This window comes from Taudactylus pleione, unplaced genomic scaffold (genome assembly GCF_031769625.1).
Source record: "Taudactylus pleione unplaced genomic scaffold, aTauple2 ptg000619l, whole genome shotgun sequence".
NCBI lineage: Eukaryota > Metazoa > Chordata > Amphibia > Anura > Myobatrachidae > Taudactylus > Taudactylus pleione.
In genome coordinates, this window is record NW_028285021.1 from 3920363 (window position 1) to 4030986 (window position 110624).

Consider the following 110624-nt stretch of genomic DNA (forward strand, 5'->3'; position numbering starts at 1 on the left):
TCAACTGTGTACAAGCTTCTGTAACCGGCTCCAAGCCGCACCATCGGCTCTCAAAGCTGCAACGATTATTACTCGCTTGTGCAACCGGCTCCAAGCCGCACCATCGGCTCTCAAGGCCTCATCAATTATATACTATCTTCTGCTACCGGCTCCAAGCCGCACCATTAGCTTCAAAGCCACACCATTGGTTCACTAAGTCATATCATGAACTCCCGAGTGTACCTGAACCTGTTTCTGTTCCTGTCGATTGTCTCACCACTGAATCTCATTGTACCTTTGTGTGATACTCTACTACCCCGAGTGATAAGTCCAGTCGGCCGCCTAAGTACCGGTGACCATCACCTACTTCTTAGGGAACAACGGGCGGTTGTTATTGGCGGAAGACCTCGCTAGCTTGGGTTCAAGGGGGGTTCACACGAAGCAGGCTTTGGGTATCATAACAAGTACATATCACATAGATTGTCAATAGAGACATAATTTAGATTGCACAAAGATAATTCACCCATATACAGGGACACAGTGATGCCTGGAACACATATCTCCTGATATTGTAGTGTGCTACTAACGCAGAAATCACAGACACACCCCCCGACAGACGATTGGCTGGCCTGCAGGATTTTAACTATCATGCAGAAACACACACCCACTCTTGAAGAAGCCCCTGATTGGCCAAAACGCGTCGACACATGACCATTCCAGACACAGAGCACAAGACTTGCAGGGAGACCAGTGCACGGTCTCACGCTGCCGCAGTGCTTTCTCCCGCACAGGACTTTTCTGATACGCTGACAGCCACGGTGTTCTGACATCTCGCAAAAGGGAGGGCTTCACCCACTCCTACTGCTAGACATCGGGGATGACTCACAAACTCTCGACTTGAGAATCACTTCCACCTCTCCCCCCCTCCCCTTTGGGCAACTCAGGGGCACAGGAGGCACACAGTACATTGGAGACATCTACCGGTAAGCCCACATGCGGGACGCTGCGGCTGCACACTGTTATCAGACCATGATTAAAGACAACAGTGGGGGATACGTATGACATCTCTCACATACGGAAAGGGACCCTGTAATCACAAGGTTTCCTTACTACCCAATCACACACAGCAGCACAGGGTGACGTAATTATCTACGGAGAGTAACCCCCTTAAAGGGCACACTCACCACCCAGACATTACTTTTATTACCATACCTGCAGAAGTGACTCCACAGAGTCAAGTTTCCACACCATAGGTGCCTAGAGGAAGACGTAGTGCGTAGATAGCACTACAGATAGAGGCACCCTGAAGGAGCCGGCTAACATACCAGGCAACCATTCCCACTCCTTGGGATTTTACACAGTGGTGTTGTCCACACTGGAGCATTGTGTCTGCCAGAGAAATAAACAACACCATTCCTCATATCTATTACGTCATTCATTTATTATTGATGGTCACAGATACTATTTTATACAATATCTACCTGTCAACATACTATAGGTGAGCGCTTAGTACATATTCTCTGCATATAGCTTCTACCCGTAGGGTATCGGATTTAGGGGTGCTTTCATGTCGCTCCCCATTTTTCATATTTCATCAGGACAGGGTTTTTCTTCGTACACACCCAGCCTTCCTTCCCAAGGTGGTTTCTCGCTTCCACCTGAATGAGGAAATTGGGGTTCCAGCATTTAATTCACCAGACCTCTCGGCAGGTGAGGCCTCGTTGGATGTGGTCCGTGCTCTGAAGATCTACGTGGACCGCACTACTTCCATCAGGAAATCGAACTCTTTCTGTGTTCTATATGGATTCCACAAGAATGGATGGCCAGCTAACAAACAGATGGATTTGCATGACTATCTCACAGGCTTACACGCAGACTGGCCTTCCTGTGCCGGCTACAGTATCTGCTCATTCCACTCGCTCTGTGGGTCCCTCATGGGCAGACCAGCATGGCGCCTCAGCTGAACAGCTATGCAAGGCGGCCACCTGGTCTTCTGTCTATAACTTTCTTAGGTTTTATGCCTTTGATACATTTGCCTCGCAGGATGCTTCCTTTGGGTGTAGGGTTCTCCTATCAACTCAGGAGCATTCCCACCCTTGAACAACTGCTTTGGGACATCCCCAATGTCTCCCTGTAGAGCCCTATGGACCCTGAAGAAAAGGAGAGTTATAGTAAATTACCTTGGTTAACTCTCTTTCTTTGAAGTCCATAGGGTCCACAGGGCACCCGCCCTGACGCTCCTAGCTTCTATGGGTTTCTTCTCCTTGTCACTTGTTTCCTTCTCTGTGTGAGAGTGTGATTCCTCAGTGTACCAGTCTTCCTTCTCTCCTATCCTGCTCCTGCCTTGGGCCTAACAAAACTGAAGTGCCCTCAGGCTGTGGGCGGGGTATAGGGGAAAAGACCGAAGCATCCTGGGATTAAAAAGCTTTGCTGTTGGTGTCCGGTCCTCCAGGTCCCACCTAAACCCCACTGTCTCCCTGTGGACCCTATGGACTTCGAAGAAAGAGAGTTAACCAAGGTAAGTTTTACCATAACTCTCCTTTTATATGTCTCACTGCTCTTGTATATGAGGGAATATTCTCTGGTAATCAGTCGGCTCCCTTGACTGATACTGAGCGCCAGTCACAGCACACTTTGATTGCTAACAAATAAACAAGATGAACCACTGGTCAATGTTGGTCCTTTCTAGTTAAGCAGATGGGCTGGATGCGGCACACTCCAACAGCTGTATATATATAGTGTGAAACAGGTAAAAGCACAGAGAAGAAAGATCTGTCTGTATTTGCAGAAGCTGATGTGCAGTACTACTTTATTCTAATGCAAATATCCGTAGGGCTAAAGCGAGAATTTGTACGACTTTAACCGGTAAGTCGCCCGCCCACTGTTTTTCCATCCATGACTGCAGCCCTCATTAGTATCGGCACTTGCACCTGCCCTATGGTGGGAGCAAGAGATCCATCAGAAACAGGTTTCCCTTCTCTGTATGCTCGCCTCATAATAGCACAGAAGTATAGTTACACGCCTCTGACACTCCCCCGAGACGGATCTCTTGTGTTGCGACTGCAGCGTCGCCCAGAAATGCCCACTTCATGCAGAGAGAGATCCAGTCAACATCCGCCTGACGAGAATCAGCTGGAGAGACGCAATAATGTGTAAATTTGTTTTTGCGCAGTTTCCTAAAACATGGTATTTGCAGACCAGCGTCTGACTCAGAATGAGGCCCAATATAGCTATGTAATGGCGGCAGCTTCCTAAATGCGTTTCTTAGCATACAGCCGGCTGCAGTTTCATCACTAGCAAAGTTTGCTGCTGCTGATTAGCACCTGTTATGCCTAGGAGGGCCGCTCTTTAGTAATTAACATCTGTATCAAGTCAGGCTTTCTATGGAACGTAAAATTAATAGAACATTTGGGGGCAGTTGCGGGGAGTGGCGGCAAAAACACAATGGTGTCGTGGACGTTTTTGGGGAGTGTCTCAGCATACTACTACGATCACATACACAGAAAACCTGGTGTCAGTGTCTCAGTACACGTGGCCATAGGGTTACTCAGATGGTCGATTATCGAAGGATCTGTGACCACCGCTGTGTGTCTGTACGCACTTGTTTGGATCTGCGAAGCTGCCGATGGGCGTCTCAATACATTTCCAGGCGGCTGCATGCATTAGCATATTTTCGCACAGTAGCTGTGTACAGGATCACAGCTGTGATTGCAGTAACATACATTCTCAGGTATCTGGCAGCTGTGTACAGGATCACAGCTGTGATTGCAGTAACATACATACTCAGGTATCTGGCAGCTGTGTACAGGATCACAGCTGTGATTGCAGTAACATACATACTCAGGTATCTGGCAGCTGTGTACAGGATCACAGCTGTGATTGCAGTAACTTACATACTCAGGTATCTGGCAGCTGTATACAGGATCACAGCTGTGATTGCAGTAACATACATACTCAGGTATCTGGCAGCTGTGTACAGGATCACAGCTGTGATTGCAGTAACATACATACTCAGGTATCTGGCAGCTGTGTACAGGATCACAGCTGTGATTGCAGTAACATACATACTCAGGTATCTGGCAGCTGTGTACAGGATCACAGCTGTGATTGCAGTAACATACATACTCAGGTATCTGGCAGCTGTGTACAGGATCACAGCTGTGATTGCAGTAACATACATACTCAGGTATCTGGCAGCTGTGTACAGGATCACAGCTGTGATTGCAGTAACATACATACTCAGGTATCTGGCAGCTGTGTACAGGCTCACAGCTGTGATTGCAGTAACATACATACTCAGGTATCTGGCAGCTGTGTGGAAGGCTGACTAATGCGTTTCCTTACCCACAGGTAATTGTGTCATGGTTGGGTACTATATCCTGGTGGTGATTATCCCAACTATCACAGTACCGGCAGCGGAATCCCGATGATCAAAATCCAGACAGATTTTGGTTAGTATTTTAACCCTAAAACTCCCTCTCTCAGCCTAACCCTAACCGTCCCCTACTGCAGCCTAACCCTAATTCTCCCTCCCTCAGCCTAACCCTAACCGCCCCCTACCACAGCCTAACCCTAATCCTCCCTCAGCCTAACCCTAACCGTCCCCTACCGCAGCCTAACCCTAACCGTCCCCTACCGCAGCCTAACCCTCCCTCACCGCAGCTTAACCCTAACCGTCCCTCAGCCTAACCCTAACCGTCCCCTACCACAGCCTAACCCTAACCATCCCCTACCGCAGCCTAACCCTCCCTCACCGCAGCTTAACCCTAACCGTCCCTTACCACAGCCTAACCCTAACCGTCCCCTACCACAGCCTAACCCTAACCATCCCCTACCGCAGCCTAACCCTAACCCTCCCTCACCGCAGCTTAACCCTAACCGTCCCTCAGCCTAACCCTAACCGTCCCCTACCACAGCCTAACCCTAACCGTCCCCTACCGCAGCCTAACCTTAAACCTAATACTCACCGTCGGGATTAATCAGTATTTTGAAGCGTACATTTCTGAATCAGGCCCCGAATCTCTATCACAGACAATCTTAGCGTAGTAAAGAGATTATTAATCTGTCATTCTGAGTTTAGGAATGTATCTTCATAGTGCAACCAGGCAAGATAAAAGCTCTTGTAACAATCCAGTAAATATCTGTCTACCATTGAATTATTTTTGTCTGATACCTGAATGACATTAAGGCAGTGTATGCAATAACATGGCAAACTTTATTATAGGAATACAGCAGTTAAAATAAGTCCTTTGTATAATGAACCTCTTTGTAATAAACTGGCAATGTATCTAAGTAAATCAGTAACTGGTTATGCGCAAACCGCTGTACAAAATTCACACGTACCTCCATCTGTCACAGGCAGTCTTGTGAAATCAGTTTATTAGTTTTTGCAATGAGATCAAACAATGGATCGATTCCCTTATACAATCAAAACCGTTAAATTAGTCTATCGGCAAGAATGAAACGTACAGCAAAAGGCTTTGTTGGTATAAAACTACAAAATGGTCCCATCATCAAAGGGACCTCAAAAATATTGGCAGCATTATCTTCTAAACATCAAAGTCAATAGGTCTGAGCGTAGTATCAGGACTGGAAGCCGCACAATGTCCCATGTTTATTGTTACGGAGGACCCTGGTTACTTGCCCTGCTTCTCGGCGTAGTTTATTGTTACGGAGGACCCTGGTTACTTGCCCTGCTTCTCGGCGTAGTTTATTGTTACGGAGGACCCTGGTTACTTGCCCTGCTTCTCGGCGTAGCACTGCGCAGAGCACAGAGATAACAAGGGCTGATTTAGTGTCAGCAGGTGCATCGCAACATGTAAGATAGCAATAACGTGGTCAGTTCTATAGCAGTGCAGGTAGTGTCTGCAGACGGAGTGTGACCATATCAGAATGCTAATAATTAAGCCCCACTTCATGTTAATTATGTGTTGTTTAATGAGATGAAAGGTGCTTTAGCTGGCAGTGCAAATACACAAACAGCAAAGTATTATTCATCTAGAATATGTCAAGGTGCAACATAAAACATCAGCCAGGTGTCTATATTATCCCCTACTATTGGTAAACTGATGACTCCTCCACGCCTGCAAACACTCATTTTAAATAGAGAATTAAACCAAAACTAATAAATAAAAGTAAATTGTACTGTATTAAGAGTCTCGTAATGTTAGCAGGGCAATCATAAATATGGCAGCTTGCAGTGAGCAATTTCTAGATTTCTCTTGCCTCTCTTTAAAATTCCATAAAATGTTTATATGATCATAATTATTGTCATACTTAGGATGTAAGATGTACACAACGTTAGAGAAATTTATTTTGGTAGCTCCCAGGCACCAAAGGCTGATATTGTAGCAATGATGTACATTGGTCTGTAATATGCATTCATAACTTATAGGGGGAGATTTAAAGTAGGAGTTTTGTTCCACTTTAATAATCACATGGCACTGTAATACACATTGCTATATGATTGCTCTGTATAGCCACCAGGGACTAAATACAAAGATTTAGAGGTCTGGAACTTTTTTTCTGGGGTTCAATGCCTTCATTTGTCATAGATTTGATGAACTACAGCTCTGCAGGTTTAATATGTTCCCACCAGTCACAATGTGCTGAAAATACAGCCTCCTGGCAACAGCAGGAGCCACCGTCCTATTGGGCTCCACAGACTTCATGAGCAAATCCTGTAGCCTTGCACAGAGGGAGTCCTTGTTACTTGTGCAGGTATGCATCTAGCCACAGCTCGCCAGACTCTCTAAGGGAGCTACGAGAAATAAAGGAGGAATTAGAAAACATTGGGCACATTTTACATATTCAATATAAGGGGTGCCTAACCCTCCCTTCCCCTAGCCTAACCCTAACCTCCAGGGGGGGGGGTGCTTAACCCTAAGACCCCCCGGGAGCCCTAAACCTAACCCTCCCCCCCCCCATGGCTGTCCGCAGCGGCGCCCGGCTTCCCTTCGATCGAGATGCCGGTCGCCTGGCGGCTGCAAAGTGACAGGCGTCTAAATTTAGACGCCTGTCATTTAACCCTCACCGGGATAAACCAGTCGGGAAGCCGGCAGTAGGGATTACGTCCGCCGGCTTCATGACTGCATACCCAATACACCCCTCAGTGCTCCGCTGGTTGGGGGAATGGGCTCTTCTGCAAATACTGAAATTGTGACACTTCCCAAACAGGGATTCAAGTACATCTCATCATTCCTGAGATATCCCAATATTAGCATTACATGGAGAGAGTAGATGTAAAAACCAGTGACAGAGGTGGGGCTGCAGCGCAGTCCAAACTTCAGATAGGGGAGCCACACCAACTGCCACCCCAAACGCTGCCAAATTCTGGGGTGAGACAGCGCAAGGCGCCACTGGCCTGGTTTATGGCACTTACTGAACTATATCGGCAAAGGCAGTAAACAGAGGTTTGGACTGGTACTCAACGCTGTACTTCTTGCAGAGTGATCGGACAAGAGGAGCGGCCTTCCAGTAATTGTGCCGTGGCATCGTGGGGAATAAGCTGTAGGTAGAAAGTGGCAATGGTGAAATAACAAGACTGAGGGCCCCATTTATCATGAACTATTTGCGGCATAAGAGATAAGCTGATGATGGAGCCCAGCCTCAATTACTTACTGATGTTCAATCTGGAAATTGAGGTGTCCACTGAACCAATCGTTAAACGGAGACTGGTCCACGTTACAAGTGGCTTGTAGCTGTGGGCGATAAAGGCAGACACGTGTAAGACGGAGGACGCCAGGGACATATAAAGTGCTCAGGAACTACACATTACTTCATTACACATAAACAATCTGATCTATAAATCTTGATCTATAAATGGATCCTGAACAGATCGAAAATAGAAACAGCACTGTGCCCATGTACATGCGTGTAACTTCAGGTGCGTAAGGCCAAACAGTCACAAAATCCTGGAAGAAACGTCTACACCCAACATAATGGAAACAAAGACCCTGGGGCCCATAAATAGTGCACTGTTTGATGGCCTGGTTTCACAGTGATGCGTCTATGGTAAAGATTCTCAAACTCGGTCCTCAGGACCCCAAACAGTGCATGTTTTCCATGTCTACACACTGAATAAAGTGAAATAATTAGCTCCACATGTGGACCTTTTAAAATGTGTCAGTGAGTAATGAATACAACTGTGCACCTGCTGGGTGACCTGCAAAACATGAACTGTGTGGGGGTCCTGAGGACCGAGTTTGAGAACCACTGGTCTATGTCAGCAAAGTGCAGAGTAGCCTGCACACCAAGGGCCTTAACCGAGTCAGGCGGATCTCTGTGAGCAGATGCAAGCGGCAGGTTTTTGCATACAGCGCTTGCGCAAGTGTGAATTTACACATATTTGCATATCTCTGCCTTATTCTGAGTCGGTCGGAAGGTGGTCAATGTCTTTCTTTGACACTGGTCATTTCAGGGCAGCAACAATGCGAGCGCACGGAACCGTGCTGTCTTGTGGGAGTGACACGGGAGTGTACCTAAATCTCCGTGCGATTCTGAGTTATGTACGGGGAAGGGAAGCCTGTGTCTGACAGATCTCTGGCACCTAGCATGGGGCTGGTGCACGTGCAGATACTAATGATGGCGGTTACGGCGGCTGGTGTAACATCAGTCTAAGGAGCTGCCTCCATAAACTAGAAGTGCTCCTAGGTGTGTAGAGAGGTGTACGCGCTGTTTAAAAGGTTTCGCCTAATTCATGCCTTACATTAATGATCAGAGGTGGAATCAAGATTATATTTTATTCCAAGTACAATTTAGTGTTTGAGGCTTTTTACTGCAGTGTGCGCTTCTCCCATCAAAAGGCAACATGGCACCCAATAAAATCATAGGATGAGCCCGCCAGCTCTCTACTATAAACGGCAATCTGCCTCTGCACAGGAAAACATCCCTATAGTCTGGGCTTCTTTAATCATCTTGTATGTAAATACGACTAACAACAAGAGAGGAGCAGAAGAGAAGGATCACCTGTGTAACAAGCCATTCTTTGTTCTGGTCATAGTCTATGTTCATTGGAATGTGATTCATCTGTGTCACCCACACAAACCAGTTACTCTCCAGGAACCTAATGTACGATGAAATAACATGTAGAATGACATTAGCTGTGCTTTTCTTGATCAGCTGTTCTTATACATACAGATGTGTCCTCAAACACTGTAACTTCAGTTGCGCCAAACAGCCCCTCTGGGCAAGCCATGGCCCTGTCGATTCGGCCGTGGCCAGCGTCTATTCACTTAAAATGTGCGTTTTATTCGCAAAAATAAAACATCTGGGAGCGACATAACTACATTGCAAGCTTGCACTGATCAATTTGATGTGTGACATTTGTAAATCTGTATGTGAATGAGGGCCTGATTCAGAGCCGGACGCTCTGACAGAGCGCTCGCTCTGAATCAGGAGCGGCCTTCTGGTTTTTTCGAACGGCCTCCTGGCCACTCGCATAGCTGTGGGTGACCACCCACAGCTATAGCGAGCGGCCACGATGATGGTCAAGACCATCGGGCTTGTGACGAGACCCTTGTGGTAGGGTCTCATTGCCGCAAGCCCCAGAGAGCTTACGGCTCTAACAGAGCCGCAAGCTCTCCCACTGACATCACTTGTGATGTCAATGGGGCCGGCCCCGGACGGTAGGCGTTCCCATGGGAACACCTCCGTCTGGGCAGCCACGCCCCCGGCACGCCCACCAAAGGGGGCGTGCTGTTACTCAACATCAACGCCCCCTTTGGTACAAGACCCGGAGCGAGGGATTGCCCGCCGCTATCCGGGTCTCGCGCATGCGCACGACGGAGCCGGCTCTGTGGTGCACATGCGCACTGGCCTACCATCGACCCGGTTGCGAGCGCACAGCGCTTGCGACCATGTCAGAATAAGGCCCTGAGTCTGAATCGGTTTATGAAATTCTATGATGCAGCGGCCGCAGCTTTTTCTCACTGTCTGAGGGTCCACCCCCTCCTCTAGAGATCAGGTTCCAGACTGCGCACTTGAATAACACATTGCTACCCTATGGGGCATATTCAAGGCTGCATACGGGCCATCTCCTCTCGCCTGATTTACTGTATATTATAGTATATGGGCGTATAGACACTAAGGAGTATATTTACAAAAGGTCGATGTCTGGTCGATTTTGATTTTCAGGGTCTAAATCATACATTTGCTAACATATGTGATTTAGGGGTATATCTACTGAAAGTCGATTTTTGGTCGATTTTGCGGTCTGACCCGGGATTTAGAACACGTTTCCAACCCGGATCAGACCCAGGACAGACTCCCTTTTACACTGCGGCGCTGACCCGCACTGTTCACACCGGAGCCGGGTCAGCAGTGACCCGGCTCTCCGGCGCAGGTGAGCAGCGCTTCTTACCCTCCCTCCCCCTCCATGACACCCTTTCCTTACTCTGCAGCTTACCGGAGGCAGGGAGGGCGGGTGCTCCGTTCTGGCCGGCCCGGCAGTGGATGCTTGGAGATTATGTCATTTCCAAGCGCCACTGAAGCCGGCCAATCGGCTTCATCGTGACCTGGGTCACGCCGTTTACACTGCAGGGTGACACGGGAAAGACCCGTGCTCAACCCTGCAAGCCAGCCGGGATGGATCCCCGGGTCACTGGACCCGGGTTGATCCGTTTACACCGACAAATAGTCCGGGTCGATGCGCGTTCACATGCATCAACCCAGGATTTTTAAGTCTGTCTAAAAGCAGTATTAGTAAATGTGTGATTTAGACCTTGAAACAAAAAATCTACCAGACATCGCCCAAAATCGACTTAGTAAATATGGGTCTGGTTCCGACCCGGTTGCAAGCACTGAGCGCTCGCAACCGGGTCGATGGTGGCCCAGAGCGCATGCGGCACTCCGTCGCTCCTGGTCTCGCAACAAAGGGGGCGAGCTGTCGATGTTGAGTGACAGCTCGCCTCCTTTGGTGGGCGGGCCGGGGGGGTGGCTGCCCAAATGGAGGCGTTCACATGTGAACGCCTGCCATTTAGGGGCGGCCCCACTGACATCACGAGTGATGTCAGTGGAGAGATTCCGGCTCTGTTAGAGCCGAAATCTCTCTGGGGCTTGCGGCGACGAGACCCTACCACAAGGGTCTCGTCGCAAGCCCGATGGCCGCGATGGTCTTGACCATCGCGACCATCTACCTGGCCGCTCGCTATAGCCAGTGCCAGATTAAGGCCCACATGGGCCTGGAGCTGAAATTTATAAAGGGCCTATTGTGTGCACCGCACGTGGTGTGTCCAGTGCTTGGGGGGTTGACTAGTGATGTGGGGGTGTTGTCTGCACGGAATTGGATTGAAATGCCAGCGGCATCAGCCCAACGGAGGAGATCCCAACATCGCCAGGTAAGTAAACCCTCCCCCCCCCTAAACCTCCCTTAGGGGTGCCTAACCTCCCCCCGTTAGTGCCTAAAGCTAACCCCCCGCCCCCTAATCCTTACCCACCCGGAGGGGTGCCTAACCCTAACCCCCCCTAAAGGTGCCTAACCCTAACCCCCTTCCCCTACCCTAACCCTCCCGGGGAGGTGCCTAACATTAAGTCCCCCCGGGAGCCCTAAACCTAACCCTCCCCCCACCCACGTCTATCCGCTGCTGACGCCCGGCTTACCTACTATCGGTAAGCCGGGTGTTGGGATTCTGTAGTGGGGCTAAAGATAGGCTAAAGATATCTTTAGTCCCATTTCGGGATGTCGGTGTCGGGATATTGGCGAGCGGGATAGCGCCAGCAGGTATCCTGACTACATCCCGTCTGCACAGCAGTTGTGGCCTGTGTTGTGTGATGTGACTAGTCCCTACCTTTAAAAGCCTAAGGGGTCTATTTACTAAGCAGTGTTATGAGACAGAGTGAAAAGTGATAAGTATGTGGTAAGGTGCCAGCCAATCAGCTCCCAACTGTCATTTTTCAAACACAGCCTGTGAGATGACAGCTGGGAGCTGATTGGCTGGCACCTTATCACTTTTCACTCTGTCTCCTATCACTGCTTAGTGAATAGACCCCAGAATCTCTCTTCCCTTTTTGCTTATATCAGTAGTGTAATGCTTGAGTCTACAAAGAAGAACACTCCTTGTTAAAATGGCACATAGTGATGACATACTGTAAATCTGAAAATGTCTCTATTAAAGAGCACACGGGTCACTTAGTGATGTAATGAATGTGACATCTTTCTCTATAAAGATACCTTATCCTATTAATAGTTATACTGAGAAGTTGTTAGATCTAGACACCATAGTGAGATCCAAAACAAAGTCACATAGGGTCTGATACCGCATGGAGTTGGCCAATGTTTTTAATTCTGTGCATGAGTCCCAGTGGCACAGTGCATGTGTTCCCATTGTTAGCGCTTAGAGATGCAGAACAGTATCGGATGCATCCATTGGTGCACAGATGGTCTAAAGACGCACAGAGATCGCACTGCAACGCCGCAAGACGCTGCAAGTGGGCATCTCACTATTAATAAAATTGGCCGCAGCATTAGCATAAGGATGCAGCTGATCAAAAGACTCTAAAATACACAGATATATATCAAAACCAACACGATGCGCCCCAATGGTGTAGTATTTTCTGATTCCACTTCTGTGTACTCAAACTTAATAATATGATGTACAATAAGGCGTCATACCAGAGATAAAATAAATGGGCTTATGCCTTACATCATATTATTAATTTTGAGCAAACAGGTGGAATCAGAAAATACTGCACCATTGGGGTGCGTCTTGTTGGTTTTTTTAACACTCTGGACAAGTAGAGCCTCAGTCCTGTGCAACGCTATCTTTGAATTTTGAGTTATTTATTTCACTGGTATTGTTATTTTTAAGTGCCTGCGCCTTCGTTCTTTGGAGCTCATTCAGAACCGATCGATAAGCTGCGCTCATTCTTGCCGATAATCGCACATATGCGCATGCGTATGGTTTGCAATGCGCGTGTGCAAGCCAGTCTTAGCGATCGGGAAACGAGCGCTCATTCTACACAGCCTGGCCGCTACTTTGAGTGACAGATTGCGCCGTTTGTGGGTGGTAACAGGGGAAGGCGCTTGTGAACGGGGGTGTGGATGTGCGAACGCAGGCGTGTCTGGGTGCCAAAACGGAGTTTAATGGGTGTGCATCAGTGGCGTAAGTTCATCCCAGATGCCCGGAGGCAAGTTATAATTTGGTGCCCCCTGTCACAGCCGCTGACACTGTAATGTAGCATTTTGCATGCCTATACAGCCGCCAGGGAGGAGTGAGACAGGGAGTGGTGGGTGAGGAGGGTACCGGATGTGTCGCACTGATAAAAGGAACTGATGAGGAGTGGCGACACTAATGAGTGGGCACAGGTTATAGACAGATGGAGGTGGCAGCTGATGGTCTGACATGGAGCTCTCCACTAGTGTATGGTGGCTTCTCAGGTGCTGGGAAGAGGTGCCATGTATTGGGCAGCCATGATGGTACACTCCGGGTACATAGCTACAGCCCTAAGTGGGGTGAATATGTTGTGGACAATGAAGGAGATGCCCCTTCAGTGCTGGAGCCCGGCGGCAGGCGCCTCCATTGTCTCCCATAGTTCTGCCCCTGGTGTGCATAATTAGCAAAGTAGCGTAATTGAACACGTCACTTGGTTGTTTGTATCCTGAACTGCTCGCAGTGCTTACGGGATGGTATGGTCTACCTCAAGCGCTGCGAGCAGCTCCGATGGCCCTCGATGTTCCCAATTAAACACACACTTCCTGGAGATGACGTGTGCAGCGAGTGACAGGTGGGAGGTTTTATAGTCCTGCGTACGCTCACTCCCGTCACTCACTAAGATACAGAGGCATCCTTACACCGCAAAGAGCGATCACTTGATTTGCATACCCGGCCCCTTTTGCGAGCGTCCGCAGCTGTGATCGGGTCTGAATCAGGGTCCTTTGTTTGATATATATATATAAAATGAAAATCTTGTCAGTGCCTGCATACCAGTGCAGTGATCATTATTAGCAGAAGCCAGGCAGCCAGCAAGGGAGTATCAGTCACCCAGCCGGGCCACCTTCACAGATCAGTGGCTGTGCTCACTGGTCGGCCACAGCTGCTTCAGAGAGTGGTGGTACCTACAGTATGTGACGTCACATACAGAGGCCTATCAACAGTTAATGGTGCACAAGGCAAAGAAAAATTATGGTGCACCTCCAATTAGGAACAATATTCTATTATCTTTAATATCTAAAATCAGTGAAATAAAATACATATTGGTGCACAAACAAAATAAAATCAGAATAAAAAATATTTTTACTTTCCTGCACTATACATAATTGTGATGGAAAAGCTTGTGTGTTTGGGGTTACCTGTCTCAATGATTTAAATGTTTTTTTTTTTTTTTTTTTTTGGCATTGCAGGTTTTATTTCTCACAGGACTCTTTGCAGGACATTCTACTGTATGGGGGAGTGTAAGGAGGGAGCTGTCAGCAGGGGTCATACTTGTGTTGTGGCAACACTCACACACACATATATACAGATGCCAGCATTACACCCACCTCTGGTTAGTGCCCGGCTGCAGTACTGATGGAGGGGTGAGTGGGTGGAACTTTAGAAGACCCGGGTGCTCAGTTTCAGTCATCCCAGAAATAGCGCTTTGGGGGCGGAGCCTAGCGCGAATTAGGGGCGGGGCTTAGCGCTAATCAGGACGGTCCGAAGGCAGAGTCTTGGACAGTCTGGGGGAGGAGTTTTGAGCAGAGTTGACTCAGTAGGCGCGGCTTCGGGCGGCAGGAGGGTATAATGAACAATGATAGATAGGAAGGACAGGGCTTCGGAATGTTGGGGTGGTGACAGGAAATTTTTTTTCCTGTCACCACTACCTGCACTGCAGTTGGTCCCGTGGGCCTATTTTCATGGGGTGGCCTGGAGCTGTAGCTCCACCCGCCCCATTGTTAATCCGGCCCTGGCTATAGCTGTGGGTGGTCACTCACAGCTATGCGAGCGGCCAGGAGGCCGCACAAAAAACCAAAAAACGCCCTGATTCAGAGCGTCCGGCTGAATCAGGGCCTATATCCCTTGAGGAGCTAATTATCATGCAGCAATTTAGTAACCCTGCTTCAATACAAGTGAATGAATAAAACAGAACACAATATAACAAGTTACTAATCTGGAACATGTCTTACTGCGGGATGTAGTCAGGAATGTTCTGTAACCTGACAGTACATCTCACAAACTAGTAACTGCTTTTGCGGTATTTACCAGTAATACAGTAAATGTTGTCATGATAAGTGTTTCTTAATCTGGGTACACACTGGAGCGATGTGTCCCTGGAAGAAATGGCGGCCGACAGGCTGACATATCGTATTCGCAGTACACATCAGACCGATGTAATGCAGGAGGGAACGGAGCTGTGGTTCCTGTACCAGTACATGAACCACAGCTCAGCTTTCAGGGAACAGACTAAACAAAATCACAGCAGTTACACAAATGCATTTGCCGACCCATAATGCAGAATGTTAGAATACTGCCCACCTCAGTAATGACAGTTATTGCCTTGGTTGGAGCCTGAGAGAACAGACATTACATTGTTTCTCTGCTAATGATTTCCATATTTGTTTGAAATACAGCACTCACCTGACTAACATGAACATGCTAATGGTACCACCGATCCCAATGAGAGGGAAGTAACACAGGGAAAATCTCACGTAGAATGTAATCATCCAGGCCAGGTCCTGTGGAGAGGGGAGAAACAGCCGATCTGAAATGGTTTCATAATAAGACTATGAGGGGAGATGTATCAAAGCTTGGTGAGGGATAAAGTACCAACCAATCAGCTTCTAACTGTCGTGTTACAATCTGTGCTTGAAAAATAACAATTAGGAGCTGATTAGTTGGTACTTTATATCTCTCCACTTTATATCTCTGTAAGGATTGTTACATCTCCCCCTAATTTACACCCTTGAAACCCTGAGAAACAAGCAGACTGGTATTCCAAGGCTAGGCACAGACTGGCTTTCCAAGGCTAGGATTGCATAGTATGTACGCTCTATATGGTTTGTTCTGGGAAGGGAAATGGGAATGACCATCGCGTCATTTACACGTTGTTCTGATGTGTACCCAGCCTTACTCGCCTAGTACTGTACACATGCACCCGTTTTACACACAAAGTAGCAATTAGACATTATTAATATTGAAATTCTATAGTTGCAGGCTTACATTTAGCTGCTGAAAAACACACGAGGTCTCTCTGCCTCTCCACGTAATAAAGAATAATTGCTTTTATATAGCTGGCTGTTAGCACCACACAATCACCGATTTGTTTCTTTTATAACAGGTAGACCTATGGATTTGCAGTCCAAGATGGTCGCATCTGCGGCCATACAAATATTGACCCTGTCCAATGAATGAAGTTGGGCACACAGGTAATTGCTATTCCTTTTTCTCCTACATGCTTTGCAGGAATATATTATTTAAAAGAGATATAGGGGTAGTTTTACTAAAGTTTCTAAAAATGAAAAATGGAGGTGCTGTGATAGCAACCAATCAGATTCTGTCTATCATTTCTCTATTGCAGTGTAGAAAGTGATAGACCAAATCTCATTGCTTGCTATGGGCAACGCCACCACTGTTTTAGAAGCTTTAGCTATATCATCACGGCTCTGCCACCTGCTCAAAATGCCAGGCATCATGTCATCACTCCCCGATCCATTTCATTCAGGAAGTGGATGGGATCTGGGAGGTTGGTCTAATCTCCTGGAAGTCCCCTCCAAAATTTGTGAGTCTCACAGATATTCTGGGAGAGTAGGCAGATACGATTTAAAGACATATTTCCAAGGCGAGGCACAGACTGGTTTTCCAAGGCTAGGTGCAGACTGGCTTTCCAAGGCTAAGTGCAGACTGGTTTTCCAAGGCTAGGCGCAGACTGGCTTTCCAAGGCTAAGTGCAGACTGGCTTTCCAAGGCTAGCGCAGACTGGCTTTCCAAGGCTAGGCACAGACTGGCTTTCCAAGGCTGGCACAGACTGGTTTTCCAAGGCTAGACGCAGACTGGCTTTCCAAGTCTAGACGCAGACTGGTTTTCCAAGGCTAGACGCAGACTGGTTTTCCAAGGCTAGACTCAGACTGGTTTTCCAAGGCTAGACACAGACTGGTTTTCCAAGGCTAGGCTGGTTTTCCAAGGCAAGGCACAGACTGGCTTTCCAAGGCTAGGCACAGACTGGCTTTCCAAGGTGAGGCACAGACTGGCTTTCCAAGGCGAGGCACAGACTGGCTTTCAAAGGCTAGATGCAGACTGGCTTTCCAAGGCTAGGCGCAGACTGGTTTTCCAAGGCTAGGCGCAGACTGGTTTTCCAAGGCTAGGCGCAGACTGGTTTTCCAAAGCTAGGCGCAGACTGGTTTTCCAATGCTAGGCGCAGACTGGTTTTCCAAAGCTAGGCACAGACTGGTTTTCCAAGGCTAGACGCAGACTGGTTTTCCAAGGTTAGGCTGGTTTTCCAAGGCGAGGCACAGACTGGTTTTTGAAGGCGAGGCACAGACTGGCTTTCGAAGGCTAAGCACAGACTGGCTTTCCAAGGCAAGGCACAGACTGGTTTTCCAAGGCTAAGCGCAGACTGGTTTTCCAAGGCTAGGTACAGATTTAATTCCAGAGATCATTTCAAGGACCAGAAAGTGGGCGCGCACCTTTAAATGTGGTAGGCGGAAAAGAAGGCGTTCCTTACACAAATGAAGGATCATTTGTTCGGTTTGTGAAATGATCCTCGGAGCGATTTAAACAAATGAGAGCCATCTTACTTGCCATAATGGGGCTGATTCTGAGTCGCATGGAGCTCTGTTCACGGACGCAAACAGCGATTTTGTGCATTCAGCGTATGCGCAGATGCAAATTTCTACATTTTTGGGAATGTCCGTCCTATTCTGAGTCGGACACAACCTGGCCGCATCTATCTTTCTGTGATATAGGGAATTTATCATGTGCAGATACTAATGATGACTGTTACGGCAGATGGCGTAAAATCAATGCGCAAGGACCCCCGCATTAGTTGATTAGAGGCTCGCATTAGCATAAGGTAGTAAAACAGGCTACCGTGGCTGCCGGCGACTACATCCACTTTGCATGCAACTCAGAATCAGCCCCAATGTCTAAACCAACGATTATAATGTACTTACCACCCACTGCTTGCGCTGTACTGCAAAGTAGAATATGTACCACTGAAAATAGAGAGGGAGCAGTGCTGGAGGACCAACTATGGAGAGAATAGAGTATAATATTATCACACAACTAATTACATCTTCCCACTCCCACCTGCAAGATTTTGCCTGTGCTGCTCCCTACCTCTGGAATTCTCTCCCTCTCCCTATCAGACTCTCCACCTGTCTACTAAACTTCAAAAGGGCACTAAAAACTCACTTTTTCATCAAAGCCTTCCATCTCTCATCCTAATCCACTGCTCCTTCCTCACTGTCTACCCCATCTGTGTCACCCCTGACTGTCTGCTCCTCCCCTTGAGACTTTACGCTCTCACAAGCAGGGCCCTTTTCCCTCATGTGCTTCTTCTTTCCCTTACTTACACTATCTTATACTCCCTACAATGGCACCTAACACTTGTTTGCTGTCACCCTGCTGCTTATTTCAGTGTTTCGATCATGGATACAGCAATGTTTATAACCATGAACTTGTCATGGTTTGTTTTGTACTTTAAGTCACTGTTTTCTTGTTATGCTCATTTGTAAGGCGCTGTTGAACCCTTGTGCTGCCATTTTTAATAAAGGAAAATTATAATACAATACTGTAAAGGTGTGACCAATGTTCTCTACGTATCTTAGTCTACAGGGACATATACTCACTCAGAAAGAAGTACTTGTGCTGGTGATTATAAGGCATATATTTCTTTTTCTTAATCCCGAGCTGTAGAAGAATGACAGACAGAAGAAAGAAAATCTTAGATAATATCTCGCAATCCCTATCCTATATATGTTTGAACCATGGGTGCAGGGTGCGCAATTCGAACAGCAACATGATGTTTGGGCCTGTAGATATTATGGGAATATCAGGGCCTATTGAAAGTTATGTTCTTTTGAGGTTCTGTTATAATTCTGCCCACAAAGATAAATAGGAGTTTTAATCCCACTCAGAAACCCATAGGGGGGTGGGGTGGGGTTTGTGAGGTTTAATGAGTATGTACATCAATGATGGTATCCTGTGAGCAGGGAAAGCAATTACCTGGACAGGAGATAGGTAAATAAAAGCCCTTTCATTCATGTCTGCAAATAGATGACTTGGAGCTGGTTAGATTGTACATGAAAGCCATCTATGGGCACCAACAACAGCAGGGGTATGCAAATAGCAGTCTGTCCAAAAGGTGTGCTTGAACTTCAAGCAGGAACAAAGACCAAAATCATATGTTATCTGTCTTGACGTAAAATTGATATTTCTACAATAGCTGGGAGCTTCAAAAATCATAGGAGAATATCTGAAGTTTGTGTGCTGGTTAGGTGTGATTTGGGGGCACCTTTGACGTTTGGTTTGGAAGAAATTAGGTATCTTACCACGCACCATTTTATACCTTAATAATAGGAGATTAATGTGAACATACCATATTTAATGTGGCTACTACACAGAGGAAATTATGTACAGTTATCTGTACTTTGGTTGAAAGTTATGTGGACTATCTTAGGCCATGGGTTATTACCCGGCCAGCGAAGCATCAGGGACTGGGTCATGACATCACTATGGGGGGTGGAAAAGTTGATAAAAGGTATGGGAGCATTTTGCTCTGTGTCAGACTTTGGATGATCAATTTCTAAGTTTAAGCCTGGACCTGATTTCCTGCCGTTTCCTCCAGGCCCAGAATAAGCCGAGTGTAATTCTGTGTAAGTTTTTCCTTTTTATTTTGAAATGGCAAAGCAAGTTTGTCTATGTATTCTGTAAACTTTTTTATTTATATCATTTTTTTAACTAAGAATTGTACTCTTCTACTGTATGTAAATAAAGTTTTCCTTTATTAGTCTATTTTCATGCATGCTTGAGAACCCAGTCTTTGAAAAAGCTACTAGATCGCTATGGTAAAGCTATAACTATTATTTATTAATAGAAGCAGGGGGAGATCAACTGAGTGTTATATGGTGACCTCTTTTATTTCCACGGGTGGTAACAAGCAAGAGAGGTGTATGGTATAACGCGCAGAGTGCTAGAATATTAATTGTGAGTATTATATTAGGATCTGCCCTCGCTTCATCAAGACTTGGGGATCTGCTCAATTGTAGTCCTGATGCTAGTGTAGTGCCAGTCACGGTGATATGGTTATTGGTTCTGACCTAGTCCGAGTCAAACAGGGATATCTATAGGGGTCTCTTACAGGGCCCCATGCAGTTACACACTCAGACTAGCATGAATAATACTGATAACATCAGGAAAGTTCTCTCCCTATGTTCCAGATGTCTAAAGGTTGCTTTAAGATTGTGGCTTTGCAGGACTCAAAACAGTCTCTGCATTTGGGTATTTTTGTAAGCCAGAGGGCCTAATACAGAGGTGAACGCAGTCCGGGTCGCTCCTGCATCTTCGGTAGTAGCGGATCTGAGAAATTATGCAAATGCCGCAGAAGCCGTCTTTCGTAAAAAGACGCTCACTGCCAGCTTCTCAGATCCACGGCCAGCTTCTCAGATCCGCTGCCTGCGCGCGAAGATACAGCATTAGGGAAACATCGGCAACATTGTGGAGAACATCGGACATCTGTGCAACCCAAAGGATGCTCAGAATGTCCAACACAACTAAGCTGCCAAGGCCAGTGAATATGCATACGAGGACGCAGACGCTGGCTTCGACATGCACCTAAATGGAGGCGACACGCTTCCGTTATTAGAAACGCGCCCCGTTACCACACTGAAAATGCAGAACCATCGCAGAACATCGGCTTCGGTCCAGAAAAAGAAATTGTTAATTTTGTGACTGAATCGGGATGCGTCCACGTGATTCAGGCCCAGACTCACAAGTTTTTCATTTCACAACTGGCAATAATGAATTAATCCACCCAACAGCTTGCCATTGGAGACAACACGCTGCGGATTGATAATACATCTAGGGCAAAATTGAATAGGGAGAGAGTTAAGAAAATTTTTTAAAAACTTTTTAAACTCGGTCAATGTAGCAGAGTTTGAGAACATGCAAACTCGCATGTTTTCAGACTCAAAAACCTCTCACAATTTAAACTCTCATCCAGATGTTTCCCATTTTGAAGATAAAATGCGACCAATATAATAATGTCAGTTTACTGTTAAAGGTGCCCATACATGGTGCAATATAGCAGCCGATCTGATGGATTGGTACAATATCGCTGCTATATCGTACCGTTTGTGGGCATGATATCGGACAGAGGGCCTAATTCAGACCCGCTCGCGAGGAAGCTCCGTCGTGCGCATGCGCGAGACCCGCATAGCAACAGCCAGGCTGTCGCTCCGAGTCTCGCACCAAAGAGGGCATGCTGTCGATGGTGACTGACAGCACGCCCCCTTTGGTGGGCGTGCCGGGGGCGTGGCTGCCAGACGGAGGCGTTCCCATGGGAACGCCTAGCGTCTGGGTCCGGCCCCACTGACATCACTAGTGATGTCAGTGGGAGTGATTTTGGCTCTGATAGAGCCAAAATCACTCCAGGGCTTGCTGCAGACGAGACCCTACCGCAGGGTCTCGTCGCAAGCCCGATGGTCGTGATGGTCTTGACCATCGCGACCATCATCATGGACGCTCGCTATAGCTGTGGGTGGTGACCCACAGCTATTCGAGCGTCCATGAGGGCGCTCCAAAATGAGGTAGGAGGACCCTGATTCAGAGCGAGCGCTCTGGTCAGAGCGTCCGGCTCTGAATCAGGCCCACAGCACGCTCCCGTGGGGTTGTACATCGCACCTCCAGATCTTACTGCATGTTCACTTGATCTGGGGATGCGATATATGATCCCATGCAGCGCTATGCGGGTGAGGGATCCCGGCATATCAGGCGGTCGGGCAGCGGATCGCTCCGTGTGTGGGGACCGTTGGATTGGCCGTTGCAGCGTAAGGTGCCTATCGCACCATGTATGGGCACCTTAACTCTCACATTTACTAAACTCACACCCTATTACATTTGTCTCTTACTGTAAGTCAGTAACACCAGGGCCGAAACTAGGATTTTTGTCACCCGGGGCAAGACAGTAATTTGGCGCCCCCCCCCTGGTAATTTCCCCATAGTAATGCCCCCTGCAGCAGTGCACCTATAGTAATTCCCCCCGAGGTAATGCCCCTGTAGTTGTGCCCATATAGTAATGTCCCTGACATAGTGCCCATATGGTAATGCCCCTGTAGTAGTGCCCATATACAGTAGCAATGCCCCTGTAGTGGTTCCCATATAGTAATGCCCCCATTGTAATGTCCCTGTAGTGGTGCCCATATAGTAATGCTCCTGTAGTAGTCCCCCCATAGTAAAGCCCCTGTAGTAATGCCTCTGTAGTAGTGCCCCCATAGCAAAGCCCCTGTAGTAGTGCCCATATAGTAATACCCCTGAAGTAGTGCCCGTATAGTAATGCCCCTGTACTAGTGCCCCCATAGTAAAGCCCCTGTAGTAGTGCCCATATGGTAATGCCCCTGCAGTAGTGCCCATATTGTAATGTCCCCAAAGTAATACTCCTGTAGTAGTGCCCATATGGTAATGCCCCCATAGTAATGTACCTATAGTAGTGCCCATATAGTAATGCCCCTGTAGTAATGCCCTGTAGTAGTGCCCATATGGTACTGCCCCCATAGCAATGCCCCTGTAGTAGTGCCTATATGGTAATGCCCCCTTAGTGCCACTTAAACAAATAAAAAAAAAAAAACATATTTACCTTAAACCCTGCTCCTACGTCCGCCGCCGTCCGTTCCGCCCAGCTGCTCCTCTAAACTATGGGAGAGACGTCACGACGTCTCTCCCATAGTGCCCGTGGGGAGAGCCGGAAGCTGGAGTTCAGGGGAGAACTCCAGCCTCCGGCTACCGCGGCGCTGCTGGGAAGGAGCCGGGCGCCCGCTGGTAATAAAATCTCAGCGGGCGTCTGGCTTGGAGCTCCCCTGCAGCGCCAGGCTGGAGGAGACTGGCGCACATGGTGCACGTGCACCTCCAGCCCCCCTCCCCCCCTAGTTACAGCCCTGGTGACAGGAACGAGTGATGGACTGTCACAGTAATAAGTCAGTGACAGGAACGAGTGATGGACTGTCACAGTAATAAGTCAGTGACAGGAACGAGTGATGGACTGTCACAGTAATAAGTCAGTGACAGAAACGAGTGATGGACTGTCACAGTAATAAGTCAGTGACAGGAACGAGTGATGGACTGTCACAGTAATAAGTCAGTGACAGGAACAAGTGATGGACTGTCACAGTAATAAGTCAGTGACAGGAACGAGTGATGGACTGTCACAGTAATAAGTCAGTGACAGGAACGAGTGATGGACTGTCACAGCAATAAGTCAGTGACAGGAACGAGTGATGGACTGTCACAGTAATAAGTCAGTGACAGGAACGAGTGATGGACTGTCACAGTAATAAGTCAGTGACAGGAACGAGTGATGGACTGTCACAGTAATAAGTCAATGACAGGAACGAGTGATGGACTGTCACAATAATAAGTCAGTGACAGGAACAAGTGATGGACTGTCACAGTAATAAGTCAGTATACTGGAACCACTCATGTTCTGTAATTTCACTCTTCTCTATAGCTTAGTACAATGATCCATTTTTCAGTTTTAGTTCCACTGTAAGTAACACACAACCTTAATATTGCCACTCACCTCCACAGATAGCTTCTTGCCCAGCGCAAAGAAGAGCGGGTGCATGTTAATGTCTGGGTCTTTCCGGAAGCAGTTGGGTTTGGCATGATGCTGGAAGTGCAAGTGGTTCCACCAGCTGGCGGGAGCACCCTGGGTTTCAAAAGAGGAAAGTGGGGTAAAAGGAAATAACAAAAGCAATTACAGACAGTTGGCAAATTGTGAGCATAGGAAAGGGTACCTCTACAGAGTACTGCAGAAGCAGCACAGGCAGTGATCCTCACAGGAGAAATATACAGAGAAACTCATTACCTCAAGGAAGAATATATCTATAGTGATTCATAGTGATCCCCGCAGAGAGAGATACAGATAGTGACCTTGCCGAAAGATATACAGAGATAGTGACCCTCACAGGGAGATATGCAGAGATAGTGACCCTCACAGGGAGATATACAGAGATAGTGACCCTCACAAGGAGATATACTGAGATAGTGACCCTCACAGGGAGATATACAGGGATAGTGACCCTCACAGGGAGATATACAGAGATAGTGACCCTCACAGGGAGATATACTGAGATAGCGACCCTCACAGGGAGATATACTGAGATAGCGACCCTCACAGGGAGATATACAGAGATAGTGACCCTCACAGTGAGATATACAGAGATAGTGACCCTCACAGGGAGATATACAGAGATAGTGACCCTCACAGGGACATATACAGAGATAGTGATCCTCACAGGGAGATATACTGAGATAGTGACCCTCACAGAGAGAGATACAGATAGTGACCTTGCCGAAAGATATACAGAGATGGTGACCCTCACAGGGACATATACAGAGATAGTGACCCTCACAGGGACATGTACAGAGATAGTGACCCTCACAGGGAGATATACAGAGATAGTGACCCTCACAGGGAGATATACAGAGATAGTGACCCTCACAGGGACATATACAGAGATAGTGACCCTCACAGGGACATGTACAGAGATAATGAACCTAACTGGGAGATATACAGAGATAGTGACCCTCACAGGGAGATATACAGAGATACCGACCCTCACAGGGACATATACAGAGGTAGTGACCCTCACAGGGAGATATAATGAGATAGTGACCCTCACAGGGAGATATACAGAGATAGTGACCCTCACAGGGAGATATACAGAGATAGTGACCCTCACAGGGAGATATAATGAGATAGTGACCCTCACAGGGAGATATACAGAGATAGTGACCCTCACAGGGAGATATACAAAGATAGTAACCCTCACAGGGAGATATAATGAGATAGTGACCCTCACAGGGAGATATACAGAGATAGCGACCCTCACAGGGAGATATACAGAGATAGCGACCCTCACAGGGACATATACAGAGATAGCGACCCTCACAGGGAGATATACAGAGATAGCGACCCTCACAGGGAGATATACAGAGATAGTGACCCTCACAGGGAGATATACAGAGATAGTGACCCTCACAGGGAGATATACAGAGATAGTGACCCTCACAGGGAGATATGCTGAGATAGTGACCCTCACAGGCAGATATACTGAGATAGTGACCCTCACAGGGAGATATGCTGAGATAGTGACCCTCACAGGCAGATATACTGAGATAGTAACCCTCACAGGGAGATATACTGAGATAGTAACCCTCATGGGGAGATATATTGAGATACTGACCCTCACGGGGAGATATACTGAGATACTGACCCTCACAGGGAGATATACTGAGATACTCACCCTCATGGGGAGATATATTGAGATACTGACCCTCACGGGGAGATATAATGAAAGTGACCCTCACAGGGAGATATACTGTTACTGACCCTCAAAGGGAGATATACAGAGATAGTGACCCCTAGAGGAAGATGTACAGGGATAGTGACCATAACAGGGTGATATACAGAGACAGTGGTCCTCACAGAAAGATATTTGGTAAAATGTACAAGATACTGTAAAAGAAAAAGGTACTACCAGCCTATAAGAAGTGTCACCAACAAGGGTACAAAGCTACAAGATGAATGTATTTATAAAGTCTATGGTTTCCAAGATGATGTCTTATATCTGTAATATTTGACAGTAAGGGATGAATTATTCCATTTAATATACTAGTTTTCCTAATGAACACTGAAGTGATGACATCAGAGATCACCATTTATACAGTTATTACTCAGGAGTTTATCCATACTGTATATCAGTATCACTTCTTATTACACAGATATAGTGAGTCTCAGAGGATGATATCAGGATGTAGTGACCCTCACCAAACTATAGTGATAGTTATCACTGCAATAATGTAGTTTACAACAGATGTTTCCTTTGAACAATATATTGTCTCTTACCTTCAGCTGTCCGATCACAAATTTATGCAGCAGATGATTCCATTTAGATTTACTGTAAACTGATAAGTGGCCAAAGTCGTGTTGCAGCCACCCGGCCTGCGCCTGAGACAGATAAGAACATAGTAAGGCAGCTGGAAAGGCCGAAAATACCATCACAACCTAAGCCCTCGATAAATAATATAGTGTTACCGGGCCTGACACAGGGGTGTATCGGTCGCAGCGGATCTGAGAAGATATGCAAATGCAGCAGGAGCCGTCTAGTTGAGCGATTATCGGTGATCTGCGCATGTGTCGCACTGCGCCTGCATCAAATTCCATTACCGTTGCCGCTCACAGTGAGGATTTATTTGCAAAGTGATTGACAGGCAGGGGCTGTTTGTGGGTGGCAACAGGGGTGTGTGGCGACTCAAGCTCAGGCGTGACGCAACAGTTTTCGAGGTGTGTCTCAGCCTGCGACTGCGATTCTGTACGCAGTAAAAATGGCTGTGCCATCTCAGTTCTGCCGACCATTCCGATTAACCATAGTGTTACTCAGAACTCTGATAATCGACTAATCTGCAATCCATGCTGCGTCTTTGTACGCAGTTGTTTGGATTTGTGAAGCTGTCCCATCAGCGTCTCAATACAAATCCCGGCGTCTGCGACATTTTCATATTTTCACACAGCCACTATGTACAAATTTTCAGCGGCAGCAGCAATAGCCTCCATCTCTGAATAAGGCCCTGAGTGCTAAAAACAAGAGGCTGCCTATAGGACCTCGCCTGCAGGCGTTTCTATAAGCAGTATGCACAAATCTCTGGCTTATTTCTATTTCTTCCAGTTAAACTCATATGACAAGCCCATGTAAAATGCTGAACATTTCTCCCCAGGATGATAGATGAATATTGAATATACATAGCTATATATAGTCTATGTTTCTGCTTATAAATTCCATCTCTGGCTGCTCTCTGGTTTGGCCTGAATATATAAGAGGAGAACACATACAGATAATATTCACTGAATGGAGTATACAGTATGTAAGCCTGTGAGTTGCAGGCAGTCGGCGATGTAGCCCATAGATTTAAAGCAGCAGTCATTTAAAAGGCAAAAATAGGGGCTGTGGTTTGGCGGCTGCGAGGACAAGAACGTGGTGCAGTGGAGCTTCTGCACCCATGACGTTTTTTTTGTTCTACCCGGGACTCCCTCCTGCTTCAAACGGTCCCCTGAGGTGTGTGGTGACCTCCTGCTGCCCGGTGACTTCGCAGGTGGCTTCTTAGGTTGTTACTACCACAACCCGGGTGTGAGGCCTACACTGCAGGAGGAGCTGCAGCCTCTATTTTTTTTTTTTTTTGCTATGTCTATCTGAAGGTCTATTTTTTATGTGCCAACACATCATCTTTAACACATAATGAGGAAGAATAAGAAGTCCGCCGCTGAGGAAGTCCTGTCCTCCCGCTCAAATTCCCTCCAGGTCTGACGTGCGCCAGTTTATTAAGCCATCTGGTCCCTCAGGACTCCTGCTCCTTGCCATCACCTGCTCCTGACCTTTCTACTCACTTTGACCCTCCTGCTAATTCTCCTAAGTGTGCCCGAGCTTCTGATGAAGGGGATCTTTCTCAAGTGCTTCACATCGTACGTTCTATGCCTACTCACCAGGACTTTGATTCTCTGGAGCATAGACTTAGTGACACCATATGCTCGGAACTGGCAGACATCAAATCAGACATCTCACATCTCAGTGAGAGGGTGGCACAAGGTGGAGACTTCCGGGATGTGTCTATGGAAGCGTATAATGGCTTTTGGGAGGTGGTTGCTTGTCAGGGCGTCAATGCTAACTTCCATGTCCCAGCGGTTAGACGATCTGGATAATAGAGGCAGACGTAATAACCTCTGGATCCTAGGTGTCTCGGAAGATATTTCCACTAACAGCCTAGTCGACTATCTTACCAGAATCTTCAATGAACTCCTGGATAAGGATCCTGATTCCTCCATCCTCTTTGACAGAGCTCACCGGTCACTCAAACCCCGTACTGCAGCGGCTGAACACCCAAGAGACATTATATGCTGCCTTCATTACTACACACAGAAGGTGGAGATTATGTGCAAGGTCCGTAATCAGGACTCGATTTACGGGCAGAAAATTCAGATTTTCCTAGATCTATCGTGGGCTACATAGTTCAACACCGCAGGGCTCTCAGACCCCTCACAGCAGAGCTACGCAACCTCAACCTGCGCTACCGTTGGGGCTTCCTGTTAAGCCTTCAGGTGACTCATCGGGCCAAGCAGTTGATCCTGAATACCTGCATTTTGCTCCGCATTGGGACTTCCACCCCATCAGCTTCCTAACTGGCGAGATTTGATTTCCAGTCCTATTCCCTCCTCCTGATGGCCAAGTTACCTGAACTTCCTGTGGATTACCTCTTTCTTCCCTACACTTCTAGTTGCTGGAATGACCCTGACTTCCACTCATAGGTTTTTCCTTTTTCAACGCTATTTTATTTGCCGGGACTCTCAAAAGGAATGGCTCATCGCCCTTTCCCTGACTGGGTGATGCTCCTTAACCCCAATAGTTCAAGGACTGTTTGTTTGGACTTGTGTTTACTGGGGGTTTCATGAGTATGCCTCATTCTGTGCCTTATTTTTATAATTATGTCTGATTTATATTCTGCCAGCCTTCCCATTAGGGCCCTATTTTTCTATGTATGCATATGTGTTTCATTATTTTTCATATCATTGTGATGTTCTCTGTTTTATTTGTTGGAACACTTTGTCTTACAGTAGTGAAGGTCGGGCTCTCCTAGTTAAGTGCACTCTCCATGGGCAGGTTTATACTTTCGTGAGTCTCTTTGTGCCCAATAGCAACCAACCCTCTTTTATTAATACGGTGCTAGATCGTATAGATGCTTTGAAATGAGGGATCCTGGTGGTAGGCAGTGATTTAAACTGGGCCCTTCAGCCATCTGCTGATACGTCCTCTTCCTCCCATTGTCGTGTGGCTTCCCAGTATCGTATTGTTCGACGTGCGCTACATGAGCAACAGCTGGTCGATGCTTGGCGTCTCTAGCACCCCAGAGATCGAGCCTATACATTTTTCTAATTCTTCCCATAATTCCTATACTAGATTGGAATATTTTTTTTTGCCCTACCGATTTCTGCACCTCTTATGTTGCACCTCCATTGAACTAATGACATGATCAGACCACGTCCCAATAACCCTCACACTTCCCCCAGGCCTTGCACTTGACGGTTGAATGAGAGCAATCTATCGGACGCCGATAGCAAATCCCAGCTTGATCAAACTTTAACGGATTACTCTGATTTAAATTTAGATAAGATCACTGGCCCAGTGTCTTCCTACAAAAAAAAAAAAAAATCACTTTTGAAAGATTTACATATAGCAGCCAAAGCTGTTATCCCAGTGCATTAGAATCTACCTCTCTCCCCACTATAACTAAATGGTTCACTAGACTGGAGTTCTACATGCCTATGGACGGAATCGGTATGACATACTGCCGGACCTAAGCCCGGAGGATGAAATACCGATGCCGGAAGTCCGGCAGATGAAGATCCTGACGGCGCCTAGTAAGTATCCTAACGTTCCCTTCTCCACCCCTAACCTTTCCCTCCCCCCCAAGTCCCTATCCCTAACCTCCCTCCAGGGGTGGCTAAACCTAACCCCCTCCCATGACACCTAAACCTAACCCCCCCCCCCCTCCCGCACAAGGCTAACAGGTCCCGACGCCCGGCTTACCTACGTTCGGAATGCCGGGCGTCCGGATTTCGGCATGGGGCTGATGATAGGCTTCGGTATTTAGACGCCTATCATTAGTCCCATGCCGGATTTCACAGTCGGCATTTCGACCGCCGGCTTCCTGACTACATACCCAATGGACGATCTCATGTGTCCGGCGCTGCTAAATTTAATGAGTTTAAACAAAAGCCAAGGGGTTCAGATTGTGCTAAAGAGTCTCCCTCCTATCTAAATATGTTCAGGATGGATGCAAAGCTATTTCTTGGTTCTCTAATTTGCTTGAGTTTTTCCTCGGGTGGCACCCCCCTTTCCCTTCCAAATCCCCATTTCTCTTTTCTGTTCTTTTTATCACTAATTGTTCAGAGAAGTTGATGTCCATGGTATGATATATTTTGTTCTTTTGGATATTTTTAATCTATTTTTGCATAGTTTACTGTTATTGCAAAAACATTTTGTACTATGACGGTACTTCATACCCTGTGTTAACAATTTTGGTGATCTTAATACAAGTTTTAATTGCAAAAAACAAAAAAAAAGGCAAAAACAGGGTGCTTTTGTTTTTTAGCGCTCGCAAGCGGGTCGATGTTGGCCTAGTGCGCATGCGCACGACGGAGGCGGCTCCGTCGTGCGCATGCGCGAGACCCGAATAACGACGGCCAAGCCGTCGTTATGGGTCTCGCACCAAAGGAGGCATGCTGTCGATGGTGATTGACAGCACGCCGCCTTTGGTGGGCGTGCCGCGGGCGTGGCTGCCCAGACGGAGACGTTCCCATGGGAACGCATACCGTCTGGGGCCGGCCCCACTGACATCACTAGTGATGTCAAAAGCACTCCAGGGCTTGCGGAAGACAAAAGCACTCCAGGGCTTGCGGAAGACGAGACCCTACCACAAGGGTCTCGTCGCAAGCCCGATGGTCGCGATGGTCTTGACCATCGCGACCATCATTTTGGCCGCTCGCTATAGCTGTGGGTGGTCACCTACAGCAATGCGAGCGGCCAGGAGGCCGCTTTTAAATTGAGAGGGACGGCCCTGATTCAGAGCGAGAAGTCTGTCAGAGCGTCCGGCTCTGAATCAGGGCCACAATCAACTACTTTACTGATGATTTTTAGTGTGTGTTCTTCAGCTTCTGTTGGCCTGAGATGTCCTTACCCTCATTATGTGAGCACAGGCTATTTCAGGGGAGGAGTGTGATAAGCAATGATCTATCTACCCATCTGATTGTAGGCCGGATTCAAAGATGCACGCAGATCATGCGCGACTGACATTTCTCACGGATTCGCAAGTGTGAAAATATCTAAACGTCAGCATGAGCATTCCTCTTGTTCTTCCCTGCGACGGACTGAGAAAATTCTGCAACGCCCACTTAGCATATGCAATGCTCAACTGCGCTGGTGGGTCCGATCACTCCACCATCGACGCATCCCTTGTAACTTTCTCAAAGTATGGCCACTGTGGCTGCAGTGCTGCAAAAGATAATGCAGCCACGTGCCAAAACACTCCCATAACACCCGCATAACATGCCCATGATACTCGCATAACCCGCCCATGACACTCCCATAACCCGCCCACGACACTCGCATAACCCGCCCATGACACCCGCATAACACTCCCATGACACGCCCATGACACCGCATAACACGCCCGTGACACTCCCATAACCCGCACGTGACATTCCCATAACCGACACTCCCATAACACGCCCATGACGCTCGCATAACCCACCCTAGGACACTCCCATAACCCACCCATGACACTCCCATAACCCGCCCATGACACTCCCATAACACGCCCATGACACCCGCATAACACGCCCATGACACTCACATAACCCGCTCATGACACTCCCATAACCCGCCCATGACACTCCCATAACACTCGCATAACACGCCCATGACACCCGCATAACACGCCCATGACACTCGCATAACACGCCCATGACACTCCCATAACACGCCCATGACACCCGCATAACACGCCCATGACACTCCCATAACCCGCTCATGACACTCCCATAACATGCCCATAACACTCCCATAACACGCCCATGACACTCGCATAACACGCCCATGACACTCCCATAACACGCCCATGACACCCGCATAACACGCCCATGACACTCGCATAACCCGCTCATGACACTCCCATAACCCGCCCATGACACTCGCATAACACGCCCATGACACTCCCATAACACACCCATGACACGCCCATGACACTCCCATAACATGCCCATGACACGCCCATTATACTTCCATAACATGCCCATGACACTCCCATAACACGCCCATGACACCCGCATAACACGCCCATGACACTCCCATAACCCGCTCACGACACTCCCATAACACACCCATAACACGCCTATGACACTCGCATAACACGCCCATGACACTCCCATAACCCGCCCATGACACCCGCATAACACGCCCATGACACTCGCATAACACGCCCATGACACTCCCATGACACCCACATAACACGCCCATGACACTCCCATAACACGCCCATAGCACTCCCATAACACGCCCATGACACTCCCATAACACGCCCATGACACTCGCATAATACGCCCATGACACTACCATAACACGCCCATGACACTCGCATAATACGCCCATGACACTACCATAACACGCCCATGACACTCGCATAACACGCCCATGACACTCCCATAACACGCTCATGACACTCCCATAACCCGCCCATGACACTTCAATGACAAGCCCATGACCCTTCCATAACATGTCCATGAACCTTCCATAACATGCCCATGACCCTCCCATAACACACCCATGACACTCGCATAACATGCCCATGACACTCGCATACCAAGCCCATGCCACCTCCTCTTTTTGCGATTAATTAAGGTCACCTCCCAGTCTCCACCCTGAAACACCCATGGATCGCATATGCCATCAGAAGTCATAGCGATGTCTTATGCAAATGCATTTGCCATCACACGCATTGGTTGGTGTGTGTGCACTAAGAGTTTTCTATACTTTTCGTGCAGGTGCAGTAGCAAATAATCGCTCAAGTGCGCAAACATCGGTAACATGCACCTCTGAATCATGCCCTGGGTGAGAGCAGGACTTCTCCTGTCCACACGTGATGTAACGAGGGGAATAATAGTGGGTGAGAAGTCAAAGACTGAGAACCGGATAAAGGAAGAGTCCTGCGCCTGCTATCACCAGGTAACAGAAGGTGTAGCCGAGGAGGGAGTCTCTCCAGTATGCCATAATGTCACAAGCTTACTTGTCAGGGGGTCACGTGTGTCCAAAGTGACAGTTAAATTGAAATTGACGGAATGAAAATGTGAGATATTTGCAGAAAGCATCAAACAGACACAAGAAAACAAACTGAATGCAGATCTAAGCACCTGATTCCACGTCACCTACCTGAACAGTGCCAAGAAGTAATGCGGTGATCAGGAATGGTATAAGAGAAGGCCCAAAGTAATACAGGTTGGCCCAGGCCAGTACATCCAGCAGCAGGATGTGCAGCAGAACTCCAAAGAAGAACAATTTGTTGGGGTTGAGGAGACCCAGCTGCTCCACAGTGGAGCGCAGTGCACGGAAATCCTCCACCATTGCAGCCTGAGAGAGAAAGGAAAAGCATCAGCAATCCCACAGTACAAACAGGTTACAGAGAAGGACGCGTTATTCCAGGGTGGAGTCCTTACATTCTTGCTGGGTTCAAAGCAGGGCTCTCCAGGTGCCAGCTCTCCAATCAATAGGCATTTCATATGCTTGCGCACCAGCTCCTTATCAATGTGGAATGCGGTGAACGGGTCCTAGATAGATACAAATTGTTAAATGGTGTACAAACCCCAATCTAACCTAATTCACACACAGAAAGCACTTGTCCATCTGAAGTGAATCACATTGTTACCCTACTGCACGTTTGAAGGGGATGTAGTGATGATCTCAATGCCGACAGCGGAATCCCGGCAAGGGATGTAACATAGGCGACGAAATACTGACGCCTATGTTAATCCGGACGCCAGAACACGAGGTCGCCAGCCTGGACGAAGGTAAGCATTAGGGAGTCTAGCGGGATTAGTATTAGGTTTGGGGGCGAGATTAGGGATAGGCACCCCTAGGAGGTAGGGTTAGGCACCACCAGGGGGAGGTTAGGTTTAGGCACCCCCCTGGGAGGGTTAGGTTTAGGGTGCGGGGAGGGGGTGTTAGGTTTAGGCACCCCTGAGGGGGAGGTTAGGGTTAGGCACTAAGGGGGGTGGTTAGGGTTAGGCACCACTAAGGGAGGGTTAGTGTTAGGGGGGGGGACAGAGGAGGGTTAGTATACTTACTTGCCCCAGTCGGGATCTCCTCATGTCGGGCATCCACTGTCGCAGCAGCGTAAATTCATCCCAAACGCCCGGAGGCAAGTTATAATTTGGTGCCCCCCGTCACAGCCACTGACACTGTAATGTAGTAATTTGCATGCAGACAGGCTATAGATAGACGAAGGCAGCAGCTGATGGTCTGACATGGAGCTCTCCACTAGTGTATGGTGGCTTCTCAGGTGCCGGGAAGGGGTGCCATGTATTGGGCGGCCGTGACGGTACACTCCGGGTACATACTTACAGACCTAAATGGGGTGAATACAGTATGTTGCTGGACAATGGAGGAGGTGCCCCTTCAGAGCTGGAGCCCGGTGGCAGCAGCCTCATTGTCTCCCATAGTTCTGCCCCAGCGTGGTCGAGATTTGAACCGGCGGCTAAACAGCATTTCAATCCCATTCCGTTTGAATACAACATGAATAAAGCTGTCAGTACCAACAGAAGTGCAGTACATATTGGTAGCTGCTCAATCACTTTAGTAATATCACTCAGGTGCTTGTAAGGGAGGGATTATTCTATACAAGAAACCGAGATCTCTGAATTATCTACCACTAGATTTTCAAGTCTTATTGCTGATATCATACTGAGTGCTGGGGGATACGCTCTGCTGGTTCTTGTATAGAATAATCCCTCCCTTTCAAGCACCTGAGTGATATTACTAAAGTGATCGCGCTACTAATATGTACGGCTGTTCTGAGAGGCATAGATGGGACCAGTGTTTGGAGGGCATGCTGGTTTCTGTAGTGGCATTGAGGACCTAGGGGTGACTCCAAGGTGTGCTGGCTCTCATTTCAGATATACTTGTGTATGTGGCCTTATATTGGGCAATTATATGACCCAGATTGGATTTTATTAGTTTTAGGGATGAGTTTGCGGCGCGGTGCCCTCTGGTTGATGTGGCTGGAATGCTTTGGGGTGGCACACTATAACACTTTATTTAGCACTTTCTTAACACTTTAAAATAATTTTTCTACTAATACCACTTTATTTAGCATTTTAATTACACCTTTAACTTGTGTATCCCCTTTCTAACATATAGCCTTTCATTTATTATTACTAACACTTAGAGGGGTATTCAATATGGGAGCGAAAAGTCCGTGCTGGACTTTGCGCTCCACATCGGAGCTTTTCCTGGGATAAAGTATCGGGCGCGCGCCAGCTTTATCCCCGTATTCAATTAAAAAGCTATGAAAACGGGAGCCGGCGAAATAGGATCGGTAAAAAAAATAAGGATTTACCTGGAATAACTGATAGGACCCCCCTAAAGATGTCAAAACATGGGGAATCACTATGGGTATCCCCGTTTTAGCTTGCAAATGAAAGTCGGGGTTTTAAATAGCCGCGGCAGGTGTTTTTTTTCCGACATTGAAGAAGTGATGCAGAAGAGCACTTAGGTTATTTTTTTTCCGTTTTTTGAAGTGGTCCCATCAAATTTGGGGTACATGAAAATGGGTACTAGCATATTTTTAAGTCCCTAAAGTGTTTTTTTTTAATTCTGCAAAAATGCACCTGCCGCTAATAATCTGTTCTAGAAAACACCTGCCGCATACTTGCAGAATAGCCCTGAAACTATTGCCCTATTTTTAAACACTTTTTTTCCTTTTCACCCCAAATTTTTCATTCAATTTTTTGGGGTGTCCCTATTTTTTTTTTCAACTTTTTTTGACACAGTTAATTTTTAAATGTCATTCCCAGGGGTGCAGGCTATTTTTTTTAAGCCTGCACCCCTAAACCCCAATTCTGCACTTTTTTTTCGCCACCTATTCAGTGGTGAAAAGTTATCCCCGTTTTTTTCCAAAAACTTTTCGAACCTGCAAAAAGTCTTTGAAATTTAATACGGGATAATTGAAATTGGCGAAAAATTACGTCATCGGCAATAATTTATCGACGATTACCAAATTTTCGCTCCAAATTGAATACCCCTGTTAGCCTCACACAGGTGTGCTTCCCTGGGGTGGCTGGCCTTTGCCGGCTTTTTGGGGTTCCACGCCCCAGACTTTGACTAAGTATTAGGGACCTTCAGTAATCAGAGAAGCCGTGACGTGGCCTGGAGGCTTAGCCATATTTTTGCAAATATATGCAACTGAGATCTCTGAATTAACTACCACCATGTAGTTTTTCAAATCTTATTGCTGATATCATTCAGAGTGCTGGGGCATACCCTTTGCTGTTTCTAGTACCAACAGATGTACCTACAACTACCCTCCCAATTTAAAGTAAATTTTTAATTATTAATATTTAAAAACCTGTATCATGAGTCTTGAAAATAAATAGAAAACATGTTTTTATTCTCCTCCTTTTGCTTTAATCACAAACAGAACATCTTCCCCTATAACCTATGGCTCTGGGAAGACCCCCTACTCTGGAAGGCAAGAGGTTAATCTGTGCCGGATGCTGTGTACTTAATCACAATACAGTGGACCGCCTCGGGGTGAGTGGAGAGGAGGAGATGCCTGTGGTGGGGGAGTGGGCTGAGCCATGGTGGAACCACAAGGCTGCACCAATCCTGTGAATGGATATGTACAGCCAGTGCAGTGCGAGCAGCTAACACCTGACACAGTGCAGAATATCAAGCTCAGTCTGTACAGATTATACACGCAGTGGGTCAGAATGAAACACACCATATGGTTTATGTTGATGCAAATAGTAACCGTATTATGTTAGACTATGCTTCCAACTGTATGTGCAGTCCATTATTCTTTATGTAACTGCATACAATCTACCAATGATCCAATATATATATATATATATATATATATATATATATATATATATATACACATGCAAGGGGACCCCAAAGTAACAAATGATTTATTCCATATACGGAATGAATCATTTGTTACTTTTTGAAGTCCGCTGAGTGCCGCCTGATCCCTGGGGTACATGGGTCCCCTTGCATATATCTACTACAGATGGATGGCACCCCGGTATATGATTTTCTATTGCGAGTGTGATAACACTATATCAAAAGAAGTATATTTGCATATATAATAATATACAATGATATATAGTTTAAACTACAACTGGTGTGGATTGTCAATAGTATTATCTTGTCTCTTGCTTCACATCAGTAGACTGCTTAGCATCAAAGATTCCTAAAGGTCTACAAAACCTAACCTATAAAGTGAAGTTTAAAATGCAGATTTTTACATTTACAAACTTAGATATGAAAGAACATGTATTTCAACATTTGGGACTTTTCACATTGAATTTATAATCGCTAGGCATAATATTGTCCACTGTAATCAACTATTACTGGCTAAAAGATTTAAATAGATTTAGTGTCAGGAAGTCTGGTCTGCATAACAAAAATTCCCCCATCCCCCATATATTTTCACAGCTCCTGAAATGTACACATGTATATACAGCCATGGCCAAAAGTTTTGAGAATTATACAATATTAGTTTTCACAAAGCTTGCTGCTTCCCAGTAAAGCATCCTGTGACCATTTATGTGTGGGGTTGCTTCTCAGCCAAAGGAGTGATCTCACTCACAATTTTGCCTAAGAACACAGCCATGAATAAAGAATGTTAACAAAACATCCTCCAAGAGCAACTTCTCTTAACCATCCAAGAACAGTTTGGTGATGAACAATGCCTTTTCCAGCATGATGGAGCAACTTGCCATAAGGCAAAAGTGATAACTAAGTAGCTCGGGGAACGAAACATCAAAATTTTGGGTCCATGGCTGGGAAACTCCCCAGACCTTAATCCCATTGAGAACTTGTGGCCAATCCTCAAGAGGCGGGTGGACAAACAAACACCCACAAATCCTGACAAACTCCAAGCATTGATTAGGCAAGAATGGGCGGCCATCAGTCAGTATGTGGCCCAGAAGTTGACTGACAGCATGCCAGGGCGATTTGCAGAGGTCTTGAAAAAGAAGGGCCAACACTGCAAATATTGACTCTTTGCATAAACTTAATGTAATTGTCAATAAAAGCCTTTGACACTTATTAAATGCTTGTAATTTTACTTCAGTATCCCATAGTAACATCTGACACAAAGGTCTAAAAACACTGAACCAGAAAACTTTGTGAAAACCAATACTTGTGTCATTCTCAAAACTTTTGGCCATGGCTGTATACCTAATTAATACTAATAGCTCTTTTAAATAAGGCAATTTGCATTTCGCCTAGTTGGTCTTTTATCATCTTCAATCACGAAACCCTGATAAAGTGTGGGAATATGCTTCAGGAGAACCAATGGTATACTTGCATGCCATTTTCCAAAATATGTTTTATAAATAGCAATATATTAAAATGTGATCCAATGTCTTTATTAGTTTGAAGTACATATTAGTGTTATTACAGTGCATGACAGCAGTGTCATGGGAAATCTCACTATGGCTGGGATTGGCAGCTGCTTGCCTACTATTGCAGTTCTCCAGAACTTTATTACGCTGCGTATTCGAATATTTAAACTAGGGATGTGCAGGCTCGGTTCTACTCGGTTCCGTTCGGTTCTTTTTACCGGATCTTATTGGGTTTCAGCTGTCACGAGTTTTGGATAGCCAATAAGATTCGGTAAAAAGAACCGAACGGAACCGAGTAGAACCGAGCCTGCACATCCCTAATTTAAACCAAGCCTCCTTGCTCCTTTATAATGTACATTAATTGCTAGACCTGAGGCTGTCACACTGATCATAAGTGTATTCTATGCTCTACTAATAGGCACATGAATAGGAGCCCAAGTCATTCATCAGGTGACCCGATCCTTGGTTCTTTTGCACTATGCAGAGCCAGCCTAGCCAAATTAGTGACCTAGGCAAGATTTTTGGTGGTGCCCCCCCCCTGGGATCCTGAAAAGGGATGTGGCCTTACAGAAGGGGTGTGGTATCCCTGTGCTGGGGCCCCTTCCCCCATTGTGCAGTGCTCCAATCACCCCTCTACCAGCACAGATCACAGCACCCATCATCCCTCTCCCAGCACAGGTCACAGCACCCCTCTCCCAGCACAGATCACAGCACCCATCACCCCTCTCCCAGCACACCTCTCCTAGCACAGCACCCTTACCCCTCTCCCAGCACAGATCACAGCACCCCCTCTCCCAGCACACTGTCAGCACTCCTCAGCTGACCCAGCAACCCTATACCAGCACAGCACAACCCCTCACCCAACACCCCGACCCTCACCCAGCCCCTCTCTCCCAGCACAGCAGAGATCACAGCACCCTTCACCCCTCTCCCAGCACAGCACCCATCACCCAGCAACCCGGCCCTCGCCCAGCACACCAATCCCCTCTCACAGCTCAGCAGGATGGTACGCCTCACCAGAAACAACACCCCTGTCCCAGCACAGCATGCCCCCCTCACCCAGCACCCTGGTCCTCACCCAGCACAGCAGAGATCACAGCACCCTTCACCCCTCTCCCAGCACAGCACCCGTCACCCAGCAACCTGGCCTTCGTCCAGCACAGCAACCCCCTCAACCCAGCTCAGCACAATGCTACCCCTCACCTGAAACAGCACCCCTGTCCCAGCATAGCACGCCCCCCTCACCCAGCATCCCCCAGCCCTCACCCAGCACAGCACCCCTCTCTCCCAGCACAGCATGGTGTCAGTATCCACCCTCACCCAGCACCCTTATCCCAGCAGAGCACCCTTCTCCTAGCAGTGAGCACCACAGCATCCCAGCCCTCTCCGTTACAGACTTACTTTACTTGAGCGCAGCCAGCAGAACCGCCCAACTCAAGGTACAGCAAGCCATGGGCAGCGGACCCGATTTTTCCGGCTAAGGCTGGCAGGCCGCATCCCGATACATGCCACCCCAGAGCCGACCTGGTGCTTTCCACTAGCACTCGTCCAGGTGCCCTGCCCCGCCCCCGCAAACCACCACTGGCTGTTCCACTGCTGCCCGCTGTTTGCTGCTGACGAGCCGGATCTGAGCTTTCAGCTGAGCTTCGATTGTGGACGCTGTACACAGCAGTAGTAGCAGCTGTCAGAGTCTCTGCAAAGGCAGCAGCAGGTGCCCTGGCTGTGCCTGCCCCAAACCTCCGCCGGCCCTAGGCGGGCTTGGATGCCCATAGGCATTTGCTTAGTTTGCCTTTGCCTAGGGCCGGCTCTGGGACTATGGTATTGCCCGTATGTCCTAGCCATACTAGACAACTCCTCCATGAAATAGCAGTAATCTCCCTAACCCCCTGAAGGGTCTAGCAATCTCCCTGATTGCACCTTACCCCCATTATGTAGCTGTTATATACTTGGTGGGGGGAGGGAATCAGAGATATATAAGGCACAATGTTCCCTATGGCTATCTACATTTACATATATAATGACTCTTGGCCATGTATATGGAACCCCAACATGTAGATCATACTCGTTTACATTTGGATGTAAGGCAATTTTATGACACACCTCTCAGATGTAGCAGTACATGTTCACTGTACTGCTGCGCTCATAGGTGTTCCTTTCACAATCTCCCTGAAATGCTTTTTCAAAAGTAGGCAAGTATGGTCCTATGTGAAGTGATGGGTGTGACCCAACTCACCGTGGCATCTTGGCCTGCATAGTGGCTGATGACGCGTGGTCCCCCAGGGTGTTTCCAGCAGAATCTTGTGATGTCATACACCTTGCGGTGAATGACCAGCCATCGCTCCTCGCGTGTGCATCGCTTCTGGACCTCCTCCCATGTGTAGTAAGCAAGCTCTCCTCCAGATCCCATTGCTATATCTATGTATCCCTTAGCTGCAAATGTGCTTTACACTGTGACTGTCTGCACAAAACACTGGCAATACCACCTACAGGTTCTCCTTACCCTGCCCATATAGTACATAATCTATGTGCAGCATACCATTCCTTGTATATGCTATGTACTGTATACACTGCTCATAGACCTGCACCAGTAACCTATAGCACATCAGATGTACAGCGCTGACATGCCCAATCTTTTGCCCCTACCAGCCCCTTTATCCCCAACATACCATGCCCACTATCCTGCTGAGTGCACACTTCCCTGTCACTCTATAGGCATCCCCTGAAACCTCCCTATAGACGCAGTGGTATATATGTGCTGGCTGCAGTCTTTGCAAGAGGAGCTTCGCTCTCCCCGACCGGCAGCAGCGCTCTGAAGCTTCAGCACCTGATGCTCTTGGACGGCGGCTGCATGACACGCCCCTCGCTGTCATCCCTCCTCTGTGATTCGCCACCGCTTTGGCCAATCAAGCATCTGGTGTTCTTAGCACCCGCCTGCTGCCACTGATTGGCGATCTCATAATGACGTCAGAACTCATGAATAGGCCGTTATATTCCTCAGAGAAGAGAGAAGCCGCTCATGCCGCCATAAAAAAAGCCCGTTATCAAATCTGTATTGGGAAGCTTTATTTACATAAACTATGCCGACAATTCATTCATTCATCCGAAATGTCCGGAAGGTGGCAGTGTAACAGGCAATCATGAAAAACCTGTATGTAATTAATGATATCACTTGCTCCAGGTTCAGGAATGCCGAGTGAATGTAATGGTGCTTAAGTCCCACAGCACAATACAGTTACAATACAGGGGCCCATTTATCAAAGTGTGTTTGAGGTATAATCCCGTTTTCGGGGGTTTACCTTAAATATTAGGTATCCCCCTGATGTATTAAGGAAGGGATACCTATGATCCCTCCATTACCGCTGGCAGCTCCATCTCCCATAGGTTCTATTGGGTATGCGATGCTACCAGATTTACCAATATCCGGAATGCGATGCATTCCAAATATTGGCCCCTGCAGCTGAAGCTGGTGTTAGCCGCTGTAGCCTATGGGCTGCCACCACATAATTAGCCGGCGAAGGGATCCGCCGGAACCCTCTCCGGCTATGGCAACTGATCGTGCAGTCTGGCCGGCAGCTCTCCGGAGACATCGCAGAGACGGGCTACTTTCGGAGCTCATGTCCCGGATGATACATCCGGCCGGTGTGATCGCATTTTGCAATGCGATCATGGGCGTTACTGGCATGCCCTGATCGCATTGCAAAAGCGATCATTGATAAATGGGGCCTTAGTAACTTAACTCAATTAGAGTGTTGTCCCAAAGCAAATAGATATTTGTTTTTATGGGTCTTTTTACAGGGGAAGGGTTTATTCTAGCATTTGCTTATGCTCACATTCTAGGCACAACCCTGCATCCTCGCCCACCTCCCCTGACAGAGGCTACCCTCTTCCCCTTCCTGCTTTCTACCCTGAGTACAGCAAGAGGCAGCGGTAGCCCCCATCAGTTTAGAAGTGGGGCGCTGTGCTGTGATTTCAAAGGCCAACGCCACACTCCTAGCACAGTAGTAAGATGGAGGAGCAGTAGCTAAGAGCCTCACAAATTAAAAGTTGCTTCTCCATTTTTAAACCCTTGTAGCCTACGCAATTGCCTAGTGGTAGTGCAGGCCCTGTGTATGGGTTCAGTATCCCGACACATGGGACCCTGCTGACACTTAGAATACCGGCGCTGGAATCCAAATACTTGTCAGAATCCCAGTGCCGGTATCCCAACCGCCGGCATCCCAAAGGTAAATATCTGGGTTTGGGGGAGGGTTAGGGTTAGACACTAGGGGGGAGGTTAGGTTTAGGCACCGGGGAGGGTTAGGACCGACCGACAGGTATCGGTATCCTAACCCTGGCCATACCCATCCACGTTGTATATAAGCATCTGCATACTGACAATGAGCAGCAAACATCATATTGCAAATTAAGTCTGTTTTGTAAAGCCTTTGTATCCATGTACTATAAAATATAAAAATATGAATGAAAAAAGATACACACTGTTGAATAGATCCTAGTAGCATAACTATTAATGGTCAAATGAAAATCATATACCTCATACAGTATATTATTGTACCTATTCCTCTTGTATTTAACCAGAGAACAAAGCTAATGATTATTTGATAGACTAAGAGGGGTATTCAATATGAAACGTTAACTTCACTGCCGAAGTTAACGTTTCATATCGGTGTTTTTACCTGCGTTAAAGTATCGGGCGCGCTCCTGCTTATCCCCGTATTCAATATAAAATTAACGAAAACGGGAAACTCCGAAGTTGGATTTGCGTAAATTTACAAATTCTTCCTTAAAAAAATTGTAAGACCCCCCTAAAGTTGTAAAAACATGGGGGAACACTATGGGTACCCCCGTTTTAGCCTTTAAATGAAAGTCGGGGATTTAAATAGCCGCAGCAGGTGTTTTTTTCCCGACATTGAAGAAGTGATGCAGAAGAGCACTTAGGTTATTTTTTTGCGTTTTTTTAAGTGGTCCCATCAAATTTGGAGTACATGAAAATGGGTACTAGCATATTTTGATGTCCCTAAAGTCTGTTTTTAAAAATTCTGCATTTGTGCAACTGCCGCTATAATTCTATTCTAGAAAACACCTGCCGCATACTTGCAGAATAGCCCTGAACCTATTTCCCTATTGTTAAACAATTTTTTCCCATTTTTTTTTACCCCAATTTTTAAATGAATTTTTTGGGGTGTCCCTATTTTTATTTTTTTATTTTTTTTGACACAGTTCTTTTTTAAATGTCATTCCCAGGGGTGCAGGCTATTTTTTTTAAGCCTGCACCCCTAAACCCCAATTCTGCACTTTTTTTCGACACCTATTCAATGGTGAAAAGTTATCCCCGTTTTTTATCAAAGACTTTTCAAAACTGCGATAAGTCTTTGAAATTGAATACGGTGTAAAAGTAAAACCTGCGATAATGACGTCATACCTCCGATATTAATGCAAAAACGATGTTTTCGCTCCCATATTGAATACCCCTGTTAATATATTAACCCCTTTTACCATAGTACAGTTATACTGTTAACATTGGGAATATTGTGTGTTATGTAGATTTACAACACCTCATTAGCCTACCCTGCATGTTCTTCTTAGTAATACTAATCTGATTGGATCCTGTAAAAGCTGTGGGTATTATACTGTATATACAGGGACCTGGTCTGTAATTATTTCTAGATTAATTTCAGTCATTTACATTACTTATTCAATGAAATTGAATGGTAAGCATCCCTTGTCTGCATGCATGCATGCATGATCCTTAACTGTTGTACAAACAAAGTTGACATGTTATCTGCTGTCAGTAGGTATATAGTGATAGTAAAGACCAGATAATACCCTCTATCTAATCTAAAGCACTGTTCTATTTGCTGTTCATATATCAGCCTGTTTGTCTGATGAACTCTGAATTCCTGTTTGATAAGCATTGGGGCTGATACATACAGTATGAGTGGATCAGGTGAGTATTGCCCTCATCAGCCCATGTGAACAGACAGGTTGCAGAAAAACAAGCTTATCTCAGTGTAGCAAAACAGACCCCAGGTTCATCAACCACACATAACCTGTAGGCAATGACTTCTGCTCTAAAGCCGGGCACATACTGTACAATATTTTGTTCGTACAGCTGACAAATGATATATCGTTCAGTGCATCTGCAGGTGTGTATACCCTTATATGTCATTTACAGACATATTGCGTCGGCCGTTCAGCACGCCAGATGCCGATATATCTTGCATATATATTGTTACATCTGCCAGTGTGTACGGGTGACATGCTGAACAACCCATATGCTGGCCAAACAAAGACATCACTATCGGTTCCTGTGGCCAGGCATGTCAGGCGGTGGATTGGTAAGTGTGTATACACAATTCATTTGCAACCCGTTGCCAGCAAATATACTGTATGTCCCGGACACAGAAGAGTGTTGTGCGATGACGGCCTCTGAGAGCAAAGGACACATATTATGTAATAGTAAAAAATAAAAAGTTTGTTTTGTTGAATATACCTAGTATTGGAAGTATGTCTAGATTAAAGACCACCAGTATGGATGCCCAGTTACAAGACAGCAGGGGCAAACGCAGGATTTTAACTGGCGGGGTCTCTCTCTCTCTCTCTTTATATATATATATATATATATATATATAATATATATATATAGTTAGGTTGGGTTAGGCTGCCGGAGGGAGGTTCGAGTTAGGCTGCTGGGGAGAGGATAGGGTTAGGCTGCGGGGGAGAGGATAGGGTTAGGCTGCAGGGAGAGGTTAGGTTGTGGGGAGAGGTTAGGGTTAGGCTGCGGGGGAGAGGATAGGGTTAGGTTGTGGGGAGAGGTTAGGGTTAGGCTGCGGGGGAGAGGATAGGGTTAGGCTGCGGGGAGAGGATAGGGTTAGGCTGTGGGGAGAGGTTAGGGTTAGGCTGCGGGGGAGATGATAGGGTTAGGCTGCGGGGAGAGGATAGGGTTAGGCTGCGGGGAGAGGTTAGGGTTAGGCTGCGGGGGAGATGATAGGGTTAGGCTGCAGGGAGAGGACAGGGTTAGGCAGCGGGGGGAGGTTAGGGTTAGGCTGCGGGCGAGAGGATAGGGTTCGGCTGCAGAAGGAGGTTAGGTTGTGGGGGGAGGTTAGGGTTAGGCTGCGGGGGAAAGGATAGGGTTAGGCTGCGGGGGAGAGGATAGTGTTAGGCTGCGGGGGAGAGCATAGGGTTAGGCTGCGGGGGATGTTAGGGTTAAGCTGCAGGGGGATGTTAGTGTAATGGTGCATACATAAGGTCAGATAAAAAGGACGATATAAACGATATCGTTCGTATCGTCCTTTTTTTAGCCCCCTCCAACGACCATCGATGCGCTGGCACGGATGGTTGATATTGATATCAACCATCGCCTGTGCATGCAGGCCAACCTGGTCGATATCGACCAGGTTAGCCTGTTTACTATAAGGACCTGCGACCGTTGATCGCGGGTCGTTAAGTCGTTTGGGGGTTGGTGCATGTTGCTGGTTGCTCGATATCGAACATGCAGGATGATCAGGCAATGATATCTGATTGTTGTCTGATCGTCCCGTGTGTACGGGTCATTAGGCTGCTGGGGGAGGTTAGGGTTAGGCTGCGGGGGGGGTTAGGGGTTAGGTTGTGGGGTCGGTTAGGGTTATGCTGCGAGGGGAGGTTATGGTTAGGTACTAGAGGAAAGAGTAGGGATTATGGTTTGGAATAGGGCAGAAATACTCACTGGAACGCCGGATGATAATAGCTCTGACCCGGAACTCACAATCACATGATCCCCAGGGACCTTAAGTTGCGCTTGACTCGCTGCAGCCATCGGAAGCAGGTAAGTCACCTCTGGGTTACTGAAGACGATATATCTACATTCTATCATGTTAGACGTTTCATCACTGTCTTCATGATGAATGATGATATGGTCAATGTCGACATTATGACCATGTCGACATTGTCATACCACACCCGTACAAATGACCATCTTTACCACGTCCACATGTTTTTATGCATTTGCGTTAATGAGCAGGTATAGCGGTGTACATACTCTCACTCTCTCTGTCTCAAATACATACAACCCCTTTTCACGCAGTACTGGTTACTGTGATTGGACGATGGGGGGTTTGGATAAGCATCATATCTGCTTACAGTATATTGGATAACACATCAAAGTCACACACTTTATGTCAAAGTACTTTGATAATGTAATACCCCAATTTCATGTTCTGACTTTGAATGCAGAAATAATTTCTGAGTAATCTCTATGTAAATAAGCACACTCCTTTTAAAGAGATTGAGTAACTGATCTGTCTTCAGTATGTCTGCCTAATGCATACTTTTTATAATATATGTGATAAATATAAGTTAATTCATTGTTAGCTGACATTACATCAATGTAGTAATATCAATATTTAATTTTCATACACTGGACTAAAAATAAAATGGTACACATTTGTAGTTGCTTATTAGGGATGTAGTTATGTTCCTGGTGGGTGGGATACTGGCGCTCAAAATACCGGCGCTGGAATCCCAAAAGCAGTCAGAATCCCGGCGCGAGTATCCCGACTGCCGCATCCCGAAGGTAAGTATTGGGGTTAGGCGGAGGGTTAAGTTTAGGGTTAGGCTGCGTGGGTGGGGTGTTAGAGTTAGGCTGCAGGGGGAAGGTTAGGGTTAGGCACTAGGGGGAGGATTAGGCTGTGGGGGGGAGGTTAGGCACTAGGGGGAGGTTAGGGTTATCACTGGGGGGGAGGGACATTTAGGGGTTAGTGTTAGTATACTTACCTGGTTGAGTCGAGATTCAATTGTCGGGATTCCGCTGTCGGTATTGTGACTGCCAGCATCCCCATCGCCGACATCCCTTATCCAACCCGTTTATTATAATGGATGGCCATTCATTTGCACATTTCTTATATTCGGTCAATATTTGGTCATTTTTAGTAAGTACATTTTTACTATGTAGTTATTATTATTATTATTATTTAGTTATGATTTTTTTCATCTTCATTTTTAGCGACCAAATTGTTTTGTGTTTTTTTTTTTATTATAAACCCTAAAATGTTTTGTATATTAAAATTACATTTATAGTTACAAAATATGTAACATTACACATGATAATTAAACAGTACAGTATTTTAAAGGATAGCTCCGCCCATAAATAAAAATTTAGTTTAACATGGAGTGGAAGGAGTTAATATCTAGAACAAAAGCTTATCTTGCATGCACCAATTTCTCACAGCCAATTGTGACTTCATTGATCCAAAGTCACATTGTCTTTCTTACTGCTCGCGTTTCAAGTCCCTTCCCCAAGAATGTGTCATCCACATTATATAATAATAATAATATTACTTTGTAAGGGGAAAGGTGAGCAGTTGGAGGGTGAACTGGGAAGAGAGCTGGTCAAGGGAGGAGAGGAAAGGGGGATGGATAGTAGGATTTGATGAAAAGGTGTGATTGAGTGCAGGAGAAGTCTTGGAGATGGACATAAGAGGAAGTAACCAGAGAGGAGGTGAGGTGACAATTGGGGGCTGTTTGAATTAAGTAAAGAGATACACTTAGGGGCAGATATTTAATTGTATATTTGTTGCTGTATCCCCAAAAACGGTATACAATCGGGAAGTCGGCTGCCTTAATACCGGCAGCCGGCTTCCCGACTGTCATATCCCGGCGAGGGTGAAATGCCAGGCGTCTAGATGTAGACGCCTGACATTTCCCCGACGCCGGGAGACAGGCGCCCGGCATCCCGATCGAAGGGATGCCAGGCGCCGCGAGCGGACAGCCACGGGGGAGGAGGGTTAGGTTTAGAGCACCCGGGGGGGACTTAGGGTTAGGTACCCCCCGGGAGGGTTAGGGTTAGGCTAGGGGGAGGGAGGGTTAGGGTTAGGCACCACCCCGGGGACTTAGGTTTAGGCAGCGGGGAAGGAGGGGTTAGGGTTAGGCACTTAGAGGGGGGATTAGGGTTAGGCACTTGGGGGGGAAGTTAGGGTTAGGCACCCCTAAGGAGGGTTAGGGTTAGGGGGTTAGGTTAGGTTAGTATATACTTACCTTAGGGACGATTGGGATTTCCAGCGCTGTCGGGCTTCCGCTGCCGGCAACTCTGCTGTGGTCGGCCAGGCGCTTCCGGGAATCGAGCCATGCGGCCGGCGGTATTTCATACCGATTCCCCAAAAGCACCCATTTTCCCCCAGCTGTATAGGGGTGTGTGACTGGTGCTGCCGCACAGAGCAAAGAGCACTGTCATCGCCTCATGGCCCTTGCTTCTTGCTAGCAGGGTGTATGGAGCGCTCCAGACAGGCACCGCCTGTACAGCCAATCATATCGCCCTCAGGACGCTTCGCTCAGTGCTGCACTTACAGGTGCTGCCCACTCCCTCTGCGAGATGTAATGACGTGCGCAGCGGATGATGTTGGGCGCTCAGGGGGCCGGGTAGGCAGGGGTCTCAACAGCATGTGGCATAAAAAGCAAATCTCTTCCAGGGGAGGTGTGGCCATGCCCACTGGAGATACATCCTCCAATATTGGCAGGTATGCTATTCAGATTACTGAGGCATGAGGCACTATGTGCCTCCACTGTATATAGGTAACAAATCCACTTTAGTGCAGACACCTATTTCATATTCAGGAAACAAAAAATCAGGCATACAGTGCAGGGCATTTCCAGGATCACAATCCTCAAGATGCAAAACAGACATGAGTACAAACTTCACAATTATTAGCTAATACTAATATTATACATTATGATACTCACTTATCCAGGTCATGCACTGCATCAGGGCTGTTATCAGGTCCATGGTAAAACATCTTGTAAGATACTGGTACTAAATGGGTTTTGTTTTGGGGTCAGACAAGTTGGCAACCACACAGTAGCGTAACTAAGGTGGTCGAGCAGGGCGTGTGCCCTGGGCGTCGTAGGACCGGCGGCGCAGGGGGGCGCCGCCGGCCACGGTACCGGCCCACTCTAGTTAGGCAGTGTAGCCCCGACCGCAGTGCGTGCGGTCAGCGCTACACATTTACACAGGACCGGCTCTAGGCTTCCCTACGCCCAGCGCCGGTCCTGTGCTGCACAGCCGAGCCCCTTCCCTCCCCCTCAGCGCTTACCCAATAGCTCCAGGAGGAGGGTGGATGGCAGGCTCAGGCTATGCAGTTTACACACACATCGCCGCCAGCGCGGCAACAATGTGTGTGTTAACTAGCAGCCAATGAGAGTCAGACAGACTCTCATTGGCTGCTGCTGCTGCTGCTGCACACACATCACCGCCGCAGAAGCCTATGAGGCGAAACATGTTGGGAACTCTATCCAACACCCTGCACCATTGACTAAGAGACTATCCTGTATATCCCTGGAAATCACGATTCTACAAGAAAACTCTCCCTTAGGACCAGCCACCATGTCTTTAAGATAAGTTTTTGAATTTCTATTGTAACACTGTTTTAAAAATTATTTACCATGAAATAAAAAATATTAACTATTGGATACTAGTGACTGTAGTTCACTTTTAAGGATATCCAAATTGGTGGCGTACTGGAGTCGGGGGAAGAGAGCAATTGGAAAGGTGGAACGTGAGGGATTCCTGTCTAAAGACGGATTTATTATTACGCTTAATATACAAGTGTAGTTATGGATATATTTTATGGGGACAAACCTCAAGAACACCCCCAGGGACAACTGAAAGAAACATTTATATGCAGAACACAGCGTCCATATTATGTGAGTAGGGTACGCATTATTCTACTATCTCTGCAATTATCGTGTGGCTATAAGAAACCAGTTTGGAATCACTGAGTGGGTGGGAAGAACAAAAGAAACCCTTATGGGAAAATAATCACATATTTTGATGTGAGTTGGGGTACACATCGATTGCATCCGACCAATTGACAGACCTATGGACCTCATTCAGAGCCGGTCGCACAGAGCGTGCGGTTGGTCTGAATTAGGGGAGGATGTCTTGAATTTTCAAGACGTCCTCCTTTGCGGTGGTAAGGCTGTGGGTTAACACCCACAGCCTTACGACCGCCTAAGGTGATGGTCGCGATGGTCAAGACCATCGCGACCATCGGGGCTTACGACGTGACCCTAGGGTAGGGTCTCCCTTGTCATAAGCCCCGGAGAGCTTTCGGCTCTGTCTGAGCCGGAAGCTCTCCACTGAGGCCACCCCCAAACGGTAGGCGTTCCCATGGGAACGCCCCCGTTTGGGCTGCCACCCCCCCCCCGGCCCGCCTTACAAACGGGGCTAGCTGTCAATCAACATCGACAGCTTTCCCCCTCTGGATCGAGACCCGCTACGACCGGCGCTGTCGGTCGTTGCGGGTCTCACGCATGCGCACGATGGCGCCGGCGTGCGCATGCTCTGTGGGGGGCCATTGACCCGGTCCGAGTGCATCGGCGCTAACGACCGGGTCTGAATGACCCCCTATGTTATTTCCCTTCACCTTTCTCATTTAGATATTGGTTGGAACACTGTATCAGACTATTAAGACGGTTTCGTGTTTTGTATTTAATTTTTTTCATGTGCCATTTGAACAACTCCTGGAGACTCTGAGAACTTTACATAGAAAGTTGTTTATGCTGGGATCTTTCACCTATGAAAAGTATTTTATGTATACGTCTTGTCCTATATTTTATATTCTGACATTTGTTTATCCAGCGCCACCTGGTATCACAACAATTTCTCTGCTATATCTATTTATTGGAGCTGAGTGAGTCTCCACTTTTGTGTCAAACCGGGGGCAGCAGGTTTTGCGCACTATACTTAATAGTTATTTTTCCTAAGTCTGCTGTTCAAAGCAGTATTTTGTGGATCTCGTCACCCAACCTCTGGGCTATTGGCGTCATGAGATGGGTGCAAGCCGCACCCAGGTGTCACCCTTTAGGGGGTGACACCAAAATGCCAGCTCCTCTGCAGTGACAGGAGCCGGGTGCTGCAGTGTGACACTCTCCTGTACCACCCGGCTCCTGTCGTAGAGGAGGAGCCAACAGTGCAGACTGCCCAGTCTCCGGGGCAGCCCAGCATCTCCAGTGATGCTGGGCTGCCCCCCGGAGTGATGCTATCGGGATCCCCCATGAGGCTAGGCCCCCTTTATTTAGGCCACACTCCCTTTTTTGTCTGGGCACCGGGGATATCCAGAGTGCGCACCGGGTGTCACCAGACTTTGTGACACCTCTGCTCTGGGCCACCCCAGTGCCGCCCCCCCAATGAACATGTGATGTCACTACCTCACGCTAAGGTGCAGGGCCACCAGCACCAGAAAGTACAGCACTTCCTGAAGCATCCCTAGGTCACTCCGGGCGGCTGTAAAGACTACAGAGTGCGTGCTCAGGGCGTCCAAAGGACACTCTGCAACAGCAATCACTAGATGGCGTTACCTAATAAAAGCCTATAGGCTTATCTTCTCAAAGTTCACTGAGACTGATCCAATCGGCTCTCTCCCAGTGTCCCCCATCTCGCACGTCTCAGAAGTGCATGTGCTGATAGGACTCCTGGATCAAAAACCCAGAAGTCCTGTCATCGCATAGGACAGCTCTTTTTGGAAGAGCTGGTCTTTGCTATTTTATTCTCAATAATAGGTACATGCCGGCGTTATTAACTTATGTTATTAAAGTATGTACCCGATAAGTGGCGAGATGTACCGCATCCATAATGCAATGCATAGTACATCCTGCCCACAGCCTGTAAAATGACAGAAGCTGATTGGTTATCACTTTATCTCTCTCCATGGTTTGATACATTTCTCCTTATGTGCGATTAGTGCTTAGTGCTGTAACAGGGCTGCAGTGTGCCCTGTGCCATCCCTGCCCCCAGAGCGCATTTCATCATGATGTTGCGCAGAGGGGGCGGGGCTGCCACCACCAGGGAGTGCAGCAGTAGCTGTAGCGTCCTGAGGATGTTCCTAGCTGCACAGACGGCTTGGTGCATCACTGGATCATCCAAAGGACAATCTGGGGGCATTGTTGCAGTGATAGTGGTTGCAGCAGGGTACTGTAGTCAGAAGCAAGGGCCGGGGGCAGTGACAGTGCAGACTACAGTGCCCTGTGCTCTGTGAGGCAGCAGCGCTTGCACACCTATTAGTTACAGCCCTGTGAGTGGTTTATGCACTGCAACCGTCTATGATATCCTACTCTGTAGTCATCTCTTCGCACTGTGGGCCTGATTCAGAGCCGCTCGCTAGAATCGATCACTCGCACGATGTGTATGCAGTGCTACCACACAGCACTGCATTTAGCACACCCAATATATCTTACAGCTCGATCACATAGTGTATGCAGACACCCACCAGCCTGTTCTAAGATGCCCACTTGTGCACGTCATGTCCAGGAAGTGTATGCAACCATCGGTACATCGGATGCGATCGCAGCGCTTGAGGTTGACCATACCCTGCCGCAAGCACTGCGAGCACTTCAGTGTAAAAACAAGCTAGGTGACGTGTACTATGATGCTGTCTTATATAATTATGTACACCTCTAAAACGCCGTTGAGATGCTCAGGCACGCCTGCGTTTGCACCTCCACTCCCCCGTTTTTATTGGCCAGCCAATGTTACCACCTATAACTGGCTTCCCCTGTCACTCACTCTGCTGGGCTGTCTATGTGCAGCGAGCGAATGCATTGTGACCTTTCACTAAGGTATGCACATGCGCACACTGTAATGCATACACAATGCACAGCATCGGCAGCAGCGAGCGAGTCTGAATCAGGCCCTATGATTAAACTGGCTGCTTACACCACAGCTTGATAAGGTTAAAGTTAATAATACTTTGTTGCTACATATATTTAAACAACTTTATAATAAATATATCATACATACTGCTTTTGCTATTATACTAGGGGTGAGCGGGTTCGGATTTCTGAAATCCGAACCCCCCCGAGCCCCCCCGATCCGAGTCCGATCCGAGTCAGGCTCGACTTTTCCCGCCTGACTCGGATCTGAAATCGAGGCAAAACGTCATCTTCCCGCCTTCCGAGTCTCGCGGGTTTTGGATCCTATATAAGGTACACACGTCGGCGCCATTTTCTCACTCGGCTGTGGACAGTGAAGAGGGAGGGTGGGAGTTAGGGCTGTGTAGTGTAGTGTAGTGTAGTGCTGCTGTTGTCCACTACTTCAAAGTCCATAGGGGCTGGCTGTGTTGTGCTGTGCTGCTGTTGTTAATAGGGGCTGTGTCCACTACTTCAAAGTCCATAGGGGCTGGCTGGACTGTGTTGTGCAGTCAGTTCTCCATAGGGGCTGTGTCCACTCCAAAGTCCTGTGCAGTGTCCCAGTCCTAAAGGAGTGCTGTAGTGTTGTCCAGGGGGTGCTCTGTCCATCAGGGGTGCTCCCCCCAAGTGCTAAAAAAATAATATATTTTCTGTGTTTGTGAATTGTGTGCGCAGTAGCCGCACGTGCATCAACAAAGTAGTGCCAAGCGTGCGCCTGTGTCATAAGTAAAGGGCCGGCTGGCTTGACCGTTAAGGGTGCTGTAACCCCCGAAAGTACACTCCAGTCCAAACCAAAAAAAAAATTATTTTCTGTGTTTGTGAATTGTGTGCGCAGTAGCCGCACGTGCATCAACAAAGTAGTGCCAAGCGTGCGCCTGTGTCATAAGTAAAGGGCCGGCTGGCTTGACCGTTAAGGGTGCTGTAACCCCCGAAAGTACACTCCAGTCCAAACCAAAAAAAATATTATTTTCTGTGTTTGTGAATTGTGTGCGCAGTAGTCGCACGTGCATCAACAAAGTAGTGCCAAGCGTGCGCCTGTGTCATAAGTAAAGGGCCGGCTGGCTTGACCGTTAAAGGGTGCTGTAACCCCCAAAGTACACTCCAGTCCAAACCAAAAAAAAAATTATTTTCTGTGTTTGTGAATTGTGTGCGCAGTAGCCGCACGTGCATCAACAAAGTAGTGCCAAGCGTGCGCCTGTGTCATAAGTAAAGGGCCGGCTGGCTTGACCGTTAAGGGTGCTGTAACCCCCGAAAGTACACTCCAGTCCAAACCAAAAAAAAAATTATTTTCTGTGTTTGTGAATTGTGTGCGCAGTAGCCGCACGTGCATCAACAAAGTAGTGCCAAGCGTGCGCCTGTGTCATAAGTAAAGGGCCGGCTGGCTTGACCGTTAAAGGGTGCTGTAACCCCCGAAAGTACACTCCAGTCCTAACCAAAAAAAAATTATTTTCTGTGTTTGTGAATTGTGTGCGCAGTAGCCGCACGTGCATCAACAAAGTAGTGCCAAGAGTGCGCCTGTGTCATAAGTAAAGGGCCGGCTGGCTTGACCGTTAAGGGTGCTGTAACCCCCGAAAGTACACTCCAGTCCAAACCAAAAAAAAAATTATTTTCTGTGTTTGTGAATTGTGTGCGCAGTAGCCGCACGTGCATCAACAAAGTAGTGCCAAGCGTGCGCCTGTGTCATAAGTAAAGGGCCGGCTGGCTTGACCGTTAAAGGGTGCTGTAACCCCCGAAAGTACACTCCAGTCCTAACCAAAAAAAAATTATTTTCTGTGTTTGTGAATTGTGTGCGCAGTAGCCACACGTGCATCAACAAAGTAGTGCCAAGAGTGCGCCTGTGTCATAAGTAAAGGGCCGGCTGGCTTGACCGTTAAGGGTGCTGTAACCCCCGAAAGTACACTCCAGTCCAAACCAAAAAAAAAATTATTTTCTGTGTTTGTGAATTGTGTGCGCAGTAGCCGCACGTGCATCAACAAAGTAGTGCCAAGCGTGCGCCTGTGTCATAAGTAAAGGGCCGGCTGGCTTGACCGTTAAGGGTGCTGTAACCCCCGAAAGTACACTCCAGTCCAAACCAAAAAAAAAATTATTTTCTGTGTTTGTGAATTGTGTGCGCAGTAGCCGCACGTGCATCAACAAAGTAGTGCCAAGCGTGCGCCTGTGTCATAAGTAAAGGGCCGGCTGGCTTGACCGTTAAGGGTGCTGTAACCCCCGAAAGTACACTCCAGTCCAAACCAAAAAAAAAATTATTTTCTGTGTTTGTGAATTGTGTGCGCAGTAGCCGCACGTGCATCAACAAAGTAGTGCCAAGCGTGCGCCTGTGTCATAAGTAAAGGGCCGGCTGGCTTGACCGTTAAAGGGTGCTGTAACCCCCAAAGTACACTCCAGTCCAAACCAAAAAAAAATTATTTTCTGTGTTTGTGAATTGTGTGCGCAGTAGCCGCACGTGCATCAACAAAGTAGTGCCAAGCGTGCGCCTGTGTCATAAGTAAAGGGCTGGCTGGCTTGACCGTTAAGGGTGCTGTAACCCCCGAAAGTACACTCCAGTCCAAACCAAAAAAAAAATTATTTTCTGTGTTTGTGAATTGTGTGCGCAGTAGCCACACGTGCATCAACAAAGTAGTGCCAAGCGTGCGCCTGTGTCATAAGTAAAGGGCCGGCTGGCTTGACCGTTAAGGGTGCTGTAACCCCCGAAAGTACACTCCAGTCCAAACCAAAAAAAAAATTATTTTCTGTGTTTGTGAATTGTGTGCGCAGTAGCCGCACGTGCATCAACAAAGTAGTGCCAAGCGTGCGCCTGTGTCATAAGTAAAGGGCCGGCTGGCTTGACCGTTAAGGGTGCTGTAACCCCCGAAAGTACACTCCAGTCCAAACCAAAAAAAAAATTATTTTCTGTGTTTGTGAATTGTGTGCGCAGTAGCCACACGTGCATCAACAAAGTAGTGCCAAGCGTGCGCCTGTGTCATAAGTAAAGGGCCGGCTGGCTTGACCGTTAAGGGTGCTGTAACCCCCGAAAGTACACTCCAGTCCAAACCAAAAAAAAAATTATTTTCTGTGTTTGTGAATTGTGTGCGCAGTAGCCGCACGTGCATCAACAAAGTAGTGCCAAGCGTGCGCCTGTGTCATAAGTAAAGGGCCGGCTGGCTTGACCGTTAAGGGTGCTGTAACCCCCGAAAGTACACTCCAGTCCAAACCAAAAAAAAAATTATTTTCTGTGTTTGTGAATTGTGTGCGCAGTAGCCACACGTGCATCAACAAAGTAGTGCCAAGCGTGCGCCTGTGTCATAAGTAAAGGGCCGGCTGGCTTGACCGTTAAAGGGTGCTGTAACCCCCGAAAGTACACTCCAGTCCAAACCAAAAAAAAATTATTTTCTGTGTTTGTGAATTGTGTGCGCAGTAGCCGCACGTGCATCAACAAAGTAGTGCCAAGAGTGCGCCTGTGTCATAAGTAAAGGGCCGGCTGGCTTGACCGTTAAAGGGTGCTGTAACCCCCGAAAGTACACTCCAGGCCAAACCAAAAAAAAATTATTTTCTGTGTTTGTGAATTGTGTGCGCAGTAGCCGCACGTGCATCAACAAAGTAGTGCCAAGAGTGCGCCTGTGTCATAAGTAAAGGGCCGGCTGGCTTGACCGTTAAAGGGTGCTGTAACCCACAAAGTACACTCCAGTCCAAACCAAAAAAAAAATTATTTTCTGTGTTTAGCCGCACGTATATATCAAATCGATATAACATAAATGGAGGACCAAACTTTCTCCGATAAAAATAAAATAGAGAAAGATCAAGAACCACTTCCTCCTAGTGCTGAAGCTGCTGCCACTAGTCATGACATAGACGATAACATGCCATCAACGTCGTCTGCCAAGGCCGATGCCCAATGTCATAGTAGAGGGCACATACAATCCCAAATGGCAAAGTTCAGGAAAATGACCTTGAAAAAGACATTTAAATCAGCTGAAGAGAAACGTAAACTTGCCAATATGCCATTTACGACACGGAGTGGCAAGGAACGGCTAAGGTCGATCCCTAGTATGTTCATGACTAGTGGTTCAGCTTCACATGACGATGGAAGCCCTCCTCCCACTAAAAAAATCAAAAGAGTTAAGCTGGAAAAAGCACAGCGAAGAACTGTGCTTTCTAAGAAGATATCACAAATCCCCAAGGAGAGTCCAAGTGTGGTGGTGGTTGCGATGCCTGACCTTCCCAGCACTGGACGGGAAGAGGTGGCTCTTTCCACCATTTGCATGCCCCCTGCAAGTGCTGAAAGGAGCACCCACAGTCCACTTGCTGATATGCAAATTGAAGATGTCACTGTTGAAGTACAACAGGATGAGGATACTGGTGTAGCTGGCGCTGAGGAGGAAGTTGGCGAGGAGGATTCTGATGGTGATGTGGTTTGTTTAAATCAGGCTCCGGGGGAGACAGTTGTTGTCCGTGGGATGAAAAAGCCCATCACGGTCATGCCTGGGCAGAAGACCAAACATTCCACCTCTTTGGTCTGGCAATATTTCTATCCAAATCCGGACAACAACTGTCTTGCCATATGTACCATATGTAAAGGTGAAATAAGTAGGGGTAGGGACGTCAACCACCTAGGAACATCCTCCCTTATACGGCACCTGCAGCGCGTTCATAAAAAGTTACTGTCAAGTTCAGAAACTTTGGCTAAGACCGTAAGCAGTCCAGGGACACCTAAATCCCGTTGTCCTGTTGTATCCAAGCGCCTGCAAACCACACCGTCAACTCCCTCCTCGTCAATTTCCTCCTTAGTCAGGATCGGAAGTAGTCCTGCAGGCCATGTCACTGGCATGACTGACTCTCCTATCCGGGATTCCTCTGGAGGATCCTGCATTGCTACGCCTACTGCTGCCGCTGCTGCTGTTGCTGCTGCTGGGAGTCGTTCATCATCCCAGAGAGGAAGTAGGAACACCACTACTTTTACTAAACAATTGACCCTCCAACAGTCCTTAGCGAGGAGGATGAAGTACGACAGCAGTCATCCTGAAGCAAAACGTATAACTGAGGCCTTGACTGCTATGTTGGTGTTAGACGTGCGTCCGGTATCCGCCATTAGTGCAGTGGGATTTAGACAATTGATGGAGGTAGTGTGTCCCCGGTTCCAAATCCCGTCTAGATTCCACTTCACTAGGCAGGCGATACCGAGACTGTACAGAAACGTCAGAAAAAGTGTCCTCAGTGTCCTGAAAAATGCCGTTGTACACAATGTCCACTTAACCACGGACATGTGGACAAGTGGAACAGGGCAGACTAAGGACTATATGACTGTGACAGCCCACTGGGTAGATGTATCACCTTACGCAGCAACAGCAGCAGCGTCACCAGTAGCAGCATCTCAGAAACGCCAGCTCGTTACAAGGCAGGCTACGCTGTGTATCACCGGTTTCAGTAAGAGGCACACCGCCGACAACCTCTTAGAGAAACTGAGGGAAATCATCGCCCAGTGGCTTACCCCACTTAGACTCTCCTGGGGATTTGTGATATCTGACAACGCCACCAATATTGTGCGGGCATTACATCTGGGCAAATTCCAGCACGTCCCATGTTTTGCTCACACAATAAACTTGGTGGTGCAGAATTTTCTGAAAAGCGACAGGGGCGTGCAGGAGACGCTTTGGGTGGCCCGAAAAATTTCTGGCCACTTTCGCCATTCAGCGACTGCGTGCCGAAGACTGGAGCGCCAGCAAACACTCTTGAACCTACCCCGCCATCACCTGAAGCAAGAGGTTGTGACGCGGTGGAACTCAACCCTCTATATGCTTCAGAGGATGGAGGAGCAGCAAAAGGCCATACAAGCCTATACATCCACCTATGACATAGGCAAAGGAGGGGGTATGCACCTGACTCAAGCACAGTGGAGAATGATTTCCGTGTTGTGCAAGGTTCTCCAGCCCTTCGAACTTGCCACACGTGAAGTCAGTTCAGACACAGCCAGCTTGAGTCAGGTCATTCCCCTCATCAGGCTTTTGCAGAAGCAGCTGGAGAAAGTGAAGGAGGAGCTAAGACGGAGCGATTCCGCTCGGCATGTGGGACTTGTGGATGAAGCCCTTCATTCGCTTTGCCAGGATTCCAGGGTGGTCAATCTGTTGAAATCAGACCACTACATTTTGGCCACCGTGCTTGATCCTAGGTTTAAAGCCTATGTGGTGTCTCTCTTTCCGGCCGACACAAGCCTGCAGAGGTGCAAAGACCTGCTGGTGAACACACTGTCAGCTGAAGCGGAACGTGACACGTCAACGGCTCCTTCTTCATTTTCTCCCGCAACTGGGGCTGCCAGGAAAAAACTTAGGTATCCTAAGCAACCCGCTGGCGGTGATGCAGGGCAGGCAGGACCAAGTTTGGACATCTGGTCCGGACTGAAGGACCTGGCAACAATTTCTGACATGTCTACTGTCACTGCATATGATACTGTCACCATTGACAGAATGGTGGAGGATTACATCGGTGACAGCATCCAAGTAGGCATGTCAGACAGTCCATACCTGTACTGGCAGGAAAAAGAGGCAATTTGGAGGCCCCTGTACAAGCTGGCTCTATTTTACCTGAGTTGCCCCCCCTCCAGTGTGTATTCCGAAAGAGTGTTTAGTGCAGCCGGGAACCTTGTCAGCGAAAGGCGTAGGAGGTTGCTTCCACAGAATGTGGAGAAGATGATGTTCATCAAAATGAATTATCAGCTCTTCCAGGGAGACCAGCCTCCAGAAGGTACAGAGGGACCTGTGGTGGTGGATTCAAGTGGGGACGAGTTAATACTTTGTGAGGATGAGGATGTACACACTGAAGAGGGTGAGGAATCGGTGGATGAGGAGGATGAGGATGACATCTTGCCTCCGTAGAGCCAGTTTGTGCAGGGACACATTAATTGCCAGCTTGTTTTGTGGGGGCCCAAACGAACCAATCATTTCAGCCACAGTTGTGTGGCAGACCCTGGCGCTGAAATGATTGATTTGTTAAAGTGTGCATGTCCTGTTTATACAACATAAGGGTGGGTGGGAGGGCCCAAGGACAATTCCATCTTGCACTTCTTTTTTTTCTTTGCATTATGTACAGTTTGGGGCCTAGTTTTTCTAACTGCCATCCTGTCTGCCACTGCAGTGTCACTCCTAGATGGGTCACGTGTTTGTGCCGCCCACTCGTGTCGCTTAGCATAGTCATCCAGCTACCTCGGTGCAACCTTTTGGACATGAAAACACTATTGTGAGGTGTGAGGTGTTCAGAATAGACTGGAAATGAGTGGAAATTAAGGTTATTGAGGTTAATAATAGCATAGGAGCAGAGAAACCAACAAATTCTGTGATTTTAGCTGTTTTTATGCTTTTTTTAAAAAAAATACAGATCCAAAACACAAAACCCAGAACCCAAAACACGGAAGGGTGGTTTTGGCAAAACCAATCCAGATCCAAAACACGAAGAAAGATCCAGATCCAAAACCAAAACACAAAACACGAAAAGTGGCCGGTGCACACCCCTATATTATACACATTACAGTTGCTATATTGAGCTTGCATATTGTGCACAAACATTTATATTCTAATGGTTTGAAGGTTTTTATGCCATACAGCTTTAAATGTGAATTATATTGTGTTTTATTTTATTTTTTAATTGTTTTGAGAAAATCTTTTTTATTGAAGTTTTATGGTAACGTAACAGAGATGCGCAACATTAAGGCAGTTTCAGTACATATACAGGGAAAACCGTACGAGGAATTGCAAATAATGCCCTTTCAAAACAGTTTTACGATAAAGTGCTTATTGAGGCTGGTTGGCCGGTTCTCTTTGCATGCTTATGTCCGTCCCGGATGGATCTTTGCTGGATCTGTCTTTCTGGCACTTCGGGGCGGGAACTGGGCGGCGACAATGCGATAACGACTCCTGCCAGCAAGGTCATGCCCCCTGATGTGCCATTTTGGGGGTGTGACTGCGTGTCACGCTCCAGTCCTAGTCACACTGGGGGGCTTGCCCCACGCTCCGGGAGCTGCTGGGAAGCCCCCAGCCTCCCCCAGCACAGTGTGGATGATGCGCGCATGCACGCTTCATCCATCACTTCTGCAGTGCTCTGCTATTTTGTTGTCACCCCCCTCGGATGGTGGCACCCAGTGCGGCCTGCACCCTTTCAGTGATGTCACTGTGTGGGCTAAAGATCCATGTTAGTCTGAGTAGTGCATACGGAGAAGGGAAGCCTTTTTCTGACAGATGTCTTGCAACCAGAATAGGGCTCAGGTCCGGATTAAGGGGGGGGGCCGGGCGACAGAGGCGGTCCTCCTGGGGCCCCCACACACAGAGGGGCCCCTACAACCAGCGCAAGCAGGGGGGGTCTTAGTACTTAGAAACCTCCCCTGACTGACAAATCCCCCCTTACAGAGGCCGAAGTGGGGGCGGAGCCATATTACCCACTAATCGCTGTATTACGGCACGAGGGGCCTAATGATGTGAGGTGCTCGTCCTCCATTACCAACCTTTAGCATAAAAATGTAAGTGTACAGTATGTATTATGTACTGGTTTATTGTGTATATATAAATATATATATAATATATATGTGTATGTTTTATTTTGAGGATACTGTGGATGTGTTAGTATGTATATATGTGTATGTATGTCAGGGGCATTTTTAGAGAGGAGGGGGCCCGTGTGCAGTTTCTGACACGGGCCCCCTCCTCCCTGTCCAGCGGCCAGCAGCGCACTGATCTGTACGCGCCCCCGCCGGAGTTATAGACTCTGGGCACTAGATTGCGCCCAGAGTCTAGATGATGCTCTGGTCCCCGGGAAAATGGGCACGGCAGCCATTTTCCCTGTAGTGCGCATGCGCAAATGACGGGAAAATGGCCGCGGAGGCCATTTTCCAGTCGTTTTTACAGCACCGGACCCCTGCGCCGATCCCTGCGCCGGACCCCCGCGCCGGACCCCCACGCCGGATCCCTGTTCCGAATCCGGAAAGGTAAGTAGGTCTATGGGTGCAGGGTGTCCCCCTGGACCCAGGGGCCCGTGTTCCTCGCACACCCTGCACCCATTATAGATACGCCCCTGATGTATGGGTTCAATTGTATATATGTATGTTAGAGTGTGTATACTGTGTATGTATATGTGTCATTGTGTATGTATGTGTTTATGAGTGTACACTGTATATGTGTGTGTTAGTGTGTATGTAATATAAACGCTTGCTACATATATATGTGTGTGTGCATGTTTAACATTTTACATATATATATATATATATATCCTGAAATCCGGCGTTTGCCTCTGCCCACATAGGGTCGGTGTGACCCTGCCGAGACTCCATGTGGCTTGGTGGGGGCCCCAAAACTTAGTTGCCCCAGGGCCCCCACAAGCCTTAATCTGGCCTGATAGGGCTGGTACAAGTGCCGTCAATACTAGTGATGATGGTTGCAGCTCTGGATGGAAAAACAGTGGGCGCATGGATGCTTGCATTAGCCCTACAGAAATTGCATTAGCATAAGATAGTAAATCAGGCTTCAGCTACTAGACGCAGATACGCCGCTCTACAGGGGAGTTTCTAGAGAGGAGGGGGCCCGTGTGTAGTCTCCAACAAGGGCCCCCCTCCTCTCCGCCCGGTGGCCTGCAGCGCACTGAGCTGTGCGTGGCTAGTGCCGGAGTTATAGACTCTGGGTAGTAGAGTGTGCATAGAGTCTATAGTATCTGCACAGGTCACTGGGAAAATGGCCGCGGCGGACATTTTTCCTGTACTGCGCATGCGACGTGAAAATGGCCGCTGCGGCCATTTTCCAGTCATTTTACAGCACCGGGCCGACGTGGGACTCCGAAGAGGTAAGTAATATTATGGGTGCAATGTGTGCGGTGCGGGGCCCCCCTGGACCCAGGGGTCCGTGTTCCCCGCACAACCTGCACCCATTATAGATACGCCCCTGCCTCTCTATATCCAACCCAATATAAGCCCCATTTGGTTTTTATATTGCAAATGTTGGATGTTGAGAAATTTGTGCCTTGTGACCGGCTGTTTGCCTATCTTTATTTGAAATGGTAACAAGAAGCTGTGTTTAGGATAAAAAAAACCCTTAAAAATAAGTATAAATATTTTTAATGTTTAGTCTTATTTTATTATTGTATCTGTCGGACTGGACATTGTAGTTCTATGGAAAAGTACCCGATCAAAGATTAAAATTCAAACTAAATTGATTTGTCTGGCTTTGCCTCTCTGAATTAATAATATGACCTTTTACTTTCTTTTTTGCCCATGCCCATAGAATGAAGCACAAACAATAAACCAGTAAATTAGACTGAGCACAAAATGCTCCTAAAAGGAAACAGTCTTATACTTATTACATAATTTACCCGTTTACCTAACCCCAAATTGTTCCCCAGGCAGTACACATGGTCTGTTGTACTTTGCCTGTGAGTCCGTGGAATCCGCTTGCTCTTCTAATGACTCAGCTCTCATTGGTTTCTATGTGGAAGTAGATCCAAATATTTCACATTTCTTTCATGATAAACAGCTGCAGACTGCAGAGAGAATTATAGAACAGAACGTTAACTCCTTCATGCCAATGTGACACCTAATTAGATTAACAGAGTTTCTAGGTGATTAATATTGCTGGTATACCACTTGTAATGGGACAAATCTAGCATTAAGAGCAGCCAAACCTTAATGAGAAAAACAGGCACCTGGGTCATGCAGTACAGTTGTTGCTTACAGTGGTTTTAATATGTTCTGGAACGGAAATCCAAATCTGTAAATGGGAAATGCATCAATAAAGAGCTGGAGTTTTGTTTATTATTCTCTATGAATATTCAGTATACCAGCAGATGCAGAGCTGAATATATTAACACATGCAGTGACGCCATGAGAGGTGCGGGGGGGCTCACCCGGGTGCCCCCCTTGTAGGGGATGACACCAAAATGCAGGCTTCTCTGCAGTGATAGGAGCTGGGTGCTGCAGTGTGACTCTCCTGCAGCACCCGGCTCCTGTCATAGAAGAGGAGCTGACAGTGCTGACACTCAGTCTCCGGGGGCAGCCCATATCTACAGTGATGCTGGGCTGCCCCTGGAGTGAAGTCATCGGGATCCCCCACAAGGTCACACCCCTTTATTTTAGGCCACATCAACTTTTCGGGCATGCCTCCAGCACACAGGGGTGTGTGGTATAAGAGATAGATAGTAATTAGATAGACAATGCCTAGATAGACACCAGATGTTAGACAGTCATTAGTTAGACAGGGACAAAAGGTTGACAGGAACAAAAGTCAGACACACTAAAGTTCGACATGTAAAAATGTTGACAGGTACAAAAGGTTAGAACTCCAAAAATAACAATAATTGGAATAACCAATAATCAGTTTAGTAATTCCTTCGTGGGGCACTCTTTTATGTGTGAATTAATAATTATTGATATTAAAAAGTAATTTTTATTAATATTCCAGTAAACAAAATGGGATTTGTATGCTTTACTGTAGAAAATTCTAGTACAGCTCTCTTACACAATACTACTATACAAAAAAATAACCTTAATCTAAATTAAGGATTAAGATACATAATGTGGTGACTATGCTTATTGTAATACAAAAATTATTTATAACTCCTAATGGATATAGTATAGCAGGGTCAGGCACAATGGATACAGGCAAAAAAAATTGTACAAATAAATGATGAATATTCACTGGTGATATCTAACAGTAAATGTTTGATAATTATACAGCCTCGGTCATAGTTAGCATAGATACATATGTAGTATACATGTAACAAAATCGTATTTACTAACTAGCGCCCTAAATGCATGCTTCCTCATATATCTAAATACTGTCATAGATTGCTGCAACCAAGTATACAGTCGATAATGAGTCCAATTGGTAGATAAGGTAATACATGGATATTGCAGTAATGTACCAATAAACATGAAATTATGAAACAGTATTCTAGGGATAGTATTCTCCCCCGTAATACAAACTAAATGTTTTTACAATTGACATAAAAATTAACTCTTGCATTATATAAATCCAAATAATCTAATATCTCCCGAAGTACACACAAAACCAGGTGTCATTCATAAATGGTGTATACACATTATAAACCAGCGTAACCTGATAAGCAAACAATAAGTAAACAATAAAGGTTTGTGCACATTCCTGGGAGACTATACAGCTGCAAATAACATATCAATTAATTTTATCAAATATGAACATATATACATGTACAGATGTAAATGGTGTGTCATAAAGTCCCAATGTATCCAGTATAATGAAGGTAAGTAAGAACGGAGAAAAGTACCTAGCCCCTTCTGCTGTCCAGGGTCTTCGGTGAGAGGACGCCGAGAGAGAGAGGGACTGAGGATAGCTCCGATGGTAAAACAGGGAGGGGTGGGGGACGCTGTTCCGTATGTGGTGTTAGACAGTCTCTGTTGCTGTGAGCATTGCAGAGAACTGAATGTGCCACCGGAACAGGTAACAACTCACCTGGAAGGAAGTACAGTACCTGGAGGGAGACAGGGCCGAGGAAATCCTGCCTGATGACACTGCTCTCTCCTGCATCTGGGAGTGACTGACTGGACGCGCGTTTCACCATATCGGGCTTGTTCACCTAACAGCCTGACGCTCCATATCCGGATCTGTCTTAAATAGGATCAAGTACCAATCTGCTCACAACATGTGATATTGGTCTTGCAAATGTGACCATCAATTAGCATAAATTAAGTTAAAACAAATTAACGCAAACGTATTCTTCAATATCATTTGAAACACATGAAAAACTGAGAATTGTGTATTTGATTATATGAAAAAATATCTTACACTATAAAGCAATATATACAAACAAGGGGGACACAAGAGATTGCAATAAAGTGCTCATTGAGTCTAACATTGTTATTTGAAAACAGTAACAAGTTCTTAGTAATGTTATTTATTGCAGCCTGACACAATGTTACTTGTGGCTAAAGAATAATGTATAGAATTCTAAAAAGAAAGCTAAATATATCCTCATACAGATAATTAATAGGTAGCATTGTCGGGTGATATACAGAGAGAACAAGCATTTTATATGATAGAGAAAACATATATCGGATGATAGATAAATATAAAATTAGTTTAAAATCTGGAAAATAGCACATCAGCTGAACCTAATTATAACAGACTCCATGCCAGATCATCAGATCAAATTTATATTCATAGTATAACTCGTCGTTTCCATACACTACCAGAATAAAATCTTGTTTACCATATATTGCGCAAAATATTAATGTGTTGTGTAATGGACATCAAATATTAAAATAATTAGTTTTGTTTAATCATAAAAAAGAAACCAAGCAGTTGTAGAATATAATAAAAATTCTAAGTATATCCGCATTTATATACACACATGTGCATACATGCTCACATATTTTGTGAGCAGGGTGAAGATCCCCTAATACACAGTATATAGATGCATTGTATAGGTAAATGGTGTAGTGAATGAAAAATTCAATCAAAATTGTCATAGAGAAAGATAGATTATTATAATAATTATAATCTTAGAAGTAAATAAATATTAGCCTAAGAAGTGATAATAAATCACTATGCCTAAAAGTGTGTGTAATAATATGCGATCGCTGTGAAAAATGAGTGATGCTCTAAAGTGCAAATATGTAGATAATTTAATAGAATCTATGCATAGAAATCAATATATAAATAGTGAAGCAGATACTACAAATAACGTGAAACAAACAGCAAATCGATGCGTGCACTCATTTCTAAAAGTATGTGAGTGCTTGCTTAAGATTAAGTGTAATTATCATGAATACTGAAATAAAGATAATAAATATGAAAATAAAAGTGATCTTTAGCAATAATGAAAACCCCTAGTGATCAACAAAAAGATTATATATTATAAATAGGAATCCTATATAAATATTAATAAAGTATTATGAATAAAAAGTGAAGAGGATAAAGAACAAAATTGCATTACAGAAATACAATACAGTTTATATGTTCATTAAGGTCATTAGGTGAGAAGGAAGCTAATTTAAAGGTCCACTCACTCTCTTTCCTCATAAGTTCGCTCATATAATCACAGAACACTTTCAATTTATGGTAGGGATCGTGATGTTGATAGTAGAAGTGTTTAGCCACAGTGGTCATTTGTTTCATGTTTCTCTGGTCTCTATCCACATTCCTGATGTTTCCTGCATGCTCCAGAATCCTGTTTTAACATGCGTGTGGTGATATCAACATATTTTTTGTTGCAAGAACATATCAAGCAATATACCACTCTCTGTATGTCACTAGACAATGCTACCTATTCATTCTCTGTATGAGGATATATTTAGCTTTCTTTTTAGAATTCTATACATTATTCTTTAGCCACAAGTAACATTGTGTCAGGCTGCAATAAATAACATTACTAAGAACTTGTTACTGTTTTCAAATAACAATATTAGACTCAATGAGCACTTTATTGCCAATCTCTTGTGTCCCCCTTGTTTGTATATCTTGTTTTATAGTGTAAGATATTTTTTCATATAACCAAATACACAATTCTCAGTTTTTCATGTGTTTCAAATGATATTGAAGAATACGTTTGCGTTAATTTGTTTTAACTTAATTTATGCTAATTGATGGTCACATTTGCAAGAGCAATCTCACATGTTGTGAGCAGTTTGGTACTTGATCCTATTTAAGACAGATCCGGATATGGCGCGTCAGACTGTTAGGTGAACAAGCCCGATGTGGTGAAACGCGCGTCCAGTCAGTCACTCCCTGCTGCAGGAGAGAGCAGCATGTTAACAGGGTCATCAGGCAGGATTCCCTCAGCCATGTCTCCCTCCAGGTACTGTACTTCCTTCTAGGTGGGTTTTGACCTGTTCCGGTGGCGCATTCAGTTCTCTGCAATGCTCACAGCAACAGAGACTGTCTAACACCATGTACGGAACAGCGTCCCCCACCCCACCCTGTTTTTCCATCGTAGCTATCCTCGGTCTCTCTCTCTCTCGGCGTCTTCTCACGGAAGACCCTGGACAGCAGAAGGGACTAGGTACTTTTCTCCGTACTTACTTACCTTCATTATTCTGGATACATTGGGACTTTACGACACACCATTTACATCTGTACATGTATATATATGTTCATATTTGATAAAATTAATTCATATGCTATTTCCAGCTGTATAATCTCCCAGGAATGTGCACAGACCTTTATTGTTTACTTATGAGGTTACGCTGGTTTATAATGTGTATACACCATTTATGAATGACACCTGGTTCTGTGTGTAGTTCTGGAGATATTAGATCATTTGGACTTATATACTGCGAGAATATATTTTTATGTCAATTGTAAAAACATTTAATTTGTATTACGGGCAGAGCCGGCCCTAGCCAATTTGGTGCCCTAGGCAAAATTTTGACTGGTGCCCCCTAGCAGATAATCCCACCACCAATCTTATGGCCGGTACACACTAGAAGATGACTAGTGTGTACCGACCTCGTTAGCGACGGGACCCAGTGGGGTGCCGGCATCGGCAAGTGCATACACACTTGCCTATGCTGGCAGCAACAAAGTGATGGCGGCATAGCACTCGCTTACGATGTTGCCCATCACACCTGCATGTAGGTACGAGGAGCAATGTTGCTGACAACGAGCGGGGTATTGAGTATATTGCATCATCAATATTCACAGATGTGGGGTGCACAGCTGCTAGGACACACACATACATATCTATGAAAATATACACATATATGTCCTCATTCTGGTATTTTATGTTCATACATCTCCTCTGTCCTGATGACAGGGCCCTGCGCGGCCCTGAAACGTTGCCGCAGTTTTGTGAGGATTATGATGTATAGTTACTTATAAAGCAACACTTGTCATCTTACAAAGTCCTATAGTGCCATGCTTCTTGCTGGACGTGAGTTACAGTGGGCCACTGGTGTGTGTATATATATATATATATATATATATATATACACAATAATTGTGTACAGCTGTCATGTCTCCTCCATGTGCGACCCCCAATGGTTCCAACTGTGAGGGAGTCAGGACAGCCTTTGGAGAGAAAGACTGTCCGCCAGGGTATGTATAGGAGTGGTGGGGTGAAAGGGGGTGTTGAGACGGTGCCATGATGGGGTGGGGGTCAGTACGTGGCTGCGATGGGGGTGGGACAGAGGAGGATAGCAGAGAGGGGGTGGTATCAGCCAGAGAAAAGGTAGAGCAGAGCGGGAAAGGGGGGGTTAGAGACTGAGGTGACAGGCAGTTAAACTATATATAGTGTGTGTGTGTGTGTTTACTTTATACATATATATACACATACACACACACACATATATATATATAGTGTGTGTGTGTGTGTGTGTGTATATATATATATAAAACGCCCAGACACACTTCAAACAATATCATTTTTTGTGAGGGACTGCATACCTTACAGATCAGTAGCAGCAGCCAGCAGGAGGCGACACCCCGGTCAGCAGCACTGTAGGAACACTCAGGAATCTGGATCAGTCACCCGGGCAACCCTCACGGAGCTGGGGCTAAACTTCTTGGCTGCAGTGCTAAATGATGCACTTCTGGGGGCGTCACCTAGGTGACATCACACGAAGGCGCGGGCGCAGTCAGTGAGTGAGGGCTGCTGAAGAGGCAGCCTTCCATTGCACCACACTGCTATATGCGGTCGGGTGAGAGGGGGGGCGCCGCCGGGGTTTTAGTGGGCGGGGACTCGGACGCCAGCCGGTGGAGGCATTGGAATCATGCTGTGTAGCAGGGGACAAAATATTCCCGACTACAGCAGCACAGGCAGCTTCATGGAGGGGGAAAGGGACAGAGCCCTGAAATGCCCCTAGGCATTCCAGTCGCACCTAGGCATTTGCTTAGGATGCCTATGCCTAGGGCCGGCTCTGATTACGGGGGAGAATATTGTCCCTAGAGTACTGTTTCATAATTTCATGTTTATTGGTACATTACTGCAATATCCAGGTATTACCTTATCTACCAATTGGACTCATTATCGATTGTATACTTGGTTGCAGCAATCTACGGTAGTATTTAGATAGATGAGGAAGCATGTCTTTAGGGCGCTAGTTAGTAAATACGATTTTGTTACATGTATACTACATATGTATCTATGCTAACTATGACCGAGGGTATATAATTATCAAACATTTACTGTTAGATATCACCAGTGAATATTCATCATTTATTTGTACAAACATTTTTTTTTGCCTGCATCCATTGTGCCTGACCCTGCTATACTATATCCATTAGAAGTTAGAAATTATTTTTGTATTACAATAAGCCTAGTCACCACATTATGTATGCTAATCCTTAATTTATTGTTTGTATAGCAGTATTGTGTAAGGGAGCATTACTAGAATTTTCTACAGTAAAGCATACAAATCCCAATTTTTCACTGGAATATTAATAAAAATTATTTTTTAATATCAATAATTATTAATTTACACATAATAGAGTGCCCCACGAAGGAATTACTGAACTGATAATTGGTTATTCCAATTATTGTTATTTATGGAGTTCTAGATACTCGATTCCAGGGAGCACCTCCAGCATTTAATCAAATCAAGTAATTATGTATTAGATTAATAAGATAAATATCACATTTATTGCTGGTTACATTTATGTATAGCTGAGCGCTCGCAACCGGGTTGATGGTGGCCCACAGCACATGCGCACGACAGAGCCGGCTCCTTCGTGCGCATGCGCGAGACTCGGCTAGCGGCGGGCACTCCGTCGCTCCGGGTCTCGTACCAAAGGGGGCGAGCTGTTGATGATGAGTGACAGCTCGCCCTGTTTGGTGGGCAGGCCGGGGGGGTGGCTGCCCAAACGGAGGTGTTCCCATGAGAGCGCCTGCCGTTTGGGGGAGGCCCCACTGACATCACAAGTGGTGTCAGTGGGGCCTCCCGTTGGGGGAGGCCCCACTGACATCACAAGTGATGTCAGTGGAGAGCTTCCGGCTTTGTTAGAGCCAAAAGCTCTCTGGGGCTTGCGATGGGCGAGACCCTACCACAAGGGTCTCGTCGCAAGCCCGATGGTCGCGATGGTCTTGACCATCGTGACCATCATCCTGGCCGCTCGCAATAGCTGTGGGTGGCCACCCACAGCTATGCGAGCGGCCAAGAGGCCGCTCCAAAAAAAAAAAGCCCGGCCCTGATTCAGAGCGAGCGGCTCTGAATCAAGCCCACTGTGCGGGATACTCTGTTTTTTTTGTTACAGGTACAAACGGTTGACAGGGTCAAAAGCTCGACATGAAAATGATCGACACAAAAGTGGTCGACAATTTTTTTGTTTATTTGTTTTTTTGCCCTAATCTTCACCCTAACCCTCCCTCCTGGTGCCTAACCCTAACCGTCTGGTGCCTAACCCTAAACAATTTTTGTGATGACATTTTCATGTCGAACTTTTGACCCTGTCGACCTTTAGTACCTGTCGACCTTTTTACATGCCGAACTTTAGTGGGTCTGACTTTTGTCCCTGTCGGACTTTTGTCCCTGTCTAACTATTGACTGTCTAACGTCTGGTGTCTATCTAGACATTGCTTATCTAATTACTGTCTATCTATAGTCGGGAACCCGCACCAGGATGGTCAGAGTGCCAGACCTGGTGACGCCTTTGAATACATGCTTCTTGGTGATTCGTATCTTACTTGTTTTCGCTCTGTGCATACTCAGGAACCAAACGTAGATAAGTCTGGGAGATGCAGATCTGTATGCATTTCAATAGAGAAAGACCTGGGCAGGAGCATTCTCACTTATACAAAGCACAGTGATGACGTGTCAACGGATTATTCAGAGTTGGATTGAAGCATAAATATGTATTTCTGTCACCAAATATAGGCGCCATGATGAGCCAAGTGTACGGATTGAGGCTGACAGACTGTAACTGCATACAGGAGAATATATGCATTTATTTCCGTATAAGCCATGCGGAGCATATAAGGCCAATTTGCTTTTAACACTGCATCAGGCCCATTATAGATCCGAGTGGAACGTTAGAAGGTGGGTGTGGTAATGCAATTCATGTCATTAAGCCCCCATCCTCAAATCACTCATCACACAGCACAGGTGGGGTCTAATGAAGTGATTGAAATCACATCATCAAATCCACTAGGGAAGTGGGATGGATCCAAGAGGCCAAGTCTACCAGCTCCGTAACAGGGCTTCTTTGCGCCCTGTCCCGGCCATGCCCCGAGCGCTCATGCGGAGGTGGCGGGGACGCCAGATTTACAGCACTGACCACAGCATCCAAAGGACCCTGCAGCAGTGATTTTGGCTGCAGGGTACTGTTCTGGGCACCTAGCCAGATGCAGGGGCTGTGAGTGAGGGGCGGCGCCACCCATAGGGCTCTGTGCTCTTTGTGCCGGCACCGCTTGCCCAACCCTAGTTACGACCCTGCAGTCTACTATCTCCCAGGATTCAGCGAGAATTTGAACAAAATTCTAGAGTCTCCCAGACATTCTGGTGGAATGGACAAGTATGAGTAAAATGCATGGGTATATGTACAAAGAATGATATATGCATTATCAATATAAATCATACCTAATATAGCTTTACTTTTACACTGATTTAAGCTTGGACACACCCCTCCCAAAAGAAATCTCTCTGTATTTATTAAATCTGCCCCACCTGCAGTGCAGCATGGTTTTGCAGAAGTGCACAGTTACTTGTCTTTGTTTTGTTTTGCTCCCAACTCTGAATCATTCCCATAGAGCGCCTGTGCAGGGCCGTAACTAGGGTGGTGCGACCAGTGCCATGGCACAGGGCACCGCAGGGCAAGGGGACACTGATTGGGCCTGTCAATTCTCCTGTTTATTATCATTCTCACTTGTAGCTTCCTCTTATTTCATCTCCAGCATCTCCTGGCCTCCCCTATCTCTTCCCTGGCCCTTCCCCATGAGGCCATGGCCCTTTTTCAGTTGCACTATACTATGTCCCTATTTAAAAAATGGGGGCGCCAATGCTCTCTCTGGCACAGGGCACCATAAAGTCTAGTTACGACTCTGCGTCTGTGGGCCTAATTCAGAGATGGACGGATTTGCAAAGCCGCACACAAGCGACTGTGCAATCCCGTCCATCTCAGATGCAAATGCAGAAGGAGGTGTCAGACATCTCCTTGCTGCATCTACGATCTCAGCACTGCGACCTAAGTCACAGCCTGGGATTACCATCCCAACCACCGCAACCGATGGTCAATATGGTTGCTCCTTTGGTCAGGCTGCAGGAGCTGAAGCTTTCTGCAGCCTGGCCACTTGAGAGGCCAGGAATCTGCGTCTGCCGTTGCAGACCCTGGCCTCTTCTCTCCCGGAAAACGAACCTGGAAACTTCGGAGATGTATCATCGGGTTAGCGTACATCTCTGAATGAGGCCCTGTATTTCTAATTTCAGCCATTAAAGCAGCTTAAACACAAGTATAGTCCTGACATTCTTTCAGTGTTCCAATAGTTATTGCAATATACTGTACTATAAATGCAGAACTTACTCTGTGTTCATTTTATCACTGCTGTAGCAATTTAACAAGAATTTAATTAGAGCGAAGCCACAGAGAGGAAACAAGGTAGTGTATCTGGGAGAAATATGCACATTATTGCTAATTATTCATTTTGATGTCTAGATTGCTATTTTCAGAATTTTCTGTTTGAAAAACGATGACTTTACTTTATCTGTATGCCTTATTCTAGACATGACTTGCAATGTTTTCCATATATTGGCAATTTATTACTACGACTACTAATAGTTATTGGGTCTCATTGAGGAGAGGGAAGTATATGAGAAACCAAGTTATAAGAACATGGGTAACATGGAAGCGGTATGAAATACCGCCGGCCGCAAGGCCATGAGTTAGAATCCCGGCAGCGTGAGTCAGACAGCTGGAAAGATCCCGGCAGTGGCAGCCCGACAGCGCTGAAAATCCTGATCGTCCCTAGGTAAGTACTAACCTAACCCCCTAACCCTAACCCTCCTTAGGGGTGCCTAACCCTAACCTCCCCCCCTGTACCTAACCCTAAAACCCCCTCTAAGTGCCTAAACCTAACTCCCCCTTCCCCGCTGCCTAACCCTAAGTCCCCCGGGGGGGGTGCCTAACCCTAACCTCCCCCCGGGGGTGCCTAACCCTAACCCACCCTCCCCCTAGCCTAACCCTAACCCTCCTGGGGGGTGCCTGACCCTAAGTCCCCCTGGGAGCCCTAAACCTAACCCCCCCACAGCTGTCCGCTCGCGGGTGCGGATGCCGGGCGCCGGTCTCCCGGCGTCGGAAAAATGACAGGCGTCTAGATTTAGACGCCTGTCATTTAACCCTCGCCGAGATAAAGCAGTCGGGAAGCCAGCTGTCGGGCTTACATCAGCCGGCTTCCCGATTGTATCCCGGGTAACACACATAGTACATTCCCACAAAGCAAAGCCTTGACTAGACTTTTTGGTGCCCTGTGCCAGAGAGAGCATTGGCGCCCCCTCTATTTTTTTAAATAGGGACATAAGATAGTGCAGCAGAAAAAGGGCCATGGCCTCATGGGGAAGGGCCAGGGAAGAGATAGGGGAGGCCAGGAGATGCTGGGGATAAAAGAAGAGGAAGCTACAAGTGAGAGGGGCCCATTTATCAAAGTGCATTTGAGGTAAATTCCCCGAAAACACCTGTTTTCGGGGGTTTACCTCAAATATTTAGTATCCCCCGAATGTATGAAGGAGGGACCGCAGCAGGTATTTCCAATACCTGCTGCGATCCCTCCATTGCCGCCGGCAGCCGCCTCCCCCATAGGTTTCTATGGGGGATGCGATGCTGCCAAATGTATCAAAATCAGGAATGCAAAGCATTCCCAATATTGGCCCCAGCAGCTAACGCTATCTAAAGATAGCGTTAGCCGCTGTTTCCTATGGGCACTTACCGCATATCAGCCGGTGGAGGGATCTGCCAGATCCCTTCGCCGGCAATGGGCGCCGCTCATGTGCAGTCCGCGGGACTGCGCATGCGCAGAAGCCCCGACTGCCCTCCGGAGACATCGCAGGGACGGGCTCTTTTCGGAGCCCGTCTCCCTGCATGTCCCGGATAATACATCCGGCAGATAGGATCGCATTTTGCAATGCGATCAGGGGCGACACTGCATGCCCTGATCGCATTGCAAAATGCGATCATTAATAAATGGGCCCCACTATGATAGTAAACAGGAGAATTGACAGGCCCAAACAGCACCCCCTGCCTTGCGGTGCCATGTGCCATGGCACAGGTCGCATCACGCTAGTTTCAGCCCTGCCACAAAGCAATTTATAGCTGAAACCAAATTGATTGAATTGTCCCAGCATAATTAGGGCCAATTTAATAAATTGGCAAAAAGGCATTTGCCCAGCTCATGCTAGGCACTATGTTCCACTTCATTCTAGTAAAGACATGGAGCTGATCCTCAATTATACATAAATTAAGATACTCACAGTAATGATTCCACTTTACATACCATGGCCCAAATGTAATAGCCCTCTTGCCAATCAAAGTTGGTGGACACACCCCTGTCCTCATCTTTATAATGGGGTTCCTGTTCTTTGCATGTCTTTGATAATGGTTGGCCAAGGCCCTCTGATGTGGCTGGCGACACCCCCTAAGCTTGGGCCCCTACCACTGCATTCCCTGGTGGGGCCTTCATGACCCAGTCCAACGCTGGGTGTACGCAAATCGCGTAATATAAAATTTGGGCCCATATGTTCCTTGTTGTTGAAGGCTCCACAGTCATTTTCAATTTACAAATGTAGCCAGGCTCATCTATGTTTCTATGCAATTGCATTGCGGCATGGATGGCGCGACTAGCGTGCCCCCGGCTATGTCACACGTGCACAGCATAGACTTCAATGTTTGCTGCTCTATGCCGCAATGCGTGCTGATGTGCGCACGTATCGTGGCAACGTTGTAGATGGCTTCATCTGTATCTACTCTCCCGAATTTTCAGGGAAGCCCCCTGCACTCCCGTGAGAGTGGCCGTATCTCGCATCCCACCCACTTCCTAGTGTAGAATGGGGGGATATAAAAACAGGAATTGTGGGTCCGTGGGGAAGGGATAGGGCTAAATGAGGAAAAACCATGTTATTTTAGCTCTTCCTCCTCCACACGGACCTGCAAATCGTGGCAAATTGCCACAAAGGGGGTGGGGCCTAATTATGTGGATAGTCTGGCCCCGCCCCCAATGTAGCCGGCTGCATCCCCTCTCCGGACTTCGCCCAGAGAGGGGATGAAATAAATAGCTAAGTATGACTAGTGGGCAGATGGTGAAACACTCAGCACCGCAAACAGGAGCACCGGGAGGAAATCCCACAAACACAGGGATCGAAACCAAACCCAGGGCCCCAGCACTGTGATAGCCATTAGTCAACTGCATGTTATGTGACTTTCACTTCAAAGTAAAGTTGCTTTTCTTCCTGTCATTATGAGGAGCTCTTCTATTTTCCGCTGACAGTTGGCTCACTCATACTCATATCTATGGAGATTGGGCCGGGAAAGCAGTAAGTTAACCCTTACAGATAGTATCATTCGGATTTTTTTATACATTTGTATTACCACCATAAGTGGCATTCTTTTCTATAAAGGTTGATAAATATACCCCTAAATTTTGGATAACATTCACCACATCATTGGCTTAGTTCCCTGTTTTCCCTTAGACGCTGTTATTTTCAGTTGCTGAATGTTTGTCAATGACGTGAAAATGTGTCCACAAAAAGAGTTATCTGTTTGCTTTTCTGTTTACAAAATTTCCAGTATGGAATATTTTCACGGAATGACAACTGTGACTGTGAGGAATCCCCTATTTATCTCATATTCCATATTCATGAAACGCCTCATGTCAGAAAGAAAGGCACAAAGCTAGTTTTTCCAGTTCAAAACAGATCTGAAATTCTAAATATCACTTGTTTACGATCACAGGCAGAACTTCCGAACACTCAACCAATGCAGAAGCTCAGGGCTCACGATGGATTAAAATATAGGAGTATACAGTCAAAAATGAAAGCAAGTTCTGCATAAATTCATTGTATGTGCATGTTGTCGCATTCTGTGCTCACATTAATCAACTCTACATGTAAAACCATTTGCTTACTTTCCAATGGGGACATCTGACATACAGTACATGATAAATAGCTACGGACCTATTGAGCAATAATCACGGCAGTGCAGCTATTATTAACAATCACTATCATTGTGTATTAATGCTTTTAACATAATTATCCTTACTATGTACTAAACATTTCTGCAGGGACTGCGGCTATGTGAATCAGCTATCCCTGCCCAATACAGGACAAGAGAAATCTGTTGCATTTTTTGAAAGGCTCCTCCACAGTTTCTGACCCTGCTCTTCTGATAGACAGAGGCTGCGGTAGAGCGATTGCCTCCATATGGCTTGATGCATATGGCCCTATATCACATAACCGGCAATAGTCAGTTGCACACTTCACTGCAAAACAATCGGTAAAAACTGTAAGCCGTAACCAACAGGACCTAACTTCAATCCTAAGTATCAGTTTTGATAGATGTCCCCAGTTCTGTGTTTTACATGCTTATTTAATATGTCCAAAATGCAGGGAAACTGGATGGAAGTGTATGCTGCCCATCTACTAGCAGACCTGAAAACGACTGCACGATTACGACATTGTAATCGTGCAGTCATTTGTCAGTCTGTGATGAGCCTACACTGAACGAGCAGTCGTTCAGTGTAGGAACATCAATCATCTGCTAACATGCTCAACTTGACGTTATTGTCAGGTTGTACAACATATTTGTACGATAATAGATGTCTAAACGACGATTTAGACATTTTTGTTAGCGATCTGCAAACGATTTTTGAATGATTGAGCGATAACGTTATCGCTCAATTTAATCGTCTAGTGGATATGTGCCTTTAGACTTAAGGTGCCTACACACATAGCGATGTGCTCACGATCCGACATCGTGCACGATTTCCCTTGAAAACTCTCCTCGGCAGCTCTGCACACGATTTGGTCTTTGCAGTATCTAATCTTCAAACGATCTATCTTACATCCAGACTTTTCTCCAGTGCATTGGGTCCCAGAACGGCAGATCTGCCCTACAGTACAGCAGCAGGGGTGCTGAGAGGGGGGGTAGCGGGTACAGATTACCCGGGCATGGCAGGGGGCCCGGGCCGTCCGCAGCACACCAGTTTTTTTTTTTTACCTTTTTTTTTTTGTCAGGCTTACTAAACCACTGCAGGTGACGGCCAGCGGTAGTTCGGGTGGGGTAGGTGTTAGCGGGGGATCTCCGCCACCGGCCGCACTGTCAGTATATCGGTGTGACAGTCACTGTCACACTTGACAGGAGTGCAGCCGCGCCGCTGCAGAGCTGATGCTCTCGCGAGTTGATGACGTCATCATCTCGCATGGCTCTCTTCCATCACCAGCAGACACCAGTTCCAGCCTCCGGGTGGCGGGCAGAGAGCGAGACAGGAGGGATTGCAGAAAGGCAGGCAGTGGTGACCGTGGGGCAGACACTCAGTGTGAGTGACAAGGGAGTGCAATGTGAATGGAAGAGCCCCAGCCCTCCACTGACTGCTGTGCTGTCAGTCTGTCACTGTATGAGTGACTGTGACTTGGTTGCCTTTACAAGTTTACATATATATTACATATGTACATTTTATATAAATATGATATATTTTATAGCTCTACACATGTGTCATATATATACAGTGTATATATATATACTGTGTGTGTGTATAATTATATATATATACATATACACATGTTTGTCTCTATCTATCTATCTAGATAGATAGATAGATAGATAGATAGATAGAATGCAAGGTCCGGCACTCACTGAGGCTCCCCCCAGCCTGACGTTATTTAGAGGCGTGCCATGCGGGCACGGCCCTCAGATAACATCACGTAAGGAGGTGTAACCTATGGTAATTAGGCCTCGCCCCAATTTTGGGCATGCGCAGCATCGCCACGCGCTTTGAGGAGCGCAGAGCACTCGGCCGGCCCTGGAGCCGATGCATCGGGAATTGGCCAGATCGTGTAAAATATAGCTATGTGTGTAGGCACCTTGAGACAGGGAAATGAAGAAGAATAATAGTAACACTATATCTAAAAGTGCTTTAAACTGTATAAAACAGAACATCAAGGGTTACACATTTCTGATAATGCAAATTCATTTTTCCAGTGTCACATGGACATGGCCTGTTTTTAGATGGACTTTGAGATCATGTACAGTATATGCTGTAATGAGGAAGTGGACCTCGGCTGATGTTTAGATGACTTTGAGATCAAGTATGCTGTAATGAGGTAAAAAATGATGTGTAATGATACAGAATGCACCCTATAATAGTGTTAAGTTTGTATGGCTCATTTCTATTCATCATCACTTAATTTCTACAAAAGCAGGTGAAAATTAAAATTTTCACCTGCAATTGTAGAAATTAAGGCCCTGATTCAGAGGCGCTCACTCTTAATCAGGGCGGGCCAGATTTTTTTTCCACCTGCCTCCAGGCCGCTCACTAAGCTGTGGGTGACCACCCACAGCTTTAGCAGGCGGCCTGGCTATGGTCGCGATTGTGGTAGGGTCTCGTCCACCGCAAGCCCCATTGAACTTCCTGCTCTAATAGAGTAGACAACCTTTTTTTTTGTGGACTCAGAGGCGCCCTCTAGTGGCTGGCACCCCTAGGCAGTCGCCTAAAACTGCCTAATGGTAGCACCAGCCCTGCGTCCAAGGATGCAGCATCAGAATATCTACAAAAACATTGGCCATCTGAGTAACCCTCAGATTACACAGGTTACGCAGGATGGCCAATGTTTTTACTCTGCCGGACCAGGAAATCCACATTGGAAGAGGCAGACCCTGGCCTTGGGAAGCCTTAAAAATGAGGCCAACATGGCCGTTTTAAGAATGCTGGCCATCACCACCCCTTTCCTTGCCACCACCATTACAGTCAGTAATTGGGACATGCGCAGATCATTAAACATCGGAGTTGTGCGTAGACCATCGGGTTTACGCACAACTCTGAATCAGCACCTATATCGTTATCTCAAGTCCCAACGGGGCTCTCTTGTAAGCTGTGCAAGTTTGAAAACTCTGCACAGTGTATGTCTTGGAACAATTTCTTCTTCTTGATGATTCTCAGAACACTACCACCTACTTTAGCATATGAGGATAAACTATCACCTCTGTTCATACTGGTGGATAATAACGGCATATTATAGTGGTGTTTGGGAGGTAGGTCAGGTATTTTAGGTCGATCAGACCTCTCCCAAATAAAGTCCATACTGTAGGTGCGACTAAGAGACACTGATCTTGCGCTGACAAATTGCTGAATAGCCCAACGCATTTCTAAACTGACTATGGCTGGTAATTATATGTACAACCAGAGCCGTACCAGGCCTTTTCTACCATGCTCCCTTAATGCATGACATCACACAGAGGGGGTGGGGCCACCAGCACTGGGAATTACATCACTGCCAGGAGCAGCCTCAGGACGCTCGGAACTGCACAGCAGCAGCAATTCTGGCTGTGCGCCCTGCTAGCCAGGTACAGGATCTGTGGGTGAGTGGCTGAGCCGCCCACAGGTCTCTGCGCTTTGTGCGGCGGCACTGCTCGCACACCTCTAGTTACGGCCCTGTGTACAACGTTTGTTAAATAAGAGGTGAGGTGCTTGCCATGTGTTTTAATGAAGATATAAGCATAAAATTGTCCGCTAGGCAATGAATAATGTCTCTTCAGAGGATCACAAAAAACATATATACTACTGGAGCCCATGATTTGGTCATTGTGGTGTCAATTTTAATCCATAACTGACAGGGACTCAATAATGTAACATTTGCCTTGTCCTGCTAGTGGCCGAAAGTGTTGGGGAGAAATGCTCATTTTCTCCATGTATAGGTCTATATTAGTGTTTTCTTTCTGCTCATTAATCAATTACTTATTCAAGTCATTGTTGATTTGTAATAATAGGCTGTTTCAATTGCAGCAGGAAAAAGTACAGATGAAAAATACATGATAAGTGGCTGTTCCATTACCACTATTAGCCAGTGGTGTATTTCCCACTAGGCTCATGAGGTAGGTAAGTAGGGGGCACCACTTGCTGGGGGGTGCACAGCAGCTCCCCTGCACGATGGTCCTGCTGGGCCGCTGGACTGAGGACAGGTGATTCCTTATTTTGTCATTACAATTTATTCTTTTGCATTTTGGGGGGGCAATGGGAAGCACATTGTAATGTGGAAGGCGGCGGTGGAGGGAGGTTGGGGCTGCTCTAGTGGCCTAGAGGCATCAGATTCGCCCTGATATGTAGGGGAAAATGGAGCTGTGGGGTGATGGGGGACAACCAATAATGTTGTGCCTAAGCCCTAAATATGCACTTGCTATTATCACTGCATAACCCTTAAGTTTCCGCACTTATACAGAAGGTATAAAGTTTCCGCACTCATACAGAAGGTATAAAGTTTCCACACTCATACAGAAAGTATAAAGTTTCTATGCATTTATAGAAACTATGAAAACTTCAGCCGCCCTTCCGCACAGTCAAAGACTGAGCTCGACTCTGTGTTTTGTCTTTTCCCTTTGTTCCTTGAGAATAACTGCAACCTTTCTTCATCATACCTGAGAAGGAAACCTATATTTGTTCAGTATCAACTATAAATTAATACATAGCAGGGAACAGGCTTTTGAAATACTATATTAGTTCACACTGCATGGATGAGAACAGGCAGCTGTCCATTAAATAGTTCCACTTTCTATAAATATGTGCCAGTGCTTTTCATGTATAGCCATTTGCTAGAGTGTGGCACACTCGGCCAGCACAAGTGGCAAAACGTGTAATTTGAAGCGCAATGCAATAATTTTATTTGGCGTATCACCAGAAACAAAAAATATATTTATTAAAACAAAGTCATTAAATAAATATGCCATTACAGCATGATTGACATATTGTACCTGATTCAGAGTTGAAGGCAGTCGCCTCCGCGCCCACTTTTCTTAATACTAAGACGCCCACTTGCAGGGTCGTAACATGGTTCATTTCCATCTCGGAGCGTCCTTAGACACATCATCGATGCATCATCGAAACTTGCATCAGCCCTATGGCCGTCAGTCGAACATGGCAATCAAAGACACTGCCGTCACCTAGCAACAGTTAGCCAGCTTCCTTCTCTTAGACCCCTCTCTCCCAGGATAAATGTCACAGATTGCTAGGTAACTTGGATGCTTATAATAATTATATTCAGCTACGAGTGAATGCGGGAACAGGCTGGTCTTCCAGACCTCTTTCCATTGGACAATGACAGTATAAATAACTTCCACTCTGTCATAGCGCCGCCGAATCCAGGTCCCTCTTACGGAGTCTTACCTGATCCGGCGAAGTTGGACTCCGGGCTGGCGTGGGACAGTGGGCGGGAGATCCCTGGCCGCTGTCAGCTGTCCTCTTCCTCCTCCTCCGGTGGCTGTGTGCAGGCAGCCGCGGTGTCCATAGGAGTGCATGCGCCGCTCTGCATGGGATTTAAAGGGACATGCACACAATTTAATGTAGCCACAGAAGGCGCCAAAATCAAGCCCTGCCTATTTAAGGAAGTCTAGGAGAGCATTCCTGTGCCAGAGTATAGGCTCATTTACCATACTCCAGCGTTCCTGTGATATTCCATTACCTGTTTCTGACCTTGGCTTCGTTTGTGACTCTGATTTCGCCTGACCCCTGGTACTGCATCTGATATCTGGTTGTGACTTCGGCTATTCCCTGTGACCTGTTTACGCCTGCTTTCTGGTACCGTCTAGTTCATTTGGTTCTGACCCGGCCTGTCAACTAAGCTATATGTCTCCTCCACTGCATCCAGAGTTTACCAGCACCTGTATAAGGGAACCTATCCTGAGGGTCGCAACCTGTGTGTCGGACGCAGCCAAGTCCATACCTTCTTGCGAGGGTTCCTGGTGAATACCGCCGGCACATTAGACTCCGCGCCTCAGGCATAGGTCTAGCCAACTCCCTAAATACGGGTCGCATCCATAATCCATCCGAGAAGTGTGACACCCTCCTTCTCACTCATGCTGGTTATAGTCTCTTGCTACCCAGTTGTTGTAGTCTGTGTTCCTGTGTATCACCTGCTGCTGACTTGGATTGTTTTTGGAATTGATTGTTCTCTCCTGTTCTGACCCTGGCTAGTTTTTGGATCTCCCTTGTTTTATTCCTGCCCTGACCTCAGCTTGTGCTTGTGTGCCGCTAGCATTCTTCAGAAAGTTTCCCTCTGTCCTCAGTCCATAAGTATACTGCACCTAGTGGGACTGATTGAGTTGGACGCAGCCGTGGCCGCCCTTGCATCTTTTGCCGCAGTCGCATCTGCAACTTTATGCTAATGCCAATACAAAGCTCTTCCCCATTGTACATCCATGTGTCCAAATGTACAAGGACTGAGATGCCCACTGTCAGCATCCGTAGATGCTGAAATACCGCTCGATGAGTCTTTAGATGCACCATCGAAACTTGCACCAGCCTATGTTAGGTGCAGTTTCTCCATCTGCGTATGGCCGTCTATGTGAGCAGTTCAGCATCTCAGCGACATGCCTGCGACACTCCCATAAGATGCTACCTCTGTGTACGTCTTCTTAGTCATCCCCTGTTACCTCCCAGTGGCCACCCAGGAATGGCCCGTACACTGCCTTTAACGTTCTCTATATATGCGTTTGAATCTGTACTGCCTCTCAGTAGGAACGGCGCCGGAGCACATGCGACTCTGATGCATGCGCAAATGAAAAACATCACTCCACTGCGTTGACATCACCGATGCACCCAACTCAGAATCAGGCTCAGTGTGTCCCATTTGGCATCTAGATGGAGAGATTGAGAGATGCCAAGACAGTCCACTCCAATGAGGACTATCATGCCAAAATGAGAATAGCTGGGTCAATTCCCACCTGCTTCCCTGATATTGGGGCTAAATGAGATGTTTAGTATTGCTTCTCTATCTATAAAATTATATATATTTATACATTTAAAAAATCCATTAAGCCAGATGTAGCATATGTAGCTAATGACCTTTCCAGAAATCCTGAATTCCTCTTGGAGAACCAGATTTGTAGAGGTCTTTTTGATTCCTCTTGCTGGCCTCCTATGTTCCCAAATAGAGGGACACTATTGTGTGAGCTCTGAAGCATTGGCTTTAGATATTAGGCTTCTTGCAAGCACAGAACTATTAAAAGGACACAGGGTCAGAGCCTGAACTGCCTGCTTATTTCTCATGCAAATAGGCCTGGCAGAGAAACAAACAGGGCTATACAGTATGGAATACACAGCGTTCTGCGCCTAGATCTCTGTATGCAGGAGAAACAGCCAGTTTGTTATATAGTGGACACACAGAATATACCAAGTCACTAGACAGAATAAGATACCTGCACAAATGATAGGCATAATAACATAAGTGTATTACAGTATCTATCTGTTCATCCGTCTTTCTGTCTATATCTATATATGTATATATACAATACAACAATTACAATTAGGTTTAGCATAGGTTTTTAGTTAGGGTTAGTTTTAGGCTAAAATATTAGTGTCGACATTGTGGCTGTCGACATGCTAAATGACGCCAGGGCTATTTTTCTGGAAAATTAGGTTCAGGAACTGTGGGTGGAGCAACTGGAGCTATAGAAAAACTATTTTATTTATATATATATATATATATATATATATATATATATATATATAGTATTTTGAAAAGAAGGCACTCAAAATGGAGTTTAAAATAAATGTTATATAAAATGCATCTTGTTCCAGGACAGTTAATGAGAGGTTCGGGAACTGAGGGCATCATTCGGCTAGGATCGCAAGTCTGCAGACGCATGCACCCGGCTTTTGCGAAATTATGCAAATGAATGCGATAGCACTGCGATCGCAGCACTATATCAAGACGCCCACCAGAATATAAAGCCACCCACTTCCCATTACATACATCTGCAAGTCAGCGAAAACATTGGTAACATCGAGTAACATCAGACCCATACGCACAGTTGTGGTTGAGCTTGACCTGACTCGCAAACTGCGAAACTTCCTGTCGCCATCTAGACCTCTGGCCATCACAGGGGCTAAATTATGCACGCCCCAGTAACAGTGTTCAAATGCACAGGCCTGCGTTTCTTTGACCACGTCCCCTCTCCACCCCCAAACGATGCTTCCTGTCAATGATTTCTCCGTGGCTCTGCGTATCCTCTGCGTTCACTCTCACGATCAAAGCGGCCTGTTCTCGCGCACTACGGTGCATACGCATTCTCAGAACGCAAACATCGACCGGGTGCATGCGTCGCAGACTTGTGATCCTAGCTGAGTGATGCCCTGAGTTCCTGCTTGTTCCTGCTGAAAAATAGCACTGTATGATGCCAATCTGAACATGTCGAGATCAAAATGGTGTAGATATAATGAACGTTGACATTCTGCAGATTTCTGATGGGCAGGTTCACACTAGGCATGGTGCAAACATAAATACTAACCCCCAATATTTTTTACTGCTTTATATGATCATGATACATATTTAATGCATTTATTCTCCACCATCAGAAAAATATAAACTTAACATGCCATGCAGAATAAGATGACATAAAAAGAATTGCATCTAGTGCAATTATGCATAAAGAACACAAGCATAGTAAAATTTGTATTAGACAATAGGATTGGCGTTGTAGCAATATCTACTTATTATAAAGGATGGCCATTGTTCTAGGTCAGTATTTTACATGAGTGTTAAAACTTTTAGGCACAAGCAGCAGCGGCTCCTACCCTCTTACCTGAGGGGGGCTGCCGCTGCCGCTAGTCTGGTCATGGACGGCCGAGTCAACGCACCTGTGCAATAGATCTGGCAGAGCCCAGGACCGGCACATGCGCATGAGTGGTGGTGGTGCCACGCATGCGCATGACACCAGCTTCTGGGGGCTACATTCACTGCAGCCCCACGCAGCAGTGTAGGGCTGCTCGAAAGGCTAATCGCAGCCCGGACTGGCAGTCCCAGGGGGAGAAGACACCTCTCCCTGGGGCTGCCTATCCTGTGTGTGACTGGCAGGTGGCACTTCCATGGGAAGCCGCCTCCAGTCACACTGTAGCCAGTGCAGTCACAGACTGCACTGGCTCACTGAAGTGGAGGATTTTACTGGGGGGGGGGGGCTGCAGCCCCTAGGGAAAATCCCCCACTGGACAAGTATTCAAAGCTATGAGTATGCCTGGGGCAGTTGTCCATTGCTCACAGTATAAATAAACTATTTCTATATATATCTCTGGTGCAGCCCATACAACTGCTTAATGGCCTGGGGGAGAGGAAGACACTGGGGGTGGAAATAACCTATTGATGAGGAGGACCCTGGTGAAAAGTAGGAACTGTGGATGAGGAGAACCTGGTAGTGAGAAGGGCATGGGGTAAGGGGGACCGGGTGATGAAAAGGACATGGGGGATTAAGAAGGACCTCAGAGGGAGGAGGTTGTGGGGGTGAGGATTAATCTAGTGGTAAGTAGGACTTTGAGGTAAGAAGGACCTTGCAGAGAGGAGGGCCTGGGGGAGAGGCAGATCTGGTGGTTAGGAGAACCTGGAGGAGAGGAGGACCTGATGGTAAGGAGGACCCTTCTGCTGTCAGAAGACACATGCACAGACTAAATGCACCTAGTAGTAGGGGAAGGCGGTAAAATCTGTAGAGGTCAACTGTGCAAAAATAAAAATGTAAGTAAGAATTTAACATTAAATGGAATGTTTTTTTGTATTTCTCCAAAAATGTTGCTTACTTTAGCCATATTTATGGATTACTTATCCATGAAACTTAGGGGACAATGTGACCATATTTATTTGTGTGAAGTTATTTTGTGAAGCTTTTTATTACCTTACTCAGGGGCCTATTCATCATAACTAAACAATGATGTAGGTAATTAGGTTTAAGTTAAGTTCTACCTAATTACCGGAATAATTCATCATTCCTCCTCTCCATAACTATCTATTTCGAAAAGCTGTAATTTTTGCGATGACAGCTTTTCAGGAAATAGATAATTATCCCTCTCTAATCTAACTTACCACAGCTAGAAACAGTGCTGCGCATGCGCCATTATATCCGTAAAACAAGCGCATGCGCGGCACAGCCTACAGCTGCAGTAATTCTGTGTGCCCCCCCAACCCCCACTCCCCTTTCCGCTCACCTCCCCCCGTCCCCGACTTACCTGCCCACTGTAGCCGCCTCCGGCTCCATCTGCTGTGCTGACTCTGTGTTCTCCAGGCAGAACACAGTAAAGTTTAGAAAAAAAAACACGTTTTTTTTTTCTAAACTTTACTGTGTTCTGCCTGGAGAACACATGTCAGAGCAGCCGCCGGAGCCAGAGGAGAGACCGGGGAGTGCCAGAGGGAGCGGAGGAGGACCTGCCCACACTGACACAGGTAAGTGTCACCTACTATACGCCAAATCACAGTGGCGGGTAGGAACTCCATCAAATTCCGAAAATATATAATTTTCGGAATTTGATGAATAGCATAATTTCCATATCCCCATACTAATGTAAGGGGAGTGTGGAAATTAACGCAGGCGGACTTAACCAGGAGATATCAGTGATATTTCCTGTGTTAAGTATCTTCATGAACACTAAAATAACGGTAATTAAGGAAAATGTCCTTAAAAACTTAATTTTAGTGTTGATGAATAGGCCTCTGAGAGTGCAGACAAATGTGCTTCTCTTCCAATATACAATAGAAACCTATGTCACTGTTGTGCTGGTTGCCAAAAAAGGTGCAAATCCAGGCAAGTGGTCTGATGATGCTTATTTGGCCTTCCAAAAACTGAAACAGGCATTTATTTTGACATCTACCCATATATTAAATCAACCAGATGTCGCACTCCAATTATTCCTAGAGGTGGACACCTCATATGTCAGTGGGAGCAGTTATCTTCCAGAAAGTACCTGATGACAAATTTCATCCATGCGGGTTCTTCTCTCGGAAATACCAGCCTGCTGAGAGAAGCTGTTCTGTTAGTGATAAAGAACTGCTCGCAATGAAATTAGCCCTAGAGGAATGGAGGAATCTGTTCGAAGGAGCACAATTCCCAGTCACTAACTATACAGACCACAAAAAAAATCTCCTGTAGCTCAAACCAGCACAGTGCATGAATCCGCGTCAGGCTCGGTTGTCCCTGTTTTCCTCATGCTTTGACATCCAAATATCCTTCTGCCCGGGACACAAGAACTACAAAGCAGATGCACTTTTTTGAGCCAAGATTGAGGGGGTTGGGTATGGGATCCCGGCAGTCGGGATCCCGGCTGTCAGAATCCCAACACTGACATCCCTACAGGGCTAGCATACCAAAACTTGTTGTTCGGTATGCTAACCCTCCCTGGTGCCTAACCCTAACTTCCTAAACCTAACTTCCCCCTCCCCGCACCCTAAAGCTAACTCTCTCCCTTTAGTGCCTAACCCTCACCTTCCCCCCAGCACGTCGGGATTCTGGCACGGTAATATCTGCGCCAGCATCACGGCTGCCTGGTTACTGACTGTGGGCCTGATTCAGACCCGCTCGCGAGCGCACAGCGCTCGCAAGCGGGTCGGTGGTCCCCGACTGCACATGTGCCGCCTCCGGCATGCTCATGCGCAAGACCCGTACTGCGACGGCAGCTCCGTCGCAACGGGTCTCTCTACAAGATGGGGCAGCAGTCGATGTTGATTAACAGTTCGCCCCATTTTGTTAGGCGGGGAGGGGGGGTGGCTGCACAAATGCAGGCGTTCCCTTAGGAATGCCTGGCATTTGTGGGCGGCTCTACTGACATCACTCGTGATGTCAGTAGTGGACTTCCTGCTCTTTTAGAGCAGAAAGTTCACTCTGGCTTGCGAGAGTTGAGACGCTACCACAGGTTCTCTTCGCAAGCCCAATGGTCTTGACCATCGCCGGGCCGCTCACAAAAGCTGTGGGTGGTCACCCACAGCTTAGCGAGCGGCCTGGAGACTGAAAATAATAAGAAAAAAATCCCCGCAAACAGCGAGCGGCTCTGAATCAGTCCCTGTATTGAGATTGAGGATGAATAGTCATCAGCCTTGGAGAAACATCCCATGTCAAATCCGCAGTGTGTGGCAGCCGTCACTCAAGTCTCCACTGGCCACCGCTAAATAGGGGAAGACATTCATTCCTTTGAATTTGCTTCAGTGGGCACACTGCTCCAGATTCGCCCGACATACTGGATTCCGTAAGACCCAGTAGCTCATTAACTGGTCTGGTAGCCCACGCTCATGCAAGATGTGGCAAAATTCGTGGCACCCTGGGGGTCATTCAGACCCACTCGCGAGTGACAGGACGCTCGCAAGCGGGTCGATGTTCCCCACTGCGCATGCGCACGATGGAGGGAGCTCCGTCGTGCGCATGCGTGAGACCCGGCGAGCGTCGGGCTTACCATCGCTCCGGGTCTCGCACCAAAGGGGGCGGGCTGTCGATGTTGATTGACAGCACGCCCCCTTTGGTGGGCGTGCCGGGGGCATGCCTGCCAGACGGAGGCGTTCCCATGGGAACGCCTACCGTCTCAAGCCGGCCCCACTGACATCACTAGTGATGTCAGTGGGAGTGATTTTGGCTCTGATAGAACCAAAATCACTCCAGGGCTTGCGGCAGCGAGACCCTACTGCAGGGTCTCCGTCGCAAGCCCGATGGTCGCGATGGTCAAGACCTTCGCGACCATCATCATGGACGCTCGCTATAGCTGTGGGTGGTAACCCACAGCTATGCGAGCGTCCATGAGGACGCTCCAAAAAAAGGTAGGAGGGCCCTGATTCAGAGCGAGCGCTCTGGTCAGAGCGTTCAGCTCTGAATCAGGCCCCCTGTTCCAAATGTTCACAACACAATATTCCCAGTCATTCTCCAGCAGGACAATTACTATCTCTGTCTATTCTTAGTTTTCCCTGGACACACATAACCATGAATTTCAGAACTGATCTACCTCCCTATAACAATGATGCCATCATCTGGGTCGTAGAAGATCAGTTTCCAAGATGACTCTATTTGTAATATTCCAAATAGTTTCTTCCACTCCAGTTCTGGCACAGCTATTCATTTGGGAAATCTTCAGACTCCATGTGGACCGTGGAGTTCAGGTCATGGCCAAATCTTGGAGCTTTCTGTGCAAAGCTTTATAAGTGAAACTTAACTTTTCCCCTGTGTACCATCCGCAATCAAATGGCCAGAATGAGTTGTTCAGTCTAGACCTGCAGACCTTCTTCTGTCTGTATATATCATCATCACAGGATGACTGGTCTGATCTGCTTCCGCAATAACCACTATAATGAGTCCTCTGCATCCACACTGTTTCATACAGTATATGGACTACATCCTCAAGTATCATAATTCATTCCCATTCCATCAGCATTTGTTCCGGCCTATGAGTTGTTTCTCCGAAACTTTGCCAAGAAATGGCAAGGGGTACAGTACTCACATTTTATAAATTCCAAGCAGACAAGAATCTTTCCCAAGTCAACAACCTGGAGACAGTCTGGCTGTCAACACGTAATCTTCACCTTCGGGTACCATCAATGAAATGTTGAAATGTGCACCTCGGTATATTAGGCCATTTACTATCTCTCTGGAGATTAATCCCATCTCATACAAGCTCCAGTTGCCTACCTATCTCCGGATCCCCAATTCCCTTCATATCTCCCTCCTGAAACCCTAGGGCCATATTCAATAAGGTGTGAAAAGCCGTTTTCTGCGATAAAGTATCTGGAGTTGTGTCAAGTTTCCTCCAGCAACTCTGGTCACTTGGCTTATCCAGCCCATCATTTCTAAAGATGCCCTATTTGAACTAGGAACAGCTGACTACTTATTGCTAGAACAAAATCTCTCTGAGGATCTGTAAGCTGGCTCCTGGTTCAGTTTCTGTCTCAGTGCCATCCAGAAAACTAGTTCCAGTATTGCTTCTCAGCATTCTGTTCAGTGCGATCCAGAAAACCCATTTAAGTGTTGCTTCACAGTATTCTGTTTTGTGCTATCCAGAAAACTTTTTCCAGCATTGTTTCTCAGCATTATATTCAGTGCTATCCAGAAAACATGTTTCAGTATTGCTTCACAGCATCCTATTCAGTGCTATCCCCAAAAAAAACATTGCTTCTCAGCATTCTGTTCAGTGCTGTCCAGATAACCAGCTGCAGTATTGCTTCACAGCATTCAACTCCAGTGCTATCCAGAAAACCAGCTCCAGTATTGCTTCACAGCATTCTGCTCCAATGCTATAAGGCAATCCTGCTGCAGTATTGCTCCAGTGCTATTTGTAAACCTGCTCCAGTATTGCTTTACAGCATATTTCATTGCAGCCTGCAATGAAATATGCATGTAACATAGTGACAGGTTTTATATTTATAGTGGAACAAGAAGGGAAGGGACAAGTTGAGAGAAGTGATGGTGTGGCAGACCATAAAGAGGAAAAAGGAACAGAAATGGATAGAGAAGAAACGAAAAGAGGAAAGAGACACAAATCCTCTTATTATGCATTTTGAAAGCAATTCTTACCAAATATTTCTATTTTCCAGAAACGTAAAATGTCATATTTGTTTTAGTATTATAAAATCAATATTATTTATTATTGTTTATTTATACAGCACCACAAAATTCCAAAGCGATATAGTGGGGACATAGAACATAGGATATACAATAGAGAAATCCAACAAGCATAATACATTCAAGAAGAATAAATGCAATAACAGCAAAAAATAAAACAATACCTGAGATAAAACAGGAAAGGTACAACAGTACCGAAGCAGGGCGATGTTTAAGTGAGAACATAAACTGGCATGTGAATTGAAGATGCTCAGCGCACACAGGTGTTTAGAAATCACAGCACACAGGAGACCATCACTAATAAATCATTAGTACCACAAGAATAGACTCTCACAGTTATTAATAGCATGTGATTCATGTTTACAGTGTAATGTGTCTGAAGAACACCAATATATATGATTATTTGTATTGCCTGAATGTGTAATGCCATTACAGTAATGGAAATATAAAAAAGTATAGAATATTGAATATCTACATGTTTAAGGTATGTCATATCCTGTACTGTACATTATAGAGATCAGCGGAGAATAGTTTGATATATTAGAGAAAATAAAATTATTTACAGAATTCCTGTCTACAGAACTACAGAAGTGACCTCCTATTTGCTGCCATAACAGCAGTGTTTTCTTATAACACACACAAAGGCTTATTTACTAACATTGCATTGTGGTGCACAATTTGTACTGAATCATATCAACAAATCAGGTAGGCTGTCATTGCCTGACTTGTTCTAGACAAATAAAAACCAACTGATGATGTCATGCCGAGAGGGCGGTGCTGGGAAGTAGAGCACTTCACGGAGCATTCAGAGGACATTCCAGGCGGCACCTACAGCAGCGATTCTGGCTGCACTATGTGGTTACAGGCACCCTGCTAGCCAGAGGCAGGGGCCGCGGGGCAGTGACAGTGCTGCAGCTCCACCGCTTGCACACCCCTAGTTATGGTCTTGGGTACAAATTTTTCACCTATATTAGTAAAGTCTGGGATGAACTACATACCTCCCAACCGCCCTGATTTAGGAGGGACAATCCTAACATAAGGGGGCTGTTCTACTGTCCTGTGATCTCTGGGGAGGAGGGGAGGGAGTTGAGAGGTAAATTGTCATAGCATGAAGGATTAGGTGCAATATTACATACACTAGTATATTGCCGGGTCACCTCAGTCTCTGCCATCCGCTCTGGCCAACCCCACCCCCTATCTGCTGTTTACTCACCCACGCGCTGTGTTGCAGCTCTATCCCCCTCACCCCCAATCCCCGTTCTGCTGCCCTCTCTCATACTTACCCCAGCAGCCAGTCCTCCTCTCCTAAGTCTGTTCCATCTCCCTTGCAATGGGAGCCATTGGGACGCACACAATTATCTATGGTGTGACTGATGGTGGAATGTAATGGCGCACCAAGCAATAATTTAGAATCTACAGACGATGACAGTGAGCGTCTCACTCCTTGCACATTCCCACATATGGATCTACACCAGGGAAGGTTGTAACGGCATTAGCATAAAGACGCAGCCGCTTTTGCATTCCGACTCAGAATCAGCCCCAATGAATTTAATTTATCTCTACTCATATAGGCCGGGATGTACTAAAGGAAAAATGCGGTAGAAACACAATTTTCGGGTTTTTTACTGCATTGTCATATGTACTAAGCCTCGCCCGCCAGATTTTCGATGCGGAGGGTAACGCCAGGTTTCTCTATAGAAGCCTATGGGCTTCTTACCGCATCCTGCTCCCGCTGCTTAGTCGCCGCCTCGCCGCCCAGCACCTCTCCCTGCCGGCCCCACTATCCTCAGCCTCCTGCATACCGGCCCGTGCTCCTCCTGGGTCCCCCTCCTCCTTCTCCTCCTAGTCTTCTTCTGGGTGCAGGGAGGCAGAGGAGCAGCCCGGGACTTCCTGCAGTGGTCTCCAGCAGGAAGCTCCCAGGGCTAGGAAGGGGAGGAGACCCGCGGAGACCCCCTCACCCGGAGTTGGCAGCTTCGCAAAGGGCAACTCTTATTGCAAGAGCTGTCCTTTACGATACTAATCGCATATGTTAGTATATGCAATTAGTAATTTTGCGGTGACTGGTAGGATGTACATAGCAAGGTTAGTACATCCTGGCCATAGGGGTCTATTTACTAAGCCTTGGATGGAGATAAAGTGAAGCGAGATAAAGTCCCAGCCAATCAGCTCCTAATTGCTATGTCACAGACTGTGCTTGAAAAATTACAGTTAGGAACTGATTGGCTGGTACCTTATCTCCATTGACTTTCTCTCCTTCCAAGGCTTAGTACATAGACCCCACAGTTCTGTACAGGACTTTTATCTATGCACTACCAGTCATTGACAAGCAGAGCTTACACTCTAACCCAGCTATTATATTAATACAGAAAAATTATCAATGAGTACAACTGCATTGGAAATCCACTCAGGCTTTCAATCTTTATCCTTGCCTTCTGCACAGAGTATAAAGCCAGCCAATGGCCCCCTCAGATTACGTAGAGCATCCTTATTTCCATATAGGCTATGGCTATATATAGTATATGTGTGTCATGCTGCACTCACAGAGCAGGATTTCTGTTAGCGTTCTGTGAATCATCCTACTTAATCCACAGTATAACCCAGTAACACATATGGCTTAGTGTACACTCCCTGTCACTGAGTATTTGAAATAAGTCCATAAGTCTTCAAGGCAATTGTTTTGGACAGAGAAGCAATTACAGAGGTCACTTCTGCTCCACGGGAGGTTTCTCTCCTCCCTGAGCTCGCCTTAGGACACCTGCGTTACGGTTTGACAGGTGTACCGCCCCAGTCAAACTCCCCACCTGCCACTGTCCCCGGAGCGGGGATCTCTTGTAAGTTATCCTCGTTTACTTATTGCGATCTACACTAACATTTATTTGGCACCTTCTAGAAGATAATAGCTAGAATCTGATTGGTTGCTATGGGCAACATCTCCACTTGTAAAACCTATCACTTTAGTAAATATACCTCTTAGTATTTATATACTTTCCATGTGCTTTTATTATTTATGTGTAGACAATTTTATTTATGTACTTTTTACTGTAAAGCGCTGGACCTGATGCAGAATTGAACACGACTAGGCTGCAGGTACTTCCTCATTTCTAGGCAATCGGTTGTACGTCCTTGTTCAGTGTTGTACACATCTTTGTGAGTAGACCGTCCCTGTGCATACACTTTTGATACCTGTCATTGTCATTGGTGCACACTTGCAGCCAGGGATGCATTGGCCTCACTGTGTACATTTTGTTGAGCTATATAATACATCCATGTAGACAGATATTAGTGATGATGTTATAACAAGAAGGTATTGCTCTTTCTGAAGCAGCATTATCATTTTTAGGTTCTTTTACACATATCACTTCACGCTTTGCTGTTTGTGTCATATGCAAGTTTTGTTTGTTGTATAGCTATAATAAAATGAAAACAATATGCTGAGACATAAAATAATAAAGCAGATTTAGCTGCAGAGACCTATCATAGTTTCCATTATTGTGCCACTGTGTGCGGGCAGCTCAATCCAAAGTACACCTGCAGTTATGTTAATGTGCAGGACTGCTCCTGGCTTCAGATCTTTTCTCCTTTCACCTAGTTGGCCGTCTAATCGGGGTTCTCAGAAGCTAGAGGGCGACGTGGCTAACTGAGGGACAAAGGAGAATGGATATCAAGACCAGGGGAATTTAACCCGGAGTAGGGAGGTTCTATGTGTTTCAGATAATACACTATGGAACTGATTCTGAGTCGCTTGCACTGCTGATGTTGGACATTGTTGAGCGAAAAAAATTTCTGTCCCTATTGTGTTCGCAGAGAGTCACAGTTGCGATTTCAGACGCACGTACACAGACGTGCACAAAAGCTCTAAATCCGGTGTAAACATTCCATGTACTACTCCTGAAACACATTACGGTTTTCAGAATGACACTGAAGCTATTGGACCTTATTCAGAGATAGGAGTTACAACAAAAAAGAGGAGCAATTTGCACCAGAAATAAACCATGGTGCAATGCATGAGGTGCAAATGCTCGTTTTTCTGCATGCAGGGAAAATACTGATTCATTTTGCACGTTTTAAATTTGCCCGATCTGCAGTGCAACATGGCTTTACTATGGTGCTAACTGTTCTTTTACTTTGTTCATACTCCTGTGAGTGAGGCCCAGTGGTCCTGATTAAGTGGTGCTTGTTATTGCAGCAGCGACTGCGTCTTAGTTCTCGATAATGGCATTATTTTCTCTTCTCCTCGGCACTGGGGATCGGAACTTAGCCCTGCCCATGGCGGCCCGGTAAGCCTTATCCCCTTTTCTGATTGGTCCACCACCTGTCTGTTCCTACAGCAGGGACAACCGCTGATGGGTGCAAACCATCAATGGTTCACTGACGATGGTTTCATGCCTTTGAGGGTAACCGTGGATGGCACCATTGATGGCCATCCCTAAGAGGCAGCTTCTACTTAAACACCGGACACCAACACATTGAGCGCAGGGCTGGAGAAATGGAAAAATATTTATAGTGCAAATACACCATAGGCCTGAGTCACATGCAATTCCGATATTCACACAAACGGCCGATGTTTTCGGGAGATGGGTGCGCGGATGGCGGCTAGTCCGTGAGCCTAGCCTTCACTTGCGGGCGGCCAAGAGCAACACACGATTTTCGGGAGCCTTACCGCCATTCCGGGATAGTAGGCAAGTATGAACTGCACCTATCATAGGGCTGGTGCAAGTTTCGATGGTGCGTCCGATGGGCCCGTGAAAATTCACATACACATGTGAAAATGCACCGTCAGAAGACCCTGCCAGTGGGCGTCTCAGTATTAAGAAAATCATCCGTAGCATTAGCATAAGACGCAAATGCAGATCATGCATAATAAATAATCATACTAGATAAATACAAATGTGATCCTACCAGGATTGATTTTGAGGAAACTTCAGCAACAGCTCAGAAATGCAACAATAATAAAATAATACTGAAGAACACAATGTGAGCTGTGATGTTTATTTCACCCTTCCGGTTTGCATGTTACTATAGTGCATATAAAGTTTATCTTTCTTTTGTTTACCATTATTTCTGTATTTTGTTTTCCAATCATTTGGTTATTAGCTGAAGCCAGCACTAATCAAGTTTCAAGTTTGGAAATTTTATTGAACATATGTTTATGTTAGTTAGCTATACTATAATGCTGTGGTTCCCAACCTTTTTTGAATCACGGCCCCCTAGAGTATCAGCATTTTTTCCACGGCACTCCTGGGCCAAAAGTTTCTTATTGAAAAATTCAGCAAAATAGAAATGAAGTAAATTGTGCTTATATATCACCCTTAGGTTCAGTTATGATGTGAACGACAGGGCTGCGCTTGTTTTTGTCCACATATTTTTTGATTGGCAGCCATTAGCACTGGTATTCCCTATCACATTAACTAAAAATACGTTTATTTGGTCCTGGATCACCAACTCGGGGCACCCCTGCAAGTGCCCTGAGGCACCCCATGGTGCTACGGCACCCAGTTTGGGAACCACTGCCCTAATGTATCTAGATTAGTGATGTGTGGGTCAGAGATAACATAGGGCCTGATTCAGAGGTGCATGCACTTCATGCATGGCTGCGATTTCTCACGGATCCACAAGTGTAAAACTATGAAAATGCCAGCTTGGGCTTCATTCCCTGTTCAAAGATGGCCACTTGACTTGGCTGCTGCGTGATATGCACAGCGCCATCTAGGCACTGTGCTGAGTGTCACAGAGGGAGACTTAAGCCGGGTACACACTAGACGACATGTCATATCATCCACATCGGGCAGTGTGTACCCGCTATGGCGCTGACGATGCGCTCTCTCGCATTGTCAGCTACATCGCCCATCAGACCAGCATGCTGGTCCGATGTGCGATATCATCAGTCGTGGCCATGCTGAGGAAACTATCTTGGATAGAGAAACGCGTTAAGGATACATGTGTGGGATACACGTCTTTTCACCCCTTATGCATTTATAATTGGAACCAGCACACCATTTGTTATCAACCAAGCACCTGACCACCATTCTATGGAGAACTATCCTTGAAATTCAACCCCAAGGATCTCTATTCTGTGCAGAGCCCACAGTGCAGCGTGGAACAGAAGCGCTTTGCGACAGAGCTCCGGGGAACAACGCGGTGAGCGGTGCTGCACATTGTGCTGCAGAAGTGGAGGAAAAGTGTGTACTTTCACTGGGTGAGAAACATCAACAGCCCAGTATGTGAAATAACTTGTATATATGGACTAGACACAGTGATTCATATTGTAGCTGTATTGTGCGATTTACTTTTGGGTTAACTACAATCAGCCTGCAGTATATCCATATTATAAGCTATATATATTTATCTAATCCTACACTTTTATTCATCTCAAGGCAGTGTGGAGACATACACTACTGTTCAAAAGTTTGGGGTCACTTAGAAATGTCCTTATTTTTGAAAGAAAAGCACTGTTTTTTTCAATTAAGATAACATTAAATTAATCAGAAATAAATTCTATACATTGTTAATGTGGTAAATGAATATACTAGCTGCAAACATCTGTTTTTTAAAGGAATATCTACATAAGTGTATAGAGGCCCATTTCCAGCAACCATCACTCCAGAGTTCTAATGGTACATTGTGTTTGCTAAGCACGTTAGAAGACTAATGGATGATTAGAAAACCCTTGAAAACCCTTGTGCAAATATGTTAGCACAGCTGAAAACGGGTTTGTTCGTTAGAGAAGCTATAAAACTGGCCTTGCTTTGAGCTAGTTGAGTATCTGGAGCATCACATTTGTGGGTTCGATTATACTCTCCAAATGGCCAGAAAAAGAGAACTTTCATGTGAAACTCGGCAGTCTATTCTTGTTCTTAGAAATGAAGGCCATTCCATGCGAGAAATTGTCAAGAAACTGAACATTCCCTTCAGAGAACAGCACAAACAGGCTCTAATCAGAGTAGAAAGAGAAGTGGGAGGCCCCGGTGCACAACTGTGCAAGAAGACAAGTACATTAGAGTCTCTAGTTTGAGAAATAGACACCTCACAAGTCCTCAACTGGCAGCTTCATTAAATGTTACCTGCAAAACGCCAGTGTCAATGTCTACAGTGAAGAGGCGACTCCGGGATGCTGGTCTTCTAGGCAGATTGGCAAATAAAAAGCCATATCTGAGACTGGCCAATAAAAGGAAAAGATTAATATGGGCAAAAGAACACAGACATTGGAAAAAAGTGTTATGGACAGACGAATCGAAGTTTGAGGTGTTTGGATCACACAGAAGAATATTTGTGAGATGCAGAAGAAGTGAAAAGATGCTGGAAGAGTGCCTGACGCCATCTGTCAAGCATGGTAGAGGTAATGTGATGGTCTGGGGCTGCTTTTGTGCTGGTAAAGTGGTAGATTTGTACAAGGTAAAAGGGATTTTGAATAAGGAAGGCTATCACTCCATTTTGCAACGCTATGCCATACCCTGTGGACAGCGCTTCATTGAAGCCAATTTCCTCCTCCAACAACACAATGACCCAAAGCACACCTCCAAATTATGCAAGAACTATTTAGGGAAGAAGCAGGCAGCTGGTATTCTGTCTGTAATGGAGTGGCCAGCGCAGTCACCAGATCTCAACCCCATTGAGCTGTTGTGGGAGCAGCTTGTCCGTATGGCACGCAAGAAGTGCCCATCAAGCCAATCCAACGTGTGGGAGGTGCTTCAGGAAGCGTGGGGTGACATTTCTTCAGATAACCTCAACAAATGAACAGCTAGAATGCCAAAGGTCTGCAATGCTGTCATTGCTGCAAAAGGAGCATTCTCTGACGAAAGCAAAGTTTAAAGGACAAAATTATTATTTCAAATAAAAATCATTATTTCTAACCTTGCCAATGTCTTGACTATATGTTCTATTCATTTTGCAACTGATTTGATAAATAAAAGTCAGTTTTTATGTAAAATACGAAATTGTCTGGGTGACCCCAAACTTTTGAACGGTAGTGTATACATATGCTCTATCAGATTTGTCCTTGATTTCATGTTTGTGTAACATGGAGAGGCATGTAGCATGGATGGGTGTTGAAAGTGGAGAACCCTACTGCGTTCACTCTATTTTCTTCTGTCAAGGAGGTTTCATTCCCTGTTCCAAGATGACCACCGGACTTAGCCTCATGCACATGCTTAGCCTCTTGTCGCTGTGTTGAGTATCCCTGTACTGATACCTGATCACCAGATACACTCACCGGCTGGTTAGTTGTATATCAACCTGCTTCGCTCCATCACATTAGTGTATAACAGTGAGTACAGCTAAATCTCATATACAACCAATAAAACCAGTTCACTGGTTAAGCAATTTGGCTGTCTGTTGTCTAAAGGAATCCGCTGGTGTGTGTACTAGAACTCTGCTACACCTACAAACCTGTACACACATATTTCCAACAGGATCAAAAATATAACAGATTTGTTTCTAAATAAAAATATATACTCTATATAGCCTGATACATACAGCCAACCAGTGGGCTGCAGTAGCCACTGTTGACTAGATTTGGTGTTTAGCACCTTTCTGTTAAACATTTCCTCCTACTTGCTATAGAGATATTGGCCAAAATTTTATAGCCAGCGATCTGCGGGTGCCGTCGCCATTCCGGCCATATACTCACTAGATATAAAGTGGCAATTAGTTTCAAGGCAAAAATAACCTGGTTTTGCCTTCAAACTAATTGCTGCTTTAAATATAATGACTATCGCACCGGAATTGTGTCGGCTCCCTCAAATCAGTCTGCGATGATAATATTTCTGAACATCTTATCGTTTTGTAAAAGTTTCCTTTCAGCAAATGTGAGTCCAAAGAGCATTGATGTAAGGATAGTGTGTCTTTACCTGAGAAATCCCTGGAATAGCGCTTTCCTGTGAGCTGTTAATGTCACTTTGACCCAGCAGTTGTATTCAGAGAGTATATGCATAGGTTATTTCAGTTTTTTGTAACATCTGCACCACAATGTAAAAGCAAATGAATTAAAGTAAATGTATATTTCCCTGATATGGCTTAGATAGTAGTAATGTTACTCACACCTGAGCCTGCCTGCAGCTAATTCTACATTTTTAGACCAGCTTGTAACCTGAAACTGAACATTGTATGCTGACTTTGGGGCTTCTACTCCAGGAGATCCTGATGGAGATGTCCAAACGGCAAATGCAGGAGATATGACCTATCCACCGAGCAGTGTAATACCATGAAATGCTGCATCATGCCGCATTGGGAACATTGGCCCTCATTCAGAGCCACTCGCTAGCGGCAGTACGCTCGTTCCGAGCGATGTTCGCACATCTGCGCATGCGTACGGTTTTTAGTACGCATGTGCGAACCAGTCAGTGCGGCCGAAAATCGTTGGTACGCAATATAGCGAGGGCCTGCTATTTTGAGTGACAGAATGAGGCGTATGTGGGTGGTAACAGGGGAAGGTGCTTGAAAACGGGGAGTGGAGATCCGAACGCAGGCGTGCTTAAAGGTCAAAACGGGCGTTTTAAGGGAGTGCATAATTAATACAGCAGCGTCATTGACCACGTCACTTGGTTTTTTTTAACTCAGAACTGCTCGCAAAATAGCGGTTGAAAACACCAACCACAAGAATAGCGAGCAGTTCATACGCTGTATGATGTACTCGATTAATCTAATAAATAGCGGACATGACGTATGGTGCGTGCGGCCAGGGGGCGTTTTTATCAAAAAAACGAGCGTATGTTTTGCTCGCTCGTTCAGACTTAGAGGTGTGAACAGACTGCAATTTGCGAACGGATCATTTGAATAGCCACCCCTTGTTTTTGAACGAACGACCACAAATAGCGAACGGCTCTGAATCAGGCCCATTGTGATGAGATTTGCAGCAAATTCACTAAGAAATCCTTATACCATCCCAACGTAGATTTGGATGCATTTACTGCTTATGACTCGTTAGGCTCTTAGGGAGACGGAATGGGGAGGGAGGTGGCATACAAGCTTTGGCCATGTAAAGTAAAGATGCGTTGATGCAAATGCGGCTTATTCAGATCTCAACAACATATGCTCCTGTCAGGAGATGTATATCATTTGTGGTGTATAGACCCTAATGCACCTATTAGCATGGCTGCTGCAATTTTTTGCACTCAGTGTCGTGAGTAGATGGGTGCAGACCGCACCAGGTGTAACCCTCTGAGGAGGTGACACCAAAATGCTGGCGCCTCCTCAGTGACCAGGACCCGGGTAATACACTGTGTTGTTAGTGTGCACGGCCTTGCTCCTGATCATCTCCGCGAGTGCTGGACACGCCCCCAGAGTGATCTATTAGGCGCACCTAGGGGCCTATTCATCATCACTTAAGTTTTACAAAAGCTGGTGAAAATTAACATTTTCAACTGCAATTGTAAAAATTAAGTGTTCGAGCCATTCATCCAGAAGGTTACTTACCTTCCTCTCGCGGAATGGCCCACTGTCCCCATACACTAGTATCACAGATATCTCCTGCTTACCTTCCTCTGGCGGAATGGCCCGCTGTCCCCATACACTAGTATCACAGATATCTCCTGCTTACATTCCTCTGGTGGAATGGCCCGCTGTCCCCATACACTAGTAACACAGGTATCTGCTGCTTACTTTCTTCTGGTGGAATGGCCTGCTGTCTCCATACCCTAGTATCACAGGTATCTCCTGCTTACCTTCCTCTGGTGGAATGGCCCGCTGTCCCCATACACTAGTATCACAGGTATCTCCTGCTTACCTTCCACTGATGGAATGGCCCGCTGTCCCCATACACTAGTATCACAGGTATCTCCTGCTTACCTTCCTCTGGTGGAATGGCCCGCTGTCCCCATACACTAGTATCACAGGTATCTCCTGCTTACATTCCTCTGATGGAATAGCCCGCTGTCCCCATACACTAGTATCACAGGTATCTCATGCTTACCTTCCTCTGGCGGAATGGCCCGCTGTCCCCATACACTAGTATCACAGATATCTCCTGCTTACATTCCTCTGGTGGAATGGCCTGCTGTCTCCATACACTACTATCACAGGTATCTCCTGTTTACCTTCCTCTGGTGGAATGGCCCGCTGTCCCCATACACTACTATCACAGGTATCTCCTGCTTACCTTTCTCTCCAGGAATGGCCCGCTGTCCCCATACATTAGTATCACAGATATCTCCTGCTTACCTTCCTCTGGCGGAATGGCCCACTGTCCCCATACACTAGTATCACAGATATCTGCTGCTTACCTTTCTCTGGCGAAATGGCCCGCTGTCCCCATACACCAGTATCACAGATATCTCCTGCTTACCTTCCTCTCGTGGAATGGCCCGCTGTCCCCATACACTAGTATCACAGATATCTCCTGCTTACCTTCCTCTTGCGGAATGGCCCACTGTGCCCATACACTAGTATCACAGATATCTCCTGCTTACCTTCCTCTGGCGGAATGGCCCGCTGTCCCCATACACTAGTATCACAGATATCTCCTGCTTACCTTCCTCTTGCGGAATGGCCCGCTGTCCCCATACACTAGTATCACTGGTATCTCCTGCTTACCTTCCTTTGGCGGAATGGCCCGCAGTCCCCATACACTAGTATCACAGATATCTCCTGCTTACCTTCCTCTTGAGGAATGGCCCGCCGTCCCCATACACTAGTATCACAGATGTCTCCTGCTTACCTTCCTCTGGCGCAATGGTCCGCTGTCCCCATACACTAGTATCTCAGATATCTCCTGCTTACCTTCCTCTTGCGGAATGGCCCGCTGTCCCCATACACTAGTATCACAGATATCTCCTGCTTACCTTCCTCTTGCGGAATGGCCCGCTGTCCCCATACATTAGTATCACAGATATTTCCTGCTTACCTTCCTCTTGCGGAATGGCCCGCTGTCCCCATACACTAGTATGGAGACAGAATTTTTTCGGAACTTGATTGCAGTAGCATTCAGATGGCGAATGCTACCGCCATCTTCAGTCCCGGGTAGCGAAGAGGGTTCCTTTCTGATCCCTCTGACCCTGTTCGGCTCCTTCCGCCGGATGTCGGGGCTCTTGTGTGCATGTGTGACCTGGAGCAGTGAAGCCGCTCGCTGGGGCTGCTAATTTTCGGATCAGCTGTCTCAGCGCCAGAGCAAAGATGAATTGCTCCGGCGTCCACGGCGAGTCAGTGTGTTAATTATCGGGGTCCGTTCAGACCTCGATAATTAACATCATGATTAGGCCCCCAGGTGTCACCGACACCAATGACGCCACTGTTTGCACTATTTGATATTTGCAGTCAGACCAAAATTAGATTTCCAATTCATTTATTAAAATTGAAGAGATGTTGGTGTTTATTTGAACTTAATTAGCACTCTTAGGCCCTCATTCAGAGCCGTACGCTCTGAGCAGAGCGCACGCTCTGAATGAGGGCCGCCCTCCATAATTCTGGAGCGTCCTCCTGGACGCTCGTATAGCTGTGGGTCACCACCCACAGCCTATACGAGCGTGCAGTTTGATGGCCGCGATGGTCGTGACCATCGAAACTGCGAGCCGGAGCCTGCGGTTGAGGTTTTCAACCGCAAGGCCCGGAGTGATTTGGGCTCTATCAGAGCCAAAATCACTCCCACTGACATCACTAGTGATGTCAGTGGGCCGGCTTCTGACGGTAGGCGTTCCCTTGGGAACGCCCCCGTCAGGGAGGCACGCCCCCGGCACGCCCACCAAAGGGGGCGTGCTGTCAATCAACATCGACAGCACGTCCCCTTTGATCAGACACAACGAGCGAAGGAAAGTCCTTCGCTCGTCGCCTCTGGCGCATGCGCACGACGGAGCTCCCTCCGTCGTGCACATGCTCAGTGCAGACCATCGACCCACTTGCGAGCGGACAGCCGCTCGCGAGTGGGTCTGAATCAGGGCCTTAGATTGTATTTGCATCAGTATTTAACTGTAGTTTAGATTGTAAATTCAACTGTCTTATGTATATGATACTTTTTTAGAGTACTATATTGTGTACGAATTGTGTACTGTAACATTCTCATTTACTAATAATAATATTGTCAAGCCTTATCACCCAGGCACATATTCTACTGCTTCATTCTAGTGTCGGCTTGGCACATACACAACTGCTTATTCAGGTGTAATAATGGCACTTATACTACCATTGCTCTTCCAACAACACAAAGTATTTTTTCAGGCTCATTTTACACTTGCGTATTTATCAAAAAATGTATACAACTTTACTTCAACCCATACTGTACAGAGAGTGAGAACGGATGCAGATGATCACATCTTATATATAGGAGAGGATAAATTATACTATAAAGTAGGTCAAAGAAGAAGAACAGATATTTGTGGGGACAACTCTTTAAAGCCTGTGTTGTCCACATAAACTAGGGACAGCTGGCAGCTAAAACATATTTTGAGGGTATGCACTATCTTTAACTTGCTCACTGTATGCCCTGTATTTGATCGAATCGATGAATATGCAAAATGTAACATCAACATGAACAGGTGTGTACATAAGTACATACTTACACTGTGTGGTATACAAAAACTTTGGGTTGCTGAAATCACTACTGCAAGATAGAATTACACAGCCTGAAGCTACATGCACTCACCTGCCGTGACAGGTGCTAACTAATTTACAATTTTCGTTTCAATAAGAACCAATGCCAGCTAGTGTACAGCACCGCAGAACAGTTGTGTTCAAGACCTATCATTCATGTTATCATTGCACAACATGTACTATTTTATCCTGGACATGGGTGCTTTGCACAGATAAATGTGTACAATGGGAACAGGGTTTTATATGTATTTTATATTTTGTAACCTTTATTATAAGGGTAATGTTTGTATTAGACAAATACAATGTGATCTGAGTATACCTCCCAACATTCAGACATGGTAAATTGGTGCAAAATCAGCCTTGCCCCACATTCACCTGAACCCAGCCCAGATCCACCCAGACCCACCCAGGGGCAGGAGTTTCACTCAACTTTTGGGTGAAACCTCGCCCCTTTCGAAATCTGTGGATTAGGACTGCTGGGATATATATACAAGGGGTGTATTTGCAAAAGTTTGAAAGTTGCCTTATGTTTAGGACCAAATCAGAAGTGGACAAGGATAAAAATACATATAAATCACATTGCACCTGCCTTCCTGTACCAAATATTTAGAGCATCCTAGTGACGATACAGATAGCATAATAGTGACCAAAATACAATACAGAGAGCATCCTAGTGTAAAATACAGTATTCATCTTAGTGATAATCATTTGATGCAGAGAACCTATATATACAATACAGATAGCACGTTATTAATCATCATAAAATACAGAGAACATTCCAGTGTCTGCTATACACACAGAAAGCATCCTAGCAACTGCCATGCAATACTGAGAGCAACTTAGTGATCCTAAAACAATACAGAGAGCATCCTGTGGCTGCCATATAATACACAGGGCATCTTAGTGACCACTATACAATACATAGAAAATCTTAGTGATCTCCATACAATACAGAAAGCACCATAATAAACAGGCACATATGCTGCGCTTGCATAGGGATAGCCATCGAAGGGTTAACCATCAATGACTCATTGATGGTGCCATCAGGCTTAATATAAATGACATTAAACCATCGATGGGAAACATTTGATGTGGTAGATATAATAGTGTGTCTATTTGATAGCACAAACATTGAGTATAATGTTTGGAGGAATGATGATAAAATTAAGAAATGTATTAAATAATCTGATCAACTAAAACATGAATGGAGATAACAGTGTGTTATAAAAGTTAATAAATAAAATTATAATGAAATGAAGCTGATGATAATGTACAATAGTGTGTATCAGTGATGTATAAATACTGTTTAAAATACAAAAAAATATATATGTAAATTAAATGAATACAATAAAATAGAATCAACTTGTCTCAGTTATACTGAGCACATTCCTGTCTATAAAACAGTGGATTGCATTGCGTAATATATATTATACAAACAGTATATTGACAATGAAGATGGTAAGAAAGTCAAATTTGTTGGTGAGATACTATAGTTCAAAAGATTTCCAAGTCACTATTCAGTAGCAGTATGAATAGGTTAGTATCTTTGTCAGGGTAAAAGTAACACGTCTGTGCCAAACTGACATTAAAGAAACAAACAGCACAGCAAGACGAGGTAGGAGGTGCATGCACCCAACGACTATATAAGGAAATCTGCTACATTGTATTCAATACAGCAATCACCTTAAGCTGTTACTTTATTATTTTACATTTTTAATTTTTTATTATTTTAGATGATTTAATAAATGTCTTACTTTTATCATCATTCCTCCAAACATTATAATGTTTGATCTATCAAATAGACACACTATTATATCTACCACATTTCTCCCTGGTGATAACGGGGAACTCACCAGTGTCTAAAGCCGCAACATTAGCCCACCCAATCCCTTACTATCACTCCAAAGTAGCGCACCAACACCACCTAACTTCTATAGTAGGAAACATTTCATGGTTTAAACCATCGATGGGCATACCTTCTGTGCGGCAGCGAGCTAATCTGGAAAGGGGGTCGGAACTGTGCTCCAAGATGTGGGCGGGGCTAATCTCATGCCCCCTGCCCCAGGTAAAGAAAAAAAAAGTTGCTGCCTCTCTGCCATTGATGGCGGAGAACCACTGGATCTCTGTTATTGATGTCAAAACCATTGACCACCAGTGGCATGAGTTCCCCTAGCTGAGCTGCAAGCATCTTGCCATGCGGCCAGCTCTGCAAAATGTGCCTTTATTTGGAGTTGCAGTTTGAGCTTGCTAGACTCAAATTACATTGAACTCTACATGAGACCCTCAGGCCCCCATTTATTAATGATCGCTATTGCAATGCAATCTGGGCATGTCAGTACTGCCCATGAGCGCTTTGCAATATGAGATCATAGCGTTCAGATGTATCAGCCAGGACATGCAGGGACACCGGCTCTGAAAGGTGCTGGGGGCTGCTGCGCATGTGCATTCACGCTGACTGCACATGCACGGCCCCCATTGCCGGTTACGGTTCCACAGGCTACTTATGCGTGGTGTAGCCTAAACGCTACAGCGGCCACCTTCTTCAGATGGCATTAGCTGCGGGGGCCAATATCTGGAATACAACGCATTCCGTATGTTGGCGAATTTGGCAGCATCGCATCCCCCATAGAAACCTATGGGGTGATGTGGCTGCCTGCAGGAATGGAGAGATCGCAGAAGGTATCGGAGATACATGCTGCGGTCCCTCCATATATATTCCGGGGGATACTAAATATTTGTGATTAACCCCCGAAACCGGGTGTTTTCAGGGATTATACCACAAATATACACTAACAAATGGGCCCCTATGAAGGGAATATCCCTATTATATATTACAATCTCCTGTGCTTTTAGTATGCAGTACGGGAACCAAAGACTTTGGTATATAGACAGTACTGTATAACTGCAATGACAGGCACTTCCCAGGCTCTAGAGTGCAGGCTGTAATCTGTTATGTTGTTGCTTGGTTACACTGTAACATTACATGATACCATTCATGTCTGACTGATGGGTATCTCTGGCTAAAGTGTGTCTGGTGATGAATGAACCAAGCAAAGGAGGAGGAATAAATTGCTCTCTATCGCCCCCTATCACCCCTGGTTACCACTACATGATATGTCTCCAGTGCTCTCTCTGATCCCTGCAGCCACGTCGCTCCCCTGCATGTGAATCTATGTAGCTCCATCAGCAGATGCCTCTCGCTACCTGTGACCTACACTCACACTCACATCCCCTGAGTCTCTCCTGCATCTCATTCCTGTGTGACTTACAGTTTGTACTTCCATCAGCAGATACCTTTCCCTACCTGTGACTACACTCTCAAGCCCTGAGTGTCTCTCTCCTGCAGCATCCCGTTCATCTGTGACTTATGTAGTTCCATCAGCAGATGCCTCTCCCTACCTGTGTCTTACACTCACACACACTGAGTGTATCTCCTGCATCCCATTCCTGTGTGACTTACAGTATGTGCCTCCATCAGCATATGCCTCTCCCTACCTGTGAGTAACACTCACACACACACTGAGTGTATCTCCTGCATCCCATTCCTGTGTGGCTTACAGTATGTGCCTCCATCAGCATATGCCTCTCCCTACCTGTGTCTTACACTCACACACACTGAGTGTATCTCCTGCATCCCATTCCTGTGTGGCTTACAGTATGTGCCTCCATCAGCATATGCCTCTCCCTACCTGTGTCTTACACTCACACACACTGAGTGTATCTCCTGTATCCCATTCCTGTGTGACTTACAGTATGTGCCTCCATCAGCAGATGCCTCTCCCTACCTGTGTCTTACACTCACACACACTGAGTGTATCTCCTGCATCCCATTCCTGTGTGACTTACAGTATGTGCCTCCATCAGCAGATGCCTCTGCCTACCTGTGTCTTACACTCACACACACTGAGTGTATCTCCTGTATCCCATTCCTGTGTGACTTACAGTATGTACCTCCATCAGCAGATGCCTCTCCCTACCTGTGAGTAACACTCACACACACTGAGTGTATCTCATGTATCCCATTCCTGTGTGACTTACAGTATATGCCTCTCCCTACCTGTGTCTCACACTTACACACACACTGAGTGTATCTCCTGTATCCCATTCCTGTGTGACTTACAGTATGTGCCTCCATCAGCAGATGCCTCTCCCTACCTTTGTCTCACACTCACACACACTGAGTGTATCTCCTGTATCCCATTCCTGTGTGACTTACAGTATGTGCCTCCATCAGCAGATGCCTCTCCCTACCTGTGTCTCACACTCACTGAGTGTATCACCTGTATCCCATTCCTGTGTGACTTACAGTATGTACCTCCATCAGCAGATGCCTCTCCCTACCTGTGAGTAACACTCACACACACTGAGTTTATCTCCTGTATCCCATTCCTGTGTGACTTACAGTATGTACCTCCATCAGCAGATGCCTCTCCCTACCTGTGGCTCACACTCACACACACTGAGCGTATCTCCTGTATCCCATTCCTGTGTGACTTACAGTATGTACCTCCATCAGCAGATGCCTCTCCCTACCTGTGAGTAACACTCACACACACTGAGTGTATCTCCTGTATCCCATTCCTGTGTGACTTACAGTATGTACCTCCATCAGCAGATGCCTCTCCCTACCTGTATCTTACACTCACACACACTGAGTGTATCTCCTGTATCCCATTCCTGTGTGACTTACAGTATGTGCCTCCATCAGCAGATTCCTCTCCCTACCTTTGTCTCACACTCACACACACTGAGTGTATCACCTGTATCCCATTCCTGTGTGACTTACAGTATGTACCTCCATCAGCATATGCCTCTCCCTACCTGTGTCTTACACTCACACACACTGAGTGTATCTCCTGTATCCCATTCCTGTGTGACTTACAGTATGTGCCTCCATCAGCATATGCCTCTCCCTACCTTTGTCTCACACTCACACACACTGAGTGTATCTCCTGTATCCCATTCCTGTGTGACTTACAGTATGTACCTCCATCAGCAGATGCCTCTCCCTACCTGTGGCTTACACTCACACACACTGAGTGTATCTCCTGTATCCCATTCCTGTGTGACTTACAGTAAGTGCCTCCATCAGCAGATGCCTCTCCCTACCTGTAACACTCACACACACACTGAGTGTATCTCATGCATCCCATTCCTGTGTGACTTACAGTATGTGACTCCATCAGCAGATGCCTCTCCCTACCTGTGTCTTACACTCACACACACTGAGTGTATCTCCTGTATCCCATTCCTGTGTGACTTACAGTATGTACCTCCATCAGCAGATGCCTCTCCCTACCTGTGAGTAACACTCACACACACTGAGTGTATCTCCGGTATCCCATTCCTGTGTGACTTACAGTATGTACCTCCATCAGTAGATGCATCTCCCTACCTGTGAGTAACACTCACACACACTGAGTGTATCTCCTGTATACTGTTCCTGTGTGACTTACAGTATGTACCTGCATCAGCAGATGCCTCTCCCTACCTGTGAGTAACACTCATACACACACTGAGTGTATCTCCTGTATCCCATTCCTGTGTGACTTACAGTATGTGCCTCCATCAGCAGATGCCTCTCCCTACCTGTGAGTAACACTCACACACACTGAGTGTATCTCCTGTATCCCATTCCTGTGTGACTTACAGTATGTACCTCCATCAGCAG

At 46.3% G+C, this 110624-nt stretch overlaps 1 protein-coding gene across 3 annotated transcripts; it reads right to left on the bottom strand.

Moving 5' to 3' along the window:
- Nucleotides 1-5327: 5327 nt before the first annotated feature.
- FADS1 (fatty acid desaturase 1) lies at nucleotides 5328-67060 on the bottom strand. 3 transcript variants are annotated; one of them, XM_088454541.1, is made up of 13 exons: nucleotides 66976-67060; nucleotides 63364-63473; nucleotides 33423-33533; nucleotides 33139-33336; nucleotides 26013-26114; nucleotides 23682-23810; nucleotides 18739-18799; nucleotides 18061-18137; nucleotides 15531-15628; nucleotides 8947-9043; nucleotides 7600-7679; nucleotides 7361-7486; nucleotides 5328-6739 (listed from the first exon to the last, which is right to left on the bottom strand). In XM_088454541.1, exons 2-13 carry the CDS (start codon nucleotides 63409-63411, stop codon nucleotides 6688-6690), a joined length of 1179 nt encoding a protein of 392 aa, XP_088310667.1. In that variant the 5' UTR covers nucleotides 63412-63473; nucleotides 66976-67060; the 3' UTR covers nucleotides 5328-6687. The 3 variants fall into 3 exon arrangements, with proteins under 3 accessions (XP_088310667.1, XP_088310670.1, XP_088310666.1); XM_088454544.1 differs by having other exon boundaries at nucleotides 63306-63473; XM_088454540.1 differs by lacking the exons at nucleotides 63364-63473; nucleotides 66976-67060 and adding an exon at nucleotides 40570-41122.
- Nucleotides 67061-110624: the final 43564 nt, after the last annotated feature.

Coding starts and splice junctions, on each gene's coding strand:
- FADS1 (XM_088454540.1), bottom strand. CDS start 40,743: ATGGGATCTGGAGGAGAGCTTGCTTACTACACATGGGAGGAGGTCCAG. Junction 33,534..40,569: donor ATGCAGGCCAAGATGCCACG/GTGAGTTGGGTC, acceptor GTATCTATCTAG/GACCCGTTCACCGCATTCCA. Junction 26,115..33,138: donor TACTTCTTGGCACTGTTCAG/GTAGGTGACGTG, acceptor TATCTGTCTCAG/GCGCAGGCCGGGTGGCTGCA.